Source organism: Calliopsis andreniformis, unplaced genomic scaffold (assembly GCF_051401765.1).
Source record: "Calliopsis andreniformis isolate RMS-2024a unplaced genomic scaffold, iyCalAndr_principal scaffold0017, whole genome shotgun sequence".
Lineage (NCBI taxonomy): Eukaryota > Metazoa > Arthropoda > Insecta > Hymenoptera > Andrenidae > Calliopsis > Calliopsis andreniformis.
In genome coordinates, this window is record NW_027480429.1 from 1,446,501 (window position 1) to 1,590,679 (window position 144,179).

The following is a 144,179-nucleotide window of genomic DNA, read 5'->3' on the forward strand; positions in this document are numbered from 1 at the left end:
ATTGAATAGTTTGGGCCTTAGAAGCAAACGCCCGAAGCGTGAAATACAACATAAATAGAACAGCTTTTCCATCGTATAAAACGAATAATTGCTATCAGTGTGAAAGTTAGAGTAATTTCTACGTTCCGGGCAACCTAGGTTTCACTCTAGGGCGTTGCTCCACCAGGTCGCATAGCTAGGGACTTAGAAGTCAACGCCCGAAGCATAAAATACAATATAAATACAACACCTTTTCCATTGTATAAAATGAATAATAGCACACAGTGTGAAAGTTATGTTCATTTCTACGTTTCTGACAGCCTAGGCTTCACTCTAGGGCGTTGCTCCAACAGATTGAATAGTTGGGGCCTTAGAAGTCAACGCCCGAAGCATGAAATACAAAATAAATAGAACAGTTGTTTCATCGTATAAAACGAATAATTGCTACCAGTGTGAAAGTTATGGTACTTTCTACATTCCGGGGAACCTAGGTTTCACTCTAGGGCGTTGCTCCACCACATCAAACAGTTAGGGCCTTAGATGTCAACGCCAGAAGCATAAAATACAATAAAGGTGCAACAGTTTTTCCATCGTGTAACAGGAATAACTGCAACCAGTGTGAAAGTACTGGTCATTTCTACATTCCGGATAACCGAGGTTTTACTCTAGGGCGTTGCTTCACGAGATCGAAAAGCTAGGTACTTAGAATTCAACGCCAGAAGAATAAAATACAATATAAGTACAATAGTTTTTCCATCGTATAAATTGAATATTTGCAAACATTGTGAAAGTAATGGTCATTTCTCCGTTCCGGACAACCTATGCGACACTCTACGGCGTTGCTCCACCACATCTAATAGCTACGGCCTTAAAAGCCAACGCCAGAAGTATAAAATGCAATATAAATACAACAGCTTTTCCATCGTATAAAACGAATAATTGCAAACAGTGTGAAAGTAATGGTTATTTCTACGTTCCGGGCAACCTATGCTTCGCCCTAGGGCGTTGCTCCACCAGACCGAATAGTTGAGGGCCTTAGAAGTCAACGCCAGAAGCATAAAATACGATATAAATACAACAGCTATTGAATCGTATAAAACGATTAATAGCAACCAGTGTGAAAGTTATGGTCATTTCTACGTTCCAGGCAACCTAGGCTTCAATCTAGCGCGTTGCTCCACCAGATCAAACAGTTAGGGCCTTAGAAGTCAACGCCCGAAGCATAAAATGTAAAATAAATAGAACAGTTTTTCCATTGTATAAAACGAATAATTGCTACCAGTGTAAAAGTTATGGTCATTTCTACGTTCCGGGCAACTTAGGCTTCACCCTAGGGCGTTGTTCCACCAGATCGAATAGTTAGGGCCTAAGAAGTGAACGCCAGAAGCATAAAATACAATATAAATACTACAGTTTATCCATCATATAAAACGAATGATAGCAACCAGTGTGAAAGTTATGGTCATTTCTACGTTCCGGGCAACCTAGGCTTCACTCTAGGCCGTTGTTCCACCAGATCGAATAGTTAGGGCCTAAGAAGTGAACGCCAGAAGCATAAAACACAATATAAATACAACAGTTTTTCCATCATATAAAAGGAATGATAGCAACCAGCGTGAAAGTTATGGTCATATCTACGTGCCGGGCAACCCAGGCTTCACTTTAGGGCGTTATTCCACCAGATCGAATAGTTACGGCCTTAGAAGTCAACGCCCGAAGCATAAGATACGAAATAAATAAAACAGTTTTTCCATCGTATAAAACGAATAATTGCTGCCAGTGTGAAAGTTATGGTCATTTCTACGTTCCGGGCAACCTATGCTTCGCCCTAGGGCGTTGCTCCACCAGACCGAATAGTTGAGGGCCTTAGAAGTCAACGCCAGAAGCATAAAATACGATATAAATACAACAGCTTTTGAATCGTATAAAACGATTAATAGCAACCAGTGTGAAAGTTATGGTCATTTCTACGTTCCGGGCAACCTAGGCTTCAATCTAGCGCGTTGCTCCACCAGATCAAACAGTTAGGGCCTTAGAAGTCAACGCCCGAAGCATAAAATGTAAAATAAATAGAACAGTTTTTCCATTGTATAAAACGAATAATTGCTACCAGTGTAAAAGTTATGGTCATTTCTACGTTCCGGGCAACTTAGGCTTCACCCTAGGGCGTTGTTCCACCAGATCGAATAGTTAGGTCATAAGAAGTCAACGCCAGAAGCATTAAATACGGTATAAATACAACAGCTTTTCCATCGTATAAAACGTATAATTGCAACCTGTATGAAAGTTATGGTCATTTCTACTTTCCGGGCAACCTAGGCTACACCCTAGGGCGTTGCTCCAACAGATTGAATAGTTAGGGCCTTAGAAGTCAATGCCCGAAGCATAAAATGCAATAAAAATAAAACAGCTTTTCCATCGTATAAAACGAATAATTGCAACCAGTATGAAAGTTAACGTCATTTCTACTTTCCGGGCAACCTAGTCTTGACCCTAGGGCGTTGCTCCAACAGATTGAATAGTTAGGGCCTTAGAAGTCAACGCCCGAAGCATGATATACAAAATAAATAGAACAGTTGTTCCATCGTATAAAACGAATAATTGCTACCAGTGTGAAAGTTATGGTACTTTCTACATTCCGGGCAACCTAGGTTTCACTCTAGGGCGTTGCTCCACCAGATCAAACTGTTACGGCCTAAGAAGTCAACGCCAGAAGCAAAAATACGATAAAGATGCAACAGTTTTTCCATCGTATAAAACGAATAATTGCAACCAGTGTGAAGGTTATGGTCATTTCTACATTCCGAGCAACCTAGGCTTCACTCTAGGGCGTTGCTCCACCAGATCGAATAGTTAGGTCCTTAGAAGTCAACGCCAGAAGCATAAAATACGATATAAATACAACAGCTTTACCATCATATTAAATGAATAATTGCAAACAGTGTGGAAGAAGTGGTCATTTCTACGTTCCGAGCAACCTAGGCTTCACTCTAGGGCGGTGCTCCGCCATATCGAATAGCTACGGCCTTAGAAGCCTACGCCTGAAGCACAAAATACAATAAAAATACATCAGTCTTTTCATGGTATAACAGGAATAATTGCAACAAGCGTGAAAGTAATGATCATTTCGGCGTTTCGGGCATCCTAGACTTAACTCTGAGGCATTGCTCCACCAGATCCAATAGTTAGGGCCTAAGAAGTCAACGCCAGAAGCATAAAATACAATATAAATACAACAGCATTGCCATCGTATAAAATGAATAATTGCAAACAGTGTGAAAGATATGGACATTTCTACGTTCCGGGCAACCTAGGCTTCACTCTATGGCGTTCATCCACCACATCGAATTGCTACGGCCTCAGAAGTCAACGCGTGAAGCATAAAATACAATAAAAATACAACAGTCTTTCCATCATATTAAATGAATCATTGCAAACAGTGTGAAAGATATGGACATTTCTACGTTCCGGGCAACCTAGGCTTCACTCTATGGCGTTCATCCACCACATCGAATAGCTACGGCCGTAGAAGTCAACGCCTGAAGCATAAAAAGCAATAAGAATACAACAGTTTTTTCATCGTATAACAGGAATAATTGCAGCAAGCGTGAAGATAATGGTCATTTCTACGTTCCGGGCACCGTAGGCATCACTCTTGGGCGTTGTTCCACCAGATGGAGTAGTTAGGGCCTAAGAAGTCAACGCCAGAAGCATAAAATACGATATAAATACAACAGCTTTTCCATCGTATAAAACGAATAATGGTAACCAGTGTGAAAGTTATGGTCATTTCTACGTTCCGGGCAACCTATGCTTCACTCTAGGACGATGCTCCACGAGATCGAATAGTTAGGGAATAAGAAGTCAACGCCAGAAGCATAAAATACAATAAAGATGCAACAGTTGTTCCATCGTGTAACAGGAATAACTGCAAACAGTGTGAAAGTACAGGTCATTTCTACGTTCCGGGTAATCCATGTTTCACTCTAGGGTGTTGCTCCACCAGATTGAATAGCTAGGGACTTAGAATTCAACGCCAGGGGAATAAAATACAATCTAAGTACAACAGTTTTTCCACCGAATAAAATGAATAATTACATACATTGTGAAAGCAATGGTCATTTCTACGTTCCGGGCAACCTATGCTTCACTCTAGGGCGTTGCTCCACCAGATCGAATAGCAAGGGACTTAGAATTCAATGCCAGAAGCATAAAATGCAATATATATATAACAGCTTTTCCATGTATAGAACGAATAATTGCTACCAGTGTGAAAGAGTTGGTCATTTCTACGTTCCGGGCAACCTAGGCTTCACCCTAGGGCGTTGTTCCACCAGATGCAAGAGTTAGGGCCTAAGAAGTCAACGCCAGAAGCATAAAATACAATAAAGATGCAACAGTTTTTCCATCGTATAAAACGTATAATTGCAACCAGTTTGAAAGGGATGGTCATTTCTACATTCCGAGCAACCTAGGCTTCACTCTAGGGCGTTGACCCAACAGATTGAATAGTTAGGGCCTAAGAAGTGAACGCCAGCAGCATAAAATACAATATAAATACAACAGTTTTTCCATCATATGGAACGAATAATTGCCACCAGTATGAAAGTTATGGTCATTTCTACGTTCCGGGCAACCTAGTCTTCACTCTATGGCGTTCTTCCACCACATCGAATAGCTACGGCCTCAGAAGTCAACGCCTGAAGCATAAAATACAATAAAAATACAACAGTCTTTCCATCCTGTAACAGGAATAATTGCAACCCGTGTGAAAGTGATGGTCATTTGTACGTTCCAGGCAACCTAGGCTTCACCCTAGGGCGTTGTTCCACCAGATCGAATTGTTAGGGCCTAAGAAGTGAACGCCAGAAGCATAAAATACAATTTAAGTACAACAGTTTTTCCATCGTGTAAAATGAATAATTGCAAACATTGCGAAAGTAATGGTCATTCCACGTCCCGGGCAACCTAGGCGTCACTCTAGTGCGTTGCTCCACCACATCTAATAGCTACGGCCTTAGACGTCAACGACAGAAGCATAAAATACAATAAAGATGCAACAGCTTTTCCATCGTATAAACGAATAATTGCAACCAGTGTGAAAGTTATTGTCATTTCTACTTCCCGCGCAACCTAGGCTTCACCCTAGGGCGTTGCTCCAACAGATTGAATAGTTAGGACCTTAGAAGTCAGTGCCCGAAGCATAAAATGCAATAAAAATGCAACAGTTTCTCCATCGTATAAAACGAATAATAGCAACCAGTGTGAAAGTTATGGTCATTTCTCCGTTCCCGGCAACCTAGACTTCACCCCAGGGCGTTGTTCCACCAGATCGTATAGTTAGGGCCTAAGAAGTGAACGCCAGCAGCATAAAATACAATATAAATACAACAGTTTTTCCATCATATAAAACGAATAATTGCAACCAGTATGGAAGTGATGGTCATTTCTACGTTCCGGGCAACCTAGGCCTCACTCTAGGGTGTTGTTCCACCATATTGAATAGTTAGGGCCTAAGAAGTGAACGCCAGCAGCATAAAATACAATAAAGATGCAACAGCTTTTCCATCGTATAAAACGAATAATTTCAACCAGTGTGAATGTTATGGTCATTTCTACATTCCGAGCAACCTAGGCTTCACTCTAGGGCATTGATCCAACAGGATGAATAGTTAGGGCCTTAGAAGTAAACGCACGAAGTATAAAATACAATATAAATACAACAGTTTTTCCATCGTATAAAACGAATAATTGCAAGCTGTATGAAAGTTATGGTCATTTCCACTTTCCGGGCAACCTAGGCTTCACCCTAGGGCGTTGCTCCAACAGATTGAATAGTTAGGTCCTTAGAAATCAACGGCCGAAGCATAAAATACAAAATAAATAGAACTGTTTTTCCATCGTATAAAACGAATAATTGCTACCGGTGTGAAAGTTATTTCCATTTCTACGTTGCGGGCAGCCTAGGCTTCACCCTAGGGCGTTGTTCCACCAGATGGAATAGTTAGGGCATAAGAAGTCTACGCCAGAAGCATAAAATACAATTTAAGTACAGCAGTTTTTCCATCGTATAAAACGAATAATTGCAAGCTGTATGAAAGTTATGGTCATTTCCACTTTCCGGGCAACCTAGGCTTCACCCTAGGGCGTTGCTCCAACAGATTGAATAGTTAGGTCCTTAGAAATCAACGGCCGAAGCATAAAATACAAAATAAATAGAACTGTTTTTCCATCGTATAAAACGAATAATTGCTACCGATGTGAAAGTTATTTCCATTTCTACGTTGCGGGCAGAATAGGCTTCACCCTAGGGCGTTGTTCCACCAGATGGAATAGTTAGGGCATAAGAAGTCAACGCCAGAAGCATAAAATACAATTTAAGTACAAGAGTTTTTCCATCGTATAAAATGAATAAATGCAAACATTGCGAAAGTAATGGTCATTCCACGTTCCGGGCAACCTAGGCGTCACTCTAGTGCGTTGCTCCACCACATCTAATAGCTACGGCCTTAGACGCCAACGACAGAATCATAAAATACAATAAAGATGCAACAGCTTTTCCATCCTATAAAACGAATAATTGCAACCAGTGTGAAAGTTATTGTCATTTCTACTTCCCGCGCAAAATAGGCTTCACCCCAGGGCGTTGCTCCAACAGATTGAATAGTTAGGACCTTAGCAGTCAGTGCCCGAAGCATAAAATGCAATAAAAATGCAACAGTTTTTCCATCGTATAAAACGAATAATAGCAACCAGTGTGAAAGTGATGGTCATTTCTACGTTCCGATCAACCTAGGCTTCACTCTACGGCGTTGCTCCACCAGATCGAATAGTTAGGGCCTTAGAAGTCAACGCCCGAAGCATAAAATGTAAAATAAATAGAACAGTTTTTCCATTGTATAAAACGAATAATTGCTACCAGTGTAAAAGTTATGGTCATTTCTACGTTCCGGGCAACTTAGGCTTCACCCTAGGGCGTTGTTCCACCAGATCGAATAGTTAGGGCCTAAGAAGTGAACGCCAGAAGCATAAAACACAATATAAATACAACAGCTTTTCCATCCTATAAAACGAATAATTGCAACCAGTGTGAAAGTTATTGTCATTTCTACTTCCCGCGCAACCTAGGCTTCACCCCAGGGCGTTGCTCCAACAGATTGAATAGTTAGGACCTTAGAAGTCAGTGCGCGAAGCATAAAATGCAATAAAAATGCAACAGTTTTTCCATCGTATAAAACGAATAATAGCAACCAGTGTGAAAGTGATGGTCATTTCTACGTTCCGATCAACCTAGGCTTCACTCCACGGCGTTGCTCCACCAGATCGAATAGTTAGGGCCTTAGAAGTCAACGCCAGAAGCATAAAATACAATAAAGATGCAACAGCTTTTCCATCGTATAAAACGAATAATTTCAACCAGTGTGAATGTTATGGTCATTTCTACATTCCGAGCAACCTAGGCTTCACTCTAGGGCGTTGACCCAACAGATTGAATCGTTTGTGCCTTAGAAGTCAACGCCAGAAGCATAAAATACAATATAAATACAACAGTTTTTCCATCGTATAAAACGAATGATTGCTACCAGTATGGAAGTGATGGTCATTTCTACGTGCCGGGCAACCTAGGCCTCACTCTAGGGTGTCGCTCCACCAGATTGAATAGTTAGGGCCTAAGAAATCAACGCCAGAAGCATAAAATACAATTTAAATATAACAGTTTTTCCATCTTATAAAACGAATAATTTCAACCAGTGTGAATGTTATGGTCATTTTTACATTCCGAGCAACCTAGGCTTCACTCTAGGGCGTTGATACACCAGATAGAATAGTTAGGGCCTTAGAAGTCAACGCCAGAAGCATAAAATTCAATAAAGATGCAACAGTTTTTCCATCGTATAACAGGAGTCACTGCAAACAGTGTGAAAGTACTGGTCATTTCTACGTTCCGGGTAGCCTAGGCTTCACCCTAGGGCGTTGCTAGAACAGATCGAATTGTTAGGGCCTTAGAAGTCAACGGCCGAAGCATAAAATACAAAATAAATAGAACTGTTTTTCCATCGTATAAAACGAATAATTGCTACCGGTGTGAAAGTTATTTCCATTTCTACGTTGCGGGCAGCCTAGGCTTCACCCTAGGGCGTTGTTCCAACAGATGGAATAGTTAGGGCTTAAGAAGTCAACGCCAGAAGCATAAAATACAATTTAAGTACAACAGTTTTTCCATCGTGTAAAATGAATAATTGCAAACATTGCGAAAGTAATGGTCATTCCACGTCCCGGGCAACCTAGGCGTCACTCTAGTGCGTTGCTCCACCACATCTAATAGCTACGGCCTTAGACGTCAACAACAGAAGCATAAAGTACAATAAAGATGCAACAGCTTTTCCATCGTATAAACGAATAATTGCAATCAGTGTGAAAGTTATTGTCATTTCTACTTCCCGCGCAACCTAGGCTTCACCCTAGGGCGTTGCTCCAACAGATTGAATAGTTAGGACCTTAGAAGTCAGTGCCCGAAGCATAAAATGCAATAAAAATGCAACAGTTTTTCCATCGTATAAAACGAATAATAGCAACCAGTGTGAAAGTTATGGTCACTTCTCCGTTCCCGGCAACCTAGACTTCACCCCAGGGCGTTGTTCCACCAGATCGAATAGTTAGGGCCTAAGAAGTGAACGCCAGCAGCATAAAATACAATATAAATACAACAGTTTTTCCATCGTATAAAACGAATAATTGCAACCAGTATGAAAGTTGTGGTCATTTCTACGTTCCGGGCAACCTAGGCTTGACTCTATGGCGTCCTTCCACTACATCGAATAGCTACGGCCTCAGAAGTCAACGCCTGAAGCATAAAATACAATAAAATTACAACAGTCTTTCCAACCTATAACAGGAATAATTGCAACCCGAGTGAAAGTGATGGTCATTTGTATGTTCCAGGCTACCTAGGCTTCACTCTAGGGCGTTGCTCCACCAGATCGAATAGTTAGGGCCTTAGAAGTCAACGCCAGAAGCATAAAATACAATATAAGTCCAACAGTTTTTCCATCGTATAAAATGTATAATTGCAAACATTGCGAAAGTAATGGTCACTCCACGTTCCGGGCAACCTAGGCGTCACTCTAGTGCGTTGCTCCACCACATCTACTAGCTACGGCCTTAGACGTCAACGACAGAATCATAAAATACAATAAAGATGCAACAGCTTTTCCATCGTATAAAACGAATAATTGCAACCAGTGTGAAAGTTATTGTCATTTCTACTTTCTGCGCAACCTAGGCTTCACACTAGCGCGTTGCTCCAACAGATTCAATAGTTAGGACCTTAGAAGTCAATGCCCGAAGCATAAAATGCAATAAAAATACAACAGTTTTTCCATCATATAACAGGAATAATTGCAACCAGTTTGAAAGAGATGGTCATTTCTACGTTCCGGGCAACCTAGGCTTCACTCTAGGGCGTTGCACCACCAGATGGAATAGTTAGTGCCTTGGAAGTCAACGCCAGAAGCATAAAATACAATATAAATACAACAGTTTTTCCATCGTATAAAACGAATAATTTCAACCCGTGTGAATGTTATGGTCATTTCTACATTACGAGCAACCAAGGCTTCACTCTAGGGCGTTGACCCAACAGATTGAATAGTTTGTGCCTTAGAAGTCAACGCCAGAAGCATAAAATACTATATAAATACAACAGTTTTTCCATCGTATAAAACGAATGATTGCTACCAGTATGGAAGTGATGGTCATTTCTACGTGCCGGGCAACCTAGGCCTCACTCTAGGGTGTTGCTCCACCAGATTGAATAGTTAGGGCCTAAGAAATCAACGCCAGAAGCATAAAATACAATTTAAATATAACAGTTTTTCCATCTTATAAAACGAATAATTTCAACCAGTGTGAATGTTATGGTCATTTTTACATTCCGAGCAGCCTAGGCTTCACTCTAGGGCGTTGATACACCAGATAGAATAGTTAGGGCCTTAGAAGTCAACGCCAGAAGCATAAAATTCAATAAAGATGCAACAGTTTTTCCATCGTATAACAGGAGTCACTGCAAACAGTGTGAAAGTACTGGTCATTTCTACGTTCCGTGCAGCCTAGGCTTCACCCTAGGGCGTTGATAGAACAGATCGAATTGTTAGGGCCTTAGAAGTCAACGGCCGAAGCATAAAATACAAAATAAATAGAACTGCTTTTCCATCGTATAAAACGAACAATTGCTACCGGTGTGAAAGTTATTTCCATTTCTACGTTGCGGGCAGCCTAGGCTTCACCCTAGGGCGTTGTTCCAACAGATGGAATAGTTAGGGCATAAGAAGTCAACGCCAGAAGCATAAAATACAATTTAAGTACAACAGTTTTTCCATCGTGTAAAATGAATAATTGCAAACATTGCGAAAGTAATGGTCATTCCACGTCCCGGGCAACCTAGGCGTCACTCTAGTGCGTTGCTCCACCACATCTAATAGCTACGGCCTTAGACGTCAACGACAGAAGCATAAAATACAATAAAGATGCAACAGCTTTTCCATCGTATAATCGAATAATTGCAACCAGGGTGAAAGTTATTGTCATTTCTACTTCCCGCGCAACCTAGGCTTCACCCTAGGGCGTTGCTCCAACAGATTGAATAGTTAGGACCTTAGAAGTCAGTGCCCGAAGCATAAAATGCAATAAAAATGCAACAGTTTTTCCATCGTATAAAACGAATAATAGCAACCAGTGTGAAAGTTATGGTCATTTCTCCGTTCCCGGCAACCTAGGCTTCACCCCAGTGCGTTGTTCCACAAGATCGAATAGTTAGGGCCTAAGAAGTGAACGCCAGCACCATAAAATACAATATAAATACAACAGTTTTTCCATCATATAAGACGAATAATTGCAACCAGTATGAAAGTTATGGTCATTTCTACGTTCCGGGCAACCTAGGCTTGACTCTATGGCGTCCTTCCACTACATCGAATAGCTACGGCCTCAGAAGTCAACGCCTGAAGCATAAAATACAATAAAATTACAACTGTCTTTCCAACCTATAACAGGAATAATTGCAACCCGAGTGAAAGTGATGGTCATTTGTATGTTCCAGGCTACCTAGGCTTCACTCTAGGGCGTTGCTCCACCAGATCGAATAGTTAGGGCCTTAGAAGTCAACGCCAGAAGCATAAAATACAATATAAGTCCAACAGTTTTTCCATCGTAAAAAACGAATAATTGCAACCAGTATGAAACTTATGGTCATTTCTACGTTCCGGGCAACCTAGGCTTCACTCTATGGCGTTCTACCACAACATCGAATGGCTACGGCCACAGAAGTCAACGCCTGAAGTATAAAATACAATAAAAATACAACAGTCTTTCCATCCTATAACAGGAATAATTGCAACCCGTGTGAAAGTGATGGTCATTTCTACGTTCCAGGCAACCTAGGCTTCACTCTAGGGCGTTGTTGCACCAGATCGAATAGTTCGGGCCTAAGAAGTCAACGCCAGGAGCATAAAATACAATATAAATATAACAGTTTTTCCATCGTATAAAACGAATAATAGCAACCAGTGTGAAAATTATGGTCATTTCTACGTTCCGGGCAACGTAGGCTTCACTCTAGGGCGTTGCTCCACCAGATCGTATAGTTAGGGCCTTAGATGTCAACGCCCGAAGCATAAAATACAAAATAAATAAAACAGTTTTTCCATCGTATAAAACGAATAATAGCAGCTAGTATGAAAGTTATGGTCATTTATACTTTCCGGGCAACCTAGGCTTCCCCCTAGGGCGTTGCTCCAACAGATAGAATAGATAGGGCTTTAGATGTCAACGCCCGAAGCATAGAATGCAATAAAAATACAACAGTCTTTCCATCGTATAACAGGAATAATAGCAACCAGTGTGAAAGATATGGTCATTTCTACGTTCCGGGCAACGTAGGCTTGATCCTAGGGCGTTGCTCCAACAGATTGAATAGTTGGGGCCTTAGAAGTCAACGCCCGAAGCATGAAATACAAAATAAATAGAACAGTTGTTTCATCGTATAAAACGAATAATTGCTACCAGTGTGAAAGTTATGGTACTTTCTACATTCCGGGCAACCTAGGTTTCACTCTAGGGCGTTGCTCCACCAGATCAAACAGTTAGGGCCTTAGATGTCAACGCCAGAAGCATAAAATACAATAAAGGTGCAACAGTTTTTCCATCGTATAACAGGAATAACTGCGACCAGTGTGAAAGTACTGGTCATTTCTACATTCCGGATAACCGAGGTTTCACTCTAGGGCGTTGCTTCACGAGATCGAAAAGCTAGGTACTTAGAATTCAATGCCAGAAGAATAAAATACAATATAAGTACAACAGTTTTTCCATCGTATAAATTGAATATTTGCAAACATTGTGAAAGTAATGGTCATTTCTACGTTCCGGGCAACCTAGGCTTCACTCTAGGGCGTTGCTCCACCAGATCGAATAACTAGGGCCTTAGAAGTCTGCGCCCGAAGCATAAAATACAATATAAATACAACAGTTTTTCCATCGTATAAAACGAATAATTGCAACCAGTATGAGAGTTACAGTCATTTCTAGTTTCCGCGCAACCTAGGCTTCACCATAGGGCGTTGTTACAACAGATTGAATAGTTAGGGCCTTAGAAGTCAACGCCCGAAGCATGAAATACAAAATAAATAGAACAGTTGTTCTATCGTATAAAACGAATAATTCCTACCAGTGTGAAAGTTAAGGTAATTTCTACGTTCCGGGCAACCTAGGTTTCACTCTAGGGCGTTGCTCCACCAGATCGCATAGCTAGGGACTTAGAATTCAACGCCATAAGAATAAAATACAATATAAGTACAACAGTTTTTCCATCGTATAAAATGAATAATTGGAAACATTGTGAAAGTAATGGTCATTTCAACGTTCCAGGCAACGTTGGCGTCAGCCTAGGGCGTTACTCCGCCACATCTAGTAGTTACGGCCTTAGCAGTCAACGCTAGAAGCATAAAATACAATATAAATACAACACCTTTTCCATCGTATAAAATGAATAATAGCAAACAGTGTGAAAGTAATGGTCATTTCTACGTTTCTGACAACCTAGGCTTCACTGTAGGGTGTTGCTCCACCAAATCGAATAGGTAGGGCCATAGAAGTCAACGCCAGAAGCATAAAATACAATATGAATATAACAGTTTTTCCATTGTATAAAACGAATAATAGCAACCAGTGTGAAAGTTCTGGTCATTTCTACGTTCCGGGCAACCTAGGCTTCACTCTAGAGCGTTGCTCCACCAGATCGAATAGTTAGGGCCTTAGAAGTCAACGCCCGAAGCATAAAATACAAAATAAATAGAACAGTTTTTCCATTGTATAAAACGAGTAATTGCTACCAGTGTGAAAGTTATGTTCATTTCTACGTTTCTGACAAACTAGGCTTCACTGTAGTGTGTTGCTCCACCAAATCGAATAGGTAGGGCCATGGAAGTCAACGCCCGAAGCATAAAATACAATAAATATACAAGAGTTTTTCCATCGTATAACAGGAATAATTGCAACCAGTGTGAAAGTGATGGTCATTTCTACGTTCTGGGCAACCTAGGCTTCACCATAGGGCGTTGTTACAGCAGATTGAATAGTTAGGGCCTTAGAAGTCAACGCCCGAAGCACGAAATACAAAATAAATAGAACAGTTGTTCCATCGTATAAAACGAATAATTCCTACCAGTGTGAAAGTTATGGTAATTTCTACGTTCCGGGCAACCTAGGTTTCACTCTAGGGCGTTGCTCCACCAGATCGCATAGCTAGGGACTTAGAATTCAACGCCATAAGAATAAAATACAATATAAGTACAACAGTTTTTCCATCGTATAAAATGAATAATTGGAAACATTGTGAAAGTAATGGTCATTTCTACGTTCCAGGCAACGTTGGCGTCACTCTAGGGCGTTACTCCGCCACATCTAGTAGCTACGGCCTTAGCAGTCAACGCTAGAAGCATAAAATACAATATAAATACAACACCTTTTCCATCGTATAAAATGAATAATAGCAAACAGTGTGAAAGTAATGGTCATTTCTACGTTTCTGACAACCTAGGCTTCACTGTAGGGTGTTGCTCCACCAAATCGAATAGGTAGGGCCATAGAAGTCAACGCCAGAAGCATAAAATACAATATGAATATAACAGTTTTTCCATTGTATAAAACGAATAATAGCAACCAGTGTGAAAGTTCTGGTCATTCCTACGTTCCGGGCAACCTAGGCTTCTCTCTAGGGCGTTGCTCCACCAGATCGAATAGTTAGGGCCTTAGAAGTCAACGCCCGAAGCATAAAATACAAAATAAATAGAACAGTTTTTCCATTGTATAAAACGAATAATTGCTACCAGTGTGAAAGTTATGTTCATTTCTACGTTTCTGACAGCCTAGGCTTCACTGTAGGGCGTTGCTCCAACAGATTGAATAGTTGGGGCCTTAGAAGTCAACGCCCGAAGCATGAAATACAAAATAAATAGAACAGTTGTTTCATCGTATAAAACGAATAATTGCTACCAGTGTGAAAGTTATGGTACTTTCTACATTCCGGGCAACCTAGGTTTCACTCTAGGGCGTTGCTCCACCAGATCAAACAGTTAGGGCCTTAGATGTCAACGCCAGAAGCATAAAATATAATAAAGGTGCAACAGTTTTTCCATCGTATAACAGGAATAACTGCAACCAGTGTGAAAGTACTGGTCATTTCTACATTCCGGATAACCGAGGTTTTACTCTAGGGCGTTGCTTCACGAGATCGAAAAGCTAGGTACTTAGAATTCAACGCCAGAAGAATAAAATACAATATAAGTACAACAGTTTTTCCATCGTATAAATTGAATATTTGCAAACATTGTGAAAGTAATGGTCATTTCTCCGTTCCGGACAACCTATGCGACACTCTACGGCGTTGCTCCACCACATCTAATAGCTACGGCCTTAAAAGCCAACGCCAGAAGAATAAAATGCAATATAAATACAACAGCTTTTCCATCGTATAAAATGAATAATTGCAAACAGTGTGAAAGTAATGGTTATTTCTACGTTCCGGGCAACCTATGCTTCGCCCTAGGGCGTTGCTCCACCAGACCGAATAGTTGAGGGCCTTAGAAGTCAACGCCAGAAGCATAAAATACGATACAAATACAACAGCTTTTGAATCGTATAAAACGATTAATAGCAACCAGTGTGAAAGTTATGGTCATTTCTACGTTCCGGGCAACCTAGGCTTCAATCTAGCGCGTTGCTCCACCAGATCAAACAGTTAGGGCCTTAGAAGTCAACGCCCGAAGCATAAAATGTAAAATAAATAGAACAGTTTTTCCATTGTATAAAACGAATAATTGCTACCAGTGTAAAAGTTATGGTCATTTCTACGTTCCGGGCAACTTAGGCTTCACCCTAGGGCGTTGTTCCACCAGATCGAATAGTTAGGGCCTAAGAAGTGAATTCCAGAAGCATAAAACACAATATAAATACAACAGTTTTTCCATCATATAAAAGGAATGATAGCAACCAGTGTGAAAGTTATGGTCATATCTACGTGCCGGGCAACCTAGGCTTCACTTTAGGGCGTTGCTCCACCAGATCGAATAGTTACGGCCTTAGAAGTCAACGCCCGAAGCATAAGATACGAAATAAATAAAACAGGTTTTCCATCGTATAAAACGAATAATTGCTGCCAGTGTGAAAGTTATGGTCATTTCTACTTTCCGGGCAACCTACGCTTCACCCTAGGGCGTCGTTCCACCAGATGGAATAGTTACGGCCTAAGAAGTCAACGCCAGAAGCATAAAATACGATAAAGATGCAACAGTTTTTCCATCGTATAAAACGAATAATTGCAACCAGTGTGAAGGTTATGGTCATTTCTACATTCTGAGCATCCTAGGCTTCACTCTAGGGCGTTGCTCCACCAGATCGAATAGTTAGGTCATAAGAAGTCAACGCCAGAAGCATTAAATACGGTATAAATACAACAGCTTTTCCATCGTATAAAACGTATAATTGCAACCTGTATGAAAGTTATGGTCATTTCTACTTTCCGGGCAACCTAGGCCTCACTCTAGGGTGTTGCTCCACCAGATTGAATAGTTAGGGCCTAAGAAATCAACGCCAGAAGCATAAAATACAATTTAAATATAACAGTTTTTCCATCTTATAAAACGAATAATTTCAACCAGTGTGAATGTTATGGTCATTTTTACATTCCGAGCAGCCGAGGCTTCACTCTAGGGCGTTGATACACCAGATAGAATAGTTAGGGCCTTAGAAGTCAACGCCAGAAGCATAAAATTCAATAAAGATGCAACAGTTTTTCCATCGTATAACAGGAGTCACTGCAAACAGTGTGAAAGTACTGGTCATTTCTACGTTCCGGGTAGCCTAGGCTTCACCCTAGGGCGTTGATAGAACAGATCGAATTGTTAGGGCCTTAGAAGTCAACGGCCGAAGCATAAAATACAAAATAAATAGAACTGCTTTTCCATCGTATAAAACGAACAATTGCTACCGGTGTGAAAGTTATTTCCATTTCTACGTTGCGGGCAGCCTAGGCTTCACCCTAGGGCGTTGTTCCAACAGATGGAATAGTTAGGGCATAAGAAGTCAACGCCAGAAGCATAAAATACAATTTAAGTACAACAGTTTTTCCATCGTGTAAAATGAATAATTGCAAACATTGCGAAAGTAATGGTCATTCCACGTCCCGGGCAACCTAGGCCTCACTCTAGTGCGTTGCTCCACCACATCTAATAGCTACGGCCTTAGACGTCAACGACAGAAGCATAAAATACAATAAAGATGCAACAGCTTTTCCATCGTATAATCGAATAATTGCAACCAGGGTGAAAGTTATTGTCATTTCTACTTCCCGCGCAACCTAGGCTTCACCCTAGGGCGTTGCTCCAACAGATTGAATAGTTAGGACCTTAGAAGTCAGTGCCCGAAGCATAAAATGCAATAAAAATGCAACAGTTTTTCCATCGTATAAAACGAATAATAGCAACCAGTGTGAAAGTTATGGTCATTTCTCCGTTCCCGGCAACCTAGGCTTCACCCCAGGGCGTTGTTCCACAAGATCGAATAGTTAGGGCCTAAGAAGTGAACGCCAGCACCATAAAATACAATATAAATACAACAGTTTTTCCATCATATAAGACGAATAATTGCAACCAGTATGAAAGTTATGGTCATTTCTACGTTCCGGGCAACCTAGGCTTGACTCTATGGCGTCCTTCCACTACATCGAATAGCTACGGCCTCAGAAGTCAACGCCTGAAGCATAAAATACAATAAAATTACAACTGTCTTTCCAACCTATAACAGGAATAATTGCAACCCGAGTGAAGGTGATGGTCATTTGTATGTTCCAGGCTACCTAGGCTTCACTCTAGGGCGTTGCTCCACCAGATCGAATAGTTAGGGCCTTAGAAGTCAACGCCAGAAGCATAAAATACAATATAAGTCCAACAGTTTTTCCATCGTATAAAACGAATAATAGCAACCAGTGTGAAAATTATGGTCATTTCTACGTTCCGGACAACCTAGGCTTCCCCCTAGGGCGTTGCTCCAACAGATAGAATAGATAGGGCTTTAGATGTCAACGCCCGAAGCATAGAATGCAATAAAAATACAACAGTTTTTACATCGTATAACAGGAATAATAGCAACCAGTGTGAAAGATATGGTCATTTCTACGTTCCGGGCAACCTAGGGTTCACTCTAGGGCGTTGCTCCACCAGATCGAAGAGTTAGGGCCTTAGAAGTCAACGCCAGAAGCATACAGTACAATAAAGATGCAACAGCTTTTCCATCGTATAACAGGAATAATTGCAACCAGTGTGAAGGTAATGGTATTTCCTACGTTCCGGGCAACCTAGGCTTCACCCTAGGGCGTTGCTCCAACAGCTTGAATAGTTAGGGCCTTAGAAGTCAACGCCCGAAGCATAAAATGCAATAAAAGTAAAACAGCTTTTCCATCGTATAAAACGAGTAATTGCAACCAGTATGAAAGTTAACGTCATTTCTACTTTCCGGGCAACCTAGGCTTGATCCTAGGGCGTTGCTCCAACAGATTGAATAGTTGGGGCCTTAGAAGTCAACGCCCGAAGCATGAAATACAAAATAAATAGAACAGTTGTTTCATCGTATAAAACGAATAATTGCTACCAGTGTGAAAGTTATGGTACTTTCTACATTCCGGGCAACCTAGGTTTCACTCTAGGGCGTTGCTCCACCAGATCAAACAGTTAGGGGCTTAGATGTCAACGCCAGAAGCATAAAATACAATAAAGGTGCAACAGTTTTTCCATCGTATAACAGGAATAACTGCGACCAGTGTGAAAGTACTGGTCATTTCTACATTCCGGATAACCGAGGTTTCACTCTAGGGCGTTGCTTCACGAGATCGAAAAGCTAGGTACTTAGAATTCAATGCCAGAAGAATAAAATACAATATAAGTACAACAGTTTTTCCATCGTATAAATTGAATATTTGCAAACATTGTGAAAGTAATGGTCATTTCTACGTTCCGGGCAACCTATGCGACACTCTACGGCGTTGCTCCACCACATCTAATAGCTACGGCCTTAAAAGCCAACGCCAGAAGAATAAAATGCAATATAAATACAACAGCTTTTCCATCGTATAAAATGAATAATTGCAAACAGTGTGAAAGTAATGGTCATTTCTACGTTCCGGGCAACCTATGCGACACTCTACGGCGTTGCTCCACCACATCTAATAGCTACGGCCTTAAAAGCCAACGCCAGAAGAATAAAATGCAATATAAATACAACAGCTTTTCCATCGTATAAAACGAATAATTGCAAGCTGTATGAAAGTTATGGTCATTTCCACTTTCCGGGCAACCTAGGCTTCACCCTAGGGCGTTGCTCCAACAGATTGAATAGTTAGGTCCATAGAAATCAACGGCCGAAGCATAAAATACAAAATAAATAGAACTGTTTTTCCATCGTATAAAACGAATAATTGCTACCGGTGTGAAAGTTATTTCCATTTCTACGTTGCGGGCAGCCTAGGCTTCACCCTAGGGCGTTGTTCCACCAGATGGAATAGTTAGGGCATAAGAAGTCTACGCCAGAAGCATAAAATACAATTTAAGTACAGCAGTTTTTCCATCGTATAAAATGAATAAATGCAAACATTGCGAAAGTAATGGTCATTCCACGTTCCGGGCAACCTAGGCGTCACACTAGTGCGTTGCTCCACCACATCTAATAGCTACGGCCTTAGACGCCAACGACAGAATCATAAAATACAATAAAGATGCAACAGCTTTTCCATCCTATAAAACGAATAATTGCAACCAGTGTGAATGTTATTGTCATTTCTACTTCCCGCGCAACCTAGGCTTCACCCTAGGGCGTTGCTCCAACAGATTGAATAGTTAGGGCCTTAGAAGTAAACGCCCGAAGCATAAAATGCAGTAAAAATACAACAGTGTTTCTATCTTATAAAAGGATTAATTGCAACCAGTTTGAAAGTGATGGTCATTTCTACGTTCCGGTCAACCTACGCTTCACTCTACGGCGTTGCTCCACCAGATCGAATAGTTAGGGCCTTAGAAGTCAACGCCAGAAGCATAAAATACAATAAAGATGCAACAGCTTTTCCATCGTATAAAACGAATAATTTCAACCAGTGTGAATGTTATGGTCATTTCTACATTCCGAGCAACCTAGGCTTCACTCTAGGGCGTTGACCCAACAGATTGAATAGTTTGTGCCTTAAAAGTCAACGCCAGAAGCATAAAATACAATATAAATACAACAGCTTTTCCATCGTATAAAACGAATAATTGCTACCAGTATGGAAGTGATGGTCATTTCTACGTGCCGGGCAACCTAGGCCTCACTCTAGGGTGTTGCTCCACCAGATTGAATAGTTAGGGCCTAAGAAATCAACGCCAGAAGCATAAAATACAATTTAAATACAACAGTTTTTCCATCTTATAAAACGAATAATTTCAACCAGTGTGAATGTTATGGTCATTTTTACATTCCGAGCAACCTAGGCTTCACTCTAGGGCATTGATCCAACAGGATGAATAGTTAGGGCCTTAGAAGTCAAAGCACGAAGTATAAAATACAATATAAATACAACAGTTTTTCCATCGTATAAAACGAATAATTGCAAGCTGTATGAAAGTTATGGTCATTTCCACTTTCCGGGCAACCTAGGCTTCACCCTAGGGCGTTGTTACAACAGATTGAATAGTTAGGGCCTTAGAAGTCAACGCCCGAAGCATGAAATACAAAATAAATAGAACAGTTGTTCTATCGTATAAAACGAATAATTCCTACCAGTGTGAAAGTTATGGTAATTTCTACGTTCCGGGCAACCTAGGTTTCACTCTAGGGCGTTGCTCCACCAGATCGCATAGCTAGGGACTTAGAATTCAACGCCATAAGAATAAAATACAATATAAGTACAACAGTTTTTCCATCGTATAAAATGAATAATTGGAAACATTGTGAAAGTAATGGTCATTTCAACGTTCCAGGCAACGTTGGCGTCAGCCTAGGGCGTTACTCCGCCACATCTAGTAGTTACGGCCTTAGCAGTCAACGCTAGAAGCATAAAATACAATATAAATACAACACCTTTTCCATCGTATAAAATGAATAATAGCAAACAGTGTGAAAGTAATGGTCATTTCTACGTTTCTGACAACCTAGGCTTCACTGTAGGGTGTTGCTCCACCAAATCGAATAGGTAGGGCCATAGAAGTCAACGCCAGAAGCATAAAATACAATATGAATATAACAGTTTTTCCATTGTATAAAACGAATAATAGCAACCAGTGTGAAAGTTCTGGTCATTTCTACGTTCCGGGCAACCTAGGCTTCACTCTAGGGCGTTGCTCCACCAGATCGAATAGTTAGGGCCTTAGAAGTCAACGCCCGAAGCATAAAATACAAAATAAATAGAACAGTTTTTCCATTGTATAAAACGAGTAATTGCTACCAGTGTGAAAGTTATGTTCATTTCTACGTTTCTGACAAACTAGGCTTCACTGTAGTGTGTTGCTCCACCAAATCGAATAGGTAGGGCCATGGAAGTCAACGCCCGAAGCATAAAATACAATAAATATACAAGAGTTTTTCCATCGTATAACAGGAATAATTGCAACCAGTGTGAAAGTGATGGTCATTTCTACGTTCTGGGCAACCTAGGCTTCACCATAGGGCGTTGTTACAGCAGATTGAATAGTTAGGGCCTTAGAAGTCAACGCCCGAAGCACGAAATACAAAATAAATAGAACAGTTGTTCCATCGTATAAAACGAATAATTCCTACCAGTGTGAAAGTTATGGTAATTTCTACGTTCCGGGCAACCTAGGTTTCACTCTAGGGCGTTGCTCCACCAGATCGCATAGCTAGGGACTTAGAATTCAACGCCATAAGAATAAAATACAATATAAGTACAACAGTTTTTCCATCGTATAAAATGAATAATTGGAAACATTGTGAAAGTAATGGTCATTTCTACGTTCCAGGCAACGTTGGCGTCACTCTAGGGCGTTACTCCGCCACATCTAGTAGCTACGGCCTTAGCAGTCAACGCTAGAAGCATAAAATACAATATAAATACAACACCTTTTCCATCGTATAAAATGAATAATAGCAAACAGTGTGAAAGTAATGGTCATTTCTACGTTTCTGACAACCTAGGCTTCACTGTAGGGTGTTGCTCCACCAAATCGAATAGGTAGGGCCATAGAAGTCAACGCCAGAAGCATAAAATACAATATGAATATAACAGTTTTTCCATTGTATAAAACGAATAATAGCAACCAGTGTGAAAGTTCTGGTCATTTCTACGTTCCGGGCAACCTAGGCTTCTCTCTAGGGCGTTGCTCCACCAGATCGAATAGTTAGGGCCTTAGAAGTCAACGCCCGAAGCATAAAATACAAAATAAATAGAACAGTTTTTCCATTGTATAAAACGAATAATTGCTACCAGTGTGAAAGTTATGTTCATTTCTACGTTTCTGACAGCCTAGGCTTCACTGTAGGGCGTTGCTCCAACAGATTGAATAGTTGGGGCCTTAGAAGTCAACGCCCGAAGCATGAAATACAAAATAAATAGAACAGTTGTTTCATCGTATAAAACGAATAATTGCTACCAGTGTGAAAGTTATGGTACTTTCTACATTCCGGGCAACCTAGGTTTCACTCTAGGGCGTTGCTCCACCAGATCAAACAGTTAGGGCCTTAGATGTCAACGCCAGAAGCATAAAATACAATAAAGGTGCAACAGTTTTTCCATCGTATAACAGGAATAACTGCAACCAGTGTGAAAGTACTGGTCATTTCTACATTCCGGATAACCGAGGTTTTACTCTAGGGCGTTGCTTCACGAGATCGAAAAGCTAGGTACTTAGAATTCAACGCCAGAAGAATAAAATACAATATAAGTACAACAGTTTTTCCATCGTATAAATTGAATATTTGCAAACATTGTGAAAGTAATGGTCATTTCTCCGTTCCGGACAACCTATGCGACACTCTACGGCGTTGCTCCACCACATCTAATAGCTACGGCCTTAGAAGTCAACGCCCGAAGCATGAAATACAAAATAAATAGAACAGTTGTTTCATCGTATAAAACGAATAATTGCTACCAGTGTGAAAGTTATGGTCATTTCTACGTTCCGGGCAACCTAGGCTTCAATCTAGCGCGTTGCTCCACCAGATCAAACAGTTAGGGCCTTAGAAGTCAACGCCCGAAGCATAAAATGTAAAATAAATAGAACAGTTTTTCCATTGTATAAAACGAATAATAGCTACCAGTGTAAAAGTTATGGTCATTTCTACGTTCCGGGCAACTTAGGCTTCACCCTAGGGCGTTGTTCCACCAGATCGAATAGTTAGGGCCTAAGAAGTGAACGCCAGAAGCATAAAACACAATATAAATACAACAGTTTTTCCATCATATAAAAGGAATGATAGCAACCAGTGTGAAAGTTATGGTCATATCTACGTGCCGGGCAACCCAGGCTTCACTTTAGGGCGTTGCTCCACCAGATCGAATAGTTACGGCCTTAGAAGTCAACGCCCGAAGCATAAGATACGAAATAAATAAAACAGTTTTTCCATCGTATAAAACGAATAATTGCTGCCAGTGTGAAAGTTATGGTCATTTCTACTTTCCGGGCAACCTACGCTTCACCCTAGGGCGTTGTTCCACCAGATGGAATAGTTACGGCCTAAGAAGTCAACGCCAGAAGCATAAAATACGATAAAGATGCAACAGTTTTTCCATCGTATAAAACGAATAATTGCAACCAGTGTGAAGGTTATGGTCATTTCTACATTCTGAGCATCCTAGGCTTCACTCTAGGGCGTTGCTCCACCAGATCGAATAGTTAGGTCATAAGAAGTCAACGCCAGAAGCATTAAATACGGTATAAATACAACAGCTTTTCCATCGTATAAAACGTATAATTGCAACCTGTATGAAAGTTATGGTCATTTCTACTTTCCGGGCAACCTAGGCCTCACTCTAGGGTGTTGCTCCACCAGATTGAATAGTTAGGGCCTAAGAAATCAACGCCAGAAGCATAAAATACAATTTAAATATAACAGTTTTTCCATCTTATAAAACGAATAATTTCAACCAGTGTGAATGTTATGGTCATTTTTACATTCCGAGCAGCCTAGGCTTCACTCTAGGGCGTTGATACACCAGATAGAATAGTTAGGGCCTTAGAAGTCAACGCCAGAAGCATAAAATTCAATAAAGATGCAACAGTTCTTCCATCGTATAACAGGAGTCACTGCAAACAGTGTGAAAGTACTGGTCATTTCTACGTTCCGGGTAGCCTAGGCTTCACCCTAGGGCGTTGATAGAACAGATCGAATTGTTAGGGCCTTAGAAGTCAACGGCCGAAGCATAAAATACAAAATAAATAGAACTGCTTTTCCATCGTATAAAACGAACAATTGCTACCGGTGTGAAAGTTATTTCCATTTCTACGTTGCGGGCAGCCTAGGCTTCACCCTAGGGCGTTGTTCCAACAGATGGAATAGTTAGGGCATAAGAAGTCAACGCCAGAAGCATAAAATACAATTTAAGTACAACAGTTTTTCCATCGTGTAAAATGAATAATTGCAAACATTGCGAAAGTAATGGTCATTCCACGTCCCGGGCAACCTAGGCGTCACTCTAGTGCGTTGCTCCACCACATCTAATAGCTACGGCCTTAGACGTCAACGACAGAAGCATAAAATACAATAAAGATGCAACAGCTTTTCCATCGTATAATCGAATAATTGCAACCAGGGTGAAAGTTATTGTCATTTCTACTTCCCGCGCAACCTAGGCTTCACCCTAGGGCGTTGCTCCAACAGATAGAATAGATAGGGCTTTAGATGTCAACGCCCGAAGCAAAGAATGCAATAAAAATACAACAGTCTTTCCATCGTATAACAGGAATAATAGCAACCAGTGTGAAAGATATGGTCATTTCTACGTTCCGGGCAACGTAGGCTTGATCCTAGGGCGTTGCTCCAACAGATTGAATAGTTGGGGCCTTAGAAGTCAACGCCCGAAGCATGAAATACAAAATAAATAGAACAGTTGTTTCATCGTATAAAACGAATAATTGCTACCAGTGTGAAAGTTATGGTACTTTCTACATTCCGGGCAACCTAGGTTTCACTCTAGGGCGTTGCTCCACCAGATCAAACAGTTAGGGCCTTAGATGTCAACGCCAGAAGCATAAAATACAATAAAGGTGCAACAGTTTTTCCATCGTATAACAGGAATAACTGCGACCAGTGTGAAAGTACTGGTCATTTCTACATTCCGGATAACCGAGATTTCACTCTAGGGCGTTGCTTCACGAGATCGAAAAGCTAGGTACTTAGAATTCAATGCCAGAAGAATAAAATACAATATAAGTACAACAGTTTTTCCATCGTATAAATTGAATATTTGCAAACATTGTGAAAGTAATGGTCATTTCTACGTTCCGGGCAACCTAGGCTTCACTCTAGGGCGTTGCTCCACCAGATCGAATAACTAGGGCCTTAGAAGTCTACGCCCGAAGCATAAAATACAATATAAATACAACAGTTTTTCCATCGTATAAAACGAATAATTGCAACCAGTATGAGAGTTACAGTCATTTCTAGTTTCCGCGCAACCTAGGCTTCACCATAGGGCGTTGTTACAACAGATTGAATAGTTAGGGCCTTAGAAGTCAACGCCCGAAGCATGAAATACAAAATAAATAGAACAGTTGTTCTATCGTATAAAACGAATAATTCCTACCAGTGTGAAAGTTATGGTAATTTCTACGTTCCGGGCAACCTAGGTTTCACTCTAGGGCGTTGCTCCACCAGATCGCATAGCTAGGGACTTAGAATTCAACGCCATAAGAATAAAATACAATATAAGTACAACAGTTTTTCCATCGTATAAAATGAATAATTGGAAACATTGTGAAAGTAATGGTCATTTCAACGTTCCAGGCAACGTTGGCGTCAGCCTAGGGCGTTACTCCGCCACATCTAGTAGTTACGGCCTTAGCAGTCAACGCTAGAAGCATAAAATACAATATAAATACAACACCTTTTCCATCGTATAAAATGAATAATAGCAAACAGTGTGAAAGTAATGGTCATTTCTACGTTTCTGACAACCTAGGCTTCACTGTAGGGTGTTGCTCCACCAAATCGAATAGGTAGGGCCATAGAAGTCAACGCCAGAAGCATAAAATACAATATGAATATAACAGTTTTTCCATTGTATAAAACGAATAATAGCAACCAGTGTGAAAGTTCTGGTCATTTCTACGTTCCGGGCAACCTAGGCTTCACTCTAGGGCGTTGCTCCACCAGATCGAATAGTTAGGGCCTTAGAAGTCAACGCCCGAAGCATAAAATACAAAATAAATAGAACAGTTTTTCCATTGTATAAAACGAGTAATTGCTACCAGTGTGAAAGTTATGTTCATTTCTACGTTTCTGACAAACTAGGCTTCACTGTAGTGTGTTGCTCCACCAAATCGAATAGGTAGGGCCATGGAAGTCAACGCCCGAAGCATAAAATACAATAAATATACAAGAGTTTTTCCATCGTATAACAGGAATAATTGCAACCAGTGTGAAAGTGATGGTCATTTCTACGTTCTGGGCAACCTAGGCTTCACCATAGGGCGTTGTTACAGCAGATTGAATAGTTAGGGCCTTAGAAGTCAACGCCCGAAGCACGAAATACAAAATAAATAGAACAGTTGTTCCATCGTATAAAACGAATAATTCCTACCAGTGTGAAAGTTATGGTAATTTCTACGTTCCGGGCAACCTAGGTTTCACTCTAGGGCGTTGCTCCACCAGATCGCATAGCTAGGGACTTAGAATTCAACGCCATAAGAATAAAATACAATATAAGTACAACAGTTTTTCCATCGTATAAAATGAATAATTGGAAACATTGTGAAAGTAATGGTCATTTCTACGTTCCAGGCAACGTTGGCGTCACTCTAGGGCGTTACTCCGCCACATCTAGTAGCTACGGCCTTAGCAGTCAACGCTAGAAGCATAAAATACAATATAAATACAACACCTTTTCCATCGTATAAAATGAATAATAGCAAACAGTGTGAAAGTAATGGTCATTTCTACGTTTCTGACAACCTAGGCTTCACTGTAGGGTGTTGCTCCACCAAATCGAATAGGTAGGGCCATAGAAGTCAACGCCAGAAGCATAAAATACAATATGAATATAACAGTTTTTCCATTGTATAAAACGAATAATAGCAACCAGTGTGAAAGTTCTGTTCATTTCTACGTTCCGGGCAACCTAGGCTTCTCTTTAGGGCGTTGCTCCACCAGATCGAATAGTTAGGGCCTTAGAAGTCAACGCCCGAAGCATAAAATACAAAATAAATAGAACAGTTTTTCCATTGTATAAAACGAATAATTGCTACCAGTGTGAAAGTTATGTTCATTTCTACGTTTCTGACAGCCTAGGCTTCACTGTAGGGCGTTGCTCCAACAGATTGAATAGTTGGGGCCTTAGAAGTCAACGCCCGAAGCATGAAATACAAAATAAATAGAACAGTTGTTTCATCGTATAAAACGAATAATTGCTACCAGTGTGAAAGTTATGGTACTTTCTACATTCCGGGCAACCTAGGTTTCACTCTAGGGCGTTGCTCCACCAGATCAAACAGTTAGGGCCTTAGATGTCAACGCCAGAAGCATAAAATACAATAAAGGTGCAACAGTTTTTCCATCGTATAACAGGAATAACTGCAACCAGTGTGAAAGTACTGGTCATTTCTACATTCCGGATAACCGAGGTTTTACTCTAGGGCGTTGCTTCACGAGATCGAAAAGCTAGGTACTTAGAATTCAACGCCAGAAGAATAAAATACAATATAAGTACAACAGTTTTTCCATCGTATAAATTGAATATTTGCAAACATTGTGAAAGTAATGGTCATTTCTCCGTTCCGGACAACCTATGCGACACTCTACGGCGTTGCTCCACCACATCTAATAGCTACGGCCTTAAAAGCCAACGCCAAAAGAATAAAATGCAATATAAATACAACAGCTTTTCCATCGTATAAAATGAATAATTGCAAACAGTGTGAAAGTAATGGTTATTTCTACGTTCCGGGCAACCTATGCTTCGCCCTAGGGCGTTGCTCCACCAGACCGAATAGTTGAGGGCCTTAGAAGTCAACGCCAGAAGCATAAAATACGATATAAATACAACAGCTTTTGAATCGTATAAAACGATTAATAGCAACCAGTGTGAAAGTTATGGTCATTTCTACGTTCCGGGCAACCTAGGCTTCAATCTAGCGCGTTGCTCCACCAGATCAAACAGTTAGGGCCTTAGAAGTCAACGCCCGAAGCATAAAATGTAAAATAAATAGAACAGTTTTTCCATTGTATAAAACGAATAATTGCTACCAGTGTGAAAGTTATGGTACTTTCTACATTCCGGGCAACCTAGGTTTCACTCTAGGGCGTTGCTCCACCAGATCAAACAGTTAGGGCCTTAGATGTCAACGCCAGAAGCATAAAATACAATAAAGGTGCAACAGTTTTTCCATCGTATAACAGGAATAACTGCGACCAGTGTGAAAGTACTGGTCATTTCTACATTCCGGATAACCGAGGTTTCACTCTAGGGCGTTGTTCCACCAGATCGAATACTTAGGGCCTAAGAAGTGAACGCCAGAAGCATAAAATACAATATAAATACAACAGTTTATCCATCATATAAAACGAATGATAGCAACCAGTGTGAAAGTTATGGTCATTTCTACGTTCCGGGCAACCTAGGCTTCACTCTAGGTCGTTGTTCCACCAGATCGAATAGTTAGGGCCTAAGAAGTGAACGCCAGAAGCATAAAACACAATATAAATACAACAGTTTTTCCATCATATAAAAGGAATGATAGCAACCAGTGTGAAAGTTATGGTCATATCTACGTTCCGGGCAACCTAGGCTTCACTCTAGGGCGTTGCTCCACCAGATCGAATAGTTAGGGCCTTAGAAGTCAACGCCCGAGGCATAAAATACGAAATAAATAAAACAGTTTTTCCATCGTATAAAACGAATAATTGCTGCCAGTGTGAAAGTTATGGTCATTTCTACTTTCCGGGCAACCTACGCTTCACCCTAGGGCGTTGTTCCACCAGATGGAATAGTTAGGGCCTAAGAAGTCAACGCCAGAAGCATAAAATGCGATATAAATATAACAGCTTTTCCATCGTATAAAACGAATAATTGCAACCAGTGTGAAAGTTATGGTCATTTCTACGTTCCGGGCAACCTAGGCTTCACCGAAGGGCGTTGCTCCAACAGATTGAATAGTTAGCGCCTTAGAAGTCAATGCCCGAAGCATAAAATGCAATAAATATACAACAGTTTTTCCATCGTATAGCAGGAATAATTTGCAACCAGTGTGATAGTAGTGGTCATTTCTACGTTCCGGGCAACCTAGGTTTCTCTCCAGGGCGTTGCTGCACCAGATCGAATAGTTACGGCCTAAGAAGTCAACGCCAGAAGCATAAAATACGATAAAGATGCAACAGTTTTTCCATCGTATAAAACGAATAATTGCAACCAGTGTGAAGGTTATGGTCATTTCTACATTCTGAGCAACCTAGGCTTCACTCTAGGGCGTTGCTCCACCAGATCGAATAGTTAGGTCATAAGAAGTCACCGCCAGAAGCATTAAATACGGTATAAATACAACAGCTTTTCCGTCGTATAAAACGTATAATTGCAACCTGTATGAAAGTTACCGTCATTTCTACTTTCCGGGCAACCTAGGCTTGACCCTAGGGCGTTGCTCCAACAGCTAGAATAGTTAGGGCCTTAGAAGTCAACGCCCGAAGCATGAAATACAAAATAAATAGAACAGTTGTTCCATCGTATAAAACGAATAATTGCTACCAGTGTGAAAGTTATGGTACTTTCTACATTCCGGGCAAACTAGGTTTCACTCTAGGGCGTTGCTCCACCAGATCAAACAGTTACGGCCTAAGAAGTCAACGCCAGAAGCAAAAATACGATAAAGATGCAACAGTTTTTCCATCGTATAAAACGAATAATTGCAACCAGTGTGAAGGTTATGGTCATTTCTACATTCCGAGCAACCTAGGCTTCACTCTAGGGCGTTGCTCCACCAGATCGAATAGCTACGGCCTCAGAAGTCCACGCCTGAAGCATAAAATACAATAAAAATACAACAGTCTTTTCATCGTATAACAGGAATAATTGCAACAAGCGTGAAAGTATTGATCATTTCGGCGTTTCGGGCATCCTAGACTTAACTCTGAGGCATTGCTCCACCAGATCGAATATTTAGGGCCTAAGAAGTCGACGCCAGAAGCATAAAATACTATATAAATACAACAGCTTTTCCATCGTGTAAAACAAATAATTGCAACCAGTGTGAAGGTTATGGTCATTTCTACGTTCCGGGGAACCTAGGCTTCACCCTAGGCCGTTGTTCCCCCAGATCGAATAGTTACGGCCTAAGAAGTCAACGCCAGAAGCATAAAATACGATGAAGGTGCAACAGTTTTTCCATCGTATAAAACGAGTAATTGCAATCAGTGTGAAAGTTATGGTCATTTCTACATTCCGAGCAACCCAGGCTTCACTCTAGGGCGTTGCTCCACCAGATCGAACAGTTAGGGCCTAAGAAGTCAACGCCAGAAGCATAAAATAAAATATGAATACAACAGCTTTTCCATAGTATATAATGTATATTGGCAAACAGTGTGAAAGTAATGATCATTTCTGCGTTCCGCGCAACCTAGGATTCACTCTAGGGCGTTCTTCCACCAGATCGAATAGTTAGGTCCTAAGAAGTCAACACCAGAAGAATAAAATACAATATAAGTACATCAGCTTTTCCATTGTATAAAATGGATAATTGCAAACATTGTGAAAGTAATGGTCATTTCTACGTTCAGGGCAACCTAGGCGTCACTCTAGGGCGTTGCTCCACCACATCTAACAGCTACGGCCTTAGAAGTCAACGCCAGAGGCATAAAATACAATATAAATACAACAGCTTTACCATCGTACAAAATGAATAATTGCAAACAGTGTGAAAGTAATGGCCATTTCTACGTTCCGGGCAACCTAGGCTTCACTCTGGGTCCTTGCTTCACCAGATCGAATAGCTAGCGACTTAGAATTAAACGCCAGAAGCATAGAATGCAATAAAAATACAACAGTTTTCCCATCGTATAACCGGAATAATTGCAACCAGTGTGAATGTAATGGTCATTTCTACGTTCCGGGCAACCTAGGCTTCACTCTGGGCCGTTGCTCCACCAGATCGAACAGCTAGGGACTTAGAATTAAACGCCAGAGGCATAAAATACAATAAAGATGCAACAGTTTTCCCATCGTGTAACAGGAATAACTGCAACCAGTATGAATGTAATAGTCATTTCTACGTTCCGGGCAACCTAGGCTTCGCCCTACGGCGTTGTTCTACCAGATCGAATAGTTAGGGCCTAAGAAGTGAACGCCAGAAGCATAAAATACAATATATATACAACAGTTTTTTCATCGTATAAAACGAATAATTGCAACCACTATGAAAGTTATGGTCATTTCTACGTTCCCGGCAACCTAGGCGTCACTCTTGGGCGTTGCTCCACCGCATCTAATAGCTACGGCTTTAGAAGTCAACGCCAGAGGCATAAAATACAATATAAATGCAACAGCTTTTCCATCGTACAAAATGAATAATACCAAACAGTGTGAAAGCAATTGTCATTTCTACGTTCCGGGCAACCTAGGCTTCACTCTAGGTCGTTGCTCCACCAGATGAAATAGCTAGTGACTTAGAATTAAACGCCAGAAGCATAGAATACAATAAAAATACAACAGTCTTTCCATCCTATAACAGGAATAATTGCAACCCGTGTGAAAGTTATGGTAATTTCTACGTACCGGGCAACCTAGGCTTCACCCTAGGCCGTTGTTCCACCAGATCGAATAGTTAGGGCCTCAGAAGTCAACGCCTGACGTATAAAATACGATATAAATACAACAGCTTTTCCATCGTATAAAACGAATAATTGCAACCAGTGTGAAAGTTATGGTCATTTCAACATTTCGAGCAATCTTGGCTTTACCCTAGGGCGTTGTTCCACCAGATAGAATAGTTAGGGCCTTAGAAGTCAACGCCAGAAGCTTAAAATACAAAATAAATAGAGCGGTTTTTCCATTGTATAAAACGAATAATTGCTGCCAGTGTAAAAGCTATGGTCATTTATACATTCCGGGCAACCTAGGCTTCACCCTAGGGCGTTGTTCCACCAGATGGAATAGTTAGGGCCTAAGGAGTCAACGCCAGAAGCATAAAATACGATATAAATACAACAGCTTTTCCATCGTATAAAACAAATAATTGCAACCAGTGTGAAAGTTATGGTCATTTCTATGTTCCGGGCAACCTAGGCTTCACTGTATGGCGTTCCTCCACCATATCGGATAGCTACGGCCTCAGAAGTCAACGCCAGAAGCTTAAATACAATATAAATATAACAGTTTTTCCATCGTATAAAACGAATAATAGCAACCAGTGTGAAAGTTATGGTCATTTCTACGTTCCGTGCAACCTAGGCTTCACTCTACGGCGATGCTCCACCAGATCAAACAGTTAGGGCCTTAGAAGTCAACGCCCGAAGCATAAAATACAAAATAAATAGAACGGTTTTTCCATTGTATAAAACGAATAATTGCTGCCAGTGTAAAAGCTATGGTCATTTATACGTTCCGGGCAACCTAGGCTTCACCCTAGGCCGTTGCTCCACCAGATCGAATAGTTAGGGCCTAAGAAGTCAACGCCAGAAGCATAAAATACGATATAAATACAACAGCTTTTCCATCGTATAAAACAAATAATTGCAACCAGTGTGAAAGTTATGGTCATTTCTACGTTCCGGGCAACCTAGGCTTCACTGTATGGCGTTCTTCCACCACATCGGATAGCTACGGCCTCAGAAGTCAACGACTGAAGTATAAAATACAATAAAAATACAACAGTCTTTCCATCCTATAACAGGAATAATTGCAACCCGTGTGAAAGTGATGGTCATTTCTACGTTCCAGGCAACCTAGGCTTCACTCTAGGGCGTCGCTCCACCAGATCAAACAGTTAGGGCCTTAGAAGTCAACGCCCGAAGCATTAAATACAAAATAAATAGAACAGTTTTTCCATTGTATAAAACGAATAATTGCATACCAGTGTGAAAGTTATGGTCATTTCTACATTTAGAGCAATCTTGGCTTTACCCTAGGGCGTTGTTCCACCAGATAGAATAGTTAGGGCCTAAGAAGTCAACGCCAGAAGCATAAAATACAAAATAAATAGAACGGTTTTTCCATTGTATAAAACGAATAATTGCAACCAGTGTGAAAGTTATGGAGATTTCTACATTCCGGGCAACCTAGGCTTCTCCCTAGGGCGTTGCTCCACCAGATCGTATAGCTTGGGACTTAGAAGTCAACACCAGAAGCATGAAATGCAATATCAATGCAACAGCTTTGCCATCGTATAATGTGAATAATTGCAAACAGTGTGAAAGTAATGGTCCTTTCTACGATCCGAGCAACCTAGGCTTCACTCTAGGGCGTTGCTCCACCAGACCGAATTGTTAGGGCCTTAGAATTCAACGCCAGGAGCATAAAATACAATAAAAATACAACAGTTTTTCCATCGTCTAAAACGAATAATTGCAACCAGTGTGAAAGTTATGGACATTTCTACATTCCGAGCATGCTAGGTTTCACTCTATGGCGTTCCTTCACCAGATCGAATAGTTAGGGCCTAAGAAGTCAGCGCCAGAAGCATAAAATACGTTATAAATAGAACAGATTTTCCATCGTATAAAACGAATAATTGCAACCAGTGTGAAAGTTATGGTCATTTCTACGTTCCGGGCAACCTAGGCTTCTCTCTAGGGCGCTGCTACACCAGATCGTATAGCTAGGGACTTAGAAGTCAACGCCAGAAGGATAAAACACAATATAAATGCAACAGCTTTGCCATTGTATAAAGTGAATAATTGCAAACACTGTGAAAGGATTGTTCCTTTCTACGTTCCGGGTAACCTAGGTTTCACTCTAGGGCGTTGCACCACCAGATCGCATAGCTAGGGACTTAGAATTCAACACTGGAAGCATAAAATACAATACAAATACAACAGTTTTGCTATCGTATAACAGGAATAATTCCAACCAGTGTGAAAGTAATGGTCATTTCTACGTTCCGTGCAACCTAGGCTTCACTCTAGGGCGTTGCTCGACGAGATGGAATAGTTAGGGACTTAGATGACAACGCCAGAAGCATAAAATACAAAATAAATACAACAGTTCTTCCTTCGTATAACAGGAATAATTGCAAGAAGTGTGAAAGTAATAGTCATTTCTACGTTGCGGGCAACCCAGGTTTAACTCTAGGGCGTTAGTTCACCAGATCGAGTAGTTAGGGCCTTAGAAGTCAACGCCAGAAGCATAAAATACAATAAAGATGCAACAGTCTTTCCATCGTGTAAAACGAATAATTGCAACCAGTATGAAAGCTATTTTCATTTCCACTTTCAGGGCAACCTAGACTTCACCCTAGGGCGTTGCTCCAACAGATTGAATAGTTAGGGCCTTAGATGTCAACGCCCGAAGCATAAAATGCAATAAAAATGCAACAGCTTTTCCATCGTATAAATCGAATAATTGCATCCAGTTTGAAAGCTATGGACATTTCTACATCCCGAGCAACCTAGGCTTCACTCTAGGGCGTTGCTCCAACACATCGAATAGCTATGGCCTTAGAAGTCATCGCCAGAAGCATAAAATACAAAAAGGATGCAACAGTTTTTCCATCGTATAACAGGAATAACTGCAACCAGGGTAAAAGTACTGGTCATTTCTACGTTCCGGGTAACCTAGGTTTCACTCTAGGGCGTTGCTCCACCGGATCGAATAGCTAGGGACATAGAATTCAACGCCAGAAAGATAAAATACAATATAAATACAACAGCTTTTCCATCGTATAAAACGAATAATTGTAACCAGTGTGAAAGCTATGGACATTTCTACATTCCGAGCCATATAGGTTTCACTCTAGGGCGTTGCTCCACCAGATCGAATAGTTAGGGCCTTAGAAGTCAACGCCAGTGGCATAAAATGCGATAAAGATGCAACAGCTTTTCCATCGTATAAAACAAATAATTGCGGCCAGTGTGACAGTTATGGTCATTTCTACATTCCGAGCAACCTAGTCTTATAACCTAGGGCGTTGCACCACCAGATCGAATAGTTAGGGCCTTAGCAGTCAGCGCCAGAAGCATAAAATACAATAAAGGTGCAACAGTTTTTCCATCATATAAGAGGAATATCTGCAACCAATGTGAAAGTACTTGTCATTTCAACGTTCTGGGTAACCTAGGTTTCACTCTAGGGCGTTGCTTCACCAGGTCGAATAGCTAGGGACTTAGAATTCAACGCCAGAAGGATAAAATACAGAATATATACAACAGCTTTTCCATAGTATAAAACGAATAATTGCAAACAGTGTGAAAGTAATGGTCATTTCTACGTTCGCGGCAACCTAGGCTTCACTCTAGGGCGTTGCTCCACCACATCCAATAGCTAGGGACTTAGAATTCAACGCCAGAAGCATAAAATACAATAAAAATACAATAGTCTTTCCAACGTATAACAGGAAGGATTGCAACCAGTGTGAAAGTAATGGTCATGTCTACGTTCCGGGCATCCTTGGTTTCACTCTATGGCGTTCGTCCACCAGATCGAATAGTTAGGGCCTAAGAAGTCAACCCCAGAAGCATAAAATACGATACAAATACAACAGATTTTCCATCGTATAAAACGAGTAATTTCAACCAGTGTGAAAGTTATGGTCATTTCTACATTCCGAGCAACCTAGTCTTCAACCTAGGGCGTTGCTCCACCAGATCGAATAGTTAGGGCCTCAGAAGTCAGCGCCAGAAGCATAAAATACAATATAAATACAACAGCTTTTCAATAGTAAATAATGTATATTTGCAAACAGTGTGAAACTAATGGTCATTTCTACGTTCCGGGCAAGCTAGGATTCACACTAGAGCGTTGCTCCACGTGATCGAATAGCTAGGGACTTAGAATTCAACGCCAGAAGCATAAAATACAATTAAAATGCAACAGCTTTTCCATCGTATAACAGGAATAACTGCAACCAGTGTGAAAGTACTGGTCATTTCTACGCTCCGGGTAACCTGGGTTTCACTCAAGGCGTAGCTCCAACAGATCGAATAGCTAGGGACTTAGAATTCAACGCCAAAAGCACAAAATACGAAATAAATGCAACAGCTTTTCCATCGTATAAAACGAATAATTGCAACCAGTGTGAAAGTTATGGTCATTTCTACGTTCCGGGTATCTTAGGTTTCACTCTTGGACGTTGCTCCACCAGATGGAATAGTAAGGGCCTAGGAATTCAACGCCAGAAGCATAAAATACAATAAAGATGCAACAGCTTTTCCATCGTATAAAACGAATAATTGCAGCCAGTATGAAAGTTATGGTCACTTCTGCTTTCAGGGCAACCTAGGTTTCACCCTAGGGCGTTGCTCCACCAGATCGTATAGTTAGGGCCTTAGAAGTCAACGCCAGAAGCATGAAATACAATATAAATACAACAGCTTTTCCATCGTATAAAACGAATAAGTGAAACCAGTGTGAAAGGTATGGACATTTCTACATTCCGAGGAACCTTGGCTTCACTCTAGGGCGTTGCTCCACCAGATCGAATAGTTAGGGCCTAAGAAGTCAACGCCAGAAGCATAAAATACAATATAAATACAACAGCTTTTCCATCGTATAAAACGAATAATTGCAACCAGTGTGAAAGTTATTGACATTTCTACAGTCCGAGCAACCTAGGCCTCACTCTAGGGCGTTGCTCCTCCAGATCGAATAGTTAGGGCCTTAGAAGTCAACGCCAGAAGCATGATGTACAATATAAATACAACAGCTTCTCCATCGTATAAAACGAATAATTGCAACCAGTGTGAAAGTTATGGACATTTCTACATTCCGAGCAACCTAGTCATCAACCTAGGGCGTTGCTCCAACAGATCGAATAGTTAGGGACATAGACGTCAGCGCCAGAAGCATAAAATACAATATAAATACAACAGCTTTTCCATCGTATATAATGTATATTTGCAAACAGTGTGAAAGTAATGGTCACTTCTACGTTCCCGGCAACCTAGGCTTCACTCTAGGGCGGTGCTCCACCAGATCGAGTAGTTAGGGACTTAGAATTCAACGCCAGAAGCATAAAATACAATTAAAATGCAACAGCTTTTCCATCGTATAACAGGAATAACTGCAACCAGTGTGAAAGTACTGGTCATTTCTACGCTCCGGGTAACCTGGGTTTCACTCAAGGCGTAGCTCCAACAGATCGAATAGCTAGGGACTTAGAATTCAACGCCAAAAGCACAAAATACGAAATAAATGCAACAGCTTTTCCATCGTATAAAACGAATAATTGCAACCAGTGTGAAAGTTATGGTCATTTCTACGTTCCGGGTATCTTAGGTTTCACTCTTGGACGTTGCTCCACCAGATGGAATAGTAAGGGCCTAGGAATTCAACGCCAGAAGCATAAAATACAATAAAGATGCAACAGCTTTTCCATCGTATAAAACGAATAATTGCAGCCAGTATGAAAGTTATGGTCACTTCTGCTTTCAGGGCAACCTAGGTTTCACCCTAGGGCGTTGCTCCACCAGATCGTATAGTTAGGGCCTTAGAAGTCAACGCCAGAAGCATGAAATACAATATAAATACAACAGCTTTTCCATCGTATAAAACGAATAAGTGAAACCAGTGTGAAAGGTATGGACATTTCTACATTCCGAGGAACCTTGGCTTCACTCTAGGGCGTTGCTCCACCAGATCGAATAGTTAGGGCCTAAGAAGTCAACGCCAGAAGCATAAAATACAATATAAATACAACAGCTTTTCCATCGTATAAAACGAATAATTGCAACCAGTGTGAAAGTTATTGACATTTCTACAGTCCGAGCAACCTAGGCCTCACTCTAGGGCGTTGCTCCTCCAGATCGAATAGTTAGGGCCTTAGAAGTCAACGCCAGAAGCATGATGTACAATATAAATACAACAGCTTCTCCATCGTATAAAACGAATAATTGCAACCAGTGTGAAAGTTATGGACATTTCTACATTCCGAGCAACCTAGTCATCAACCTAGGGCGTTGCTCCAACAGATCGAATAGTTAGGGACATAGACGTCAGCGCCAGAAGCATAAAATACAATATAAATACAACAGCTTTTCCATCGTATATAATGTATATTTGCAAACAGTGTGAAAGTAATGGTCACTTCTACGTTCCCGGCAACCTAGGCTTCACTCTAGGGCGGTGCTCCACCAGATCGAGTAGTTAGGGCCTAAGAAGTCAACGGCAGAAGCATAAAATACAATATAAATCCAACAGCTTATCCATCGTATAAAACGAATAATTGCACCCAGTGGGAATGTTATGGACATTTCTGCATTCCGAGCAAGCTAGGCTTCACACTAGGGCGTTGCTCCACCAGAACGAATGGTTAGGGCCTAAGAAGTTAACGCCAGAAACATAAAATACAATATAAATACAACAGCTTTTCCATCGTATAAAACGAATAATTGCAACCAGTGTGAAAGTTATGCACATTTCTACATTCCGAGCAACCTAGGCTTCACTCTAGAGCGTTGCTCCACCAGATCGTATAGTTAGGGCCTTAGAAGTCAACGCCAGAAGCATGAAAGACAATATAAATACAACAGCTTTTCCATCGTATAAAACGAATAATTGAAAGCAGTGTGAAAGATATGGACATTTCTACGTTCCGTGCAACCTAGGCTTCACTCTAGGGCGTTGCTCGACGAGATGGAATAGTTAGGGACTTAGATGTCAACGCCAGAAGCATAAAATACAAAATAAATACAACAGTTCTTCCTTCGTATAACAGGAATAATTGCAAGAAGTGTGAAAGTAATAGTCATTTCTACGTTGCGGGCAACCCAGGTTTAACTCTAGGGCGTTAGTTCACCAGATCGAGTAGTTAGGGCCTTAGAAGTCAACGCCAGAAGCATAAAATACAATAAAGATGCAACAGTCTTTCCAACGTGTAAAACGAATAATTGCAACCAGTATGAAAGCTATTTTCATTTCCACTTTCAGGGCAACCTAGACTTCACCCTAGGGCGTTGCTCCAACAGATTGAATAGTTAGGGCCTTAGATGTCAACGCCCGAAGCATAAAATGCAATAAAAATACAACAGCTTTTCCATCGTATAAATCGAATAATTGCATCCAGTTTGAAAGGTATGGACATTTCTACATCCCGAGCAACCTAGGCTTCACTCTAGGGCGTTGCTCCAACACATCGAATAGCTATGGCCTTAGAAGTCATCGCCAGAAGCATAAAATACAAAAAGGATGCAACAGTTTTTCCATCGTATAACAGGAATAACTGCAACCAGGGTAAAAGTACTGGTCATTTCTACGTTCCGGGTAACCTAGGTTTCACTCTAGGGCGTTGCTCCACCGGATCGAATAGCTAGGGACATAGAATTCAATGCCAGAAAGATAAAATACAATATAAATACAACAGCTTTTCCATCGTATAAAACGAATAATTGTAACCAGTGTGAAAGCTATGGACATTTCTACATTCCGAGCCACATAGGTTTCACTCTAGGGCGTTGCTCCACCAGATCGAATCGTTAGGGCCTTAGAAGTCAACGCCAGAGGCATAAAATGCGATAAAGATGCAACAGCTTTTCCATCGTATAAAACAAATAATTGCGGCCAGTGTGACAGTTATGGTCATTTCTACATTCCAAGCAACCTAGTCTTATAACCTAGGGCGTTGCACCACCAGATCGAATAGTTAGGGCCTTAGCAGTCAGCGCCAGAAGCATAAAATACAATAAAGGTGCAACAGTTTTTCCATCATATAAGAGGAATATCTGCAACCAATGTGAAAGTACTTGTCATTTCAACGTTCCGGGTAACCTAGGTTTCACTCTAGGGCGTTGCTCCACCAGGTCGAATAGCTAGGGACTTAGAATTCAACGCCAGAAGAATAAAATATAATATAAGTACAACAGTTTTTCCATCGTATAAAACGAATAATTGTAAACAGTGTGAATGTAATGGTCATTTCTACATTCCCGGAAACCTAGGCGTCACACCAGGGCGTTGCACCACCACGTCTAATAGCTACGGCCTTAGAAGTCAACGCCAGATGCATAAAATACAATAAGGATGCAACAGTTTTTCCATCGTATAACAGGAATAACTGCAGCCAGTGTGAAAGTACTGGTCATTTCTACGTTCCGGGTAACCTTGGTTTCACTCTAGGGCCTTGCTCCCCCAGATCCAATAGCTAGGGACTTAGAATTCAACGCCAGAAGGATAAAATACAGAATATATACAACAGCTTTTCCATAGTATAAAACGAATAATTGCAACCAGTGTGAAAGTTATGGACATTTCTACATTCCGAGCAACATAGGCGTTACTCTAGGGCGTTGCTCCACCAGATCGAATAGTTAGGGCCTTAGAAGTCAATGCCAGAAGCATGAAATACATTATAAATACAACAGCTTTTCCATCGTATAAAACGGATAACTGCAACCAGTGTGAAAGTTATGGACATTTCTACATTCCGAACAACCTAGGCTTCACTCTAGGGCGTTGCTCCACCAGATCGAATAGTTAGGGCCTTGGAAGTCAACGCCTGGAGCATAAAATATAATAAAGATGCAACAGTTTTTCCATTGTATAACAGGAATAATTGCAACCAGTGTGAAGGTAATGGTATGTTCTACGTTCCAGGCAACCTAGGCTTCACTTTAGTGCGGTGCTCCACCAGTTCAAATAGTTAGGGCCTAAGAAGTCAACGCCAGAAGCATAAAATACGATATAAATACAACAGCTTTTCCACCGTATATAATGTATATTTGCAAATAGTGTGTAAGTAATGGTCATTTCTACATTCCGAGCAACCTAGGCTTCACTCTAGGGCGAAGGTCCACTAGGTCGAATAGATAGGGCCTTAGAAGTCAACGCCAGAAGCATAAAATACAATAAGGATGCATCAGTTTTTCCATCGTATAACAGGAATAACTGCAACCAGGGTGAAAGTACTGGTCACTTCTACTTTCCGGGCAACCTAGGCTTCTCTCTAAGGCGTTGCTCCACCAGATCGTGTAGATAGGGACTTAGAAGTCAACGCCAGAAGCATTAAATACAATAAGGATGCAACAGTGTTTCCATCGTATAACAGGAATAACTGCAGCTAGTGGAACTTACTGGTCATTTCTACGTTCCGGGAAACCTTGGTGTCACTCTAGGGCGTTGCTCCACCAGATCGAATAGCTAGGGACTTAGAATTCAACGCCAGAAGGACAAAATACAAAATAAATACAACAGCTTTTCCATAGTATAAAACGAATAATTGCAACCAGTGTGAAAGTTATCGACATTTCTACATTCCGAGCAACCTAGGCTTCACTCTAGGGCGATGCTACACCAGATCGAATAGTTAGGGCCTTAGAAGTCAACGGCCGAAGCATAAAATACAAAATAAATAGAACTGCTTTTCCATCGTATAAAACGAACAATTGCTACCGGTGTGAAAGTTATTTCCATTTCTACGTTGCGGGCAGCCTAGGCTTTACCCTAGGGCGTTGTTCCAACAGATGGAATAGTTAGGGCATAAGAAGTCAACGCCAGAAGCATAAAATACAATATAAGTACAACAGTTTTTCCATCGTATAAAACGAATAATTGTAAACAGTGTGAAAGTAATGGTCATTTCTACGTTCCGGGAGACCTAGGCGTCACTCCAGGGCGTTGCACCGCCACATCTGATAGTTACGGCCTTAGAAATCAACGCCAGAAGCATAAAATACAATAAAAATACAACAGTTTTTCCATCGTATAACAGGAATAATTGCAACCAGTGTGATAGTAATGGTCACTTCTACGTTCCGGGCAACCTGGGTTTCACTCTAGGGCGTTGCTCCACCAGATCGAATAGTTAGGGCCTTAGAAGGCAACGCCAGAAGCATAAGAAACAATATAAATACAACAGCTTTTCCATCGCATAAAACGAATAATTGCAACCAGTGTGAAAGTTATCGACATTTCTACATTCCGAGCAACCTAGGCTTCACTCTAGGGCGATGCTCCACCAGAGCGAATAGTTAGGGCCTTAGGAGTCAACGCCAGAAGCATAAAATACAATAAGGATGCAACTGTTTTTCCATCGTATAACAGGAATAACTGCAGCTAGTGGAACTTACTGGTCATTTCTACGTACCGGGAAACCTTGGTGTCACTCTAGGGCGTTGCTCCACCAGATCGAATAGCTAGGGACTTAGAATTCAACGCCAGAAGGACAAAATACAAAATAAATACAACAGCTTTTCCATAGTATAAAACGAATAATTGCAACCAGTGTGAAAGTTATGGACATTTCTACATTCCGAGCAAAATAGGCTTTACTCTAGGGCGTTGCTCCACCAGATCGAATAGATAGGGCCTTAGAAGTCAACGCCAGAAGCATGAACTACAATATAAATACAACAGCTTCTCCATCGTATGAAACGAATAATTGCAACCAGTGTGAAAGTTATAGTCATTTCTACGTTCCGGCCGACCTAGGCTTCAATCTAGGGCTTTGCTCCACCACATCGAATAGCTCCGGCCTTAGAAATCAACGCCTGAAGCATAAAATACAATAAGAATACAACAGTTTTTTCATCATATAACAGGAATAATTGGAACAAGCGGGAAGTTAATGGTCATTTCTACGTTCCGGGCAACCTAGGCTTCACTCTAGGGCGTTGCTCCACCAGAGCGAATAGCTAGGGCCTTAGACGTCAACGCCAGAAGCATGAAATACATTATAAATACAACAGCTTTGCCATCGTATAAAGTGAATAATTGCAAACAGTGTGAAAGTAATGTTCCTATCTACGATCCGAGCAACCTAGGCTTCACAGTAGGGCGTTGCTCCACCCGATCGAATAGCTAGGGACTTAGAATTCAACGCCAAAAGCATAAAATACAATAAAAATACAACAGTTTTTCCATCGTATAGCAGGAATAATTGCCACCAGTGTGATTGGAATGGTCATTTCTACGTTTCGGGCAACCTGGATTTCACTCTAGGGCGTTGCTCCACCAGATCGAATAGCTAGGGACTTAGAAGTCAACGCCACAAGGATAAAACACAATATAAATGCAACAGCTTTGCCATTGTATAAAGTGAATAATTGCAAACAGTGTGAAAGTAATGGTCATTTCTACGTTCGCGGCAACCTAGGCTTCACTCTAGGGCGTTGCTCCACCACATCCAATAGCTGGGGACTTAGAATTCAACGCCAGAAGCATAAAATACAATAAAAATACAATAGTTTTTCCAACGTATAACAGGAAGAATTGCAACCAGTGTGAAAGTAATGGTCATGTCTACGTTCCGGGCATCCTTGGTTTCACTCTATGGCGTTCGTCCACCAGATCGAATAGTTAGGGCCTAAGAAGTCAACCCCAGAAGCATAAAATACGATACAAATACAACAGATTTTCCATCGTATAAAACGAGTAATTGCAACCAGTGTGAAAGTTATGGTCATTTCTACATTCCGAGCAACCTAGTCTTCAACCTAGGGCGTTGCTCCACCAGATCGAATAGTTAGGGCCTCAGAAGTCAGCGCCAGAAGCATAAAATACAATATAAATACAACAGCTTTTCAATAGTAAGTAATGTATATTTGCAAACAGTGTGAAACTAATGGTCATTTCTACGTTCCGGGCAAGCTAGGATTCACACTAGAGCGTTGCTCCACGTGATCGAATAGTTAGGGACTTAGAATTCAACGCCAGAAGCATAAAATACAATTAAAATGCAACAGCATTTCCATCGTATAACAGGAATAACTGCAACCAGTGTGAAAGTACTGGTCATTTCTACGCTCCGGGTAACCTGGGTTTCACTCAAGGCGTAGCTCCAACAGATCGAATAGCTAGGGACTTAGAATTCAACGCCAAAAGCACAAAATACGAAATAAATACAACAGCTTTTCCATCGTATAAAACGAATAATTGCAACCAGTGTGAAAGTTATGGTCATTTCTATGTTCCGGGTATCTTAGGTTTCACTCTTGGACGTTGCTCCACCAGATGTAATAGTAAGGGCCTAAGAATTCAACGCCAGAAGCATAAAATACAATAAAGATGCAACAGCTTTTCCATCGTATAAAACGAATAATTGCAACCAGTATGAAAGTTATGGTCACTTCTGCTTTCAGGGCAACCTAGGTTTCACCCTAGGGCGTTGCTCCAACAGATTGAATGGTTAGGGCCTTAGAAGTCAACGCCCGAAGCATAAAATGCAATAAAAATACAACAGATTTTCCATCGTATAAATAGAATAATTACAACCAGTTTGAAAGCTATGGGCATTTCTACATTCCGTGCAACCTAGGCTTTACTCTAGGGCGTTGCTCCACCAGATCGAATAGTTAGGGCCTTAGAAGTCAACGCAGGAAGCATAAAATACAATAAGGATGCAACAGTTTTTCCAGCGTATAACAGGAATAATTGCAACCAGTGTGAATGTACTGGTCATTCCTACATTCCGGGTAACCTAGGTTTCACTCTAGGGCGTTGCTCCACCAGACCGAATAGCTAGGGACTTAGAATTCAACGCAAGAAGGGTAAAATACAATATAAGTACAACAGTCTTTCCATTGCATAAAATGAATTATTGCAAACATTGTGAAAGCAATGTTCATTTCTACGTTCCGGGCAACCTTGGCGTCACTCTAGGGCGTTGCTCCACCACAACGAATAGCTACGGCCTCAGATGTCAACGCCAGAAGCATAAAATTCAATAAAAATGCAACAGTTTTTCCATCGTATAGCAGGAATATCTGCAACCAATGTGAAAGTACTGGTCATTTCTACGTTCCGGGTAACCTAGGTTTCACTCTAGGTCGTTGCTCCACCAGATCGAATAGTTAGGGCCTAAGAAGTCAACGGCAGAAGCATAAAATACAATATAAATCCAACAGCTTTTCCATCGTATAAAACGAATAATTGCACCCAGTGGGAATGTTATGTACATTTCTGCATTCCGAGCAAGCTAGGCTTCACTCTAGGGCGTTGCTCCACCAGAACGAATGGTTAGGGCCTAAGAAGTCAACGCCAGAAGCATAAAATACAATATAAATACAACAGCTTTTCCATCGTATAAAACGAATAATTGCAACCAGTGTGAAAGTTATTGACATTTCTACAGTCCGAGCAACCTAGGCTTCACTCTAGGGCGTTGCTCCTCCAGATCGAATAGTTAGGGCCTTAGAAGTCAACGCCAGAAGCATGATGTACAATATAAATACAACAGCTTCTCCATCGTATAAAACGAATAATTGCAACCAGTGTGAAAGTTATGGACATTTCTACATTCCGAGCAACCTAGTCATCAACCTAGGGCGTTGCTCCAACAGATCGAATAGTTAGGGCCATAGACGTCAGCGCCAGAAGCATAAAATACAATATAAATACAACAGCTTTTCCATCGTATATAATGTATATTTGCAAACAGTGTGAAAGTAATGGTCACTTCTACGTTCCCGGCAACCTAGGCTTCACTCTAGGGCGGTGCTCCACCAGATCGAGTAGTTAGGGCCTAAGAAGTCAACGGCAGAAGCATAAAATACAATATAAATCCAACAGCTTATCCATCGTATAAAACGAATAATTGCACCCAGTGGGAATGTTATGGACATTTCTGCATTCCGAGCAAGCTAGGCTTCACACTAGGGCGTTGCTCCACCAGAACGAATGGTTAGGGCCTAAGAAGTCAACGCCAGAAACATAAAATACAATATAAATACAACAGCTTTTCCATCGTATAAAACGAATAATTGCAACCAGTGTGAAAGTTATGCACATTTATACATTCCGAGCAACCTAGGCTTCACTCTAGAGCGTTGCTCCACCAGATCGTATAGTTAGGGCCTTAGAAGTCAACGCCAGAAGCATGAAAGACAATATAAATACAACAGCTTTTCCATCGTCTAAAACGAATAATTGAAACCAGTGTGAAAGATATGGACATTTCTACATTCCGAGGAACCTGGGCTTCACTCTAGGGCGTTGCTCCACCAGATCGAATAGTTAGGGCCATACACGTCAGCGCCGGAAGCATAAAATACAATATAAATACAACAGCTTTTCCATCGTATATAATGTATATTTGCAAACCGTGTGAAAGTAATGGTCATTTCTACATTCCGAGGAACCTGGGCTTCACTCTAGGGCGTTGCTCCACCAGATCGAATAGTTAGGGCCATACACGTCAGCGCCAGAAGCATAAAATACAATATAAATACAACAGCTTTTCCATCGTATATAATGTATATTTGCAAACCGTGTGAAAGTAATGGTCATTTCTACGTTCCGCGCAACCTAGGCTTCACTCTAGGGCGTTGCTCCACCACATCCAATAGCTAGGGACTTAGAATTCAACGCCAGAAGCATAAAATACAATAAAAATACAATAGTTTTTCCAACGTATAACAGGAATAATTGCAACCAGTGTGAAAGTAATGGTCATGTCTACGTTCCGGGCATCCTTGGTTTCACTCTATGGCGTTCGTCCACCAGATCGAATAGCTACGGACTTAGAATTCAACGCCAGGAGCATAAAATACAATAAAAATACAACAGTTTTTCCATCGTCTAAAACGAATAATTGCAACCAGTGTGAAAGTTATGGACATTTCTACATTCCGAGCATGCTAGGTTTCACTCTATGGCGTTCCTTCACCAGATCGAATAGTTAGGGCCTAAGAAGTCAGCGCCAGAAGCATAAAATACGTTATAAATACAACAGATTTTCCATCGTATAAAACGAATAATTGCAACCAGTGTGAAAGTTATGGTCATTTCTACGTTCCGGGCAACCTAGGCTTCAATCTAGGGCTTTGCTCCATCAGATCAAATAGTTATGGCCTAAGAAGTCAACGCCAGAAGCATAAAATACAATATAAATACGATAGCTTTTATATCGTATATAATGTATATTTGCAAACAGTGTGAAAGTAATGGTCATTTCTACGTTCCGGGCAACCTAGGCTTCACTCTAGGCCGTAACTCCACCACATCGAATAGCTCCGGCCTTAGAAATCAACGCCTGAAGCATAAAATACAATAAGAATACAACAGTTTTTTCATCATATAACAGGAATAACTGCAGCCAGTGTGAAAGTTCTGGTCATTTCTACGTTCCGGGTAACCTTGGTGTCACTCTAGGGCGCTGCTCCACCAGATCGAATAGCTAGGGACTTAGAATTCAGCGCCAGAAGGATAAAATACAAAATAAATACAACAGCTTTTCCATAGTATAAAACGAATAATTGCAACCAGTGTGAAAGTTATGGACATTTCTACATTCCGAGCAACATAGGCTTTACTCTAGGGCGATGCTCCACCAGATCGAATAGTTAGGGCCTTAGAAGTCAACGCCAGAAGCATGAAGTACAATATAAATACAACAGCTTCTCCATCGTATAAAACGAATAATTGCAACCAGTGTGAAAGTTATGGTCATTTCTACGTTCCGGCCGACCTAGGCTTCAATCTAGGGCGTTGCTCCATCAGAGCGAATAGCTAGGGCCTTAGACGCCAACGCCAGAAGCATGAGATACATTATAAATACAACAGCTTTGCCATCGTATAAAGTGAATAATTGCAAACAGTGTGAAAGTAATGGTCCTATCTACGATACGAGCAACCTAGGCTTCACAGTAGGGCGTTGCTCCACCCGATCGAATAGCTAGGGACTTAGAATTCAACGCCAAAAGCATAAAATACAATAAAAATACAACAGTTTTTCCATCGTCTAACAGGAATAATTGCCACCAGTGTGATTGTAATGGTCATTTCTACGTTCCGAGCAACCTGGATTTCACTCTAGGGCGTTGCTCCACCAGGTCGAATAGTTAGGGCCTTAGGAGTCAACGCCAGAAGCATAAAATACAATAAGGAAGCAACAGTTTTTCCATCGTATAAGAGGAATAACTGCAGCCAGTGTGAAAGTACTGGTCATTTCTACGTTCCGGGTAACCTTGGTGTCACTCTAGGGCGTTGCTCCACCAGATCGAATAGCTAGGGACTTCGAATTCAACGCCAGAAGTATAAAATACAAAATAAATACAACAGCTTTTCCATAGTATAAAACGAATAATTGCAACCAGTGTGAAAGTTATGGACATTTCTACATTCCGAGCAACATAGGCTTTACTCTAGGGCGATGCTCCACCAGATCGAATAGTTAGGGCCTTAGAAGTCAACGCCAGAAGCATGAAGTACAATATAAATACAACAGCTTCTCCATCGTATAAAACGAATAATTGCAACCAGTGTGAAAGTTATGGTCATTTCTACGTTCCGGCCGACCTAGGCTTCAATCTGGGGCGTTGTTCCATCAGATCAAATAGTTAGGGCCTAAGAAGTCAACGCCAGTAGAATAAAATAGAATATAAATACGACAGCTTTGATATCGTATATAATGTATATTTGCAAACAGTGTGAAAGTAACGGTCATTTCTACGTTCCGGGCAACCTAGGCTTCACTCTAGGCCGTAGCTCCACCACATCGAATAGCTCCGGCCTTAGAAATCAACGCCTGAAGCATAAAATACAATAAGAATGCAACAGTTTTTTCATCATATAACAGGAATAATTGCAACAAGCGAGAAGGTAATGGTCATTTCTACGTTCCGGGCAACCTAGGCTTCACTCTAGGGCGTTGCTCCACCAGAGCGAATAGCTAGGGCCTTAGACGTCAACGCCAGAAGCATGAAATACATTATAAATACAACAGCTTTGCCATCGTATAAAGTGAATAATTGCAAAGAGTGTGAAAGTAATGGTCATTTCTACGTTCCGGGCAACCTAGGTTTCACTCTTGGGCGTTGCTCCACCAGATCGAATAGTTAGGGCCTTAGGAGTCAACGCCAGAAGCATAAAATACAATAAGGATGCAACAGTTTTTCCATCCTATACGAGGAATAACTGCAGCCAGTGTGAAAGTACTGGTCATTTCTACGTTCCGTGTAACCTTGGTGTCACTCTAGGGCGTTGCTCCACCAGATCGAATAGCTAGGGACTTCGAATTCAACGCCAGAAGGATAAAATACAAAATAAATACAACAGCTTTTCCATAGTATAAAACGAATAATTGCAACCAGTGTGAAAGTTATGGACATTTGTACATTCCGAGCAACATAGGCTTTACCCTAGGGCGATGCTCCACCAGATCGAATAGTTAGGGCCTTAGAAGTCAACGCCAGAAGCATGAAGTACAATATAAATACAACAGCTTCTCCATCGTATAAAACGAATAATTGCAACCAGTGTGAAAGTTATGGTCATTTCTACGTTCCGGCAGACCTAGGCTTCAATCTAGGGCGTTGCTCCATCAGATGAAATAGTTAGGGCCTAAGAAGTCAACGCCAGAAGCATAAAATACAATATAAACACGACAGCTTTTATATCGTATATAATGTATATTTGCAAACAGTGTGAAAGTAATGGTCATTTCTACGTTCCGGGCAACCTAGGCTTCACTCTAGGCCGTAGCTCCACCACATCGAATAGCTCCGGCCTTAAAAATCAACGACTGAAGCATAAAATACAATAAGAATACACAGTTTTTTCATCATATAACAGGAATAATTGCAACAAGCGTGAAGGTAATGGTCATTTCTACGTTTCGGGCAATCTAGGCTTCACTCTAGGGCGTTGATCCACCAGAGCGAATAGCTAGGGACTTAGACGTCAACGCCAGAAGCATGAAATACATTATAAATACAACAGCTTTTCCATCGTATAAAACGAATAATTGCAACCAGTGTGAAAGTTATGGTCATTTCTACGTTCCGAGCAACCTAGGCTTCACTCTAGGGCGTTGCTCCACGAGATCGTATAGTTAGAGCCTTAGAAGTCAACGCCAGAAGCATAAAATACGATAAAGATGCAACAGTTTTTCATCGTAGAAGACGAATAAATGCAACCAGTGTGAAGGTTATGGTCATTTCTACATTCCGAGCAACCTAGGCTTCACTTCAGGGCGTTGCTCCACCAGATCGAATGGTTAGGGCCTTAGAACTCAACGCCAGGAGCACAAAATACAATAAAGATGCAACAGTTTTTACATCATATAACAGGAATAATTGCAACCAGTGTGAAGGTAATGGTATGTTCTAAGTTCCGGGCAACCTAGTCTCCACTCTAGGCGGTGCTCCACCAGATCAAATAGTTAGGGCCTAAGAAGTCAACGCCAGAAGCATAAAATACAATATAAATACAACAGCTATTCCATCGTATATAATGTATATTTGCAAACAGTGTGCAAGTAATGGTCATTTCTACGTTCCGGGCAACCTAGGCTTCACTCTAGGGCGTTGCTCCACCAGATCCAGTAGCTAGGGACTTAGAATTCAACGCCAGAAGCATAAAATACAATAAAAATACAACAGTTTTTCCAACGTATAACAGGAATAATTGCAACCAGTGTGAAAGTTATGGTCATTTCTACATTCCGGCCGACCTAGGCTTCAATCTAGGGCGTTGCTCCACCAGATCGAATAGTTAGGGCCTTAGAATTCAATGCCAGAAGCATAAAATACAATACAAATACAACAGTTTTGCCATCGTATAACAGGAATAATTCCAACCAATGTGAAGGTAATGGTCTTTTCTACGTTCCGGGCAACCTGGGTTTCACTCTAGGGCGTTGCTGCACCAGATCGAATAGTTAGGGCCTTAGAAGTCAACGCCAGAAGCATAAAATACAATAAAAATACAACAGTTTTTCCATCGTATAACAGGAATAACTGCAGCCAGTGTGAAAGTACTGGTCATTTCTACGTTCCGGCTAACCTTGGTGTCACTCTAGGGCGTTGCTCCACCAGATCGAATAGCTAGGGACTTAGAATTCAGCGCCAGAAGGATAAAATACAAAATAAATACAACAGCTTCTCCATCGTATAAAACGAATAATTGCAACCAGTGTGAAAGTTATGGTCATTTCTACGTTCCGGCAGACCTAGGCTTCAATCTAGGGCGTTGCTCCACGAGATCGTATAGTTAGAGCCTTAGAAGTCAACGCCAGAAGCATAAAATACGATAAAGATGCAACAGTTTTTCATCGTAAAAGACGAATAAATGCAACCAGTGTGAAGGTTATGGTCATTTCTACATTCCGAGCTACCTAGGCTTCACTTCAGAGCGTTGCTCCACCAGATCGAATGGTTAGGGCCTTAGAACTCAACGCCAGGAGCACAAAATACAATAAAGATGCAACAGTTTTTACATCGTATAACAGGAATAATTGCAACCAGTGTGAAGGTAACGGTATGTTCTAAGTTCCGGGCAACCTAGTCTCCACTCTAGGCGGTGCTCCACCAGATCAAATAGTTAGGGCCTAAGAAGTCAACGCCAGAAGCATAAAATACAATATAAATACAACAGCTATTCCATCGTATATAATGTATATTTGCAAACAGTGTGCAAGTAATGGTTATTTCTACGTTCCGGGCAACCTACGCTTCACTCTAGGGCGTTGCTCCACCAGATCCAGTACCTAGGGACTTAGAATTCAACGCCAGAAGCATAAAATACAATACAAATACAACAGTTTTGCCATCGTATAACAGGAATAATTCCAACCAATGTGAAGGTAATGGTCTTTTCTACGTTCCGGGCAACCTGGGTTTCACTCTAGGGCGTTGCTCCACCAGATCGAATAGTTAGGGCCTAAGAAGTCAACGCCAGAAGCATAAAATACAATATAAATGCAACAGCTTTTCCACCGTATAAAATGAATAATTGCAAAGAGTGTGAAAGTAATGGTCATTTCTACGTTCCGGGCAACCTAGGTTTCACTCTTGGGCGTTGCTCCACCAGATCGAATATTTAGGGCCTTAGGAGTCAACGCCAGAAGCATAAAATACAATAAGGATGCAACAGTTTTTCCATCCTATAAGAGGAATAACTGCAGCCAGTGTGAAAGTACTGGTCATTTCTACGTTCCGGGTAACCTTGGTGTCACTCTAGGGCGTTGCTCCACCAGATCGAATAGCTAGGGACTTCGAATTCAACGCCAGAAGGATAAAATACAAAATAAATACAACAGCTTTTCCATAGTATAAAACGAATAATTGCAACCAGTGTGAAAGTTATGGTCATTTCTACGTTCCGGCAGACCTAGGCTTCAATCTAGGGCGTTGCTCCATCAGATCAAATAGTTAGGGCCTAAGAAGTCAACGCCAGAAGCATAAAATACAATATAAACACGACAGCTTTTATATCGTATATAATGTATATTTGCAAACAGTGTGAAAGTAATGGTCATTTCTACGTTCCGGGCAACCTAGGCTTCACTCTAGGCCGTAGCTCCACCACATCGAATAGCTCCGGCCTTAAAAATCAACGCCTGAAGCATAAAATACAATAAGAATACAACAGTTTTTCATCATATAACAGGAATAATTGCAACAAGCGTGAAGGTAATGGTCATTTCTACGTTTCGGGCAATCTAGGCTTCACTCTAGGGCGTTGCTCCACCAGAGCGAATAGCTAGGGACTTAGACGTCAACGCCAGAAGCATGAAATACATTATAAATACAACAGCTTTTCCATCGTATAAAACGAATAATTGCAACCAGTGTGAAAGTTATGGTCATTTCGACGTTCCGAGCAACGTAGGCTTCACTCTAGGGTGTTGCTCCACGAGATCGTATAGTTAGAGCCTTAGCAGTCAGCGCAGAAGCATAAAATACAATAAAGGTGCAACAGTTTTTCCATCGTATAAGAGGAATATCTGCAACCAATGTGAAAGTACTGGTCGTTTCAACGTTCCGGGTAACATAGGTTTCACTCTAGGGCGATGCTCCACCAGATCGAATAGTTGGGGCCTTAGAAGTCAACGCCAGAAGCATGAAGTACAATATAAATACAACAGTTTCTCCATCGTATAAAACGAATAATTGCAACCAGTGTGAAAGTTATGGTCATTTCTACGTTCCGGCAGACCTAGGCTTCAATCTAGGGCGTTGCTCCATCAGATCAAATAGTTAGGGCCTAAGAAGTCAACGCCAGAAGCATAAAATACAATATAAACACGACAGCTTTTATATCGTATATAATGTATATTTGCAAACAGTGTGAAAGTAATGGTCATTTCTACGTTCCGGGCAACCTAGGCTTCACTCTAGGCCGTAGCTCCACCACATCGAATAGCTCCGGCCTTAAAAATCAACGCCTGAAGCATAAAATACAATAAGAATACAACAGTTTTTTCATCATATAACAGGAATAATTGCAACAAGCGTGAAGGTAATGGTCATTTCTACGTTTCGGGCAATCTAGGCTTCACTCTAGGGCGTTGCTCCACCAGAGCGAATAGCTAGGGACTTAGACGTCAACGCCAGAAGCATGAAATACATTATAAATACAAAAGCTTTTCCATCGTATAAAACGAATAATTGCAACCAGTGTGAAAGTTATGGTCATTTCTACGTTCCGAGCAACCTAGGCTTCACTCTAGGGCGTTGCTCCACGAGATCGTATAGTTAGAGCCTTAGAAGTCAACGCCAGAAGCATAAAATACGATAAAGATGCAACAGTTTTTCATCGTAAAAGACGAATAAATGCAACCAGTGTGAAGGTTATGGTCATTTCTACATTCCGAGCAACCTAGGCTTCACTTCAGGGCGTTGCTCCACCAGATCGAATAGTTAGTGCCTTAGGAGTCAACGCCAGAAGCATAAAATACAATAAGGAAGCAACAGTTTTTCCATCGTATAAGAGGAATAACTGCAGCCAGTGTGAAAGTACTGGTCATTTCTACGTTCCGGGTAACCTTGGTGTCACTCTAGGGCGTTGCTCCACCAGATCGAATAGCTAGGGACTTCGAATTCAACGCCAGAAGTATAAAATACAAAATAAATACAACAGCTTTTCCATAGTATAAAACGAATAATTGCAACCAGTGTGAAAGTTATGGACATTTCTACATTCCGAGCAACATAGGCTTTACTCTAGGGCGATGCTCCACCAGATCGAATAGTTAGGGCCTTAGAAGTCAACGCCAGAAGCATGAAGTACAATATAAATACAACAGCTTCTCCATCGTATAAAACGAATAATTGCAACCAGTGTGAAAGTTATGGTCATTTCTACGTTCCGGCCGACCTAGGCTTCAATCTGGGGCGTTGTTCCATCAGATCAAATAGTTAGGGCCTAAGAAGTCAACGCCAGTAGAATAAAATAGAATATAAATACGACAGCTTTGATATCGTATATAATGTATATTTGCAAACAGTGTGAAAGTAACGGTCATTTCTACGTTCCGGGCAACCTAGGCTTCACTCTAGGCCGTAGCTCCACCACATCGAATAGCTCCGGCCTTAGAAATCAACGCCTGAAGCATAAAATACAATAAGAATGCAACAGTTTTTTCATCATATAACAGGAATAATTGCAACAAGCGAGAAGGTAATGGTCATTTCTACGTTCCGGGCAACCTAGGCTTCACTCTAGGGCGTTGCTCCACCAGAGCGAATAGCTAGGGCCTTAGACGTCAACGCCAGAAGCATGAAATACATTATAAATACAACAGCTTTGCCATCGTATAAAGTGAATAATTGCAAAGAGTGTGAAAGTAATGGTCATTTCTACGTTCCGGGCAACCTAGGTTTCACTCTTGGGCGTTGCTCCACCAGATCGAATAGTTAGGGCCTTAGGAGTCAACGCCAGAAGCATAAAATACAATAAGGATGCAACAGTTTTTCCATCCTATAAGAGGAATAACTGCAGCCAGTGTGAAAGTACTGGTCATTTCTACGTTCCGTGTAACCTTGGTGTCACTCTAGGGCGTTGCTCCACCAGATCGAATAGCTAGGGACTTCGAATTCAACGCCAGAAGGATAAAATACAAAATAAATACAACAGCTTTTCCATAGTATAAAACGAATAATTGCAACCAGTGTGAAAGTTATGGACATTTGTACATTCCGAGCAACATAGGCTTTACCCTAGGGCGATGCTCCACCAGATCGAATAGTTAGGGCCTTAGAAGTCAACGCCAGAAGCATGAAGTACAATATAAATACAACAGCTTCTCCATCGTATAAAACGAATAATTGCAACCAGTGTGAAAGTTATGGTCATTTCTACGTTCCGGCAGACCTAGGCTTCAATCTAGGGCGTTGCTCCATCAGATCAAATAGTTAGGGCCTAAGAAGTCAACGCCAGAAGCATAAAATACAATATAAACACGACAGCTTTTATATCGTATATAATGTATATTTGCAAACAGTGTGAAAGTAATGGTCATTTCTACGTTCCGGGCAACCTAGGCTTCACTCTAGGCCGTAGTTCCACCACATCGAATAGCTCCGGCCTTAAAAATCAACGACTGAAGCATAAAATACAATAAGAATACACAGTTTTTTCATCATATAACAGGAATAATTGCAACAAGCGTGAAGGTAATGGTCATTTCTACGTTTCGGGCAATCTAGGCTTCACTCTAGGGCGTTGATCCACCAGAGCGAATAGCTAGGGACTTAGACGTCAACGCCAGAAGCATGAAATACATTATAAATACAACAGCTTTTCCATCGTATAAAACGAATAATTGCAACCAGTGTGAAAGTTATGGTCATTTCTACGTTCCGAGCAACCTAGGCTTCACTCTAGGGCGTTGCTCCACGAGATCGTATAGTTAGAGCCTTAGAAGTCAACGCCAGAAGCATAAAATACGATAAAGATGCAACAGTTTTTCATCGTAAAAGACGAATAAATGCAACCAGTGTGAAGGTTATGGTCATTTCTACATTCCGAGCAACCTAGGCTTCACTTCAGGGCGTTGCTCCACCAGATCGAATGGTTAGGGCCTTAGAACTCAACGCCAGGAGCACAAAATACAATAAAGATGCAACAGTTTTTACATCATATAACAGGAATAATTGCAACCAGTGTGAAGGTAATGGTATGTTCTAAGTTCCGGGCAACCTAGTCTCCACTCTAGGCGGTGCTCCACCAGATCAAATAGTTAGGGCCTAAGAAGTCAACGCCAGAAGCATAAAATACAATATAAATACAACAGCTATTCCATCGTATATAATGTATATTTGCAAACAGTGTGCAAGTAATGGTCATTTCTACGTTCCGGGCAACCTAGGCTTCACTCTAGGGCGTTGCTCCACCAGATCCAGTAGCTAGGGACTTAGAATTCAACGCCAGAAGCATAAAATACAATAAAAATACAACAGTTTTTCCAACGTATAACAGGAATAATTGCAACCAGTGTGAAAGTTATGGTCATTTCTACATTCCGGCCGACCTAGGCTTCAATCTAGGGCGTTGCTCCACCAGATCGAATAGTTAGGGCCTTAGAATTCAATGCCAGAAGCATAAAATACAATACAAATACAACAGTTTTGCCATCGTATAACAGGAATAATTCCAACCAATGTGAAGGTAATGGTCTTTTCTACGTTCCGGGCAACCTGGGTTTCACTCTAGGGCGTTGCTGCACCAGATCGAATAGTTAGGGCCTTAGAAGTCAACGCCAGAAGCATAAAATACAATAAAAATACAACAGTTTTTCCATCGTATAACAGGAATAACTGCAGCCAGTGTGAAAGTACTGGTCATTTCTACGTTCCGGGTAACCTTGGTGTCACTCTAGGGCGTTGCTCCACCAGATCGAATAGCTAGGGACTTAGAATTCAGCGCCAGAAGGATAAAATACAAAATAAATACAACAGCTTTTCCATAGTATAAAACGAATAATTGCAACCAGTGTGAAAGTTATGGACATTTCTACATTCCGAGCAACATAGGCTTTACTGTAGGGCGATGCTCCACCAGATCGAACAGTTAGGGCCTTAGAAGTCAACGCCAGAAGCATGAAGTACAATATAAATACAACAGCTTCTCCATCGTATAAAACGAATAATTGCAACCAGTGTGAAAGTTATGGTCATTTCTACGTTCCGGCCGACCTAGGCTTCAATCTAGGGCGTTGCTCCATCAGAGCGAATAGCTAGGGCCTTAGACGTCAACGCCAGAAGCATGAGATACATTATAAATACAACAGCTTTGCCATCGTATAAAGTGAATAATTGCAAACAGTGTGAAAGTAATGGTCCTATCTACGATACGAGCAACCTAGGCTTCACAGTAGGGCGTTGCTCCACCCGATCGAATAGCTAGGGACTTAGAATTCAACGCCAAAAGCATAAAATACAATAAAAATACAACAGTTTTTCCATCGTATAACAGGAATAATTGCCACCAGTGTGATTGTAATGGTCATTTCTACGTTCCGAGCAACCTGGATTTCACTCTAGGGCGTTGCTCCACCAGATCGAATAGTTAGGGCCTTAGGAGTCAACGCCAGAAGCATAAAATACAATAAGGATGCAACAGTTTTTCCATCGTATAAGAGGAATAACTGCAGCCAGTGTGAAAGTACTGGTCATTTCTACGTTCCGGGTAACCTTGGTGTCACTCTAGGGCGTTGCTCCACCAGATCGAATAGCTAGGGACTTCGAATTCAACGCCAGAAGGATAAAATACAAAATAAATACAACAGCTTTTCCATAGTATAAAACGAATAATAGCAACCAGTGTGAAAGTTATGGACATTTGTACTTTTCCGAGCAACATAGGCTTTACCCTAGGGCGATGCTCCACCAGATCGAATAGTTAGGGCCTTAGAAGTCAACGCCAGAAGCATGAAGTACAATATAAATACAACAGCTTCTCCATCGTATAAAACGAATAATTGCAACCAGTGTGAAAGTTATGGTCATTTCTACGTTCCGGCAGACCTAGGCTTCAATCTAGGGCGTTGCTCCACGAGATCGTATAGTTAGAGCCTTAGAAGTCAACGCCAGAAGCATAAAATACGATAAAGATGCAACAGTTTTTCATCGTAAAAGACGAATAAATGCAACCAGTGTGAAGGTTATGGTCATTTCTACATTCCGAGCAACCTAGGCTTCACTTCAGGGCGTTGCTCCACCAGATCGAATGGTTAGGGCCTTAGAACTCAACGCCAGGAGCACAAAATACAATAAAGATGCAACAGTTTTTACATCATATAACAGGAATAGTTGCAACCAGTGTGAAGGTAATGGTATGTTCTAAGTTCCGGGCAACCTAGTCTCCACTCTAGGCGGTGCTCCACCAGATCAAATAGTTAGGGCCTAAGAAGTCAACGCCAGAAGCATAAAATACAATATAAATACAACAGCTATTCCATCGTATATAATGTATATTTGCAAACAGTGTGCAAGTAATGGTCATTTCTACGTTCCGGGCAACCTAGGCTTCACTCTAGGGCGTTGCTCCACCAGATCCAGTAGCTAGGGACTTAGAATTCAACGCCAGAAGCATAAAATACAATAAAAATACAACAGTTTTTCCAACGTATAACAGGAATAATTGCAACCAGTGTGAAAGTTATGGTCATTTCTACATTCCGGCCGACCTAGGCTTCAATCTAGGGCGTTGCTCCACCAGATCGAATAGTTAGGGCCTTAGAATTCAATGCCAGAAGCATAAAATACAATACAAATACAACAGTTTTGCCATCGTATAACAGGAATAATTCCAACCAATGTGAAGGTAATGATCTTTTCTACGTTCCGGGCAGCCTGGGTTTCACTCTAGGGCGTTGCTGCACCAGATCGAATAGTTAGGGCCTTAGAAGTCAACGCCAGAAGCATAAAATACAATAAAAATACAACAGTTTTTCCATCGTATAACAGGAATAACTGCAGCCAGTGTGAAAGTACTGGTCATTTCTACGTTCCGGGTAACCTTGGTGTCACTCTAGGGCGTTGCTCCACCAGATCGAATAGCTAGGGACTTAGAATTCAGCGCCAGAAGGATAAAATACAAAATAAATACAACAGCTTTTCCATAGTATAAAACGAATAATTGCAACCAGTGTGAAAGTTATGGACATTTCTACATTCCGAGCAACATAGGCTTTACTGTAGGGCGATGCTCCACCAGATCGAACAGTTAGGGCCTTAGAAGTCAACGCCAGAAGCATGAAGTACAATATAAATACAACAGCTTCTCCATCGTATAAAACGAATAATTGCAACCAGTGTGAAAGTTATGGTCATTTCTACGTTCCGGCCGACCTAGGCTTCAATCTAGGGCGTTGCTCCATCAGAGCGAATAGCTAGGGCCTTAGACGTCAACGCCAGAAGCATGAGATACATTATAAATACAACAGCTTTGCCATCGTATAAAGTGAATAATTGCAAACAGTGTGAAAGTAATGGTCCTATCTACGATACGAGCAACCTAGGCTTCACAGTAGGGCGTTGCTCCACCCGATCGAATAGCTAGGGACTTAGAATTCAACGCCAAAAGCATAAAATACAATAAAAATACAACAGTTTTTCCATCGTATAACAGGAATAATTGCCACCAGTGTGATTGTAATGGTCATTTCTACGTTCCGAGCAACCTGGATTTCACTCTAGGGCGTTGCTCCACCAGATCGAATAGTTAGGGCCTTAGGAGTCAACGCCAGAAGCATAAAATACAATAAGGATGCAACAGTTTTTCCATCGTATAAGAGGAATAACTGCAGCCAGTGTGAAAGTACTGGTCATTTCTACGTTCCGGGTAACCTTGGTGTCACTCTAGGGCGTTGCTCCACCAGATCGAATAGCTAGGGACTTCGAATTCAACGCCAGAAGGATAAAATACAAAATAAATACAACAGCTTTTCCATAGTATAAAACGAATAATAGCAACCAGTGTGAAAGTTATGGACATTTGTACTTTTCCGAGCAACATAGGCTTTACCCTAGGGCGATGCTCCACCAGATCGAATAGTTAGGGCCTTAGAAGTCAACGCCAGAAGCATGAAGTACAATATAAATACAACAGCTTCTCCATCGTATAAAACGAATAATTGCAACCAGTGTGAAAGTTATGGTCATTTCTACGTTCCGGCAGACCTAGGCTTCAATCTAGGGCGTTGCTCCACGAGATCGTATAGTTAGAGCCTTAGAAGTCAACGCCAGAAGCATAAAATACGATAAAGATGCAACAGTTTTTCATCGTAAAAGACGAATAAATGCAACCAGTGTGAAGGTTATGGTCATTTCTACATTCCGAGCTACCTAGGCTTCACTTCAGAGCGTTGCTGCACCAGATCGAATGGTTAGGGCCTTAGAACTCAACGCCAGGAGCACAAAATACAATAAAGATGCAACAGTTTTTACATCGTATAACAGGAATAATTGCAACCAGTGTGAAGGTAATGGTATGTTCTAAGTTCCGGGCAACCTAGTCTCCACTCTAGGCGGTGCTCCACCAGATCAAATAGTTAGGGCCTAAGAAGTCAACGCCAGAAGCATAAAATACAATATAAATACAACAGCTATTCCATCGTATATAATGTATATTTGCAAACAGTGTGCAAGTAATGGTTATTTCTACGTTCCGGGCAACCTAGGCTTCACTCTAGGGCGTTGCTCCACCAGATCCAGTACCCAGGGACTTAGAATTCAACGCCAGAAGCATAAAATACAATACAAATACAACAGTTTTGCCATCGTATAACAGGAATAATTCCAACCAATGTGAAGGTAATGGTCTTTTCTACGTTCCGGGCAACCTGGGTTTCACTCTAGGGCGTTGCTCCACCAGATCGAATAGTTAGGGCCTAAGAACTCAACGCCAGAAGCATAAAATACAATATAAATGCAACAGCTTTTCCACCGTATAAAATGAATAATTGCAAAGAGTGTGAAAGTAATGGTCATTTCTACGTTCCGGGCAACCTAGGTTTCACTCTTGGGCGTTGCTCCACCAGATCGAATATTTAGGGCCTTAGGAGTCAACGCCAGAAGCATAAAATACAATAAGGATGCAACAGTTTTTCCATCCTATAAGAGGAATAACTGCAGCCAGTGTGAAAGTACTGGTCATTTCTACGTTCCGGGTAACCTTGGTGTCACTCTAGGGCGTTGCTCCACCAGATCGAATAGCTAGGGACTTCGAATTCAACGCCAGAAGGATAAAATACAAAATAAATACAACAGCTTTTCCATAGTATAAAACGAATAATTGCAACCAGTGTGAAAGTTATGGACATTTGTACATTCCGAGCAACATAGGCTTTACCCTAGGGCGATGCTCCACCAGATCGAATAGTTAGGGCCTTAGAAGTCAACGCCAGAAGCATGAAGTACAATATAAATACAACAGCTTCTCCATCGTATAAAACGAATAATTGCAACCAGTATGAAAGTTATGGTCATTTCTACGTTCCGGCAGACCTAGGCTTCAATCTAGGGCGTTGCTCCACCAGATCGAATAGCTAGGGCCTAAGAAGTCAACGCCAGAAGCATAAAATACAATATAAATGCAACAGCTTTTCCACCGTATAAAATGAATAATTGCAAAGAGTGTGAAAGTAATGGTCATTTCTACGTTCCGGGCAACCTAGGCTTCACTCTTGGGCGTTGCTCCACCAGATCGAATAGTTAGGGCCTTAGGAGTCAGCGCCAGAAGCATAAAATACAATAAGGATGCAACAGTTTTTCCATCGTATAAGAGGAATAACTGCAGCCAGTGTGAAAGTACTGGTCATTTCTACGTTCCGGGTAACCTTGGTGTCACTCTAGGGCGATGCTCCACCAGATCGAATAGTTAGGGCCTTAGAAGTCAACGCCAGAAGCATGAAGTACAATATAAATACAACAGCTTCTCCATCGTGTAAAACGAATAATTGCAACCAGTGTGAAAGTTATGGTCATTTCTACGTTCCGGCAGACCTAGGCTTCAATCTAGGGCGTTGCTCCATCAGATCAAATAGTTAGGGCCTAAGAAGTCAACGCCAGAAGCATAAAATACAATATAAACACGACAGCTTTTATATCGTATATAATGTATATTTGCAAACAGTGTGAAAGTAATGGTCATTTCTACGTTCCGGGCAACCTAGGCTTCACTCTAGGCCGTAGCTCCACCACATCGAATAGCTCCGGCCTTAAAAATCAACGCCTGAAGCATAAAATACAATAAGAATACAACAGTTTTTCATCATATAACAGGAATAATTGCAACAAGCGTGAAGGTAATGGTCATTTCTACGTTTCGGGCAATCTAGGCTTCACTCTAGGGCGTTGCTCCACCAGAGCGAATAGCTAGGGACTTAGACGTCAACGCCAGAAGCATGAAATACATTATAAATACAACAGCTTTTCCATAGTATAAAACGAATAATTGCAACCAGTGTGAAAGTTATGGTCATTTCGACGTTCCGAGCAACGTAGGCTTCACTCTAGGGCGTTGCTCCACGAGATCGTATAGTTAGAGCCTTAGCAGTCAGCGCAGAAGCATAAAATACAATAAAGGTGCAACAGTTTTTCCATCGTATAAGAGGAATATCTGCAACCAATGTGAAAGTACTGGTCGTTTCAACGTTCCGGGTAACCTAGGTTTCACTCTAGGGCGATGCTCCACCAGATGGAATAGTTGGGGCCTTAGAAGTCAACGCCAGAAGCATGAAGTACAATATAAATACAACAGCTTCTCCATCGTATAAAACGAATAATTGCAACCAGTGTGAAAGTTATGGTCATTTCTACGTTCCGGCAGACCTAGGCTTCAATCTAGGGCGTTGCTCCATCAGATCAAATAGTTAGGGCCTAAGAAGTCAACGCCAGAAGCATAAAATACAATATAAACACGACAGCTTTTATATCGTATATAATGTATATTTGCAAACAGTGTGAAAGTAATGGTCATTTCTACGTTCCGGGCAACCTAGGCTTCACTCTAGGCCGTAGCTCCACCACATCGAATAGCTCCGGCCTTAAAAATCAACGCCTGAAGCATAAAATACAATAAGAATACAACAGTTTTTTCATCATATAACAGGAATAATTGCAACAAGCGTGAAGGTAATGGTCATTTCTACGTTTCGGGCAATCTAGGCTTCACTCTAGGGCGTTGCTCCACCAGAGCGAATAGCTAGGGACTTAGACGTCAACGCCAGAAGCATGAAATACATTATAAATACAAAAGCTTTTCCATCGTATAAAACGAATAATTGCAACCAGTGTGAAAGTTATGGTCATTTCTACGTTCCGAGCAACCTAGGCTTCACTCTAGGGCGTTGCTCCACGAGATCGTATAGTTAGAGCCTTAGAAGTCAACGCCAGAAGCATAAAATACGATAAAGATGCAACAGTTTTTCATCGTAAAAGACGAATAAATGCAACCAGTGTGAAGGTTATGGTCATTTCTACATTCCGAGCAACCTAGGCTTCACTTCAGGGCGTTGCTCCACCAGATCGAATGGTTAGGGCCTTAGAACTCAACGCCAGGAGCACAAAATACAATAAAGATGCAACAGTTTTTACATCGTATAACAGGAATAATTGCAACCAGTGTGAAGGTAATGGTATGTTCTAAGTTCCGGGCAACCTAGTCTCCACTCTAGGCGGTGCTCCACCAGATCAAATAGTTAGGGCCTAAGAAGTCAACGCCAGAAGCATAAAATACAATATAAATACAACAGCTATTCCATCGTATATAATGTATATTTGCAAACAGTGTGCAAGTAATGGTCATTTCTACGTTCCGGGCAACCTAGGCTTCACTCTAGGGCGTTGCTCCACCAGATCCAGTAGCTAGGGACTTAGAATTCAACGCCAGAAGCATAAAATACAATAAAAATACAACAGTTTTTCCAACGTATAACAGGAATAATTGCAACCAGTGTGAAAGTTATGGTCATTTCTACATTCCGGCCGACCTAGGCTTCACTGTAGGGCGTTGCTCCACCAGATCGAATAGTTAGGGCCTTAGAATTCAACGCCAGAAGCATAAAATACAATACAAATACCACAGTTTTGCCATCGTATAACAGGAATAATTCCAACCTATGTGAAGGTAATGGTCTTTTCTACGTTCCGGGCAACCTGGGTTTCACTCTAGGGCGTTGCTCCACCAGATCGAATAGTTAGGGTCTTAGAAGTCAACGCCAGAAGCATAAAATACAATAAAAATACAACAGTTTTTCCATCGTATAACAGGAATAACTGCAGCCAGTGTGAAGGTACTGGTCATTTCTACGTTCCGGGTAACCTTGGTGTCACTCTAGGGCGTTGCTCCACCAGATCGAATAGCTAGGGACTTAGAATTCAACGCCAGAAGGATAAAATACAAAATAAATACAACAGCTTTTCCATAGTATAAAACGAATAATTGCAACCAGTGTGAAAGTTATGGACATTTCTACATTCCGAGCAACATAGGCTTTACTCTAGGGCGATGCTCCACCAGATCGAATAGATAGGGCCTTAGAAGTCAACGCCAGAAGCATGAAGTACAATACAAATACAACAGCTTCTCCATCGTATAAAACGAATAATTGCAGCCAGTGTGAAAGTTATGGTCATTTCTACGTTCCGGGCAACCTAGGCTTCACTCTAGGCCGTAGCTCCACCACATCGAATTGCTCCGGCCTTAAAAATCAACGCCTGAAGCATGAAATACAATAAGAATACAAAAGTTTTTTCATCACATAACAGGAATAATTGCAACATGCGTGAACGTAATGGTCATTTCTACGTTCCGGGCAATCTAGGCTTCACTCTATGGCGTTGCTCCACCAGAGCGTATAGCTAGATACTTAGACTTCAACGCCAGAAGCATGAAATACATTATAAATACAACAGCTTTTCCATCGTATAAAACGAATAATTGCAACCAGTGTGAAAGTTATGGTCATTTCTACGGTCCGAGCAACCTAGGCTTCACTCTAGGGCGTTGCTCCACGAGATCGTATAGTTAGAGCCTTAGAAGTCAACGCCAGAAGCATAAAATACGAAAAAGATGCAACAGTTTTTCATCGTAAAAAACGAATAAATGCAACCAGTGTGAAGGATATGGTCATTTCTACATTCCGAGCAACCTAGGCTTCACTTCAGGGCGTTGCTCCACCAGATCGAATAGTTAGGGCCTTAGAACTCAACGCCAGGAGCACAAAATACAATAAAGATGCAACAGTTTTTACATCGTATAACAGGAATAATTGCACCCAGTGTGAAGGTAATGGTATGTTCTAAGTTCTGGGCAACCTAGTCTCCACTCTAGGCGGTGCTCCACCAGATCAAATAGTTAGGGCCTAAGAAGTCAACGCCAGAAGCATAAAATACAATATAAATACAACAGCTATTCCATCGTATATAATATATGTTTGCAAACAGTGTGCAAGTAATGGTCATTTCTACGTTCCGGGCAACCTAGGCTTCACTCTAGGGCGATGATCCACCTGATCGAATAGCTAGGGACTTAGAATTCAACGCCAGAAGAATAAAATGCATTACAAGTACAACAGTTTTTCAATCGTATAAAATGAATAATTGCAAAAAGTGTGAAAGTAATGGTCATTTCTACGTTCCGGGCAGCCTAGGCTTCTCTCTAGGGCGCTGCTCCACCAGATCGTATAGCTAGGGACTTAGAAGTCAACGCCAGAAGCGTAAAATACGATAAAGATGCAACAGTTTTTCCATCGTATAAAACAAATAATTGCGGCCAGTGTGATAGTTATGGTCATTTCTACATTCCGAGCAACCTAGTCTTCAACCTAGGGAGTTGCTCCACCAGATCGAATAGTTAGGGCCTTAGCAGTCAGCGCCAGAAGCATAAAATACAATAAAGGTGCAACAGTTTTTCCATCGTATAAGAGGAATATCTGCAACCAATGTGAAAGTACTGGTCGTTTCAACGTTCCGGGTAACCTAGGTTTCACTCTAGGGCGATGCTCCACCAGATCGAATAGTTGGGGCCTTAGAAGTCAACGCCAGAAGCATGAAGTACAAAATAAATACAACAGCTTCTCCATCGTATAAAACGAATAATTGCAACCAGTGTGAAAGTTATGGTCATTTCTACGTTCCGGCAGACCTAGGCTTCAATCTAGGGCGTTGCTCCATCAGATCAAATAGTTAGGGCCTAAGAAGTCAACGCCAGAAGCATAAAATACAATATAAACACGACAGCTTTTATATCGTATATAATGTATATTTGCAAACAGTGTGAAAGTAATGGTCATTTCTACGTTCCGGGCAACCTAGGCTTCACTCTAGGCCGTAGCTCCACCACATCGAATAGCTCCGGCCTTAAAAATCAACGCCTGAAGCATAAAATACAATAAGAATACAACAGTTTTTTCATCATATAACAGGAATAATTGCAACAAGCGTGAAGGTAATGGTCATTTCTACGTTTCGGGCAATCTAGGCTTCACTCTAGGGCGTTGCTCCACCAGAGCGAATAGCTAGGGACTTAGACGTCAACGCCAGAAGCATGAAATACATTATAAATACAAAAGCTTTTCCATCGTATAAAACGAATAATTGCAACCAGTGTGAAAGTTATGGTCATTTCTACGTTCCGAGCAACCTAGGCTTCACTCTAGGGCGTTGCTCCACGAGATCGTATAGTTAGAGCCTTAGAAGTCAACGCCAGAAGCATAAAATACGATAAAGATGCAACAGTTTTTCATCGTAAAAGACGAATAAATGCAACCAGTGTGAAGGTTATGGTCATTTCTACATTCCGAGCAACCTAGGCTTCACGTCAGGGCGTTGCTCCACCAGATCGAATGGTTAGGGCCTTAGAACTCAACGCCAGGAGCACAAAATACAATAAAGATGCAACAGTTTTTACATCGTATAACAGGAATAATTGCAACCAGTGTGAAGGTAATGGTATGTTCTAAGTTCCGGGCAACCTAGTCTCCACTCTAGGCGGTGCTCCACCAGATCAAATAGTTAGGGCCTAAGAAGTCAACGCCAGAAGCATAAAATACAATATAAATACAACAGCTATTCCATCGTATATAATGTATATTTGCAAACAGTGTGCAAGTAATGGTCATTTCTACGTTCCGGGCAACCTAGGCTTCACTCTAGGGCGTTGCTCCACCAGATCCAGTAGCTAGGGACTTAGAATTCAACGCCAGAAGCATAAAATACAATAAAAATACAACAGTTTTTCCAACGTATAACAGGAATAATTGCAACCAGTGTGAAAGTTATGGTCATTTCTACATTCCGGCCGACCTAGGCTTCAATCTAGGGCGTTGCTCCACCAGATCGAATAGTTAGGGCCTTAGAATTCAACGCCAGAAGCATAAAATACAATACAAATACCACAGTTTTGCCATCGTATAACAGGAATAATTCCAACCAATGTGAAGGTAATGGTCTTTTCTACGTTCCGGGCAACCTGGGTTTCACTCTAGGGCGTTGCTCCACCAGATCGAATAGTTAGGGTCTTAGAAGTCAACGCCAGAAGCATAAAATACAATAAAAATACAACAGTTTTTCCATCGTATAACAGGAATAACTGCAGCCAGTGTGAAGGTACTGGTCATTTCTACGTTCCGGGTAACCTTGGTGTCACTCTAGGGCGTTGCTCCACCAGATCGAATAGCTAGGGACTTAGAATTCAACGCCAGAAGGATAAAATACAAAATAAATACAACAGCTTTTCCATAGTATAAAACGAATAATTGCAACCAGTGTGAAAGTTATGGACATTTCTACATTCCGAGCAACATAGGCTTTACTCTAGGGCGATGCTCCACCAGATCGAATAGATAGGGCCTTAGAAGTCAACGCCAGAAGCATGAAGTACAATACAAATACAACAGCTTCTCCATCGTATAAAACGAATAATTGCAGCCAGTGTGAAAGTTATGGTCATTTCTACGTTCCGGGCAACCTAGGCTTCACTCTAGGCCGTAGCTCCACCACATCGAATTGCTCCGGCCTTAAAAATCAACGCCTGAAGCATGAAACACAATAAGAATACAAAAGTTTTTTCATCACATAACAGGAATAATTGCAACATGCGTGAACGTAATGGTCATTTCTACGTTCCGGGCAATCTAGGCTTCACTCTATGGCGTTGCTCCACCAGAGCGTATAGCTAGATACTTAGACGTCAACGCCAGAAGCATGAAATACATTATAAATACAACAGCTTTTCCATCGTATAAAACGAATAATTGCAACCAGTGTGAAAGTTATGGTCATTTCTACGGTCCGAGCAACCTAGGCTTCACTCTAGGGCGTTGCTCCACGAGATCGTATAGTTAGAGCCTTAGAAGTCAACGCCAGAAGCATAAAATACGAAAAAGATGCAACAGTTTTTCATCGTAAAAAACGAATAAATGCAACCAGTGTGAAGGATATGGTCATTTCTACATTCCGAGCAACCTAGGCTTCACTTCAGGGCGTTGCTCCACCAGATCGAATAGTTAGGGCCTTAGAACTCAACGCCAGGAGCACAAAATACAATAAAGATGCAACACTTTTTACATCGTATAACAGGAATAATTGCACCCAGTGTGAAGGTAATGGTATGTTCTAAGTTCTGGGCAACCTAGTCTCCACTCTAGGCGGTGCTCCACCAGATCAAATAGTTAGGGCCTAAGAAGTCAACGCCAGAAGCATAAAATACAATATAAATACAACAGCTATTCCATCGTATATAATATATGTTTGCAAACAGTGTGCAAGTAATGGTCATTTCTACGTTCCGGGCAACCTAGGCTTCACTCTAGGGCGATGATCCACCTGATCGAATAGCTAGGGACTTAGAATTCAACGCCAGAAGAATAAAATGCATTACAAGTACAACAGTTTTTCAATCGTATAAAATGAATAATTGCAAAAAGTGTGAAAGTAATAGTCATTTCTACGTTCCGGGCAGCCTAGGCTTCTCTCTAGGGCGCTGCTCCACCAGATCGTATAGCTAGGGACTTAGAAGTCAACGCCAGAAGCGTAAAATACGATAAAGATGCAACAGTTTTTCCATCGTATAAAACAAATAATTGCGGCCAGTGTGATAGTTATGGTCATTTCTACATTCCGAGCAACCTAGTCTTCAACCTAGGGAGTTGCTCCACCAGATCGAATAGTTAGGGCCTTAGCAGTCAGCGCCAGAAGCATAAAATACAATAAAGGTGCAACAGTTTTTCCATCGTATAAGAGGAATATCTGCAACCAATGTGAAAGTACTGGTCGTTTCAACGTTCCGGGTAACCTAGGTTTCACTCTAGGGCGATGCTCCACCAGATCGAATAGTTGGGGCCTTAGAAGTCAACGCCAGAAGCATGAAGTACAATATAAATACAACAGCTTCTCCATCGTATAAAACGAATAATTGCAACCAGTGTGAAAGTTATGGTCATTTCTACGTTCCGGCAGACCTAGGCTTCAATCTAGGGCGTTGCTCCATCAGATCAACTAGTTAGGGCCTAAGAAGTCAACGCCAGAAGCATAAAATACAATATAAACACGACAGCTTTTATATCGTATATAATGTATATTTGCAAACAGTGTGAAAGTAATGGGCATTTCTACGTTCCAGGCAACCTAGGCTTCACTCTAGGCCGTAGCTCCACCACATCGAATAGCTCCGGCCTTAAAAATCAACGCCTGAAGCATAAAATACAATAAGAATACAACAGTTTTTTCATCATATAACAGGAATAATTGCAACAAGCGTGAAGGTAATGGTCATTTCTACGTTTCGGGCAATCTAGGCTTCACTCTAGGGCGTTGCTCCACCAGAGCGAATAGCTAGGGACTTAGACGTCAACGCCAGAAGCATGAAATACATTATAAATACAAAAGCTTTTCCATCGTATAAAACGAATAATTGCAACCAGTGTGAAAGTTATGGTCATTTCTACGTTCCGAGCAACCTAGGCTTCACTCTAGGGCGTTGCTCCACGAGATCGTATAGTTAGAGCCTTAGAAGTCAACGCCAGAAGCATAAAATACGATAAAGATGCAACAGTTTTTCATCGTAAAAGACGAATAAATGCAACCAGTGTGAAGGTTATGGTCATTTCTACATTCCGAGCAACCTAGGCTTCACTTCAGGGCGTTGCTCCACCAGATCGAATGGTTAGGGCCTTAGAACTCAACGCCAGGAGCACAAAATACAATAAAGATGCAACAGTTTTTACATCGTATAACAGGAATAATTGCAACCAGTGTGAAGGTAATGGTATGTTCTAAGTTCCGGGCAACCTAGTCTCCACTCTAGGCGGTGCTCCACCAGATCGAATAGTTAGGGCCTAAGAAGTCAACGCCAGAAGCATAAAATACAATATAAATACAACAGCTATTCCATCGTATATAATGTATATTTGCAAACAGTGTGCAAGTAATGGTCATTTCTACGTTCCGGGCAACCTAGGCTTCACTCTAGGGCGTTGCTCCACCAGATCCAGTAGCTAGGGACTTAGAATTCAACGCCAGAAGCATAAAATACAATAAAAATACAACAGTTTTTCCAACGTATAACAGGAATAATTGCAACCAGTGTGAAAGTTATGGTCATTTCTACATTCCGGCCGACCTAGGCTTCAATCTAGGGCGTTGCTCCACCAGATCGAATAGTTAGGGCCTTAGAATTCAACGCCAGAAGCATAAAATACAATACAAATACCACAGTTTTGCCATCGTATAACAGGAATAATTCCAACCAATGTGAAGGTAATGGTCTTTTCTACGTTCCGGGCAACCTGGGTTTCACTCTAGGGCGTTGCTCCACCAGATCGAATAGTTAGGGTCTTAGAAGTCAACGCCAGAAGCATAAAATACAATAAAAATACAACAGTTTTTCCATCGTATAACAGGAATAACTGCAGCCAGTGTGAAGGTACTGGTCATTTCTACGTTCCGGGTAACCTTGGTGTCACTCTAGGGCGTTGCTCTACCAGATCGAATAGCTAGGGACTTAGAATTCAACGCCAGAAGGATAAAATACAAAATAAATACAACAGCTTTTCCATAGTATAAAACGAATAATTGCAACCAGTGTGAAAGTTATGGACATTTCTACATTCCGAGCAACATAGGCTTTACTCTAGGGCGATGCTCCACCAGATCGAATAGATAGGGCCTTAGAAGTCAACGCCAGAAGCATGAAGTACAATACAAATACAACAGCTTCTCCATCGTATAAAACGAATAATTGCAGCCAGTGTGAAAGTTATGGTCATTTCTACGTTCCGGGCAACCTAGGCTTCACTCTAGGCCGTAGCTCCACCACATCGAATTGCTCCGGCCTTAAAAATCAACGCCTGAAGCATGAAATACAATAAGAATACAAAAGTTTTTTCATCACATAACAGGAATAATTGCAACATGCGTGAACGTAATGGTCATTTCTACGTTCCGGGCAATCTAGGCTTCACTCTATGGCGTTGCTCCACCAGAGCGTATAGCTAGATACTTAGACGTCAACGCCAGAAGCATGAAATACATTATAAATACAACAGCTTTTCCATCGTATAAAACGAATAATTGCAACCAGTGTGAAAGTTATGGTCATTTCTACGGTCCGAGCAACCTAGGCTTCACTCTAGGGCGTTGCTCCACGAGATCGTATAGTTAGAGCCTTAGAAGTCAACGCCAGAAGCATAAAATACGAAAAAGATGCAACAGTTTTTCATCGTAAAAAACGAATAAATGCAACCAGTGTGAAGGATATGGTCATTTCTACATTCCGAGCAACCTAGGCTTCACTTCAGGGCGTTGCTCCACCAGATCGAATAGTTAGGGCCTTAGAACTCAACGCCAGGAGCACAAAATACAATAAAGATGCAACAGTTTTTACATCGTATAACAGGAATAATTGCACCCAGTGTGAAGGTAATGGTATGTTCTAAGTTCCGGGCAACCTAGTCTCCACTCTAGGCGGTGCTCCACCAGATCAAATAGTTAGGGCCTAAGAAGTCAACGCCAGAAGCATAAAATACAATATAAATACAACAGCTATTCCATCGTATATAATGTATATTTGCAAACAGTGTGCAAGTAATGGTCATTTCTACGTTCCGGGCAACCTAGGCTTCACTCTAGGGCGATGCTCCACCTGATCGAATAGCTAGGGACTTAGAATTCAACGCCAGAAGAATAAAATGCATTACAAGTACAACAGTTTTTCAATCGTATAAAATGAATAATTGCAAAAAGTGTGAAAGTAATGGTCATTTCTACGTTCCGGGCAGCCTAGGCTTCTCTCTAGGGCGCTGCTCCACCAGATCGTATAGCTAGGGACTTAGAAGTCAACGCCAGAAGCGTAAAATACGATAAAGATGCAACAGTTTTTCCATCGTATAAAACAAATAATTGCGGCCAGTGTGATAGTTATGGTCATTTCTACATTCCGAGCAACCTAGTCTTCAACCTAGGGAGTTGCTCCACCAGATCGAATAGTTAGGGCCTTAGCAGTCAGCGCCAGAAGCATAAAATACAATAAAGGTGCAACAGTTTTTCCATCGTATAAGAGGAATATCTGCAACCAATGTGAAAGTACTGGTCGTTTCAACGTTCCGGGTAACCTAGGTTTCACTCTAGGGCGATGCTCCACCAGATCGATTAGTTAGGGCCTTAGAAGTCAACGCCAGAAGCATGAAGTACAATATAAATAAAACAGCTTCTCCATCGTATAAAACGAATAATTGCAACCAGTGTGAAAGTTATGGTCATTTCTACGTTCCGGCAGACCTAGGCTTCAATCTAGGGCGTTGCTCCATCAGATCAAATAGTTAGGGCCTAAGAAGTCAACGCCAGAAGCATAAAATACAATATAAACACGACAGCTTTTATATCGTATATAATGTATATTTGCAAACAGTGTGAAAGTAATGGTCATTTCTACGTTCCGGGCAACCTAGGCTTCACTCTAGGCCGTAGCTCCACCACATCGAATAGCTCCGGCCTTAAAAATCAACGCCTGAAGCATAAAATACAATAAGAATACAACAGTTTTTTCATCATATAACAGGAATAATTGCAACAAGCGTGAAGGTAATGGTCATTTCTACGTTTCGGGCAATCTAGGCGTCACTCTAGGGCGTTGCTCCACCAGAGCGAATAGCTAGGGACTTAGACGTCAACGCCAGAAGCATGAAATACATTATAAATACAACAGCTTTTCCATCGTATAAAACGAATAATTGCAACCAGTGTGAAAGTTATGGTCATTTCTACGTTCCGGGCAACCTAGGCTTCACTCTAGGGCGTTGCTCCACGAGATCGTATAGTTAGAGCCTTAGAAGTCAACGCCAGAAGCATAAAATACGATAAAGATGCAACAGTTTTTCATCGTAAAAGACGAATAAATGCAACCAGTGTGAAGGTTATGGTCATTTCTACATTCCGAGCAACCTAGGCTTCACTTCAGGGCGTTGCTCCACCAGATCGAATGGTTAGGGCCTTAGAACTCAACGCCAGGAGCACAAAATACAATAAAGATGCAACAGTTTTTACATCGTATAACAGGAATAATTGCAACCAGTGTGAAGGTAATGGTATGTTCTAAGTTCCGGGCAACCTAGTCTCCACTCTAGGCGGTGCTCCACCAGATCAAATAGTTAGGGCCTAAGAAGTCAACGCCAGAAGCATAAAATACAATATAAATACAACAGCTATTCCATCGTATATAACGTATATTTGCAAACAGTGTGCAAGTAATGGTCATTTCTACGTTCCGGGCAACCTAGGCTTCACTCTAGGGCGTTGCTCCACCAGATCCAGTAGCTAGGGACTTAGAATTCAACGCCAGAAGCATAAAATACAATAAAAATACAACAGTTTTTCCAACGTATAACAGGAATAATTGCAACCAGTGTGAAAGTTATGGTCATTTCTACATTCCGGCCGACCTAGGCTTCAATCTAGGGCGTTGCTCCACCAGATCGAATAGTTAGGGCCTTAGAATTCAACGCCAGAAGCATAAAATACAATACAAATACAACAGTTTTGCCATCGTATAACAGGAATAATTCCAACCAATGTGAAGGTAATGGTCTTTTCTACGTTCCGGGCAACCTGGGTTTCACTCTAGGGCGTTGCTCCACCAGATCGAATAGTTAGGGTCTTAGAAGTCAACGCTAGAAGCATAAAATACAATAAAAATACAACAGTTTTTCCATCGTATAACAGGAATAACTGCGGCCAGTGTGAAAGTACTGGTCATTTCTTCGTTCCGGGTAACCTAGGTGTCACTCTAGGGCGTTGCTCCACCAGATCGAATAGCTAGGGACTTAGAATTCAACGCCAGAAGGATAAAATACAAAATAAATACAACAGCTTTTCCATAGTATAAAACGAATAATTGCAACCAGTGTGAAAGTTATGGACATTTCTACATTCCGAGCAACATAGGCTTTACTCTAGGGCGATGCTCCACCAGATCGAATAGATAGGGCCTTAGAAGTCAACGCCAGAAGCATGAAGTACAATATAAATACAACAGCTTCTCCATCGTATAAAACGAATAATTGCAGCCAGTGTGAAAGTTATGGTCATTTCTACGTTCCGGGCAACCTAGGCTTCACTCTAGGCCGTAGCTCCACCACATCGAATTGCTCCGGCCTTAAAAATCAACGCCTGAAGCATGAAATACAATAAGAATACAAAAGTTTTTTCATCACATAACAGGAATAATTGCAACATGCGTGAACGTAATGGTCATTTCTACGTTCCGGGCAATCTAGGCTTCACTCTAGGGCGTTGCTCCACCAGAGCGTATAGCTAGGGACTTAGACGTCAACGCCAGAAGCATGAAATACATTATAAATACAACAGCTTTTCCATCGTATAAAACGAATAATTGCAACCAGTGTGAAAGTTATGGTCATTTCTACGGTCCGAGCAACCTAGGCTTCACTCTAGGGCGTTGCTCCACGAGATCGTATAGTTAGAGCCTTAGAAGTCAACGCCAGAAGCATAAAATACGAAAAAGATGCAACAGTTTTTCATCGTAAAAAACGAATAAATGCAACCAGTGTGAAGGATATGGTCATTTCTACATTCCGAGCAACCTAGGCTTCACTTCAGGGCGTTGCTCCACCAGATCGAATAGTTAGGGCCTTAGAACTCAACGCCAGGAGCACAAAATACAATAAAGATGCAACAGTTTTTACATCGTATAACAGGAATAATTGCACCCAGTGTGAAGGTAATGGTATGTTCTAAGTTCCGGGCAACGTAGTCTCCACTCTAGGCGGTGCTCCACCAGATCAAATAGTTAGGGCCTAAGAAGTCAACGCCAGAAGCATAAAATACAATATAAATACAACAGCTATTCCATCGTATATAATGTATATTTGCAAACAGTGTGCAAGTAATGGTCATTTCTACGTTCCGGGCAACCTAGGCTTCACTCTAGGGCGATGCTCCACCTGATCGAATAGCTAGGGACTTAGAATTCAACGCCAGAAGAATAAAATGCATTACAAGTACAACAGTTTTTCAATCGTATAAAATGAATAATTGCAAAAAGTGTGAAAGTAATGGTCATTTCTACGTTCCGGGCAGCCTAGGCTTCTCTCTAGGGCGCTGCTCCACCAGATCGTATAGCTAGGGACTTAGAAGTCAACGCCAGAAGCGTAAAATACGATAAAGATGCAACAGTTTTTCCATCGTATAAAACAAATAATTGCGGCCAGTGTGATAGTTATGGTCATTTCTACATTCCGAGCAACCTAGTCTTCAACCTAGGGAGTTGCTCCACCAGATCGAATAGTTAGGGCCTTAGCAGTCAGCGCCAGAAGCATAAAATACAATAAAGGTGCAACAGTTTTTCCATCGTATAAGAGGAATATCTGCAACCAATGTGAAAGTACTGGTCGTTTCAACGTTCCGGGTAACCTAGGTTTCACTCTAGGGCGATGCTCCACCAGATCGAATAGTTAGGGCCATAGAAGTCAACGCCAGAAGCATGAAGTACAATATAAATACAACTGCTTCTCCATCGTATAAAACGAATAATTGCAACCAGTGTGAAAGTTATGGTCATTTCTACGTTCCGGCAGACCTAGGCTTCAATCTAGGGCGTTGCTCCATCAGATCAAATAGTTAGGGCCTAAGAAGTCAACGCCAGAAGCATAAAATACAATATAAACACGACAGCTTTTATATCGTATATAATGTATATTTGCAAACAGTGTGAAAGTAATGGTCATTTCTACGTTCCGGGCAACCTAGGCTTCACTCTAGGCCGTAGCTCCACCACATCGAATAGCTCCGGCCTTAAAAATCAACGCCTGAAGCATAAAATACAATAAGAATACAACAGTTTTTTCATCATATAACAGGAATAATTGCAACAAGCGTGAAGGTAATGGTCATTTCTACGTTTCGGGCAATCTAGGCGTCACTCTAGGGCGTTGCTCCACCAGAGCGAATAGCTAGGGACTTAGACGTCAACGCCAGAAGCATGAAATACATTATAAATACAACAGCTTTTCCATCGTATAAAACGAATAATTGCAACCAGTGTGAAAGTTATGGTCATTTCTACGTTCCGAGCAACCTAGGCTTCACTCTAGGGCGTTGCTCCACGAGATCGTATAGTTAGAGCCTTAGAAGTCAACGCCAGAAGCATAAAATACGATAAAGATGCAACAGTTTTTCATCGTAAAAGACGAATAAATGCAACCAGTGTGAAGGTTATGGTCATTTCTACATTCCGAGCAACCTAGGCTTCACTTCAGGGCGTTGCTCCACCAGATCGAATGGTTAGGGCCTTAGAACTCAACGCCAGGAGCACAAAATACAATAAAGATGCAACAGTTTTTACATCGTATAACAGGAATAATTGCAACCAGTGTGAAGGTAATGGTATGTTCTAAGTTCCGGGCAACCTAGTCTCCACTCTAGGCGGTGCTCCACCAGATCAAATAGTTAGGGCCTAAGAAGTCAACGCCAGAAGCATAAAATACAATATAAATACAACAGCTATTCCATCGTATATAACGTATATTTGCAAACAGTGTGCAAGTAATGGTCATTTCTACGTTCCGGGCAACCTAGGCTTCACTCTAGGGCGTTGCTCCACCAGATCCAGTAGCTAGGGACTTAGAATTCAACGCCAGAAGCATAAAATACAATAAAAATACAACAGTTTTTCCAACGTATAACAGGAATAATTGCAACCAGTGTGAAAGTTATGGTCATTTCTACATTCCGGCCGACCTAGGCTTCAATCTAGGGCGTTGCTCCACCAGATCGAATAGTTAGGGCCTTAGAATTCAACGCCAGAAGCATAAAATACAATACAAATACAACAGTTTTGCCATCGTATAACAGGAATAATTCCAACCAATGTGAAGGTAATGGTCTTTTCTACGTTCCGGGCAACCTGGGTTTCACTCTAGGGCGTTGCTCCACCAGATCGAATAGTTAGGGTCTTAGAAGTCAACGCTAGAAGCATAAAATACAATAAAAATACAACAGTTTTTCCATCGTATAACAGGAATAACTGCGGCCAGTGTGAAAGTACTGGTCATTTCTACGTTCCGGGTAACCTAGGTGTCACTCTAGGGCGTTGCTCCACCAGATCGAATAGCTAGGGACTTAGAATTCAACGCCAGAAGGATAAAATACAAAATAAATACAACAGCTTTTCCATAGTATAAAACGAATAATTGCAACCAGTGTGAAAGTTATGGACATTTCTACATTCCGAGCAACATAGGCTTTACTCTAGGGCGATGCTCCACCAGATCGAATAGATAGGGCCTTAGAAGTCAACGCCAGAAGCATGAAGTACAATATAAATACAACAGCTTCTCCATCGTATAAAACGAATAATTGCAGCCAGTGTGAAAGTTATGGTCATTTCTACGTTCCGGGCAACCTAGGCTTCACTCTAGGCCGTAGCTCCACCACATCGAATTGCTCCGGCCTTAAAAATCAACGCCTGAAGCATGAAATACAATAAGAATACAAAAGTTTTTTCATCACATAACAGGAATAATTGCAACATGCGTGAACGTAATGGTCATTTCTACGTTCCGGGCAATCTAGGCTTCACTCTAGGGCGTTGCTCCACCAGAGCGTATAGCTAGGGACTTAGACGTCAACGCCAGAAGCATGAAATACATTATAAATACAACAGCTTTTCCATCGTATAAAACGAATAATTGCAACCAGTGTGAAAGTTATGGTCATTTTTACGGTCCGAGCAACCTAGGCTTCACTCTAGGGCGTTGCTCCACGAGATCGTATAGTTAGAGCCTTAGAAGTCAACGCCAGAAGCATAAAATACGAAAAAGATGCAACAGTTTTTCATCGTAAAAAACGAATAAATGCAACCAGTGTGAAGGATATGGTCATTTCTACATTCCGAGCAACCTAGGCTTCACTTCAGGGCGTTGCTCCACCAGATCGAATAGTTAGGGCCTTAGAACTCAACGCCAGGAGCACAAAATACAATAAAGATGCAACAGTTTTTACATCGTATAACAGGAATAATTGCACCCAGTGTGAAGGTAATGGTATGTTCTAAGTTCCGGGCAACGTAGTCTCCACTCTAGGCGGTGCTCCACCAGATCAAATAGTTAGGGCCTAAGAAGTCAACGCCAGAAGCATAAAATACAATATAAATACAACAGCTATTCCATCGTATATAATGTATATTTGCAAACAGTGTGCAAGTAATGGTCATTTCTACGTTCCGGGCAACCTAGGCTTCACTCTAGGGCGATGCTCCACCTGATCGAATAGCTAGGGACTTAGAATTCAACGCCAGAAGAATAAAATGCATTACAAGTACAACAGTTTTTCAATCGTATAAAATGAATAATTGCAAAAAGTGTGAAAGTAATGGTCATTTCTACGTTCCGGGCAGCCTAGGCTTCTCTCTAGGGCGCTGCTCCACCAGATCGTATAGCTAGGGACTTAGAAGTCAACGCCAGAAGCGTAAAATACGATAAAGATGCAACAGTTTTTCCATCGTATAAAACAAATAATTGCGGCCAGTGTGATAGTTATGGTCATTTCTACATTCCGAGCAACCTAGTCTTCAACCTAGGGAGTTGCTCCACCAGATCGAATAGTTAGGGTCTTAGAAGTCAACGCCAGAAGCATAAAATACAATAAAAATACAACAGTTTTTCCATCGTATAACAGGAATAACTGCAGCCAGTGTGAAGGTACTGGTCATTTCTACGTTCCGGGTAACCTTGGTGTCACTCTAGGGCGTTGCTCTACCAGATCGAATAGCTAGGGACTTAGAATTCAACGCCAGAAGGATAAAATACAAAATAAATACAACAGCTTTTCCATAGTATAAAACGAATAATTGCAACCAGTGTGAAAGTTATGGACATTTCTACATTCCGAGCAACATAGGCTTTACTCTAGGGCGATGCTCCACCAGATCGAATAGATAGGGCCTTAGAAGTCAACGCCAGAAGCATGAAGTACAATACAAATACAACAGCTTCTCCATCGTATAAAACGAATAATTGCAGCCAGTGTGAAAGTTATGGTCATTTCTACGTTCCGGGCAACCTAGGCTTCACTCTAGGCCGTAGCTCCACCACATCGAATTGCTCCGGCCTTAAAAATCAACGCCTGAAGCATGAAATACAATAAGAATACAAAAGTTTTTTCATCACATAACAGGAATAATTGCAACATGCGTGAACGTAATGGTCATTTCTACGTTCCGGGCAATCTAGGCTTCACTCTATGGCGTTGCTCCACCAGAGCGTATAGCTAGATACTTAGACGTCAACGCCAGAAGCATGAAATACATTATAAATACAACAGCTTTTCCATCGTATAAAACGAATAATTGCAACCAGTGTGAAAGTTATGGTCATTTCTACGGTCCGAGCAACCTAGGCTTCACTCTAGGGCGTTGCTCCACGAGATCGTATAGTTAGAGCCTTAGAAGTCAACGCCAGAAGCATAAAATACGAAAAAGATGCAACAGTTTTTCATCGTAAAAAACGAATAAATGCAACCAGTGTGAAGGATATGGTCATTTCTACATTCCGAGCAACCTAGGCTTCACTTCAGGGCGTTGCTCCACCAGATCGAATAGTTAGGGCCTTAGAACTCAACGCCAGGAGCACAAAATACAATACAGATGCAACAGTTTTTACATCGTATAACAGGAATAATTGCACCCAGTGTGAAGGTAATGGTATGTTCTAGGTTCTGGGCAACCTAGTCTCCACTCTAGGCGGTGCTCCACCAGATCAAATAGTTAGGGCCTAAGAAGTCAACGCCAGAAGCATAAAATACAATATAAATACAACAGCTATTCCATCGTATATAATATATGTTTGCAAACAGTGTGCAAGTAATGGTCATTTCTACGTTCCGGGCAACCTGGGCTTCACTCTAGGGCGATGCTCCACCTGATCGAATAGCTAGGGACTTAGAATTCAACGCCAGAAGAATAAAATGCATTACAAGTACAACAGTTTTTCAATCGTATAAAATGAATAATTGCAAAAAGTGTGAAAGTAATGGTCATTTCTACGTTCCGGGCAGCCTAGGCTTCTCTCTAGGGCGCTGCTCCACCAGATCGTATAGCTAGGGACTTAGAAGTCAACGCCAGAAGCGTAAAATACGATAAAGATGCAACAGTTTTTCCATCGTATAAAACTAATAATTGCGGCCAGTGTGATAGTTATGGTCATTTCTACATTCCGAGCAACCTAGTCTTCAACCTAGGGAGTTGCTCCACCAGATCGAATAGTTAGGGCCTTAGCAGTCAGCGCCAGAAGCATAAAATACAATAAAGGTGCAACAGTTTTTCCATCGTATAAGAGGAATATCTGCAACCAATGTGAAAGTACTGGTCGTTTCAACGTTCCGGGTAACCTAGGTTTCACTCTAGGGCGATGCTCCACCAGATCGATTAGTTAGGGCCTTAGAAGTCAACGCCAGAAGCATGAAGTACAATATAAATACAACAGCCTCTCCATCGTATAAAACGAATAATTGCAACCAGTGTGAAAGTTATGGTCATTTCTACGTTCCGGCAGACCTAGGCTTCAATCTAGGGCGTTGCTCCATCAGATCAAATAGTTAGGGCCTAAGAAGTCAACGCCAGAAGCATAAAATACAATATAAACACGACAGCTTTTATATCGTATATAATGTATATTTGCAAACAGTGTGAAAGTAATGGTCATTTCTACGTTCCGGGCAACCTAGGCTTCACTCTAGGCCGTAGCTCCACCACATCGAATAGCTCCGGCCTTAAAAATCAACGCCTGAAGCATAAAATACAATAAGAATACAACAGTTTTTTCATCATATAACAGGAATAATTGCAACAAGCGTGAAGGTAATGGTCATTTCTACGTTTCGGGCAATCTAGGCGTCACTCTAGGGCGTTGCTCCACCAGAGCGAATAGCTAGGGACTTAGACGTCAACGCCAGAAGCATGAAATACATTATAAATACAACAGCTTTTCCATCGTATAAAACGAATAATTGCAACCAGTGTGAAAGTTATGGTCATTTCTACGTTCCGAGCAACCTAGGCTTCACTCTAGGGCGTTGCTCCACGAGATCGTATAGTTAGAGCCTTAGAAGTCAACGCCAGAAGCATAAAATACGATAAAGATGCAACAGTTTTTCATCGTAAAAGACGAATAAATGCAACCAGTGTGAAGGTTATGGTCATTTCTACATTCCGAGCAACCTAGGCTTCACTTCAGGGCGTTGCTCCACCAGATCGAATGGTTAGGGCCTTAGAACTCAACGCCAGGAGCACAAAATACAATAAAGATGCAACAGTTTTTACATCGTATAACAGGAATAATTGCAACCAGTGTGAAGGTAATGGTATGTTCTAAGTTCCGGGCAACCTAGTCTCCACTCTAGGCGGTGCTCCACCAGATCAAATAGTTAGGGCCTAAGAAGTCAACGCCAGAAGCATAAAATACAATATAAATACAACAGCTATTCCATCGTATATAATGTATATTTGCAAACAGTGTGCAAGTAATGGTCATTTCTACGTTCCGGGCAACCTAGGCTTCACTCTAGGGCGTTGTTCCACCAGATCCAGTAGCTAGGGACTTAGAATTCAACGCCAGAAGCATAAAATACAATAAAAATACAACAGTTTTTCCAACGTATAACAGGAATAATTGCAACCAGTGTGAAAGTTATGGTCATTTCTACATTCCGGCCGACCTAGGCTTCAATCTAGGGCGTTGCTCCACCAGATCGAATAGTTAGGGCCTTAGAATTCAACGCCAGAAGCATAAAATACAATACAAATACAACAGTTTTGCCATCGTATAACAGGAATAATTCCAACCAATGTGAAGGTAATGGTCTTTTCTACGTTCCGGGCAACCTGGGTTTCACTCTAGGGCGTTGCTCCACCAGATCGAATAGTTAGGGTCTTAGAAGTCAACGCTAGAAGCATAAAATACAATAAAAATACAACAGTTTTTCCATCGTATAACAGGAATAACTGCGGCCAGTGTGAAAGTACTGGTCATTTCTACGTTCCGGGTAACCTAGGTGTCACTCTAGGGCGTTGCTCCACCAGATCGAATAGCTAGGGACTTAGAATTCAACGCCAGAAGGATAAAATACAAAATAAATACAACAGCTTTTCCATAGTATAAAACGAATAATTGCAACCAGTGTGAAAGTTATGGACATTTCTACATTCCGAGCAACATAGGCTTTACTCTAGGGCGATGCTCCACCAGATCGAATAGATAGGGCCTTAGAAGTCAACGCCAGAAGCATGAAGTACAATATAAATACAACAGCTTCTCCATCGTATAAAACGAATAATTGCAGCCAGTGTGAAAGTTATGGTCATTTCTACGTTCCGGGCAACCTAGGCTTCACTCTAGGCCGTAGCTCCACCACATCGAATTGCTCCGGCCTTAAAAATCAACGCCTGAAGCATGAAATACAATAAGAATACAAAAGTTTTTTCATCACATAACAGGAATAATTGCAACATGCGTGAACGTAATGGTCATTTCTACGTTCCGGGCAATCTAGGCTTCACTCTAGGGCGTTGCTCCACCAGAGCGTATAGCTAGGGACTTAGACGTCAACGCCAGAAGCATGAAATACATTATAAATACAACAGCTTTTCCATCGTATAAAACGAATAATTGCAACCAGTGTGAAAGTTATGGTCATTTCTACGGTCCGAGCAACCTAGGCTTCACTCTAGGGCGTTGCTCCACGAGTTCGTATAGTTAGAGCCTTAGAAGTCAACGCCAGAAGCATAAAATACGAAAAAGATGCAACAGTTTTTCATCGTAAAAAACGAATAAATGCAACCAGTGTGAAGGATATGGTCATTTCTACATTCCGAGCAACCTAGGCTTCACTTCAGGGCGTTGCTCCACCAGATCGAATAGTTAGGGCCTTAGAACTCAACGCCAGGAGCACAAAATACAATAAAGATGCAACAGTTTTTACATCGTATAACAGGAATAATTGCACCCAGTGTGAAGGTAATGGTATGTTCTAAGTTCCGGGCAACCTAGACTCCACTCTAGGCGGTGCTACACCAGATCAAATAGTTAGGGCCTAAGAAGTCAACGCCAGAAGCATAAAATACAATATAAATACAACAGCTATTCCATCGTATATAATGTATATTTGCAAACAGTGTGCAAGTAATGGTCATTTCTACGTTCCGGGCAACCTAGGCTTCACTCTAGGGCGATGCTCCACCTGATCGAATAGCTAGGGACTTAGAATTCAACGCCAGAAGAATAAAATGCATTACAAGTACAACAGCCTTTCAATCGTATAAAATGAATAATTGCAAAAAGTGTGAAAGTAATGGTCATTTCTACGTTCCGGGCAGCCTAGGCTTCTCTCTAGGGCGCTGCTCCACCAGATCGTATAGCTAGGGACTTAGAAGTCAACGCCAGAAGCGTAAAATACGATAAAGATGCAACAGTTTTTCCATCGTATAAAACAAATAATTGCGGCCAGTGTGATAGTTATGGTCATTTCTACATTCCGAGCAACCTAGTCTTCAACCTAGGGAGTTGCTCCACCAGATCGAATAGTTAGGGCCTTAGCAGTCAGCGCCAGAAGCATAAAATACAATAAAGGTGCAACAGTTTTTCCATCGTATAAGAGGAATATCTGCAACCAATGTGAAAGTACTGGTCGTTTCAACGTTCCGGGTAACCTAGGTTTCACTCTAGGGCGATGCTCCACCAGATCGAATAGTTAGGGCCTTAGAAGTCAACGCCAGAAGCATGAAGTACAATATAAATACAACAGCTTCTCCATCGTATAAAACGAATAATTGCAACCAGTGTGAAAGTTATGGTCATTTCTACGTTCCGGCAGACCTAGGCTTCAATCTAGGGCGTTGCTCCATCAGATCAAATAGTTAGGGCCTAAGAAGTCAACGCCAGAAGCATAAAATACAATATAAACACGACAGCTTTTATATCGTATATAATGTATATTTGCAAACAGTGTGAAAGTAATGGTCATTTCTACGTTCCGGGCAACCTAGGCTTCACTCTAGGCCGTAGCTCCACCACATCGAATAGCTCCGGCCTTAAAAATCAACGCCTGAAGCATAAAATACAATAAGAATACAACAGTTTTTTCATCATATAACAGGAATAATTGCAACAAGCGTGAAGGTAATGGTCATTTCTACGTTTCGGGCAATCTAGGCGTCACTCTAGGGCGTTGCTCCACCAGAGCGAATAGCTAGGGACTTAGACGTCAACGCCAGAAGCATGAAATACATTATAAATACAACAGCTTTTCCATCGTATAAAACGAATAATTGCAACCAGTGTGAAAGTTATGGTCATTTCTACGTTCCGAGCAACCTAGGCTTCACTCTAGGGCGTTGCTCCACGAGATCGTATAGTTAGAGCCTTAGAAGTCAACGCCAGAAGCATAAAATACGATAAAGATGCAACAGTTTTTCATCGTAAAAGACGAATAAATGCAACCAGTGTGAAGGTTATGGTCATTTCTACATTCCGAGCAACCTAGGCTTCACTTCAGGGCGTTGCTCCACCAGATCGAATGGTTAGGGCCTTAGAACTCAACGCCAGGAGCACAAAATACAATAAAGATGCAACAGTTTTTACATCGTATAACAGGAATAATTGCAACCAGTGTGAAGGTAATGGTATGTTCTAAGTTCCGGGCAACCTAGTCTCCACTCTAGGCGGTGCTCCACCAGATCAAATAGTTAGGGCCTAAGAAGTCAACGCCAGAAGCATAAAATACAATATAAATACAACAGCTATTCCATCGTATATAATGTATATTTGCAAACAGTGTGCAAGTAATGGTCATTTCTACGTTCCGGGCAACCTAGGCTTCACTCTAGGGCGTTGCTCCACCAGATCCAGTAGCTAGGGACTTAGAATTCAACGCCAGAAGCATAAAATACAATAAAAATACAACAGTTTTTCCAACGTATAACAGGAATAATTGCAACCAGTGTGAAAGTTATGGTCATTTCTACATTCCGGCCGACCTAGGCTTCAATCTAGGGCGTTGCTCCACCAGATCGAATAGTTAGGGCCTTAGAATTCAACGCCAGAAGCATAAAATACAATACAAATACAACAGTTTTGCCATCGTATAACAGGAATAATTCCAACCAATGTGAAGGTAATGGTCTTTTCTACGTTCCGGGCAACCTGGGTTTCACTCTAGGGCGTTGCTCCACCAGCTCGAATAGTTAGGGTCTTAGAAGTCAACGCTAGAAGCATAAAATACAATAAAAATACAACAGTTTTTCCATCGTATAACAGGAATAACTGCGGCCAGTGTGAAAGTACTGGTCATTTCTACGTTCCGGGTAACCTAGGTGTCACTCTAGGGCGTTGCTCCACCAGATCGAATAGCTAGGGACTTAGAATTCAACGCCAGAAGGATAAAATACAAAATAAATACAACAGCTTTTCCATAGTATAAAACGAATAATTGCAACCAGTGTGAAAGTTATGGACATTTCTACATTCCGAGCAACATAGGCTTTACTCTAGGGCGATGCTCCACCAGATCGAATAGATAGGGCCTTAGAAGTCAACGCCAGAAGCATGAAGTACAATATAAATACAACAGCTTCTCCATCGTATAAAACGAATAATTGCAGCCAGTGTGAAAGTTATGGTCATTTCTACGTTCCGGCAGACCTAGGCTTCAATCTAGGGCGTTGCTCCACCACATCGAATTGCTCCGGCCTTAAAAATCAACGCCTGAAGCATGAAATACAATAAGAATACAAAAGTTTTTTCATCACATAACAGGAATAATTGCAACATGCGTGAACGTAATGGTCATTTCTACGTTCCGAGCAACCTAGGCTTCACTTCAGGGCGTTGCTCCACCAGATCGAATAGTTAGGGCCTTAGAACTCAACGCCAGGAGCACAAAATACAATAAAGATGCAACAGTTTTTACATCGTATAACAGGAATAATTGCACCCAGTGTGAAGGTAATGGTATGTTCTAAGTTCCGGGCAACCTAGTCTCCACTCTAGGCGGTGCTCCACCAGATCAAATAGTTAGGGCCTAAGAAGTCAACGCCAGAAGCATAAAATACAATATAAATACAACAGCTATTCCATCGTATATAATGTATATTTGCAAACAGTGTGCAAGTAATGGTCATTTCTACGTTCCGGGCAACCTAGGCTTCACTCTAGGGCGATGCTCCACCTGATCGAATAGCTAGGGACTTAGAATTCAACGCCAGAAGAATAAAATGCATTACAAGTACAACAGCCTTTCAATCGTATAAAATGAATAATTGCAAAAAGTGTGAAAGTAATGGTCATTTCTACGTTCCGGGCAGCCTAGGCTTCTCTCTAGGGCGCTGCTCCACCAGATCGTATAGCTAGGGACTTAGAAGTCAACGCCAGAAGCGTAAAATACGATAAAGATGCAACAGTTTTTCCATCGTATAAAACAAATAATTGCGGCCAGTGTGATAGTTATGGTCATTTCTACATTCCGAGCAACCTAGTCTTCAACCTAGGGAGTTGCTCCACCAGATCGAATAGTTAGGGCCTTAGCAGTCAGCGCCAGAAGCATAAAATACAATAAAGGTGCAACAGTTTTTCCATCGTATAAGAGGAATATCTGCAACCAATGTGAAAGTACTGGTCGTTTCAACGTTCCGGGTAACCTAGGTTTCACTCTAGGGCGATGCTCCACCAGATCGAATAGTTAGGGCCTTAGAAGTCAACGCCAGAAGCATGAAGTACAATATAAATACAACAGCTTCTCCATCGTATAAAACGAATAATTGCAACCAGTGTGAAAGTTATGGTCATTTCTACGTTCCGGCAGACCTAGGCTTCAATCTAGGGCGTTGCTCCATCAGATCAAATAGTTAGGGCCTAAGAAGTCAACGCCAGAAGCATAAAATACAATATAAACACGACAGCTTTTATATCGTATATAATGTATATTTGCAAACAGTGTGAAAGTAATGGTCATTTCTACGTTCCGGGCAACCTAGGCTTCACTCTAGGCCGTAGCTCCACCACATCGAATAGCTCCGGCCTTAAAAATCAACGCCTGAAGCATAAAATACAATAAGAATACAACAGTTTTTTCATCATATAACAGGAATAATTGCAACAAGCGTGAAGGTAATGGTCATTTCTACGTTTCGGGCAATCTAGGCTTCACTCTAGGGCGTTGCTCCACCAGAGCGAATAGCTAGGGACTTAGACGTCAACGCCAGAAGCATGAAATACATTATAAATACAACAGCTTTTCCATCGTATAAAACGAATAATTGCAACCAGTGTGAAAGTTATGGTCATTTCTACGTTCCGAGCAACCTAGGCTTCACTCTAGGGCGTTGCTCCACGAGATCGTATAGTTAGAGCCTTAGAAGTCAACGCCAGAAGCATAAAATACGAAAAAGATGCAACAGTTTTTCATCGTAAAAAACGAATAAATGCAACCAGTATGAAGGATATGGTCATTTCTACATTCCGAGCAACCTAGGCTTCACTTCAGGGCGTTGCTCCACCAGATCGAATGGTTAGGGCCTTAGAACTCAACGCCAGGAGCACAAAATACAATAAAGATGCAACAGTTTTTACATCGTATAACAGGAATAATTGCAACCAGTGTGAAGGTAATGGTATGTTCTAAGTTCCGGGCAACCTAGTCTCCACTCTAGGCGGTGCTCCACCAGATCAAATAGTTAGGGCCTAAGAAGTCAACGCCAGAAGCATAAAATACAATATAAATACAACAGCTATTCCATCGTATATAATGTATATTTGCAAACAGTGTGCAAGTAATGGTCATTTCTACGTTCCGGGCAACCTAGGCTTCACTCTAGGGCGTTGCTCCACCAGATCCTGTAGCTAGGGACTTAGAATTCAACGCCAGAAGCATAAAATACAATAAAAATACAACAGTTTTTCCAACGTATAACAGGAATAATTGCAACCAGTGTGAAAGTTATGGTCATTTCTACATTCCGGCCGACCTAGGCTTCAATCTAGGGCGTTGCTCCACCAGATCGAATAGTTAGGGCCTTAGAATTCAACGCCAGAAGCATAAAATACAATACAAATACAACAGTTTTGCCATCGTATAACAGGAATAATTCCAACCAATGTGAAGGTAATGGTCTTTTCTACGTTCCGGGCAACCTGGGTTTCACTCTAGGGCGTTGCTCCACCAGATCGAATAGTTAGGGTCTTAGAAGTCAACGCTAGAAGCATAAAATACAATAAAAATACAACAGTTTTTCCATCGTATAACAGGAATAACTGCGGCCAGTGTGAAAGTACTGGTCATTTCTACGTTCCGGGTAACCTAGGTGTCACTCTAGGGCGTTGCTCCACCAGATCGAATAGCTAGGGACTTAGAATTCAACGCCAGAAGGATAAAATACAAAATAAATACAACAGCTTTTCCATAGTATAAAACGAATAATTGCAACCAGTGTGAAAGTTATGGAAATTTCTACATTCCGAGCAACATAGGCTTTACTCTAGGGCGATGCTCCACCAGATCGAATAGATAGGGCCTTAGAAGTCAACGCCAGAAGCATGAAGTACAATATAAATACAACAGCTTCTCCATCGTATAAAACGAATAATTGCAGCCAGTGTGAAAGTTATGGTCATTTCTACGTTCCGGCAGACCTAGGCTTCAATCTAGGGCGTTGCTCCACCACATCGAATTGCTCCGGCCTTAAAAATCAACGCCTGAAGCATGAAATACAATAAGAATACAAAAGTTTTTTCATCACATAACAGGAATAATTGCAACATGCGTGAACGTAATGGTCATTTCTACGTTCCGAGCAACCTAGGCTTCACTTCAGGGCGTTGCTCCACCAGATCGAATAGTTAGGGCCTTAGAACTCAACGCCAGGAGCACAAAATACAATAAAGATGCAACAGTTTTTACATCGTATAACAGGAATAATTGCACCCAGTGTGAAGGTAATGGTATGTTCTAAGTTCCGGGCAACCTAGTCTCCACTCTAGGCGGTGCTCCACCAGATCAAATAGTTAGGGCCTAAGAAGTCAACGCCAGAAGCATAAAATACAATATAAATACAACAGCTATTCCATCGTATATAATGTATATTTGCAAACAGTGTGCAAGTAATGGTCATTTCTACGTTCCGGGCAACCTAGGCTTCACTCTAGGGCGATGCTCCACCTGATCGAATAGCTAGGGACTTAGAATTCAACGCCAGAAGAATAAAATGCATTACAAGTACAACAGCCTTTCAATCGTATAAAATGAATAATTGCAAAAAGTGTGAAAGTAATGGTCATTTCTACGTTCCGGGCAGCCTAGGCTTCTCTCTAGGGCGCTGCTCCACCAGATCGTATAGCTAGGGACTTAGAAGTCAACGCCAGAAGCGTAAAATACGATAAAGATGCAACAGTTTTTCCATCGTATAAAACAAATAATTGCGGCCAGTGTGATAGTTATGGTCATTTCTACATTCCGAGCAACCTAGTCTTCAACCTAGGGAGTTGCTCCACCAGATCGAATAGTTAGGGCCTTAGCAGTCAGCGCCAGAAGCATAAAATACAATAAAGGTGCAACAGTTTTTCCATCGTATAAGAGGAATATCTGCAACCAATGTGAAAGTACTGGTCGTTTCAACGTTCCGGGTAACCTAGGTTTCACTCTAGGGCGATGCTCCACCAGATCGAATAGTTAGGGCCTTAGAAGTCAACGCCAGAAGCATGAAGTACAATATAAATACAACAGCTTCTCCATCGTATAAAACGAATAATTGCAACCAGTGTGAAAGTTATGGTCATTTCTACGTTCCGGCAGACCTAGGCTTCAATCTAGGGCGTTGCTCCATCAGATCAAATAGTTAGGGCCTAAGAAGTCAACGCCAGAAGCATAAAATACAATATAAACACGACAGCTTTTATATCGTATATAATGTATATTTGCAAACAGTGTGAAAGTAATGGTCATTTCTACGTTCCGGGCAACCTAGGCTTCACTCTAGGCCGTAGCTCCACCACATCGAATAGCTCCGGCCTTAAAAATCAACGCCTGAAGCATAAAATACAATAAGAATACAACAGTTTTTTCATCATATAACAGGAATAATTGCAACAAGCGTGAAGGTAATGGTCATTTCTACGTTTCGGGCAATCTAGGCTTCACTCTAGGGCGTTGCTCCACCAGAGCGAATAGCTAGGGACTTAGACGTCAACGCCAGAAGCATGAAATACATTATAAGTACAACAGCTTTTCCATCGTATAAAACGAATAATTGCAACCAGTGTGAAAGTTATGGTCATTTCTACGTTCCGAGCAACCTAGGCTTCACTCTAGGGCGTTGCTCCACGAGATCGTATAGTTAGAGCCTTAGAAGTCAACGCCAGAAGCATAAAATACGAAAAAGATGCAACAGTTTTTCATCGTAAAAAACGAATAAATGCAACCAGTATGAAGGATATGGTCATTTCTACATTCCGAGCAACCTAGGCTTCACTTCAGGGCGTTGCTCCACCAGATCGAATAGTTAGGGCCTTAGAACTCAACGCCAGGAGCACAAAATACAATAAAGATGCAACAGTTTTTACATCGTATAACAGGAATAATTGCACCCAGTGTGAAGGTAATGGTATGTTCTAAGTTCCGGGCAACATAGTCTCCACTCTAGGCGGTGCTCCACCAGATCAAATAGTTAGGGCCTAAGAAGTCAACGCCAGAAGCATAAAATACAATATAAATACAACAGCTATTCCATCGTATATAATGTATATTTGCAAACAGTGTGAAAGTAATGGTAATTTCTACGTTCCGGGCAACCTAGGCTTCACTCTAGGGCGTTGCTCCACCAGATCCAGTAGCTAGGGACTTAGAATTCAACGCCAGAAGCATAAAATACAATAAAAATACAACAGTTTTTCCAACGTATAAGAGGAATAATTGCAACCAGTGTGAAAGTTATGGTCATTTCTACATTCCGGCCGACCTAGGCTTCAATCTAGGGCGTTGCTCCACCAGATCGAATAGTTAGGGCCTTAGAAGTCAACACCAGAAGCATAAAATACAATACAAATAGAACAGTTTTGCCATCGTATAACAGGAATAATTCCAACCAATGTGAAGGTAATGGTCTTTTCTACGTTCCGGGCATCCTGGGTTTCACTCTAGGGCGTTGCTCCACCAGATCGAATAGTTAGGGCCTTAGAAGTCAACGCCAGAAGCATAAAATACAATAAAAATACAACAGTTTTTCCATCGTATAACAGGTATAACTGCAGCCAGTGTGAAAGTACTGGTCATTTCTACGTTCCGGGTAACCTTGGTGTCACTCTAGGGCGTTGCTCCACCAGATCGAGTAGCTAGGGACTTAGACTTCAACGCCAGAAGGATAAGATACAAAATAAATACAACAGCTTTTCCGTAGTATAAAACGAATAATTGCAACCAGTGTGAAAGTTATGGACATTTCTACATTCCGAGCAACATAGGCTTTACTCTAGGGCGATGCTCCACCAGATCGAATAGTTGGGGCCTTAGAAGTCAACGCCAGAAGCATGAAGTACAATATAAATACAACAGCTTCTCCATCGTATAAAACGAATAATTGCAACCAGTGTGAAAGTTATGGTCATTTCTACGTTCCGGCCGACCTAGGCTTCAATCTGGGGCGTTGCTCCATCAGATGAAATAGTTAGGGCCGAAGAAGTCAACGCCAGAAGCATAAAATACAATATAAATACGACAGCTTTTATATCGTATATAATGTATATTTGCAAACAGTGTGAAAGTAATGGTCATTTCTACGTTCCGGGCAACCTAGGCTTCACTCTAGGCCGTAGCTCCACCACATCGAATAGCTCCGGCCTTAAAAATCAACGCCTGAAGCATAAAATACAATAAGAATACAACAGCTATTCCATCGTATATAATGTATATTTGCAAACAGTGTGAAAGTAATGGTCATTTCTACGTTCCGGGAAACCTAATCTTCACTCTAGGGCGTTGCTCCACCAGATCCAGTAGCTAGGGACTTAGAATTCAACGCCAGAAGCATAAAATACAATAAAAATACAACAGTTTTTCCAACGTATAACAGGAATAGTTGCAACCAGAGTGAAAGTTATGGTCATTTCTACATTCCGGCCGACCTAGGCTTCAATCTAGGGCGTTGCTCCACCAGATCGAATAGTTAGGGCCTTAGAAGTCAACGCCATAAGCATAAAATACAATACAGATACAACAGTTTTGCCATCGTATAACACGAATAATTCCAACCAATGTGAAGGTTATGGTCTTTTCTACGTTCCGGGCAACCTAGGCTTCACTCTAGGGCGGTGCTCCACCAGATCGTATAGCTAGGGACTTAGAAGTCAGCGCCAGAAGCATAAAATACAATATAAATGCAACAGCTTTGCCATCGTATAAAGTGAATAATTGCAAACAGTGTGAAAGTAATGGTCGTATCTACGATCCGAGCTACCTAGGCTTCACAATAGGGCGTTGCTCCACCAGATCGAATAGCTAGGGACTTAGAATTCAACGCCAAAAGCATAAAATACAATAAAAATACAACAGTTTTTCCATCGTATAACAGGAATAATTGCAACCAGTGTGATAGTAATGGTCATTTCTACGTTCCGGGCAACCTGTGTTTCACTCTAGGGCGTTGCTCCGCCAGATCGAATCGTTAGGGCCTTAGAAGTCAACGCCAGAAGCATAAAATACAATAAAAATACAACAGTTTTTCCATCGTATAACAGGAATAACTGCAGCCAGTGTGAAAGTACTGGTCATTTCTACGTTCCGTGTAACCTTGGTGTCACTCTAGGGCTTTGCTCCACCAGATCGAATAGTTAGGGCCTTGGAAGTCAACGATAGAAGCATAAAAAACAATATAAATACAACAGCTTTTCCATTGTATAAAACGAATAATTGCAACCAGTGTGAAAGTTATGGACATTTCTACATTCCGGGCAACCTAGTCTTCACTCTAGGGCGGTGCTCCACCAGATCAAATAGTTAGGGCCTAAGAAGTCAACGCCAGAAGCATAAAATACAATATAAATACAACAGCTATTCCATCGTATATAATGTATATTTGCAAACAGTGTGAAAGTAATGGTCATTTCTACGTTCCGGGCAACCTAGGCTTCACTCTAGGCCGTAGCTACACCACATCGAATAGCTCCGTCCTTAGAAATCAACGCCTGAAGCATAAAATACAATAAGAATACAACAGTTTTTTCATCATATAACAGGAATAATTGCAACAAGCGAGAAGGTAATGGTCATTTCTACGTTCCGGGCAACCTAGGCTTCACTCTAGGGCGTTGCTCCACCAGAGCGTATAGTTAGGGCCTTAGAAGTCAACGCCACAAGCATAAAATACAATAAAAATACAACAGTTTTTCCATCGTATAACAGGAATAACTGCAGCCAGTTTGAAAGTACTGGTCATTTCTACGTTCCGGGTAACCTTGGTGTCACTCTAGGGCGTTGCTCCACCAGATCGAACAGCTAGGGACTTAGAATTCAACGCCAGAAGGATAAAATACAAAATAAATACAACAGCTTTTCCAGAGTATAAAACGAATAATTGCAACCAGTGTGAAAGTTACTGACATTTCTACATTCCGAGCAACATAGGCTTTACTCTAGGGCGATGCTCCACCAGATCGAATAGTTAGGGCCTTAGAAGTCAACGCCAGAAGCATGAAGTACAATATAAATACAACAGCTTCTCCATAGTATAAAACGAATAATTGCAACCAGTGTGAAAGTTATGTTCATTTCTACGTTCCGGCCGACCTAGGCTTCAATCTGGGGCGTTGCTCCATCAGATCAAATAGTTAGGGCCTAAGAAGTCAACGCCAGAAGCATAAAATACAATATAAACACGACAGCTTTTATATCGTATATAATGTATATTTGCAAACAGTGTGAAAGTAATGGTCATTTCTACGTTCCGGGCAACCTAGGCTTCACTCTAGGCCGTAGCTCCACCACATCGAATAGCTCCGGCCTTAAAAATCAACGCCTGAAGCATAAAATACAATAAGAATACAACAGTTTTTTCATCATATAACAGGAATAATTGCAACAAGCGTGAAGGTAATGGTCATTTCTACGTTCCGGGCAATCTAGGCTTCACTCTAGGGCGTTGCTCCACCAGAGCGAATAGCTAGGGACTTACACGTCAACGCCAGAAGCATGAAATACATTATAAATACAACAGCTTTTCCATCGTATAAAACGAATAATTGCAACCAGTGTGAAAGTTATGGTCATTTCTACGTTCCGAGCAACCTAGGCTTCACTCTAGGGCGTTGCTCCACGAGATCGTATAGTTAGAGCCTTAGAAGTCAACGCCAGAAGCATAAAATACGATAAAGATGCAACAGTTTTTCATCGTAAAAGACGAATAAATGCAACCAGTGTGAAGGTTATGGTCATTTCTACATTCCGAGCAACCTAGGCTTCACTTCAGGGCGTTGCTCCACCAGATCGAATGGTTAGGGCCTTAGAACTCAACGCCAGGAGCACAAAATACAATAAAGATGCAACAGTTTTTACATCGTATAACAGGAATAATTGCAACCAGTGTGAAGGTAATGGTATGTTCTAAGTTCCGGGCAACCTAGTCTCCACTCTAGGCGGTGCTCCACCAGATCAAATAGTTAGGGCCTAAGAAGTCAACGCCAGAAGCATAAAATACAATATAAATACAACAGCTATTCCATCGTATATAATGTATATTTGCAAACAGTGTGCAAGTAATGGTCATTTCTACGTTCCGGGCAACCTAGGCTTCACTCTAGGGCGTTGCTCCACCAGATCCAGTAGCTAGGGACTTAGAATTCAACGCCAGAAGCATAAAATACAATAAAAATACAACAGTTTTTCCAACGTATAACAGGAATAATTGCAACCAGTGTGAAAGTTATGGTCATTTCTACATTCCGGCCGACCTAGGCTTCAATCTAGGGCGTTGCTCCACCAGATCGAATAGTTAGGGCCTTAGAATTCAACGCCAGAAGCATAAAATACAATACAAATACAACAGTTTTGCCATCGTATAACAGGAATAATTCCAACCAATGTGAAGGTAATGGTCTTTTCTACGTTCCGGGCAACCTGGGTTTCACTCTAGGGCGTTGCTCCACCAGATCGAATAGTTAGGGCCTTAGAAGTCAACGCCAGAAGCATAAAATACAATAAAAATACAACAGTTTTTCCATCGTATAACAGGAATAACTGCAGCCAGTGTGAAAGTACTGGTCATTTCTACGTTCCGGGTAACCTTGGTGTCACTCTAGGGCGTTGCTCCACCAGATCGAATAGCTAGGGACTTAGAATTCAACGCCAGAAGGATAAAATCCGAAATAAATACAACAGCTTTTCCATAGTATAAAACGAATAATTGCAACCAGTGTGAAAGTTATGGACATTTCTACATTCCGAGCAACATAGGCTTTACTCTAGGGCGATGCTTCACCAGATCGAATAGTTAGGGCCTTAGAAGTCAACGCCAGAAGCATGAAGTACAATATAAATACAACAGCTTCTCCATCGTATAAAACGAATAATTGCAACCAGTGTGAAAGTTATGGTCATTTCTACGTTCCGGCCGACCTAGGCTTCAATCTAGGGCGTTGCTCCATCAGATCAAATAGTTTGGGCCTAAGAAGTCAACGGCAGAAGCATAAAATACAATATAAATACGACAGCATTTATATCGTGTATAATTTATATTTGCAAACAGTGTGAAAGTAATGGTCATTTCTACGTTCCGGGCAACCTAGGCTTCACTCTAGGCCATAGCTCCACCACATCGAATAGCTCCGGCCTTAAAAATCAACGCCTGAAGCATAAAATACAATAAGAATACAACAGTTTTTTCATGATATATCAGGAATAATTGCAACAAGCGTGAAGGTAAAGGTCATTTCTACGTTCCGGGCAATCTAGGCCTCACTCTAGGGCGCTGCTCCACCAGATCGAATAGTTAAGGCCTAAGAAGTCAACGCCAGAAGCATAAAATGCAATATAAATACGACAGCTTTTATATCGTATATAATGTATATTTGCAAACAGTGTGAAAGTAATGGTCATTTCTACGTTCCGGGCATCCTAGGCTTCACTCTAGGGCGTCGCTCCACCAGATCCAATCGCTAGAGACGTAGAATTCAAGGCCAGAAGCACAAGATACAATAAAAATACAACAGTTTTTCTAGCGTGTAACAGTAATAATTGCAACCAGTGTGAAAGCAATGGTCATTTCTACGTTCCGGGCATGCTAGGTTTCACACTATGGCGTTGCTCCACCAGATCGAATAGTTAGGGCCTAAGAAGTCAACGCCAGAAGCATAAAATACAATAAAGATGCAATAGTTTTTCCATCGTATAACAGGAATAATTGCAACCAGTGTGAAGGTAATGGTATGTTCGACGTTCCGGGCAACCTAGTCTTCAACCTAGGGCGTTGCTCCACCAGATCGAATAGCTAGGGCCTTAGAATTCAACGCCTGAAGCATAAAATACAATAAGAATGCAACGGTTTTTTCATCATACAACAGGAATAATTGCAACAAGCGTGAAGGTAATGGTGAACTCTACGTTCCGGGCAACCTAGGCTTCACTCTAGGGCGTTGCTCCACCTGATCGAATAGCTAGGGACTTAGAATTCAACGCCAGAAGAATAAAATGCATTACAAGTACAACAGTTTTTCAATCGTATAAAATGAATAATTGCAAAAAGTGTGAAAGTAATGGTCATTTCTACGTTCCGGGCAGCCTAGGCTTCTCTCTAGGGCGCTGCTCCACCAGATCGAATAGTTAGGGCCTTAGCAGTCAGCGCCAGAAGCATAAAATACAATAAAGGTGCAACAGTTTTTCCATCGTATAAGAGGAATATCTGCAACCAATGTGAAAGTACTGGTCGTTTCAACGTTCCGGGTAACCTAGGTTTCACTCTAGGGCGATGCTCCACCAGATCGAATAGTTAGGGCCTTAGAAGTCAACGCCAGAAGCATGAAGTACAATATAAATACAACAGCTTCTCCATCGTATAAAACGAATAATTGCAACCAGTGTGAAAGTTATGGTCATTTCTACGTTCCGGCAGACCTAGGCTTCAATCTAGGGCGTTGCTCCATCAGATCAAATAGTTAGGGCCTAAGAAGTCAACGCCAGAAGCATAAAATACAATATAAACACGACAGCTTTTATATCGTATATAATGTATATTTGCAAACAGTGTGAAAGTAATGGTCATTTCTACGTTCCGGGCAACCTAGGCTTCACTCTAGGCCGTAGCTCCACCACATCGAATAGCTGCGGCCTTAAAAATCAACGCCTGAAGCATAAAATACAATAAGAATACAACAGTTTTTTCATCATATAACAGGAATAATTGCAACAAGCGTGAAGGTAATGGTCATTTCTACGTTTCGGGCAATCTAGGCTTCACTCTAGGGCGTTGCTCCACCAGAGCGAATAGCTAGGGACTTAGACGTCAACGCCAGAAGCATGAAATACATTATAAATACAACAGCTTTTCCATCGTATAAAACGAATAATTGCAACCAGTGTGAAAGTTATGGTCATTTCTACGTTCCGAGCAACCTAGGCTTCACTCTAGGGCGTTGCTCCACGAGATCGTATAGTTAGAGCCTTAGAAGTCAACGCCAGAAGCATAAAATACGATAAAGATGCAACAGTTTTTCATCGTAAAAGACGAATAAATGCAACCAGTGTGAAGGTTATGGTCATTTCTACATTCCGAGCAACCTAGGCTTCACTTCAGGGCGTTGCTCCACCAGATCGAATGGTTAGGGCCTTAGAACTCAACGCCAGGAGCACAAAATACAATAAAGATGCAACAGTTTTTACATCGTATAACAGGAATAATTGCAACCAGTGTGAAGGTAATGGTATGTTCTAAGTTCCGGGCAACCTAGTCTCCACTCTAGGCGGTGCTCCACCAGATCAAATAGTTAGGGCCTAAGAAGTCAACGCCAGAAGCATAAAATACAATATAAATACAACAGCTATTCCATCGTATATAATGTATATTTGCAAACAGTGTGCAAGTAATGGTCATTTCTACGTTCCGGGCAACCTAGGCTTCACTCTAGGGCGTTGCTCCACCAGATCCAGTAGCTAGGGACTTAGAATTCAACGCCAGAAGCATAAAATACAATAAAAATACAACAGCTTCTCCATCGTATAAAACGAATAATTGCAGCCAGTGTGAAAGTTATGGTCATTTCTACGTTCCGGGCAACCTAGGCTTCACTCTAGGCCGTAGCTCCACCACATCGAATAGCACCGGCCTTAAAAATCAACGCCTGAAGCATAAAATACAATAAGAATACAACAGTTTTTTCATCACATAACAGGAATAATTGCAACAAGCGTGAACGTAATGGTCATTTCTACGTTCCGGGCAATCTAGGCTTCACTCTAGGGCGTTGCTCCACCAGAGCGTATAGCTAGGGACTTAGAATTCAACGCCAGAAGCATAAAATACAATAAAAATACAACAGTTTTTCCAACGTATAACAGGAATAATTGCAACCAGTGTGAAAGTTATGGTCATTTCTACATTCCGGCCGACCTAGGCTTCAATCTAGGGCGTTGCTCCACCAGATCGAATAGTTAGGGCCTTGGAAGTCAACGCCAGAAGCATAAAAAACAATATAAATACAACAGCTTTTCCATCGTATAAAACGAATAATTGCAACCAGTGTGAAAGTTATGGACATTTCTACATTCCGGGCAACCTAGTCTTCACTCTTGGGCGGTGCTCCACCAGATCAAATAGTTAGGGCCTAAGAAGTCAACGCCAGAAGCATAAAATACAATATAAATACAACAGCTATTCCATCGTATATAATGTATATTTGCAAACAGTGTGAAAGTAATGGTCATTTCTACGTTCCGGGCAACCTAGGCTTCACTCTAGGCCGTAGCTCCACCACATCGAATAGCTCCGGCCTTAGAAATCAACGCCTGAAGCATAAAATACAATAAGAATACAACAGTTTTTTCATCATATAACAGGAATAATTGCAACAAGCGAGAAGGTAATGGTCATTTCTACGTTCCGGGCGACCTAGGCTTCACTCTAGGGCGTTGCTCCACCAGAGCGTATAGTTAGGGCCTTAGAAGTCAACGCCACAAGCATAAAATACAATAAAAATACAACAGTTTTTCCATCGTATAACAGGAATAACTGCAGCCAGTTTGAAAGTACTGGACATTTCTACGTTCCGGGTAACCTTGGTGTCACTCTAGGGCGTTGCTCCACCAGATCGAATAGCTAGGGACTTAGAATTCAACGCCAGAAGGATAAAATACAAAATAAATACAACAGCTTTTCCATAGTATAAAACGAATAATTGCAACCAGTGTGAAAGTTACTGACATTTCTACATTTCGAGCAACATAGGCTTTACTCTAGGGCGATGCTCCACCAGATCGAATAGTTAGGGCCTTAGAAGTCAACGCCAGAAGCATGAAGTACAATATAAATACAACAGCTTCTCCATCGTATAAAACGAATAATTGCAACCAGTGTGAAAGTTATGGTCATTTCTACGTTCCGAGCAACCTAGGCTTCACCCTAGGGCGTTGCTCCACGGGATCGTATAGTTAGAGCCTTAGAAGTCAACGCCAGAAGCATAAAATACGATAAAGATGCAACAGTTTTTCATCGTAAAAGACGAATAAATGCAACCAGTGTGAAGGTTATGGTCATTTCTACATTCCGAGCAACCTAGGCTTCACTTCAGGGCGTTGCTCCACCAGATCGAATGGTTAGGGCCTTAGAACTCAACGCCAGGAGCACAAAATACAATAATGATGCAACAGTTTTTACATCGTATAACAGGAATAATTGCAACCAGTGTGAAGGTAATGGTACGTTCTAAGTTCCGGGCAACCTAGTCTCCACTCTAGGCGGTGCTCCACCAGATCAAATAGTTAGGGCCTAAGAAGTCAACGCCAGAAGCATAAAATACAATATAAATACACCAGCTATTCCATCGTATATAATGTATATTTGCAAACAGTGTGCAAGTAACGGTCATTTCGAACGTTCCGGGCAACCTAGGCTTCACTCTAGGGCGTTGCTCCACCAGATCCAGTAGCTAGGGACTTAGAATTCAACGCCAGAAGCATAAAATACAATAAAAATACGACAGTTTTTCCAACGTATAACAGGAATAATTGCAACCAGTGTGAAAGTTATGGTCATTTCTACGTTCCGAGCAACCTGGGATTCACTCTAGGGCGTTGCTCCACGAGATCGTATAGTTAGAGCCTTAGAAGTCAACGCCAGAAGCATAAAATACGATAAAGATGCAACAGTTTTTCATCGTAAAAAACGAATAATTGCAACCAGTGTGAAGGTTATGGTCATTTCTACATTCCGAGCAACCTAGGCTTCACTTCAGGGCGTTGCTCCACCAGATCGAATAGTTAGGGCCTAAGAACTCAACGCCAGGAGCATAAAATACAATAAAGATGCAACAGTTTTTACATCGCATAAAAGGAATAATTGCAACCAGTGTGAAGGTAATGCTATGTTCTAAGTTCCGGGCAATCTAGTCTCCACTCTAGGGCGGAGCTCCACCAGATCAAATAGTTAGGGCCTACGAAGTCAACGCCAGAAGCACAAAATACAATATAAATACAACAGCTATTCCATCGTATATAATGTATATTTGCAAACAGTGTGAAAGTAATGGTCATTTCTACGTTCCGGGCAACCTAATCTTCACTCTAGGGCGTTGCTCCACCAGATCCAGTAGCTAGGGACTTAGAATTCAACGCCAGAAGCATAAAATACAATAAAAATACAACAGTTTTTCCAACGTATAACAGGAATAATTGCAACCAGTCTGAAAGTTATGGTCATTTCTACATTCCGGCCGACCTAGGCTTCAATCTACGGCGTTGCTCCACCAGATCGAATAGTTAAGGCCTTAGAAGTCAACGCCAGAAGCATAAAATACAATACAAATACAACAGTTTTGCCATCGTATAACAGGAATAATTCCAACCAATGTGAAGGTTATGGTCTTTTCTACGTTCCGGGCAACCTACGCTTCACTCTAGGGCGGTGTTCCACCAGATCGTATAGCTAGGGACTTAGACGTCAACGCCAGAAGCATAAAATACAATATAAATGCAACAGCTTTGCCATCGTATAAAGTGAATAATTGCAAACAGTGTGAAAGTAATGGTCCTATCTACGATCCGAGCTACCTAGGCTTCACAGTAGGGCGTTGCTCCACCAGATCGAATAGCTAGGGACTTAGAATTCAACGCCAAAAGCATAAAATACAATAAAAATACAACAGTTTTTCCATCGTATAACAGGAATAATTGCAACCAGTGTGATAGTAATGGTCATTTCTACGTTCCGGGCAACCTGTGTTTCACTCTAGGGCGTTGCTCCACCAGATCGAATCGTTAGGGCCTTAGAAGTCAACGCCAGAAGCATAAAATACAATAAAAATACAACAGTTTTTCCATCGTATAACAGGAATAACTGCAGCCAGTGTGAAAGTACTGGTCATTTCTACGTTCCGGGTAACCTTGTTGTCACTCTAGGGCGTTGCTCCACCAGATCGAATAGCTAGGGACTTAGAATTCAACGCCAGAAGGATAAAATTCAAAATAAATACAACAGCTTTTCCATAGTATAAAACGAATAATTGCAACCAGTGTGAAAGTTATGGACATTTCTACATTCCGAGCAACATAGGCTTTACTCTAGGGCGATGCTTCACCAGATCGAATAGTTAGGGCCTTAGAAGTCAACGCCAGAAGCATGAAGTACAATATAAATACAACAGCTTCTCCATCGTATAAAACGAATAATTGCAACCAGTGTGAAAGTTATGGTCATTTCTACGTTCCGGCCGACCTAGGCTTCAATCTAGGGCGTTGCTCCATCAGATCAAATAGTTTGGGCCTAAGAAGTCAACGCCAGAAGCATAAAATACAATATAAATACGACAGCTTTTATATCGTGTATAATGTATATTTGCAAACAGTGTGAAAGTAATTGTCATTTCTACGTTCCGGGCAACCTAGGCTTCACTCTAGGCCGTAGCTCCACCACATCGAATAGCTCCGGCCTTAAAAATCAACGCCTGAAGCATAAAATACAATAAGAATACAACAGTTTTTTCATGATATATCAGGAATAATTGCAACAAGCGTGAAGGTAAAGGTCATTTCTACGTTCCGGGCAATCTAGGCTTCACTCTAGGGCGCTGCTCCACCAGATCGAATAGTTAAGGCCTAGGAAGTCAACGCCAGAAGCATAAAATACAATATAAACACGACAGCTTTTATATCGTATATAATGTATTTTTGCAGACAGTGTGAAAGTAATGTTCATTTCTACGTTCCGGGCAACCTAGGCTTCTCTCTAGGGCGTTGCTCCACCTGATCGAATAGCTAGGGACTTAGAATTCAACGCCAGAAGAATAAAATGCATTACAAGTACAACAGTTTTTCAATCGTATAAAATGAATAATTGCAAAAAGTGTGAAAGTAATGGTCATTTCTACGTTCCGGGCAGCCTAGGCTTCTCTCTAGGGCGCTGCTCCACCAGATCGTATAGCTAGGGACTTAGAAGTCAACGCCAGAAGCGTAAAATACGATAAAGATGCAACAGTTTTTCCATCGTATAAAACAAATAATTGCGGCCAGTGTGATAGTTATGGTCATTTCTACATTCCGAGCAACCTAGTCTTCAACCTAGGGCGTTGCTCCACCAGATCGAATAGTTAGGGCCTTAGCAGTGAGCGCCAGAAGCATAAAATACAGTAAAGGTGCAACAGTTTTTCCACCGTATAAGAGGAATATCTGCAACCAATGTGAAAGTACTGGTCGTTTCAACGTTCCGGGTAACCTAGGTTTCACTCTAGGGCGTTGCTCCACCAGGTCGAATAGCTAGGGACTTAGAAGTCAACGCCAGAAGCATAAAATGCAATATAAATACAACAGTTCTTCCATCGTATAACAGGAGTAATTGCAACCAGTGTGAAAGTAATGGTCATTTCAACGTTCCGGGCAACCCAGGTTTCACTCTAGGGCGTTACTTCACCAGATCGAGTAGTTAGGGTCTTAGAAGTCAACGCCAGAAGCATAAAATACAATAAAGATGCAACAGTTTTTCCATCGTGTAAAACGAATAATTGCAACCAGTATGAATGTTATGGTCATTTCTACTTTCAGGGCAAACTAGGCTTCACTCTAGTGCGTTGTGCCTCCAGATCGAATAGTTAGGGCGTAAGAAGTCAACGCCAGAAGCATAAAATGCAATATAAATACAACAGTTTTTCCATCGTATAAAGCGAATAATTGCAACCAGTGTGAAAGTAATGGTCATTTCTACGTTCCGGGGAACCTAGGCTTCAGTGTAGGGCGTTCCTCCACCAGATCGAATAGTTAGGGACTTAGAATTCAACCCCAGAAGCCTAAAATACAATATAAATACAACAGTTTTTCCATCGTATAAAGCGAATAATTGCAACCAGTGTGAAAGTTATGGTCATTTCTACGATCCGGGCAAACTAGGCTTCACTCTAGTGCGTTGTGCCACCATATCGAATAGTTAGGGCCTAAGAAGCCAACGCCGGAAGCATAAAATACGATATAAGTACAACACTCTTTCCATCGTATAAAACGAATAATTGCAGCCAGTTTGAAAGTAATGGCCATTTCTACGTTTCGGGCAACGTAGGCTTCGCCCTAGGGCGTTGCTCCACCAGATCGTATAGATAGGGACTAAGAAGTCAACGCCAGAAGCATAAAATACTACAAAAATACAACAGTCCTTCCATTGTATAACAGGAATAATTGCAACCAGTATGAAAGTAATGGTCATTTCTACGTTCCGGGCAACCCAGACTCCACTCTAGGGCGTTGCTCCACCAGATCGAATAGTCAGGGCCTAAGAAGTCGACGGCAGGAGCATAAAATACAATATAAATACAACAGTCCTTCCATCGTATAACAGGAATAATTGCAACCAGTGTGAAAGTAATGGTCATTTCTACGTTCCGGGCATCCTAGGCTTCAATCTACGGCGTTGCTCCACCGCATCGAATAGTTAGGGACTTAGAATTCAACGCCAGAGGCATAAAACACAATAAAAGTTCAACAGTTTTTCCTTCGTGTAACAGGAATAACTACAACTAGTGTGAAAGTACTGGTCATTTCTACGTTCCGGGTAACCTAGGCTTCACTCTAGGGCGTTGCTCCACCAGATCGAATAGTTAGGGCCTAAGAAGTCAACGCCAGAAGCATAAAATACAATAAAAATAAAACAGTCTTTCCATTCCATAAAGCGAATAATGCAACCAGCGTGAAAGTTAAGGTCATTTCTACGTTCCGTGCAACCTAGGCTTCACTCCAGGGCGTTGGTCCACCAGACCGAATTGTTTGGACCTAAGAAGTCAACGCCAGAAGCATAAAATACAATATAAATACAACAGTTTTTCCATCGTATAAAGCGAGTAATTGCAACCAGTGTGAAAGTTATGGTCATTTCTACGATTCGGGCAAACTAGGCTTCACTCTAGTGCGTTGTGCCACCAGATCGAATAGTTAGCGCCTGGGAAGTCAACGCCCGAAGCAAAAAATACAATAAAAATACACAATCTTTCCACTGTATAACAGGAATAATTGCAACCAGTATGAAAGTAATGGTCATTTCTACATTCCGGGCAACCTAGGCTTGACTCTAGGGCGTTGCTCCACCAAATCGAATAGCTAGGGCCTTAGAAGTCAGCTCCCGAAACATAAAATACAATAAAAATACAACAGCTTTTCCATCGTATAACAGGAATAATTGCAACCAGTATGAAGGTACTGGTCATTTCTACGTTCCGGGTAACCTAGGCTTCACTCTAGGGCGTTGCGCCACCAGATCGAATAGTTAGGGCCTAAGAAGTCAACGCCAGAACCATAAAATACAATATAAATAGAACAGTTTTTCCATTGCATAAAGTGAATAATGCAGCCAGTGTGGAAGCTATGGTCATTTCTACGTTCCGTGCTACCTAGGCTTCACTCTGGGGCGTTGGTCCACCAGAAAGAATAGTTTGGACCTAAGAAGTCAACGCCAGAAACATAAAATACATTATAAACACAACAGTTTTTCCATCGTATAATGCGAATAATTGCAACCAGTGTGAAAGTGATGGTCATTTCTACGGTCCGGGCAACCTAGGCTTCAGTCTAGGGCGTTGCTCCACCAGATCGAATATTAGGGCCTAAGAAGTCAACGCCAGAACCATAAAATACAATATAAATATAACAGTTTTTCCATTGCGTAAAGCGAATAATGCAACCAGTGTGAAAGTTACGGTCATTTCTACGTTCCGTGCAACCTATGCTTCACTCTAGGGCGTTAGTCCACCAGACCGAATAGTTTGGACCTAAGAAGTCGACGGCAGAAGCATAAAATACAATATAAATACAACAGTCCTTCCATCGTATAACAGGAATAATTGCAACCAGTGTGAAAGTTATGGTCATTTCTACGATCCGGGCAAACTAGGCTTCACTCTAGTGCGTTGTGCCACCAGATCGAATAGTTAGGGCCTAAGAAGCCAACGCCGGAAGCATAAAATACGATATAAATAGAAGAGTTTTGCCTTCGTATAAAATGAATAATTGCAAGTAGTGTGATAGTACTGGTCATTTCTACGTTCCGGGCAACCTAGGCTTCACTCTAGGGCGTTGCTCTACCAGATCGAATAGTTAGGGCTTAAGAAGACAACGCCAGAAGGTTAAAATACAATAAAAATGCAACAGTTTTTCCACCGTATGATACGAATAATTGCAACCAGTGTGAACGTAATGGTCATTTCTGCGCTCCGGGCAACCTAGGCTTCACTCTAGGGCGCTGCTCCACCACAACGAATAGTTAGGGCCTTAGAAGTCAACGCCAGAAGAATAAAATACAATATAAATAGAACAGTTTTTCCATTGCGTAAAGCGAATAATGCAACCAGTGTGAAAGTTATGGTCATTTCTACGTTCCGTGCAACCTAGGCTTCACTCTAGGGCGTTGGTCCACCAGACCGAATAGTTTGGGCCTAAGAAGTCAACGCCAGGAACATAAAAGACGATATAAGTACAACAGTTTTTCCATCCTATAAAACGAATAATTGCAACCAGTATGAAAGCAATGGCCATTTCTACGTTCCGGGCAACCTAGACTTCGCCCTAGGGCGTTGTTCCACCAGATCGAATAGTTAGGGCCTAAGAAGTCAACGCCAGAAGCATAAAATGCAATATAAATACAACAGTTTTTCCATCGTATAAAGCGAATAATTGCAACCAGTGTGAAAGTAATGGTCATTTCTACGTTCCGGGCAACCTAGGCCTCAGTGTAGGGCGTTCCTCCACCAGATCGAATAGTTAGGGACTTAGAATTCAACCCCAGAGGCCTAAAATACAATATAAATACAACAGTTTTTCCATCGTATAAAGCGAATAATTGCAACCAGTGTGAAAGTTATGTTCATTTCTACGTTCCGGGTAACCTTGGCTTCACTCTAGGGTGTTGATCCACCAGATGGAATAGTTAGGGCATAAGAAGTCAACGCCAGAAGCATAAAATACTATAAAAATGCAACAGTTTTTCCATCGTATAAAGAGAATAATTGCAACCAGTGTGAAGGTGATGGTCATTTCTACGTTCCGGGCAACCTAGGCTTCACTCTAGGGCGTTAGTCCACCAGATCCAATAGTTAGGGCCTAAGAAGTCAACGCCAGAAGCATAAAATACAATAAAAATACAACAGCTTTTCCATCGTATAACAAGGAATAATTGCAACCAGTGTGAAAGTTATGGTCATTTCTACATTCCGGCCGACCTAGGCTTCACTCTAGGGCGTTGCACCACCAGATCGAATAGCTAGGGACTTAGAATTCAACGCCAGAAGCATAAAATACAATATAAGTTCAACAGTTTTTACATCGTATAAAAAGAATAATTGCAAACATTGTGAAAGTTATGGTCATTTCTAGATCGAGTAGCTAGGACCTTAGAAGGCGAAGCCAGAAGCAGAAAATACAATAAAAAGGCAACAGTTTTTTCATTGTATAGCATGAATAATTGCAACCAGTGTGACAGTAATGATCATTTCGGCGTTTCGGGCATCCTAGACTTAACTCTGAGGCATTGCTCCACCAGAGCGAATAGTTAGGGCCTAAGAAGTCAACGCCAGAGCCATAAAATACAATGCAAATACAACAGCTTTTCCATCCTATAAAACAAATAATTGCAACCAGTGTGAATGTTGTGGTCATTTCTACGTTTCGGGCAACCTAGTCTTCACTCTAGGGCGTTGCTCCACTGGATGGAATAGTTAGGGCCTTAGAAGCCAACGCCAGAAGCATAAAATACAATATAAATACAACAGTTTTTCCATCGTATAAAATGTATAATTGCAAACAGTGTGAAAGTAATGTTCATTTCTACGTTTCGGGCTACATAGGCTTCACTATTGGACGTTGCCCCACAAGATCGAATAGCTAGGACCTTAGAAGTCAACGCCAGGAGCATAAAATACAAAATAATTAGAACAGTTTTCCATTGTATAAAACGCATAATTGCAACCAGTGTGAAAGCTATGGTAATTTCTACGTTTCTGGCAACCTAGGCTTCACTCTGGGACGTTGCTCCACCAGATCGATTAGTTAGGGTCTTAGAAGTGAACGCCCGCGGCATAAAATACAAAATAAGTAGAACAGTTTTTCCATTGTTTATAACGAATAATTGCTACCAGTGTGAAATTTATGGTCGTTACAACGTTCCGGGCAACCTAGGCTTAACCCTAGGGCGTTGTTCGACCAAATGGAATAGTTAGGGCCTAAGAAGTCAACGCCAGAAGCATAAAATACGATATAAATACAACAGCTTTTGCATCGTATAAAACGAGTAATTGCAACCTGTGTGACGGTTATGGTCATATCTACGTTCCGGGCAGCCTAGGCTTCACTGTGGGGCGTTATTCCACCAGATCGAATAGGTAGGGCCATACAAGTCAACGCCCGAAGCATAAAATACAATACATATACAACTGTTTTTCCATCGTATAGCAGGAATAATTGCAACCAGTGTGAAACTGATGGTCATTTCTGCGTTCCGGGCAACCTAGGCTTCACTGTAAGGAGTTGCTCCACCAGATCGAATAGGTAGGGCCATGGAAGTCAACGCCCGAAGCATAAAATACAATAAATATACAAGAGTTTTTCCATCGTATAACAGGAATAATTGCAACCAGTGTGAAAGTAATGGTCATTTCTACGTTTCGGGCAACATAGGCTACACTCTTGGACGTTGCCCCACGAGATCGAATAGCTAGGACCTTGGAAGTCAACGCCAGAAGCATAAAATACAGTAAAAATACAACAGCTTTTCCATCGTATAGCATGAATAATTGCAACCAGCGTGGAAGTAACGATCATTTCGACGTTTCGCTCAACCTAGGCTTCGCTCTACGGCGTTGCTCCACCACGTCGAATAGTTAGGGCCTTAGAAGTCAACGCCAGAAGCATAAAATAGAATATAAATACAACAGTCTTTCCATCCTATATAAAGAATAATTGCAACCAGTGTGAAAGTAATGGTCATTCCTACGCTTCGGGCAACATACGCTTCACTCTTGGACGTTGCCCCACGAGATCGAATAGCTAGGACCTTAGAAGTCAACTCCCGAAACAAAAATACAATAAAGATGCAACTGTTTTTCCATCGTATAACAGGAATAATTGCAACCAGTGTGAAAGTTCTGGTCATTTCTACGTTCCGTGTAACCTAGGCTTCACTCTAGGGGGTTGTTCCACCAGACCGACTAGTTAGGGCCTCAGAAGTCAACGTCCAAAGCATAAAATACAATAAAAGTACAACAGTTTTTCCATCGTATAACAGGAATTATTGCTACCAGAGTGAAAGGTATGGTCATTTCTAGGTTCCGGGCGACCTAGTCTTCACTCTAGGGCGTTGCCTCACCAGATCGAATAGTTAGGGCCTTAGAAGTCAGTGCCCGAAACATAAAATACAATAAAGATGCAACTGTTTTTCCATCGTATAACAGGAATAATTGCAACCAGTTTGAAAGTAATGGACATTACTACGTTCCGGGCAACCTAGGCTTCCCTCTAGGGAGTTGCTCCACCAGATCGAATAGTTAGGGACTTAGAATTCAACGCCAAAACATAAAATACGATAAAGATGCAACAGTTTTTCCATCGTATAACAGGAATACCTGCGACCAGTGTAAAAGTACTGATCATTTCTACGTTCCGCGTAACATAGGCTTCACTCTAGGGCGTTGCTCCACCAAATCGAATAGATAGGGCCGAAGATGTCAACGCCAGAAGCATAAAATACTATAAAAATACAACAGTCCTTCCATCCTATATCAGGAATAATTGCAACCAGTGTGAAAGCAACGGTCATTTCTACGTTCCGGGCAAACTAGGCTTCACTCTAGTGCGTTTGCCACCAGATCGTGTAGTTAGGGCCTAAGAAGTCAACGCCGGAAGCATATAATACGATATAAGTACGACATTTTTTCCATCGTATAAAACGAATAATTGCAACCCGTTTGAAAGTAATGGCCATTTCTACGTAGCGGGCAACGTAGGCTTCGCCCTAGGGCGTTGCTCCACCAGATCGAATAGCTAGCGACTTGGAGGTCAACTTCAGAAGCATAAAATACAATAAAAATGCAACAGTTTTTCCATCGTATAAGAAGAATAATTGCAACCAGTGTGAAAGTTATGGTCATTTCTACGTTCCGTGCTACCAAGGCTTCACTCGAGTGCTTTGTGCCACCAGATTGAATAGCTAGGGCTTAAGAAGTCAACGCCAGAAGCATATAATACTATAAAATTACAACAGTCCTTCCATCGTATAACAGGAATAATTGCAACCAGTGTGAAAGTGATGGTCATTTCTACGTTCCGGGCAACCTAGGCTTCACTCTAGGGCGTTGGACCACCAGATCCAATAGTTAGGGCCCAAGAAGTCAACGCCATAAGCATAAAATACTATAAAAATACAACAGTCCTTCCATCGTATAACAGGAATAATTGCAACCAGTGTGAAGGTAATGGTCATTTCTACGTTCCGGGCAACCTAGGCTCTACTCTAGTTCGTTTCTCCACCAGATCGAATAGCTAGGGCCTTAGAAGTCAACGCCCGAAACATAAAATACAATAAAAAGACAACAGTTTTTCCATCATATAAAGCGAATAATTGCAACCAGTATGAAGGTAATGGTCATTTCTACGTACCGGGCAACCTAGGCTTCGCTCTAGGGTGTTGCTCCACCAGACCGAATAGTTAGGACCTATGAAGTCAACGCCAGAAGCATAAAATACAATATAAATGCAACAGTTTTTCGATCGTATAAAGCGAATAATTGCAACCAGTGTGAAAGTTATGGTCATTTCTACATTCCGGGCAAACTAGACTTCTCTCTAGTGCGTTGTGCCACCAGATCGAATAGCTAGGGCCTAAGAAGGCAACGCCAGAATCATAAAATACGATAAAAAGGCAACAGTCCTTCCATCTTATAACAGGAATAATTGCAACCAGTGTGAAAGTGATGGTCATTTCTACACTCGGGGCAACCTAGGCTTCACTCTAGGGCGTTGCTCCACCAGATGGAATAGCTAGGGCCTTAGAAGTCAACGCCCGAAATATAAAATACAATAAAAATACAACAGATTTTCCATCGTATAACGGGAATAATTGCAAGCAGTGAGAAAGCGATGGTCATTTCTACTTTCCGGGCAACCTAGGCTTCACTCTAGGGCGATGGACCACCAGATCCAATAGTTAGGGCCTTAGAAGTCAATGCCCGAAGCATAAAATACAATAAAAATACAACAGTTTTTCCATCGTATAACAGGAATAATTGCAACCATTGTGAAAGTAATGGTCATTTCTACGCTCCGGGCAACATATCCTTCACCCTGGGACGTTGCCCCACGATATCGAATAGCTAGGACCTTAGAAGACAACGCCTGAAACATAAAATACAATAAAAATACAACAGTTTCTCCATCGTATAGCATGAATAGTTGCAACCAGTGTGAAACTAATGGCCATTTCCACATTTCGGGCAACCTAGGTTTGACTCTAGGGCGTTGCTCCACCAAATCGAATAGCTAGGGCCTTAGAAGTCAACGCCCGAAGCATAAAATACAATAAAAATTCAACAGCTTTTCCATCCTATAACAGAAATAATTGCAAGCAGTGTGAAGGTACTGGTCATTTCTACGTTCCGGGTAACCTTGGCTTCACTCTAGGGCGTTGATCCACCTGATCGAATAGTTAGGGCCTAAGAAGTCAACGCCAGAAGCATAAAATACTATAAAAATACAACAGTCCTTCTATCGTATAACAGGAATAATTGCAACCAGTGTGAAGGTAGTGGTTTATTCTACGTTCCGGGCAACCTAGGCTTCACACTAGTGCGTTGCTCCACCAGATCGAATAGCTAGGGCCTTAGAAGTCAACGCCCGAAGCATAAAATACAATAAAGTACAACAGTTTTTCCATCGTATAACGGGAATAATTGCAACCATTGTGAAAGTAATGGTCATTTCTACGCTCCGGGCAACATACCCTTCACCCATGGACGTTGCCCCACGAGATCAAATAGCTAGGACCTTAGAAGACAACGCCTGAAACATAAAATACAATAAAAATACAACAGTTTCTCCATCGTATAGCATGAATAATTGCAACCAGTGTGAAAGTAATGGCCATTTCCACATTTCGGGCAACCTAGGTTTGACTCTAGGGTGTTGCTCCACCAAATCGAATAGCTAGGGCCTTAGAAGTCAACGCCCGAAGCATAAAATACAATAAAAATTCAACAGCTTTTCCATCCTATAACGGGAATAAGTGCAACCAGTGTGAAAGTGATGGTCATTTCTACGTTCCGGGCAACCTAGGCTTCACTCTAGGGCGTTGGACCACCAGATCCAATACTTAGGGCCTAAGAAGTCAACGCCAGAAGCATAAAATACAATGAAAATACACCAGCTTTTCCATCGTATAACAGGAATAATTGCAACCAGTGTGAAGATACTGGTCATTTCTACGTTCCGGGTAACCTTGGCTTCACTCTAGGGCGTTGATCCACCAGATCGAATAGTTGGGGCCTAAGAAGTTAACGCCAGAAGCATAAACTACTAAAAAAATACAATAGTCCTTCTATCGTATAACAGGAATAATTGCAACCAGTGTGAAGGTAATGGTCATTTCTACGTACCGGGCAACATAGGCTTCGCTCCAGGGTGTTGCTCCACCAGACCGAATAGTTAGGACCTATGAAGTCAACGCCAGAAGCATAAAATACAATATAAATGCAACAGTTTTTTGATCGTATAACAGGAATAATTGCAACCATTGTGAAAGTAATGGTCATTTCTACGCTCCGGGCAACATATCCTTCACTCATGGACGTTGCCCCACGAGATCGAATAGCTAGGACCTTCGAAGACAACGCCTGAAACATAAAATACAATAAAAATACAACAGTTTCTCCATCGTATAGCATGAATAATTGCAACCAGTGTGAAATTAATGGCCATTTCCACATTTCGGGCAACCTAGGTTTGACTCTAGGGCGTTGCTCCACCAAATCGAATAGCTAGGGCCTTAGAAGTCAACGCCTGAAGCATAAAATACAATAAAAATTCAACAGCTTTTCCATCCTATAACGGGAATAAGTGCAACCAGTGTGAAAGTGATGGTCATTTCTACATTCCGGGCAAACTAGACTTCTCTCTAGTGCGTTGTTCCACCAGATCGAATAGCTAGGGCCTAAGAAGTCAACGCCAGAATCATAAAATACGATAAAAAGGCAACAATCCTTCCACCTTATAACAGGAATAAGTGCAACCAGTGTGAAAGTGATGGTCATTTCTACATTCCGGGCAAACTAGACTTCTCTCTAGTGCGTTGTTCCACCAGATCGAATAGTTAGGACCTATGAAGTCAACGCCAGAAGCATAAAATACAATATAAATGCAACAGTTTTTCGATCGTATAAAGCGAATAATTGCAACCAGTGTGAAAGTTATGGTCATTTCTACATTCCGGGCAAACTAGACTTCTCTCTAGTGCGTTGTTCCACCAGATCGAATAGCTAGGGCCTAAGAAGTCAACGCCAGAATCATAAAATACGATAAAAAGGCAACAATCCTTCCATCTTATAACAGGAATAATTGCAACCAGTGTCAAAGTAATGGCCATTTCTACACTCGGGGCAACCTAGGCTTCACTCTAGGGCGTTGCTCCACCAGATGGAATAGCTAGGGCCTTAGAAGTCAACGCCCGAAACATAAAATACAATAAAAATACAACAGTTTTTCCATCGTATAACGGGAATAATTGCAACCAGTGAGAAAGCGATGGCCATTTCTACGTTCCGGGCAACCTAGGCTTCACTCTAGGGCGATGGACCACCAGATCCAATAGTTAGGGCCTTAGAAGTCAATGCCCGAAGCATAAAATACAATAAAAATGCAACAGTTTTTCCATCGTATAACAGGAATAATTGCAACCATTGTGAAAGTAATGGTCATTTCTACGCTCTGGGCAACATATCCTTCACCCTGGGACGTTGCCCCACGATATCGAATAGCTAGGACCTTATAAGACAACGCCTGAAACATAAAATACAATAAAAATACAACAGTTTCTCCATCGTATAGCATGAATAGTTGCAACCAGTGTGAAAGTAATGGCCATTTCCACATTTCGGGCAACCTAGGTTTGACTCTAGGGCGTTGCTCCACCAAATCGAATAGCTAGGGCCTTAGAAGTCAACGCCCGAAGCATAAAATACAATAAAAATTCAACAGCTTTTCCATCCTATAACAGAAATAATTGCAACCAGTGTGAAAGTACTGGTCATTTCTACGTTCCGGGTAACCTTGGCTTCACTCTAGGGCGTTGATCCACCTGGTCGAATAGTTAGGGCCTAAGAAGTCAACGCCAGAAGCATAAAATACTATAAAAATACAACAGTCCTTCTATCGTATAACAGGAATAATTGCAACCAGTGTGAAGGTAATGGTCTATTCTACGTTCCGGGCAACCTAGGCTTCACACTAGTGCGTTGCTCCACCAGATCGAATAGCTAGGGCCTTAGAAGTCAACGCCCGAAGCATAAAATACAATAAAAATACAACAGTTTTTCCATCGTATAACAGGAATAATTGCAACCAGTGTGAAAGTACTGGTCATTTCTACGTTCCGGGTAACCTTGGTCTCACTCTAGGGCGTTGATCCACCAGATCGATTAGCTAGGGCCTAAGAAGTCAACGCCAGAATCATAAAATACGATAAAAAGACAACAGTCCTTCCATCTTATAGCAGGAATAATTGCAACCATTGTGAAAGTAATGGTCATTTCTACACTCGGGGCAACCTAGGCTTCACTCTAGGGCGTTGCTCCACCAGATGGAATAGCTAGGGCCTTAGAAGTCAACGCCCGAAACATAAAATACAATAAAAATACAACAGTTTTTCCATCGTATAACGGGAATAATTGCAACCAGTGTGAAAGTACTGGTCATTTCTACGTTCCGGGTAACCTTGGCTTCACTCAAGGGCGTTGATCCGCCAGATCGGTTAGCTAGGGCCTAAGAAGTCAACCCCAGAATCATAAAATACGATAAAAAGACAACAGTCCTTCCACCTTATAACAGGAATAATTGCAACCATTGTGAAAGTAACGGTCATTTCTACACTCGGGGCAACCTAGGCTTCACTCTAGGGCGTTGCTCCACCAGATGGAATAGCTAGGGCCTTAGAAGTCAACGCCCGAAACATAAAATACAATAAAAATACAACAGTTTTTCCATCGTATAACGGGAATAATTGCAACCAGTGAGAAAGCGATGGTCATTTCTACGTTCCGGGCAACCTAGGCTTCACTCTAGGGCGATGGACCACCAGATCCAATAGTTTGGGCCTTAGAAGTCAATGCCCGAAGCATAAAATACAATAAAAATACAACAGTTTTTCCATCGTATAACAGGAATAATTGCAACCATTGTGAAAGTAATGGTCATTTCTACGCTCCGGGCAACATATCCTTCACCCATGGCCGTTGCCCCACGAGATCGAATAGCTAGGACCTTAGAAGACAACGCCTGAAACATAAAATACAATAAAAATACAACAGTTTCTCCATCGTATAGCATGAATAATTGCAACCAGTGTGAAATTAATGGCCATTTCCACATTTCGGGCAACCTAGGTTTGACTCTAGGGCGTTGCTCCACCAAATCGAATAGCTAGGGCCTTAGAAGTCAACGCCAGAAGCATAAAATACAATAGAAATTAAACAGCTTTTCCATCCTATAACGGGAATAAGTGCAACCAGTGTGAAAGTGATGGTCATTTCTACGTTCCGGGCAACCTAGGCTTCACTCTAGGGCGTTGGACCACCAGATCCAATACTTAGGGCCTAAGAAGTCAACGCCAGAAGCATAAAATACAATGAAAATACACCAGCTTTTCCATCGTATAACAGGAATAATTGCAACCAGTGTGAAGGTACTGGTCATTTCTACGTTCCGGGTAACCTTGGCTTCACTCTAGGGCGTTGACCAACCAGATCGAATAGTTGGGGCGTAAGAAGTTAACGCCAGAAGCATAAACTACTAAAAAAATACAATAGTCCTTCTATCGTATAACAGGAATAATTGCAACCAGTGTGAAAGTTATGGTCATTTCTACATTCCGGGCAAACTAGACTTCTCTCTAGTGCGTTGTGCCACCAGATCGAATAGCTAGGGCCTAAGTAGTCAACGCCAGAATCATAAAATACGATAAAAATGCAACACTCCTTCCATCTTATAACAGGAATAATTGCAACCAGTGTGAAAGTAATGGTCATTTCTACACTCGGGGCAACCTAGTCTTCACTCTAGGGCGTTGCTCCACCAGATGGAATAGCTAGGGCCTTAGAAGTCAACGCCGGAAACATAAAATACAATAAAAATACAACAGTTTTTCCATCGTATAACGGGAATAATTGCAACCAGTGAGAAAGCGATGGTCATTTCTACGTTCCGGGCAACCTAGGCTTCACTCTAGGGCGATGGACCACCAGATCCAATAGTTAGGGCCTTAGAAGTCAATGCCCGAAGCATAAAATACAATAAAAATACAACAGTTTTTCCATCGTATAACAGGAATAATTGCAACCATTGTGAAAGTAATGGTCATTTCTACGCTCAGGGCAACATATCCTTCACCCTGGGACGTTGCCCCACGATATCGAATAGCTAGGACCTTAGAAGACAACGCCTGAAACATAAAATACAATAAAAATACAACAGTTTCTCCATCGTATAGCATGAATAATTGCCACCAGTGTGAAAGTAATGGCCATTTCCACATTTCGGGCAACCTAGGTTTGACTCTAGGGCGTTGCTCCACCAAATCGAATAGCTAGGGCCTTAGAAGTCAACGCCCGGAGCATAAAATACAATAAAAATTCAACAGCTTTTCCATCCTATAACAGAAATAATTGCAACCAGTGTGAAAGTACTGGTCATTTCTACGTTCCGGGTAACCTTGGCTTCACTCTAGGGCGTTGATCCACCTGATCGAATAGTTAGGGCCTAAGAAGTCTACGCCAGAAGCATAAAATACTATGAAAATACAACAGTCCTTCTATCGTATAACAGGAATAATTGCAACCAGTGTGAAGGTAATGGTCTATTCTACGTTCCGGGCAACCTAGGCTTCACACTAGTGCGTTGCTCCACCAGATCGAATAGCTAGGGCCTTAGAAGTCAACGCCCGAAGCATAAAATACAATAAAAATACAACAGTTTTTCCATCGTATAACGGGAATAATTGCAACCAGTGTGAAATTGATGGTCATTTCCACGTTCCGGGTAACCTTGGCTTCACTCTAGGGCGTTGATCCACCAGATCGGGTAGCTAGGGCCTAAGAAGTCAACGCCAGAAGCATAAAATACGATAAAAAGACAACAGTCCTTCCATCTTATAACAGGAATAATTGCAACCAGTGTGAAAGTACTGGTCATTTCTACGTTCCGGGTAACCTTGGCTTCACTCTAGGGCGTTGATCCACCTGATCGAATAGTTAGGGCCTAAGAAGTCAACGCCAGAAGCATAAAATACTATAAAAATACAACAGTCCTTCTATCGTATAACAGGAATAATTGCAACCAGTGTGAAGGTAATGGTCTATTCTACGTTCCGGGCAACCTAGGCTTCACACTAGTGCGTTGCTCCACCAGATCGAATAGCTAGGGCCTTAGAAGTCAACGCCCGAAGCATAAAATACAATAAAAATACAACACTTTTTCAATCGTATAACGGGAATAATTGCAACCAGTGTGAAATTGATGGTCATTTCTACGTTCCGGGTAACCTTGGCTTCACTCTAGGGCGTTGATCCACCAGATCGAATAGGGAGGGCCTAAGAAGTCAACGCCAGAATCATAAAATACGATAAAAAGACAACAGTCCTTCCATCTTATAACAGGAATAATTGCAACCATTGTGAAAGTAATGGTCATTTCTACGCTCCGGGCAACATACCCTTCACCCTTGGACGTTGCCCCACGAGATCGAATAGCTAGGACCTTAGAAGTCAACGCCCGAAACATAAAATACAATAAAAATACAACAGTTTTTCCATCGTATAACGGGAATAATTGCAACCAGTGAGAAAGCGATGGTCATTTCTACGTTCCGGGCAACCTAGGCTTCACTCTAGGGCGTTGGACCACCAGATCCAATAGGTAGGGCCTTAGAAGTCAACGCCCGAGGCATAAAATACAATAAAAATACAACAGTTTTTCCATCGTATAACAGGAATAATTGCAACCAGTGTGAAAGTACTGGTCATTTCTACGTTCCGGGTAACCTTGGCTTCACTCTAGGGCGTTGATCCACCAGATCGAATAGTTGGGGCCTAAGAAGTTAACGCCAGAAGCATAAACTACTATAAATATACAATAGTCCTTCTATCGTATGACAGGAATACTTGCAACCAGTGTGAAGGTAATGGTCATTTCTACGTACCGGGCAACCTAGGCTTCGCTCTAGGGTGTTGCTCCACCAGACCGAATAGTTAGGACCTATGAAGTCAACGCCAGAAGCATAAAATACAATATAAATGCAACAGTTTTTCTATCGTATAAAGCGAATAATTGCAACCAGTGTGAAAGTTATGGTCATTTCTACATTCCGGGCAAACGAGACTTCACTCTAGTGCGTTGTGCCACCAGATCGAATAGCTAGGGCCTAAGAAGTCAACGCCAGAATCATAAAATACGATTAAAAGACAACAGTCCTTCCATCTTATAGCAGGAATAATTGCAACCATTGTGAAAGTGATGGTCATTTCTACACTCGGGGCAACCTAGGCTTCACTCTAGGGCGTTGGTCCACCAGATGGAATAGCTAGGGCCTTAGAAGTCAACGCCCGAAACATAAAATACAATAAAAATACAACAGTTTTTCCATCGTATAACGGGAATAATTGCAACCAGTGAGAAAGCGATGGTCATTTCTACGTTCCGGGCAACCTAGGCTTCACTCTAGGGCGATGGACCACCAGATCCATTAGATAGGGCCTTAGAAGTCAACGCCCGGAGCATAAAATACAATAAAAATACAACAGGTTTTCCATCGTATAACAGGAATAATTGCAACCATTGTGAAAGTAATGGTCATTTCTACGCTCCGGGCAACATACCCTTCACCCTTGGACGTTGCCCCACGAGATCGAATAGCTAGGACCTTAGAAGACAACGCCTGAAACATAAAATACAATAAAAATACAACAGTTTCTCCATCGTATAGCATGAATAATTGCAACCAGTGTGAAAGTAATGGCCATTTCCACATTTCGGGCAACCTAGGTTTGACTCTAGGACGTTGCTCCACCAAATCGAATAGCTAGGGCCTTAGAAGTCAACGCCCGAAGCATAAAATACAATAAAAATTCAACAGCTTTTCCATACTATAACGGGAATAATTGCAACCAGTGTGAAAGTGATGGTCATTTCTACGTTCCGGGCAACCTAGGCTTCACTCTAGGGCGTTGGATCACCAGATCCAATAGTTAGGGCCTAAGAAGTCAACGCCAGAAGCATAAAATACAATGAAAATACACCAGCTTTACCATCGTATAGCAGGAATAATTGCAACCAGTGTGAAGGTACTGGTCATTTCTACGTTCCGGGTAACCTTGGCTTCACTCTAGGGCGTTGATCCACCAGATCGAATAGTTGGGGTCTAAGATGTTAACGCCAGAAGCATAAACTACTAAAAAAATACAATAGTCCTTCTATCGTATAACAGGAATAATTGCAACCAGTGTGAAAGTTATGATCATTTCTACATTACGGGCAAACTAGACTTCTCTCTAGTGCGTTGTGCCACCAGATCGAATAGCTAGGGCCTAAGAAGTCAACGCCAGAATCATAAAATACGATAAAAATGCAACAATCCTTCCATCTTAGAACAGGAATAATTGCAACCAGTGTGAAAGTTATGGTCATTTCTACACTCGGGGCAACCTAGTCTTCACTCTAGGGCGTTGCTCCACCAGATGGAATAGCTAGGGCCTTAGAAGTCAACGCCGGAAACATAAAATACAATAAAAATACAACAGTTTTTCCATCGTATAACGGGAATAATTGCAACCAGTGAGAAAGCGATGGTCATTTCTACGTTCCGGGCAACCTAGGCTTCACTCTAGGGCGATGGACCACCAGATCCAATAGTTAGGGCCTTAGAAGTCAATGCCCGAAGCATAAAATACAATAAAAATACAACAGTTTTTCCATCGTATAACAGGAATAATTGCAACCATTGTGAAAGTAATGGTCATTTCTACGCTCAGGGCAACATATCCTTCACCCTGGGACGTTGCCCCACGATATCGAATAGCTAGGACCTTAGAAGACAACGCCTGAAACATAAAATACAATAAAAATACAACAGTTTCTCCATCGTATAGCATGAATAATTGCCACCAGTGTGAAAGTAATGGCCATTTCCACATTTCGGGCAACCTAGGTTTGACTCTAGGGCGTTGCTCCACCAAATCGAATAGCTAGGGCCTTAGAAGTCAACGCCCGGAGCATAAAATACAATAAAAATTCAACAGCTTTTCCATCCTATAACAGAAATAATTGCAACCAGTGTGAAAGTACTGGTCATTTCTACGTTCCGGGTAACCTTGGCTTCACTCTAGGGCGTTGATCCACCTGATCGAATAGTTAGGGCCTAAGAAGTCAACGCCAGAAGCATAAAATACTATAAAAATACAACAGTCCTTCTATCGTATAACAGGAATAATTGCAACCAGTGTGAAGGTAATGGTCTATTCTACGTTCCGGGCAACCTAGGCTTCACACTAGTGCGTTGCTTCACCAGATCGAATAGCTAGGGCCTTAGAAGTCAACGCCCGAAGCATAAAATACAATAAAAATACAACAGTTTTTCCATCGTATCAAATGAATAATTGCAAACAATGTGAAAGTAATGGTCATTTCTACGTTCCGGGCAACCTAGGCTTCACTCTAGGGCGTTGCTCCACCACGTCGAATAGCTGCGACCTTAGAAGACAACGCCTGAAGCATAAAATACCATAAAAATACTACAGTTTTTCCATCGTATAGCAGGAATAATTGCAACCAGTGTGAACGATATTGCCATTTCTACGTTCCGGGCAAACGAGACTTCACTCTAGTGCGTTGTGCCACCAGATCGAATAGCTAGGGCCTAAGAAGTCAACGCCAGAATCATAAAATACGATTAAAAGACAACAGTCCTTCCATCTTATAGCAGGAATAATTGCAACCATTGTGAAAGTGATGGTCATTTCTACACTCGGGGCAACCTAGGCTTCACTCTAGGGCGTTGGTCCACCAGATGGAATAGCTAGGGCCTTAGAAGTCAACGCCCGAAACATAAAATACAATAAAAATACAACAGTTTTTCCATCGTATAACGGGAATAATTGCAACCAGTGAGAAAGCGATGGTCATTTCTACGTTCCGGGCAACCTAGGCTTCACTCTAGGGCGATGGACCACCAGATCCATTAGTTAGGGCCTTAGAAGTCAACGCCCGGAGCATAAAATACAATAAAAATACAACAGGTTTTCCATCGTATAACAGGAATAATTGCAACCATTGTGAAAGTAATGGTCATTTCTACGCTCCGGGCAACATACCCTTCACCCTTGGACGTTGCCCCACGAGATCGAATAGCTAGGACCTTAGAAGACAACGCCTGAAACATAAAATACAATAAAAATACAACAGTTTCTCCATCGTATAGCATGAATAATTGCAACCAGTGTGAAAGTAATGGCCATTTCCACATTTCGGGCAACCTAGGTTTGACTCTAGGGCGTTGCTCCACCAAATCGAATAGCTAGGGCCTTAGAAGTCAACGCCCGAAGCATAAAATACAATAAAAATTCAACAGCTTTTCCATCCTATAACGGGAATAATTGCAACCAGTGTGAAAGTGATGGTCATTTCTACGTTCCGGGCAACCTAGGCTTCACTCTAGGGCGTTGGATCGCCAGATCCAATAGTTAGGGCCTAAGAAGTCAACGCCAGAAGCATAAAATACAATGAAAATACACCAGCTTTACCATCGTATAGCAGGAATAATTGCAACCAGTGTGAAGGTACTGGTCATTTCTACGTTCCGGGTAACCTTGGCTTCACTCTAGGGCGTTGATCCACCAGATCGAATAGTTGGGGCCTAAGATGTTAACGCCAGAAGCATAAACTACTAAAAAAATACAATAGTCCTTCTATCGTATAACAGGAATAATTGCAACCAGTGTGAAAGTTATGGTCATTTCTACATTACGGGCAAACTAGACTTCTCTCTAGTGCGTTGTGCCACCAGATCGAATAGCTAGGGCCTAAGAAGTCAACGCCAGAATCATAAAATACGATAAAAATGCAACAATCCTTCCATCTTAGAACAGGAATAATTGCAACCAGTGTGAAAGTTATGGTCATTTCTACACTCGGGGCAACCTAGTCTTCACTCTAGGGCGTTGCTCCACCAGATGGAATAGCTAGGGCCTTAGAAGTCAACGCCCGAAACATAAAATACAATAAAAATACAACAGTTTTTCCATCGTATAACGGCAATAATTGCAACCAGTGAGAAAGCGATGGTCATTTCTACGTTCCGGGCAACCTAGGCTTCACTCTAGGGCGATGGACCACCAGATCCATTAGTTAGGGCCTTAGAAGTCAACGCCCGGAGCATAAAATACAATAAAAATACAACAGGTTTTCCATCGTATAACAGGAATAATTGCAACCATTGTGAAAGTAATGGTCATTTCTACGCTCCGGACAACATACCCTTCACCCTTGGACGTTGCCCCACGAGATCGAATAGCTAGGACCTTAGAAGACAACGCCTGAAACATAAAATACAATAAAAATACAACAGTTTCTCCATCGTATAGCATGAATAATTGCAACCAGTGTGAAAGTGATGGTCATTTCTACGTTCCGGGCAACCTAGGCTTCACTCTAGGGCGTTGGATCACCAGATCCAATAGTTAGGGCCTAAGAAGTCAACGCCAGAAGCATAAAATACAATGAAAATACACCAGCTTTACCATCGTATAGCAGGAATAATTGCAACCAGTGTGAAGGTACTGGTCATTTCTACGTTCCGGGTAACCTTGGCTTCACTCTAGGGCGTTGATCCACCAGATCGAATAGTTGGGGCCTAAGATGTTAACGCCAGAAGCGTAAACTACTATAAAAATACAATAGTCCTTCTATCGTATAACAGGAATAATTGCAACCAGTGTGAAGGTAATGGACATTTCTACGTACCGGGCAACCTAGGCTTCGCTCTAGGGTGTTGCTCCACCAGACCGAATAGTTAGGACCTATGAAGTCAACGCCAGAAGCATAAAATACAATATAAATGCAACAGTTTTTCGATCGTATAAAGCGAATAATTGCAACCAGTGTGAAAGTTATGGTCATTTCTACATTCCGGGCAAACTAGACTTCTCTCTAGTGCGTTGTGCCACCAGATCGAATAGTTAGGGCCTAAGAAGTCAACGCCAGAATCATAAAATACGATAAAAAGGCAACAGTTTTTCCATCGTATAACGGGAATAATTGCAACCAGTGAGAAAGCGATGGTCATTTCTACGTTCCGGGCTACCTAGGCTTCACTCTAGCGCGTTGCTCCACCAGATCGAACAGTTAGGGCCTCAGAAGTCAACGCCCGAAGCATAAAATACAATATAAATACAACAGCTTTTCCATCGTATTAAACGAATAATTGCAACCTTTGTGAAAGTTAAGGTTATTTCTATGTTCCGGGCAACCTATGCTTCATTCTAGGCCGTTGCTCCACCACATTGAGTAGCTACGGCCTTAGACGTCAACGCCAGGAGCATACAATACAATGTAAATACAGCAGTTTCTCCATCGTATAAAACGAATAATTGCAACCAATGTGAAAGTAATGGTCATTTCTACGTTCCGAGCAACCTACGCTTCACTCTAGGGCGTTGCTACACCAGATCGAATAGTTACGGCCTTAGAAGTCAACGCCAGAAGCATAAAATACAATATAAGTACAACAGTTTTTCCATCGCATAGCAGGAATAATTGCAACCAATGTGAAAGTAATGGTCATTTCTACGTTCCGGGCAACCTAGGCTTCACTCTAGGGCGTTGCTCCATCACATCGAATATATACGGCCTTTGAAGTCAACGCCAGAAGCATCAAATACAATATAAATAAAACAGTTTTTCCATCGTATCAAATGAATAATTGCAAACAATGTGAAAGTAATGGTCATTTCTACGTTCCGGGCAACCTAGGCTTCACTCTAGGGCGTAGCTCCACCACGTCGAATAGCTGCGACCTTAGAAGACAACGCCTGAAGCATAAAATACCATAAAAATACTACAGTTTTTCCATCGTATAGCAGGAATAATTGCAACCAGTGTGAACGATATTGCCATTTCTACGTTCCGGGCAACCTAGGCTTCACTCTAGGGCGTTGCTACACCAGACCGAATAGTTAGGGCCCAAGAAGTCATCGCCAGAAGCATGAAGTACAATATAAATACAACAGTTTTTCCATCGTATAAAACGAGTAATTGCAACCAGCGTGAAAGTTATGGTCATTTCTACGTTTCGGGCAACCTAGGCTTCACTCTAGGGCGTTGCCACACCAAATCGAATAGTTACGGCCTTAGAAGTCAACGCCAGAAGCATAAAATACAATATAAATACAACCGTTTTTCCTTCCTATAGCAGGAACAATTGCAACCAATGTGAAAGTAACGGTCATTTCTACGTTCCCGGCAACCTAGGCTTCACTCTAGGGCATTGCTCCACCAGATCGAATAGTTAGGGCCTAAGAAGTCGACGCCAGAAGCATAAAATACAAAATAAGTACAACCTGTTTTTCCATCGTATAGCTGGAATAATTGCAACCAATGTGAAAGTAATGGTCATTTCTACGTTCCGGGCAACCTAGGCTTCACTCTAGCGCGTTGCTCCACCAGATCGAACAGTTAGGGCCTCAGAAGTCAACGCCCGAAGCATAAAATACAATATAAATACAACAGCTTTTCCATCGTATTAAACGAATAATTGCAACCTTTGTGAAAGTTAAGGTTATTTCTATGTTCCGGGCAACCTATGCTTCATTCTAGGCCGTTGCTCCACCACATTGAGTAGCTACGGCCTTAGACGTCAACGCCAGGAGCATACAATACAATGTAAATACAGCAGTTTCTCCATCGTATAAAACGAATAATTGCAACCAATGTGAAAGTAATGGTCATTTCTACGTTCCGAGCAACCTACGCTTCACTCTAGGGCGTTGCTACACCAGATCGAATAGTTACGGCCTTAGAAGTCAACGCCAGAAGCATAAAATACAATATAAGTACAACAGTTTTTCCATCGCATAGCAGGAATAATTGCAACCAATGTGAAAGTAATGGTCATTTCTACGTTCCGGGCAACCTAGGCTTCACTCTAGGGCGTTGCTCCATCACATCGAATATATACGGCCTTAGAAGTCAACGCCAGAAGCATCAAATACAATATAAATAAAACAGTTTTTCCATCGTATCAAATGAATAATTGCAAACAATGTGAAAGTAATGGTCATTTCTACGTTCCGGGCAACCTAGGCTTCACTCTAGGGCGTTGCTCCACCACGTCGAATAGCTGCGACCTTAGAAGACAACGCCTGAAGCATAAAATACCATAAAAATACTACAGTTTTTCCATCGTATAACAGGAATAATTGCAACCAGTGTGAACGATATTGCCATTTCTACGTTCCGGGCAACCTAGGCTTCACTCTAGGGCGTTGCTACACCAGACCGAATAGTTAGGGCCCAAGAAGTCATCGCCAGAAGCATGAAGTACAATATAAATACAACAGTTTTTCCATCGTATAAAACGAATAATTGCAACCAGCGTGAAAGTTATGGTCATTTCTACGTTTCGGGCAACCTAGGCTTCACTCTAGGGCGTTGCCACACCAAATCGAATAGTTACGGCCTTAGAAGTCAACGCCAGAAGCATAAAATACAATATAAATACAACCGTTTTTCCTTCCTATAGCAGGAACAATTGCAACCAATGTGAAAGTAACGGTCATTTCTACGTTCCCGGCAACCTAGGCTTCACTCTAGGGCATTGCTCCACCAGATCGAATAGTTAGGGCCTAAGAAGTCGACGCCAGAAGCATAAAATACAAAATAAGTACAACCTGTTTTTCCATCGTATAGCTGGAATAATTGCAACCAATATGAAAGTAATGGTCATTTGTACGTTTCGGGCAACCTGCACCTCACACTGGGGCGTTGCTGTGCCACATCGAATAGTTAGGGCCTTAGAAGTCAATGACCGAAGCATAAAATACAATATAAGTACAACAGTTTTTCCATCGTATAGCAGGAGTAATTGCAACCAATGTGAAGGTAATGGTCATTTCTACGTTCCGGGCAACCTAGGCATCACTCTAGGGCGTTGCTCCACCACATCAAATAGATACGGCCTTAGAAGTCAACGCCAGAAGCATAAAATACAATATAAATAAAACAGTTTTTCCATCGTATATAATGAATAATTGCAAACAATGTGAAAGTAACGGTCATTTCTACGTTCCGGGCAATCTAGGCTTCACTCTAGGGCAATGCTCCACCAGAACGAATAGTTAGGGCCTAAGAAGTCAACGCCAGAAACATAAAATACAATATAAATACAAAAGCTTTTCCATCGTATGAAACGAATAATTGCAAACATTGTGAAAGTACCGGTCATTTCTACGTTCCGGGCATCCTGAGATTCACTCTAGGGCGTTGCTGCACCAGATCGAATTGTTAGGGACTAAGAATTCAACGCCAGAATCATAAAATACAATATAAGTACAACAGTTTTTCCATCGTATAGCAGGAATAATTGCAACCAATGTGAAAGTACTAGTCATTTCTACGTTCAAGGCAACCTACGCTTCACTCTAGGGCATTGCTCCACCAGGTCGTATAGTTAGGGCCTAAGAAGTCAACGCCAGAATCATAAAATACAATACAAGTACAACAGCTTTTCCACTGTATAAAATGATTATTTGCAAACAGTGTGAAAGTAATGGTCAATTCTACATTCCGGGCAACCTAGGCTTCACTCTAGGGCGTTGCTCCACCTCTTCGAATAGCTACGAACTTAGAAGACAACGCCTGAAACATAAAATACATTAAAAATACAATAGCTTTTCCATCGTATAACAGGAATAATTGCAACCAGTGTGAAAGATATGGTCATATCTACGTTCCGGGCATCCTAGGCTTCACTCTAGGGCGTTGCTGCACCAGATCGAATTGTTAGGAACTAAGAATTCAACGCCAGAAGCATAAAATACAATAGAAATACAACAGTCCTTCCATCGTATAGCAGGAATAATTGCAACCAGCGTGAAAGTTATGGTCATTTCTACGTTTCGAGCTACCTAGGCTTCACTCTAGGGCGTTGCTCCACCACGTCGAATAGCTTCGACCTTGGAAGACAACGCCTGAAGCATAAAATACAATAAAAATACTGCAGTTTTTCCATCGTATTAAACGAATGATTGCAACCAATGTGAAAGTAATGGTCATTACTACGTTCGGGGCAACCTAGGCTTCACTCTAGGGCGTTGGACCACCAGATCCAATAGTTAGGGCCTAAGAAGTCAACGCCAGAAGCATAAAATACTATAAAAATACAACAGTTTTTCCATCGTATAAAGCGAATAATTGCAACCAGTGTGAAAGTTTTGGTCATTTCTATGTTCTGGGTAACCTTGGCTTCACTCTAGAACGTTGATCCACCAGGTCGTATAGTTAGTGCCTAAGAAGTCAACGCCAGAGGCATAATATACTATAAAAATACATCAGTCCTTCCATCGTATAACAGGAATAATTGCAACCAGTGTGAAGGTAATGGTCCTTTCTACGTTCCGAGGATCCTAGGCATTACTCTAGTTCGTTTCCCCACCAGATGGGACAGCTAGGGCCTTAGAAGTCAACGGCCGAATCATAAAATACAATAAAAATACAACAGTTTTTCCATCGTATAACGGGAATAATTGCAACCAGTGTGAAGGTGATGGTCATTTCTACGCTCTGGGCACCATAGCCTTCACTTTTGGACGTTGCCCCACGAGATCGAATAGCTAGGACCTTAGAATTCAACGCCAGTAGCATAAAATACAAAATAAATACAACAGTTTTTCCCTCCTATAGCAGGAATAATTGCAACCAATGAGAAAGTAATGGTCATTTCTACGTTCCGGGCAACCTAGGCTTCACTCTAGAGTGTTGATCCACCAGATCGAACAGTTAGGGCCTCAGAAGTCAACGCCCGAAGCATTAAACACAATATAAATACAACAGCTTTTCCATCGTGTTAAACGAATAATTGCAACCTTTGTGAAAGTTAAGGTTATTTCTACGTTCCGGGCAACCTACGCTTCATTCTAGGCCGTTGCTCCACCACATCGAGTAGCTACGGCCTTAGTCGTCAACGCCAGGAGCATAAAATACAATGTAAATACAGCAGTTTCTCCATCGTATAAAACGAATAATTGCAACCAGCGCGAAAGTTATGGTCATTTCTACGTTTCGGGCAACCTAGGCTTCACTCTAGGGCGCTGCCACACCAAATCGAATAGTTACGGCCTTAGAAGACATCGCCAGAATCATAAAATACAATATAAGTACAACAGTTTTTCCATCGTATAGCAGGAATAATTGCAACCAATGTGAAAGTAATGGTCATTTCTACGTTCCAAGCAACATAGGCCTCACTGTAGGGCGTTGCTCCACCCCGTCAAATAGCAACGACCTTAGAAGACAACGCCTGAAGCATAAAATACAGTAAAAATACAACAGCTTTTCCATCGTATAACACGAATAATTGCAACCAGTGTGAATGTACTGGTCATTTCTACGTTCCGGGTAACCTTGGCTTCACTCTAGGGCGTTGCTCCACCAGATCGAATAGCTACGGCCTTAGAAGTCAACGCCAGAAGCATAAAATACAATATAAATAAAACAGTTTTTCCATCGTATATAATGAATAATTGCAAACAATGTGAAAGTAACGGTCATTACTACGTTCCGGGCATCCTCAGATTCACTCTAGGGCGTTGATCCACCAGATCGAATAGTGAGGGACTAAGAAGTCAACGCCAGAAGCATAAAATACTATAAAAATACGACAGTCCTTCCATCGTATAACAGGAATAATTGCAACCAGTGTGAAAGTACTGGTCATTTCTACGTTCCGGGTAACCTTGGCTTCACTCTAGGGCGTTGATCCACCAGATCGAATAGTGAGGGCCTAAGAAGTCAACGCCAGAAGCATAAAATACTATAAAAATACAACAGTCCTTCCATCGTATAACAGGAATAACTGCAACCAGTGTGAAGGTAATGGTCATTTCTACGTTCCGGGCAACCTAGGCTTCACTCTAGGGCGTTGCTCCACCAGATGGAATAGCTAGGGCCTTAGAAGACAACGCCTGAAACATAAAATACAATAAAAATACAACAGTTTCTCCATCGTATAGCATGAATAATTGCCACCAGTGTGAAAGTAATGGCCATTTCCACATTTCGGGCAACCTAGGTTTGACTCTAGGGCGTTGCTCCACCAAATCGAATAGCTAGGGCCTTAGAAGTCAACGCCCGGAGCATAAAATACAATAAAAATTCAACAGCTTTTCCATCCTATAACAGAAATAATTGCAACCAGTGTGAAAGTACTGATCATTTCTACGTTCCGGGTAACCTTGGCTTCACTCTAGGGCGTTGATCCACCTGATCGAATAGTTAGGGCCTAAGAAGTCAACGCCAGAAGCATAAAATACTATAAAAATACAACAGTCCTTCTATCGTATAACAGGAATAATTGCAACCAGTGTGAAGGTAATGGTCTATTCTACGTTCCGGGCAACCTAGGCTTCACACTAGTGCGTTGCTCCACCAGATCGAATAGCTAGGGCCTTAGATGTCAACGCCCGAAGCATAAAATACAATAAAAATACAACAGTTTTTCCATCGTATAACGGGAATAATTGCAACCAGTGTGAAATTGATGGTCATTTCCACGTTCCGGGTAACCTTGGCTTCACTCTAGGGCGTTGATCCACCAGATCGGGTAGCTAGGGCCTAAGAAGTCAACGCCAGAAGCATAAAATACGATAAAAAGACAACAGTCCTTCCATCTTATAACAGGAATAATTGCAACCATTGTGAAAGTAATGGTCATTTCTACACTCGGGGCAACCTAGGCTTCACTCTAGGGCGTTGCTCCACCAGATGGAATAGCTAGGGCCTTAGAAGTCAACGCCCGAAACATAAAATACAATAAAAATACAACAGTTTTTCCATCGTATAACGGGAATAATTGCAACCAGTGAGAAAGCGATGGTCATTTCTACGTTCCGGGCAACCTAGGTTTGACTCTAGGGCGTTGCTCCACCAAATCGAATAGCTAGGGCCTTAAAAGTCAACGCCCGAAGCATAAAATACAATAAAAATTCAACAGCTTTTCCATCCTATAACAGAAATAATTGCAACCAGTGTGAAAGTACTGGTCATTTCTACGTTCCGGGGAACCTTGGCTTCACTCTAGGGCGTTGATCCACCTGATCGAATAGTTAGGGCCTAAGAAGTCAACGCCAGAAGCATAAAATACTATAAAAATACAACAGTCCTTCTATCGTATAACAGGAATAATTGCAACCAGTGTGAAGGTAATGGTCTATTCTACGTTCCGGGCAACCTAGGCTTCACACTAGTGCGTTGCTCCACCAGATCGAATAGCTAGGGCCTTAGAAGTCAACGCCCGAAGCATGAAATACAATAAAAATACAACACTTTTTCCATCGCATAACGGGAATAATTGCAACCAGTGTGAAATTGATGGTCATTTCTACGTTCCGGGTAACCTTGGCTTCACTCTAGGGCGTTGATCCACCAGATCGAATAGGGAGGGCCTAAGAAGTCAACGCCAGAATCATAAAATACGATAAAAAGACAACAGTCCTTCCATCTTATAACAGGAATAATTGCAACCATTGTGAAAGTAATGGTCATTTCTACACTCGGGGCAACCTAGGCTTCACTCTAGGGCGTTGCTCCACCAGATGGAATAGCTAGGGCCTTAGAAGTCAACGCCGGAAACATAAAATACAATAAAAATACAACAGTTTTTCCATCGTATAACGGGAATAATTGCAACCAGTGAGAAAGCGATGGTCATTTCTACGTTCCGGGCAACCTAGGCTTCACTCTAGGGCGATGGACCACCAGATCCAATAGTTAGGGCCTTAGAAGTCAATGCCCGAAGCATAAAATACAATAAAAATACAACAGTTTTTCCATCGTATAACAGGAATAATTGCAACCATTGTGAAAGTAATGGTCATTTCTACGCTCAGGGCAACATATCCTTCACCCTGGGACGTTGCCCCACGATATCGAATAGCTAGGACCTTAGAAGACAACGCCTGAAACATAAAATACAATAAAAATACAACAGTTTCTCCATCGTATAGCATGAATAATTGCCACCAGTGTGAAAGTAATGGCCATTTCCACATTTCGGGCAACCTAGGTTTGACTCTAGGGCGTTGCTCCACCAAATCGAATAGCTAGGGCCTTAGAAGTCAACGCCCGGAGCATAAAATACAATAAAAATTCAACAGCTTTTCCATCCTATAACAGAAATAATTGCAACCAGTGTGAAAGTACTGGTCATTTCTACGTTCCGGGTAACCTTGGCTTCACTCTAGGGCGTTGATCCACCTGATCGAATAGTTAGGGCCTAAGAAGTCAACGCCAGAAGCATAAAATACTATAAAAATACAACAGTCCTTCTATCGTATAACAGGAATAATTGCAACCAGTGTGAAGGTAATGGTCTATTCTACGTTCCGGGCAACCTAGGCTTCACACTAGTGCGTTGCTTCACCAGATCGAATAGCTAGGGCCTTAGAAGTCAACGCCCGAAGCATAAAATACAATAAAAATACAACAGTTTTTCCATCGTATCAAATGAATAATTGCAAACAATGTGAAAGTAATGGTCATTTCTACGTTCCGGGCAACCTAGGCTTCACTCTAGGGCGTTGCTCCACCACGTCGAATAGCTGCGACCTTAGAAGACAACGCCTGAAGCATAAAATACCATAAAAATACTACAGTTTTTCCATCGTATAGCAGGAATAATTGCAACCAGTGTGAACGATATTGCCATTTCTACGTTCCGGGCAAACGAGACTTCACTCTAGTGCGTTGTGCCACCACATCGAATAGCTAGGGCCTAAGAAGTCAACGCCAGAATCATAAAATACGATTAAAAGACAACAGTCCTTCCATCTTATAGCAGGAATAATTGCAACCATTGTGAAAGTGATGGTCATTTCTACACTCGGGGCAACCTAGGCTTCACTCTAGGGCGTTGGTCCACCAGATGGAATAGCTAGGGCCTTAGAAGTCAACGCCCGAAACATAAAATACAATAAAAATACAACAGTTTTTCCATCGTATAACGGGAATAATTGCAACCAGTGAGAAAGCGATGGTCATTTCTACGTTCCGGGCAACCTAGGCTTCACTCTAGGGCGATGGACCACCAGATCCATTAGTTAGGGCCTTAGAAGTCAACGCCCGGAGCATAAAATACAATAAAAATACAACAGGTTTTCCATCGTATAACAGGAATAATTGCAACCATTGTGAAAGTAATGGTCATTTCTACGCTCCGGGCAACATACCCTTCACCCTTGGACGTTGCCCCACGAGATCGAATAGCTAGGACCTTAGAAGACAACGCCTGAAACATAAAATACAATAAAAATACAACAGTTTCTCCATCGTATAGCATGAATAATTGCAACCAGTGTGAAAGTAATGGCCATTTCCACATTTCGGGCAACCTAGGTTTGACTCTAGGGCGTTGCTCCACCAAATCGAATAGCTAGGGCCTTAGAAGTCAACGCCCGAAGCATAAAATACAATAAAAATTCAACAGCTTTTCCATCCTATAACGGGAATAATTGCAACCAGTGTGAAAGTGATGGTCATTTCTACGTTCCGGGCAACCTAGGCTTCACTCTAGGGCGTTGGATCGCCAGATCCAATAGTTAGGGCCTAAGAAGTCAACGCCAGAAGCATAAAATACAATGAAAATACACCAGCTTTACCATCGTATAGCAGGAATAATTGCAACCAGTGTGAAGGTACTGGTCATTTCTACGTTCCGGGTAACCTTGGCTTCACTCTAGGGCGTTGATCCACCAGATCGAATAGTTGGGGCGTAAGATGTTAACGCCAGAAGCATAAACTACTAAAAAAATACAATAGTCCTTCTATCGTATAACAGGAATAATTGCAACCAGTGTGAAAGTTATGGTCATTTCTACATTACGGGCAAACTAGACTTCTCTCTAGTGCGTTGTGCCACCAGATCGAATAGCTAGGGCCTAAGAAGTCAACGCCAGAATCATAAAATACGATAAAAATGCAACAATCCTTCCATCTTAGAACAGGAATAATTGCAACCAGTGTGAAAGTTATGGTCATTTCTACACTCGGGGCAACCTAGTCTTCACTCTAGGGCGTTGCTCCACCAGATGGAATAGCTAGGGCCTTAGAAGTCAACGCCCGAAACATAAAATACAATAAAAATACAACAGTTTTTCCATCGTATAACGGCAATAATTGCAACCAGTGAGAAAGCGATGGTCATTTCTACGTTCCGGGCAACCTAGGCTTCACTCTAGGGCGATGGACCACCAGATCCATTAGTTAGGGCCTTAGAAGTCAACGCCCGGAGCATAAAATACAATAAAAATACAACAGGTTTTCCATCGTATAACAGGAATAATTGCAACCATTGTGAAAGTAATGGTCATTTCTACGCTCCGGACAACATACCCTTCACCCTTGGACGTTGCCCCACGAGATCGAATAGCTAGGACCTTAGAAGACAACGCCTGAAACATAAAATACAATAAAAATACAACAGTTTCTCCATCGTATAGCATGAATAATTGCAACCAGTGTGAAAGTGATGGTCATTTCTACGTTCCGGGCAACCTAGGCTTCACTCTAGGGCGTTGGATCACCAGATCCAATAGTTAGGGCCTAAGAAGTCAACGCCAGAAGCATAAAATACAATGAAAATACACCAGCTTTACCATCGTATAGCAGGAATAATTGCAACCAGTGTGAAGGTACTGGTCATTTCTACGTTCCGGGTAACCTTGGCTTCACTCTAGGGCGTTGATCCACCAGATCGAATAGTTGGGGCCTAAGATGTTAACGCCAGAAGCGTAAACTACTATAAAAATACAATAGTCCTTCTATCGTATAACAGGAATAATTGCAACCAGTGTGAAGGTAATGGACATTTCTACGTACCGGGCAACCTAGGCTTCGCTCTAGGGTGTTGCTCCACCAGACCGAATAGTTAGGACCTATGAAGTCAACGCCAGAAGCATAAAATACAATATAAATGCAACAGTTTTTCGATCGTATAAAGCGAATAATTGCAACCAGTGTGAAAGTTATGGTCATTTCTACATTCCGGGCAAACTAGACTTCTCTCTAGTGCGTTGTGCCACCAGATCGAATAGTTAGGGCCTAAGAAGTCAACGCCAGAATCATAAAATACGATAAAAAGGCAACAGTTTTTCCATCGTATAACGGGAATAATTGCAACCAGTGAGAAAGCGATGGTCATTTCTACGTTCCGGGCTACCTAGGCTTCACTCTAGCGCGTTGCTCCACCAGATCGAACAGTTAGGGCCTCAGAAGTCAACGCCCGAAGCATAAAATACAATATAAATACAACAGCTTTTCCATCGTATTAAACGAATAATTGCAACCTTTGTGAAAGTTAAGGTTATTTCTATGTTCCGGGCAACCTATGCTTCATTCTAGGCCGTTGCTCCACCACATTGAGTAGCTACGGCCTTAGACGTCAACGCCAGGAGCATACAATACAATGTAAATACAGCAGTTTCTCCATCGTATAAAACGAATAATTGCAACCAATGTGAAAGTAATGGTCATTTCTACGCTCCGAGCAACCTACGCTTCACTCTAGGGCGTTGCTACACCAGATCGAATAGTTACGGCCTTAGAAGTCAACGCCAGAAGCATAAAATACAATATAAGTACAACAGTTTTTCCATCGCATAGCAGGAATAATTGCAACCAATGTGAAAGTAATGGTCATTTCTACGTTCCGGGCAACCTAGGCTTCACTCTAGGGCGTTGCTCCATCACATCGAATATATACGGCCTTTGAAGTCAACGCCAGAAGCATCAAATACAATATAAATAAAACAGTTTTTCCATCGTATCAAATGAATAATTGCAAACAATGTGAAAGTAATGGTCATTTCTACGTTCCGGGCAACCTAGGCTTCACTCTAGGGCGTAGCTCCACCACGTCGAATAGCTGCGACCTTAGAAGACAACGCCTGAAGCATAAAATACCATAAAAATACTACAGTTTTTCCATCGTATAGCAGGAATAATTGCAACCAGTGTGAACGATATTGCCATTTCTACGTTCCGGGCAACCTAGGCTTCACTCTAGGGCGTTGCTACACCAGACCGAATAGTTAGGGCCCAAGAAGTCATCGCCAGAAGCATGAAGTACAATATAAATACAACAGTTTTTCCATCGTATAAAACGAGTAATTGCAACCAGCGTGAAAGTTATGGTCATTTCTACGTTTCGGGCAACCTAGGCTTCACTCTAGGGCGTTGCCACACCAAATCGAATAGTTACGGCCTTAGAAGTCAACGCCAGAAGCATAAAATACAATATAAATACAACCGTTTTTCCTTCCTATAGCAGGAACAATTGCAACCAATGTGAAAGTAACGGTCATTTCTACGTTCCCGGCAACCTAGGCTTCACTCTAGGGCATTGCTCCACCAGATCGAATAGTTAGGGCCTAAGAAGTCGACGCCAGAAGCATAAAATACAAAATAAGTACAACCTGTTTTTCCATCGTATAGCTGGAATAATTGCAACCAATGTGAAAGTAATGGTCATTTCTACGTTCCGGGCAACCTAGGCTTCACTCTAGCGCGTTGCTCCACCAGATCGAACAGTTAGGGCCTCAGAAGTCAACGCCCGAAGCATAAAATACAATATAAATACAACAGCTTTTCCATCGTATTAAACGAATAATTGCAACCTTTGTGAAAGTTAAGGTTATTTCTATGTTCCGGGCAACCTATGCTTCATTCTAGGCCGTTGCTCCACCACATTGAGTAGCTACGGCCTTAGACGTCAACGCCAGGAGCATACAATACAATGTAAATACAGCAGTTTCTCCATCGTATAAAACGAATAATTGCAACCAATGTGAAAGTAATGGTCATTTCTACGTTCCGAGCAACCTACGCTTCACTCTAGGGCGTTGCTACACCAGATCGAATAGTTACGGCCTTAGAAGTCAACGCCAGAAGCATAAAATACAATATAAGTACAACAGTTTTTCCATCGCATAGCAGGAATAATTGCAACCAATGTGAAAGTAATGGTCATTTCTACGTTCCGGGCAACCTAGGCTTCACTCTAGGGCGTTGCTCCATCACATCGAATATATACGGCCTTAGAAGTCAACGCCAGAAGCATCAAATACAATATAAATAAAACAGTTTTTCCATCGTATCAAATGAATAATTGCAAACAATGTGAAAGTAATGGTCATTTCTACGTTCCGGGCAACCTAGGCTTCACTCTAGGGCGTTGCTCCACCACGTCGAATAGCTGCGACCTTAGAAGACAACGCCTGAAGCATAAAATACCATAAAAATACTACAGTTTTTCCATCGTATAACAGGAATAATTGTAACCAGTGTGAACGATATTGCCATTTCTACGTTCCGGGCAACCTAGGCTTCACTCTAGGGCGTTGCTACACCAGACCGAATAGTTAGGGCCCAAGAAGTCATCGCCAGAAGCATGAAGTACAATATAAATACAACAGTTTTTCCATCGTATAAAACGAATAATTGCAACCAGCGTGAAAGTTATGGTCATTTCTACGTTTCGGGCAACCTAGGCTTCACTCTAGGGCGTTGCCACACCAAATCGAATAGTTACGGCCTTAGAAGTCAACGCCAGAAGCATAAAATACAATATAAATACAACCGTTTTTCCTTCCTATAGCAGGAACAATTGCAACCAATGTGAAAGTAACGGTCATTTCTACGTTCCCGGCAACCTAGGCTTCACTCTAGGGCATTGCTCCACCAGATCGAATAGTTAGGGCCTAAGAAGTCGACGCCAGAAGCATAAAATACAAAATAAGTACAACCTGTTTTTCCATCGTATAGCTGGAATAATTGCAACCAATATGAAAGTAATGGTCATTTGTACGTTTCGGGCAACCTGCACCTCACACTGGGGCGTTGCTGTGCCACATCGAATAGTTAGGGCCTTAGAAGTCAATGACCGAAGCATAAAATACAATATAAGTACAACAGTTTTTCCATCGTATAGCAGGAGTAATTGCAACCAATGTGAAGGTAATGGTCATTTCTACGTTCCGGGCAACCTAGGCATCACTCTAGGGCGTTGCTCCACCACATCAAATAGATACGGCCTTAGAAGTCAACGCCAGAAGCATAAAATACAATATAAATAAAACAGTTTTTCCATCGTATATAATGAATAATTGCAAACAATGTGAAAGTAACGGTCATTTCTACGTTCCGGGCAATCTAGGCTTCACTCTAGGGCAATGCTCCACCAGAACGAATAGTTAGGGCCTAAGAAGTCAACGCCAGAAACATAAAATACAATATAAATACAAAAGCTTTTCCATCGTATGAAACGAATAATTGCAAACATTGTGAAAGTACCGGTCATTTCTACGTTCCGGGCATCCTGAGATTCACTCTAGGGCGTTGCTGCACCAGATCGAATTGTTAGGGACTAAGAATTCAACGCCAGAATCATAAAATACAATATAAGTACAACAGTTTTTCCATCGTATAGCAGGAATAATTGCAACCAATGTGAAAGTACTAGTCATTTCTACGTTCAAGGCAACCTACGCTTCACTCTAGGGCATTGCTCCACCAGGTCGTATAGTTAGGGCCTAAGAAGTCAACGCCAGAATCATAAAATACAATACAAGTACAACAGCTTTTCCACTGTATAAAATGATTATTTGCAAACAGTGTGAAAGTAATGGTCAATTCTACATTCCGGGCAACCTAGGCTTCACTCTAGGGCGTTGCTCCACCTCTTCGAATAGCTACGAACTTAGAAGACAACGCCTGAAACATAAAATACATTAAAAATACAATAGCTTTTCCATCGTATAACAGGAATAATTGCAACCAGTGTGAAAGATATGGTCATATCTACGTTCCGGGCATCCTAGGCTTCACTCTAGGGCGTTGCTGCACCAGATCGAATTGTTAGGAACTAAGAATTCAACGCCAGAAGCATAAAATACAATAGAAATACAACAGTCCTTCCATCGTATAGCAGGAATAATTGCAACCAGCGTGAAAGTTATGGTCATTTCTACGTTTCGAGCTACCTAGGCTTCACTCTAGGGCGTTGCTCCACCACGTCGAATAGCTTCGACCTTGGAAGACAACGCCTGAAGCATAAAATACAATAAAAATACTGCAGTTTTTCCATCGTATTAAACGAATGATTGCAACCAATGTGAAAGTAATGGTCATTACTACGTTCGGGGCAACCTAGGCTTCACTCTAGGGCGTTGGACCACCAGATCCAATAGTTAGGGCCTAAGAAGTCAACGCCAGGAGCATAAAATACTATAAAAATACAACAGTTTTTCCATCGTATAAAGCGAATAATTGCAACCAGTGTGAAAGTTTTGGTCATTTCTATGTTCTGGGTAACCTTGGCTTCACTCTAGAACGTTGATCCACCAGGTCGTATAGTTAGTGCCTAAGAAGTCAACGCCAGAGGCATAATATACTATAAAAATACATCAGTCCTTCCATCGTATAACAGGAATAATTGCAACCAGTGTGAAGGTAATGGTCCTTTCTACGTTCCGAGGATCCTAGGCATTACTCTAGTTCGTTTCCCCACCAGATGGGACAGCTAGGGCCTTAGAAGTCAACGGCCGAATCATAAAATACAATAAAAATACAACAGTTTTTCCATCGTATAACGGGAATAATTGCAACCAGTGTGAAGGTGATGGTCATTTCTACGCTCTGGGCACCATAGCCTTCACTTTTGGACGTTGCCCCACGAGATCGAATAGCTAGGACCTTAGAATTCAACGCCAGTAGCATAAAATACAATATAAATACAACAGTTTTTCCTTCCTATAGCAGGAATAATTGCAACCAATGAGAAAGTAATGGTCATTTCTACGTTCCGGGCAACCTAGGCTTCACTCTAGCGTGTTGATCCACCAGATCGAACAGTTAGGGCCTCAGAAGTCAACGCCCGAAGCATTAAACACAATATAAATACAACAGCTTTTCCATCGTGTTAAACGAATAATTGCAACCTTTGTGAAAGTTAAGGTTATTTCTACGTTCCGGGCAACCTACGCTTCATTCTAGGCCGTTGCTCCACCACATCGAGTAGCTACGGCCTTAGTCGTCAACGCCAGGAGCATAAAATACAATGTAAATACAGCAGTTTCTCCATCGTATAAAACGAATAATTGCAACCAGCGCGAAAGTTATGGTCATTTCTACGTTTCGGGCAACCTAGGCTTCACTCTAGGGCGCTGCCACACCAAATCGAATAGTTACGGCCTTAGAAGACATCGCCAGAATCATAAAATACAATATAAGTACAACAGTTTTTCCATCGTATAGCAGGAATAATTGCAACCAATGTGAAAGTAATGGTCATTTCTACGTTCCAAGCAACATAGGCCTCACTGTAGGGCGTTGCTCCACCCCGTCAAATAGCAACGACCTTAGAAGACAACGCCTGAAGCATAAAATACAGTAAAAATACAACAGCTTTTCCATCGTATAACACGAATAATTGCAACCAGTGTGAATGTACTGGTCATTTCTACGTTCCGGGTAACCTTGGCTTCACTCTAGGGCGTTGCTCCACCAGATCGAATAGCTACGGCCTTAGAAGTCAACGCCAGAAGCATAAAATACAATATAAATAAAACAGTTTTTCCATCGTATATAATGAATAATTGCAAACAATGTGAAAGTAACGGTCATTACTACGTTCCGGGCAACCTCAGATTCACTCTAGGGCGTTGATCCACCAGATCGAATAGTGAGGGACTAAGAAGTCAACGCCAGAAGCATAAAATACTATAAAAATACGACAGTCCTTCCATCGTATAACAGGAATAATTGCAACCAGTGTGAAAGTACTGGTCATTTCTACGTTCCGGGTAACCTTGGCTTCACTCTAGGGCGTTGATCCACCAGATCGAATAGTGAGGGCCTAAGAAGTCAACGCCAGAAGCATAAAATACTATAAAAATACAACAGTCCTTCCATCGTATAACAGGAATAACTGCAACCAGTGTGAAGGTAATGGTCATTTCTACGTTCCGGGCAACCTAGGCTTCACTCTAGGGCGTTGCTCCACCAGATGGAATAGCTAGGGCCTTAGAAGACAACGCCTGAAACATAAAATACAATAAAAATACAACAGTTTCTCCATCGTATAGCATGAATAATTGCCACCAGTGTGAAAGTAATGGCCATTTCCACATTTCGGGCAACCTAGGTTTGACTCTAGGGCGTTGCTCCACCAAATCGAATAGCTAGGGCCTTAGAAGTCAACGCCCGGAGCATAAAATACAATAAAAATTCAACAGCTTTTCCATCCTATAACAGAAATAATTGCAACCAGTGTGAAAGTACTGATCATTTCTACGTTCCGGGTAACCTTGGCTTCACTCTAGGGCGTTGATCCACCTGATCGAATAGTTAGGGCCTAAGAAGTCAACGCCAGAAGCATAAAATACTATAAAAATACAACAGTCCTTCTATCGTATAACAGGAATAATTGCAACCAGTGTGAAGGTAATGGTCTATTCTACGTTCCGGGCAACCTAGGCTTCACACTAGTGCGTTGCTCCACCAGATCGAATAGCTAGGGCCTTAGAAGTCAACGTCCGAAGCATAAAATACAATAAAAATACAACAGTTTTTCCATCGTATAACGGGAATAATTGCAACCAGTGTGAAATTGATGGTCATTTCCACGTTCCGGGTAACCTTGGCTTCACTCTAGGGCGTTGATCCACCAGATCGGGTAGCTAGGGCCTAAGAAGTCAACGCCAGAAGCATAAAATACGATAAAAAGACAACAGTCCTTCCATCTTATAACAGGAATAATTGCAACCATTGTGAAAGTAATGGTCATTTCTACACTCGGGGCAACCTAGGCTTCACTCTAGGGCGTTGCTCCACCAGATGGAATAGCTAGGGCCTTAGAAGTCAACGCCCGAAACATAAAATACAATAAAAATACAACAGTTTTTCCATCGTATAACGGGAATAATTGCAACCAGTGAGAAAGCGATGGTCATTTCTACGTTCCGGGCAACCTAGGTTTGACTCTAGGGCGTTGCTCCACCAAATCGAATAGCTAGGGCCTTAAAAGTCAACGCCCGAAGCATAAAATACAATAAAAATTCAACAGCTTTTCCATCCTATAACAGAAATAATTGCAACCAGTGTGAAAGTACTGGTCATTTCTACGTTCCGGGGAACCTTGGCTTCACTCTAGGGCGTTGATCCACCTGATCGAATAGTTAGGGCCTAAGAAGTCAACGCCAGAAGCATAAAATACTATAAAAATACAACAGTCCTTCTATCGTATAACAGGAATAATTGCAACCAGTGTGAAGGTAATGGTCTATTCTACGTTCCGGGCAACCTAGGCTTCACACTAGTGCGTTGCTCCACCAGATCGAATAGCTAGGGCCTTAGAAGTCAACGCCCGAAGCATGAAATACAATAAAAATACAACACTTTTTCCATCGCATAACGGGAATAATTGCAACCAGTGTGAAATTGATGGTCATTTCTACGTTCCGGGTAACCTTGGCTTCACTCTAGGGCGTTGATCCACCAGATCGAATAGGGAGGGCCTAAGAAGTCAACGCCAGAATCATAAAATACGATAAAAAGACAACAGTCCTTCCATCTTATAACAGGAATAATTGCAACCATTGTGAAAGTAATGGTCATTTCTACACTCGGGGCAACCTAGGCTTCACTCTAGGGAGTTGCTCCACCAGATGGAATAGCTAGGGCCTTAGAAGTCAACGCCCGAAACATAAAATACAATAAAAATACAACAGTTTTTCCATCGTATAACGGGAATAATTGCAACCAGTGAGAAAGCGATGGTCATTTCTACGTTCCGGGCAACCTAGGCTTCACTCTAGGGCGTTGGACCACCAGATCCAATAGGTAGGGCCTTAGAAGTCAACGCCCGAGGCATAAAATACAATAAAAATACAACAGTTTTTCCATCGTATAACAGGAATAATTGCAACCAGTGTGAAAGTACTGGTCATTTCTACGTTCCGGGTAACCTTGGCTTCACTCTAGGGCGTTGATCCACCAGATCGAATAGTTGGGGCCTAAGAAGTTAACGCCAGAAGCATAAACTACTATAAAAATACAATAGTCCTTCTATCGTATGACAGGAATAATTGCAACCAGTGTGAAGGTAATGGTCATTTCTACGTACTGGGCAACCTAGGCTTCGCTCTAGGGTGTTGCTCCACCAGACCGAATAGTTAGGACCTATGAAGTCAACGCCAGAAGCATAAAATACAATATAAATGCAACAGTTTTTCTATCGTATAAAGCGAATAATTGCAACCAGTGTGAAAGTTATGGTCATTTCTACATTCCGTGCAAACGAGACTTCACTCTAGTGCGTTGTGCCACCAGATCGAATAGCTAGGGCCTAAGAAGTCAACGCCAGAATCATAAAATACGATTAAAAGACAACAGTCCTTCCATCTTATAGCAGGAATAATTGCAGCCATTGTGAAAGTGATGGTCATTTCTACACTCGGGGCAACCTAGGCTTCACTCTAGGGCGTTGGTCCACCAGATGGAATAGCTAGGGCCTTAGAAGTCAACGCCCGAAACATAAAATACAATAAAAATACAACAGTTTTTCCATCGTATAACGGGAATAATTGCAACCAGTGAGAAAGCGATGGTCATTTCTACGTTCCGGGCAACCTAGGCTTCACTCTAGGGCGATGGACCACCAGATCCATTAGTTAGGGCCTTAGAAGTCAACGCCCGGAGCATAAAATACAATAAAAATACAACAGGTTTTCCATCGTATAACAGGAATAATTGCAACCATTGTGAAAGTAATGGTCATTTCTACGCTCCGGACAACATACCCTTCACCCTTGGACGTTGCCCCACGAGATCGAATAGCTAGGACCTTAGAAGACAACGCCTGAAACATAAAATACAATAAAAATACAACAGTTTCTCCATCGTATAGCATGAATAATTGCAACCAGTGTGAAAGTGATGGTCATTTCTACGTTCCGGGCAACCTAGGCTTCACTCTAGGGCGTTGGATCACCAGATCCAATAGTTAGGGCCTAAGAAGTCAACGCCAGAAGCATAAAATACAATGAAAATACACCAGCTTTACCATCGTATAGCAGGAATAATTGCAACCAGTGTGAAGGTACTGGTCATTTCTACGTTCCGGGTAACCTTGGCTTCACTCTAGGGCGTTGATCCACCAGATCGAATAGTTGGGGCCTAAGATGTTAACGCCAGAAGCATAAACTACTATAAAAATACAATAGTCCTTCTATCGTATAACAGGAATAATTGCAACCAGTGTGAAGGTAATGGACATTTCTACGTACCGGGCAACCTAGGCTTCGCTCTAGGGTGTTGCTCCACCAGACCGAATAGTTAGGACCTATGAAGTCAACGCCAGAATCATAAAATACGATAAAAAGGCAACAGTTTTTCCATCGTATAACGGGAATAATTGCAACCAGTGAGAAAGCGATGGTCATTTCTACGTTCCGGGCTACCTAGGCTTCACTCTAGCGCGTTGCTCCACCAGATCGAACAGTTAGGGCCTCAGAAGTCAACGCCCGAAGCATAAAATACAATATAAATACAACAGCTTTTCCATCGTATTAAACGAATAATTGCAACCTTTGTGAAAGTTAAGGTTATTTCTATGTTCCGGGCAACCTATGCTTCATTCTAGGCCGTTGCTCCACCACATTGAGTAGCTACGGCCTTAGACGTCAACGCCAGGAGCATACAATACAATGTAAATACAGCAGTTTCTCCATCGTATAAAACGAATAATTGCAACCAATGTGAAAGTAATGGTGATTTCTACGTTCCGAGCAACCTACGCTTCACTCTAGGGCGTTGCTACACCAGATCGAATAGTTACGGCCTTAGAAGTCAACGCCAGAAGCATAAAA